Raw genomic sequence first — 130,128 nt, forward strand, 5'->3', positions numbered from 1 at the left:
CAGAGTGTGTGGGGCAGGAGGAGTGTGCAGCTGCAGTGTCTCCCAGAGTGTGTGGGGCAGAAGGAGTGTGAAGCTGCAGTGTCTCCCAGAGTGAGTGGGGCAGGAGGAGTGCGCAGCTGCAGTGTCTCCCAGAGGGGGTGGGGCAGGAGGACTGTGCAGTTGCCTTGTCTCCTAGAGTTGTGGGGCAGGAGGAGTGTGCAGCTGCAGTGTCTCCCAGAGTGTGTGAGGCAGGAGGAGTGTGCACCTGCAGTGTCTCCCAGAGTGTGTGGGGCAGGAGGAGTGTGCAGCTGAAGAGTCTCCCAGAGTATGTGGGACAGGAGGAGTGTGCAGCTCCAGTGTCTCCCAGAGTGTGTGGGGCAGGAGGAGTGTGCAGCTGCAGTGTCTCCCAGAGTGTGTGGGGCAGGAGGAGAGTGCAGCTGCAGTGTCTCCCAGAGTGTGTAGGGCAGGAGGAGTGTGCAGCTGCAGTGTCTCCCAGAGTGTGTGGGGCAGGAGGAGTGTGCAGCTGCAGTGTCTCCCAGAGTGTGTAGGGCAGGAGGAGTGTGCAGCTGAAGTGTCTCCCAGAGTGTGTGGGACAGGAGGAGTGTGCAGCTGCAGTGTCTCCCAGAGAGTGTGGGGCAGGAGGAGTGTGCAGCAGCAGTGTCTCCCAGAGTGTGTGGGGCAGGAGGAGTGCGCAGCTGCAGTGTTTCCCAGAGTGGGTAGGGCAGGAGGACTGTGCAGTTGCTGTGTCTCCTAGAGTTGTGGGGCAGGAGGAGTGTGCAGCTGCAGTGTCTCCCAGATTGTGTGGGGCAGGAGGAGTGTGCAGCTGCAGTGTCTCCCAGAGTGTGTGGGGCAGGAGGAGTGTGCAGCTGCAGTGTCTCCCAGAGTGTGTGGATCAGGAGGAGTGTGCAGCTGCAGTGTCTCCCAGAGTGTGTGGGGTAGGAGGAGTGTGCAGCTGCAGTGTCTCCCAGAGGGTGTGGGGCAGGTGGAGTGTGCAGCTGCAGTATCTACCACAGTGTGTGGGGCAGGAGGAGTGTGCAGCTGCAGTGTCTCCCAGAGAGTGTGGGGCAGGAGGAGTGTGCAGCTGCAGTGTCTCCCAGAGTGTTTGGGGCAGGAGGAGTGTGCAGCTACAGTGTCTCCCAGAGTGTGTGGGGCAGGAGGAGTGTGCAGCTGCAGTGTCTCCCAGAGTGTGTGGGGCAGGAGGAGTGCGAAGCTGCAGTGTCTCCCAGAGTGGGTGGGGCAGGAGGACTGTGCAGTTGCTGTGTCTCCAAGAGTTGTGGGGCAGGAGGAGTGTGCAGCTGCAGTGTCTCCCAGAGTGTGTGGGGCAGGAGGAGTGTGCAGCTGCAGCGTCTCCCAGAGTGTGTGGGGCAGGAGGAGTGTGAAGCTGCAGTGTCTCCCAGAGTGTGTGGGGTAGGAGGAGTGTGCAGCTGCAGTGTCTCCCAGAGTGTGTGGGGCAGGAGAAGTGTGCATCTGCAGTGTCTCCCAGAGTGTGTGGGGCAGGAGGAGTGTGCAGCTGCTGTGTCTCCCAGAGTGCGTGGAAGAGGAGGAGTGTGCAGCTGCAGTGTCTCCCAGAGTGTGTGGGGCAGGAGGAGTGTGCAGCTGCAGTGTCTCCCAGAGTGTGTGGGGCAGGAGGAGTTTGCAGCTGCAGTGTCTCCCAGACTGTGTGGTGCAGGAGGAGTGTGCAGCTGCAGTGTCTCCCAGAGTGTGTGGGGCAGGAGGAGTGTGCAGCTGCAGTGTCTCCCAGAGTTTGAGGGGCAGGAAGAGTGTGCAGCTGCAGTGTCTCCCAGAGTGTGTGGGGCAGGAGGAGTGTGCAGCTGCAGTGTCTCCCAGAGTGTGTGGGGCAGGAGGAGTGTGCAGCTGCAGTGTCTCCCAGAGTGTGTGGGGCAGGAGGAGTGTTAGCTGAAGTGTCTCCCAGAGTGTGTGGGGCAGGAGGAGTGTGCAGCTGCAGTGTCTCCAAGAGTGTGTGGGGCAGGAGGAGTGTGCAGCTGCAGTGTCTCCCAGAGTGTGTGGGGCAGGAGGACGGTGCAGATACAGTGTCTCCCAGAGTGTGTGGGGCAGGAGGAGTGTGCAGCTGCAGTGTCTCCCAGAGTGTGTGGGGCAGGAGGAGTGCGCAGCTGCAGTGTCTCCCAGAGTGGGTGGGGCAGGAGGACTGTGCAGTTGCTGTGTCTCCCAGAGTGTGTGGGGCAGGAGGAGTGTGCAGCTGCAGTGTCTCCCAGAGTTTGAGGGGCAGGAGGAGTGTGCAGCTGCAGTGTCTCCCGGAGTGCGTGGAGCAGGAGGAGTGTGCAGCTGCAGTGTCTCCTGGAGTGCGTGGAGCAGGAGGAGTGTGCAGCTGCAGTGAGTCCCAGAGTGTGTGGGGCAGGAGGAGTGTGCAGCTGCAGTGTCTCGCAGAGTGTGTGGGGCAAGAGTAGTGGGCAGCTGCAGTGTCTCCCAGAGTGTGTGGGGCAGGAGGAGTGTGCAGCTGCAGTGTCTCCCAGAGTGTGTGGGGCAGGAGGAGTGTGCAGCTGCAGTATTTCCCAGAGGGTGTGGGGCAGGAGGAGTGTGCAGCTGCAGTGTCTCACAGAGTGCGTGGGGCAAGAAGAGTGTGCAGCTGCAGTGTCTCCCAGAGTGCGTGGAAGAGGGGGAGTGTGCAGCTGCAGTGTCTCGCAGAGTGTGTGGGGCAGGAGGAGTGTGCAGCTGCAGTGTCTCCCAGAGTGTGTGAGGCAGGAGGAGTGTGCAGCTGCAGTGTCTCCCAGAGTGTGAGGGGCAGGAGAAGTGTGCAGCTGCAGTGTCTCCCAGAGTGTGTGGGGCAGGAGGAGTGTGCAGCTGCAGTGTCTCATAGAGTGTGTGGGGCAGGAGGAGTGTGAAGCTGCAGTGTCTCCCAGAGCTTGTGGGGCAGGAGGAGTGCGCAGCTGCAGTGTCTCCCAGAGTCGGTGGGGCAGGAGGACTGTGCAGTTGCCTTGTCTCCTAGAGTCGTGGGGCAGGAGGAGTGTGCAGCTGCAGTGTCTCCCAGAGTGTGTGAGGCAGGAGGAGTGTGCAGCTGCAGTGTCTCCCAGAGTGTGTGGGGCAGGAGGAGTGTGCAGCTGCAGTGTCTCCCAGAGTATGTGGGACAGGAGGAGTGTGCAGCTCCAGTGTCTCCCAGAGTGTGTGGGGCAGGAGGAGTGTGCAGCTGCAGTGTCTCCCAGAGTGTGTGGGGCAGGAGGAAAGTGCAGCTGCAGTGTCTCCCAGAGTGTGTAGGGCAGGAGGAGTGTGCAGCTGCAGTGTCCCCCAGAGTGTGTGGGGCAGGAGGAGTGTGCAGCTGCAGTGTCTCCCAGAGTGTGTAGGGCAGGAGGAGAGTGAAGCTGCAGTGTCTCCCAGAGTGTGTGGGGCAGAGGGAGTGTGCAGCTGCAGTGTCTCCCAGAGTGTGTGGGGCAGGAGGAGTGTGAATCTGCAGTGTCTCCCAGAGTGTGTGGGGCAGGAGGAGTGTGCAGCTGCAGTGTCTCACAGAGTGCGTGGGGCAAGAAGAGTGTGCAGCTGCAGTGTCTCCCAGAGTGCGTGGAAGAGGGGGAGTGTGCAGCTGCAGTGTCTCGCAGAGTGTGTGGGGCAGGAGGAGTGTGCAGCTGCAGTGTCTCCCAGAGTGTGTGAGGCAGGAGGAGTGTGCAGCTGCAGTGTCTCCCAGAGTGTGAGGGGCAGGAGAAGTGTGCAGCTGCAGTGTCTCCCAGAGTGTGTGGGGCAGGAGGAGTGTGCAGCTGCAGTGTCTCCCAGAGTGTGTGGGGCAGGAGGAGTGTGAAGCTGCAGTGTCTCCCAGAGTTTGTGGGGCAGGAGGAGTGCGCAGCTGCAGTGTCTCCCAGAGTCGGTGGGGTAGGAGGACTGTGCAGTTGCCTTGTCTCCTAGAGTCGTGGGGCAGGAGGAGTGTGCAGCTGCAGTGTCTCCCAGAGTGTGTGAGGCAGGAGGAGTGTGCAGCTGCAGTGTCTCCCAGAGTGTGTGGGGCAGGAGGAGTGTGCAGCTGCAGTGTCTCCCAGAGTATGTGGGACAGGAGGAGTGTGCAGCTCCAGTGTCTCCCAGAGTGTGTGGGGCAGGAGGAGTGTGCAGCTGCAGTGTCTCCCAGAGTGTGTGGGGCAGGAGGAAAGTGCAGCTGCAGTGTCTCCCAGAGTGTGTAGGACAGGAGGAGTGTGCAGCTGCAGTGTCCCCCAGAGTGTGTGGGGCAGGAGGAGTGTGCAGCTGCAGTGTCTCCCAGAGTGTGTAGGGCAGGAGGAGAGTGAAGCTGCAGTGTCTCCCAGAGTGTGTGGGGCAGAGGGAGTGTGCAGCTGCAGTGTCTCCCAGAGTGTGTGGGGCAGGAGGAGTGTGAATCTGCAGTGTCTCCCAGAGTGTGTGGGGCAGGAGGAGTGTGAGGCTGCAGTGTCTCCCAGAGTGTGTGGGGCAGGAGGAGTGTGCAGCTGAAGTGTCTCCCAGAGTGTGTGGGGCAGGAGGAGTGTGCAGCTGCAGTGTCTCCCAGAGAGTGTGTGGGGCAGGAGGAGTGTGCAGCAGCAGTGTCTCCCAGAGTGTGTGGGGCAGGAGGAGTGCGCAGCTGCAGTGTCTCCCAGAGTGAGTGGGGCAGGAGGACTGTGCAGTTGCTGTGTCTCCTAGAGTTGTGGGGCAGGAGGAGTGTGAAGCTGCAGTGTCTCCCAGAGTGTGTGGGACAGGAGGAGTGTGCAGCTGCAGTGTCTCCCAGAGTTTTTTGGGCAGGAGGAGTGTGCAGCTGCAGTGTCTCCCAGAGTGTGTGGGGCAGGAGGAGTGTGCAGCTGCAGTGTCTCCCAGAGTGTGTGGGGTAGGAGGAGTGTGCAGATGCAGTGTCTCCCAGAGGGTGTGGGGCAGGTGGAGTGTGCAGCTGCAGTGTCTCCCACAGTGTGTGGGACAGGAGGTGTGTGCAGCTGCAGTGTCTCCCACAGTGTGTGGGACAGGAGGTGTGTGCAGCTGCAGTATCTCCCAGAGAGTGTGGGGCAGGAGGAGTGTGAAGCTGCACTGTCTCCCAGAGTGTGTGGGGAAGGAGGAGTGTGCAGCTGCAGTGTCTCCCAGAGTGTTTGGGGCAGGAGGAGTGTGCAGCTGCAGTGTCTCCCAGAGTGTGTGGGGCAGGAGGAGTGTGAAGCTGCAGTGTCTCCCAGAGTGTGTGGGGCAGGAGGAGTGCGCAGCTGCAGTGTCTCCCAGAGTGTGTAGGGCAGGAGGAGTGTGAAGCTGCAGTGTCTCCCAGAGTGTGTGGGGCAGGGGGAGTGTGCAGCTGCAGTGTCTCCCAGAGTGTGTGGGGCAGGAGGAGTGTGAAGCTGCAGTGTCTCCCAGAGTGTGCGGGGCAGGAGGAGTGTGAGGCTGCAGTGTCTCCCAGAGTGTGTGGGGCAGGAGGAGTGTGCAGCTGCAGTGTCTCCCACAGTGTGTGGGGCAGGAGGAAAGTGCAGCTGCAGTGTCTCCCAGAGTGTGTAGGTCAGGAGGAGAGTGAAGCTGCAGTGTCTCCCAGAGTGTGTGGGGCAGGAGGAGTGTGCAGCTGCAGTGTCTCCCAGAGTGTGTAGGTCAGGAGGAGAGTGAAGCTGCAGTGTCTCCCAGAGTGTGTGGGGCAGGGGGAGTGTGCAGCTGCAGTGTCTCCCAGAGTGTGTGGGGCAGGAGGAGTGTGCAGCTGCAGTGTCTCCCAGAGTGTGTAGGTCAGGAGGAGAGTGAAGCTGCAGTGTCTCCCAGAGTGTGTGGGGCAGGGGGAGTGTGCAGCTGCAGTGTGTCCCAGAGTGTGTGGGGCAGGAGGAGTGTGAATCTGCAGTGTCTCCCAGAGTGTGTGGGGCAGGAGGAGTGTGAGGCTGCAGTGTCTCCCAGAGTGTGTGGGGCAGGAGGAGTGTGCAGCTGAAGTGTCTCCCAGAGTGTGTGGGGCAGGAGGAGTGTGCAGCTGCAGTGTCTCCCAGAGAGTGTGTGGGGCAGGAGGAGTGTGCAGCAGCAGTGTCTCCCAGAGTGTGTGGGGCAGGAGGAGTGCGCAGCTGCAGTGTCTCCCGGAGTGGGTGGGGCAGGAGGACTGTGCAGTTGCTGTGTCTCCTAGAGTTGTGGGGCAGGAGGAGTGTGAAGCTGCAGTGTCTCCCAAAGTGTGTGGGGCAGGAGGAGTGTGCAGCTGCAGTGTCTCCCAGAGTGTGTGGGGCAGGTGGAGTGTGCAGCTGCAGTGTCTCCCAGAGTGTGTAGCTGCAGTGTCTCCCAGAGTGTGTGGGTCAGGAGGAGAGTGAAGCTGCAGTGTCTCCCAGACTGTGTGGGGCAGGGGGAGTGTGCAGCTGCAGTGTCTCCCAGAGTGTGTGGGGCAGGAGGAGTGTGCAGCTGCAGTGTCTCCCAGAGTGTGTAGGTCAGGAGGAGAGTGAAGCTGCAGTGTCTCCCAGAGTGTGTGGGGCAGGGGGAGTGTGCAGCTGCAGTGTGTCCCAGAGTGTGTGGGGCAGGAGGAGTGTGAATCTGCAGTGTCTCCCAGAGTGTGTGGGGCAGGAGGAGTGTGAGGCTGCAGTGTCTCCCAGAGTGTGTGGGGCAGGAGGAGTGTGCAGCTGAAGTGTCTCCCAGAGTGTGTGGGGCAGGAGGAGTGTGCAGCTGCAGTGTCTCCCAGAGAGTGTGTGGGGCAGGAGGAGTGTGCAGCAGCAGTGTCTCCCAGAGTGTGTGGGGCAGGAGGAGTGCGCAGCTGCAGTGTCTCCCGGAGTGGGTGGGGCAGGAGGACTGTGCAGTTGCTGTGTCTCCTAGAGTTGTGGGGCAGGAGGAGTGTGAAGCTGCAGTGTCTCCCAAAGTGTGTGGGGCAGGAGGAGTGTGCAGCTGCAGTGTCTCCCAGAGTGTGTGGGGCAGGTGGAGTGTGCAGCTGCAGTGTCTCCCAGAGTGTGTAGCTGCAGTGTCTCCCAGAGTGTGTGGGGTAGGAGGAGTGTGCAGCTGCAGTGTCTCCCAGAGGGTGTGGGGCAGGTGGAGTGTGCAGCTGCAGTGTCTCCCAGAGTGTTTGGGGCAGGAGGAGTGTGCAGCTGTAGTGTCTCCCAGAGTGTGTGGGGCAGGAGGAGTGTGCAGCTGCAGTGTCTCCCAGAGTGTGTGGGGAAGGAGGAGTGTGCAGCTGCAGTGTCTCCCAGAGTGTTTGGGGCAGGAGGAGTGTGCAGCTGTAGTGTCTCCCAGAGTGTGTGGGGCAGGAGGAGTGCGCAGCTGCAGTGTCTCCCAGAGTGAGTGGGGCAGGAGGACTGTGCAGTTGCTGTGTCTCCTAGAGTTGTGGGGCAGGAGGAGTGTGAAGCTGCAGTGTCTCCCAGAGTGTGTGGGACAGGAGGAGTGTGCAGCTGCAGTGTCTCCCAGAGTGTGTGGGGCAGGAGGAGTGTGCAGCTGCAGTGTCTCCCAGAGTGTGTGGGGCAGGAGGAGTGTGCAGCTGCAGTGTCTCCCAGAGTGTGTGGGGTAGGAGGAGTGTGCAGATGCAGTGTCTCCCAGAGGGTGTGGGGCAGGTGGAGTGTGCAGCTGCAGTGTCTCCCACAGTGTGTGGGACAGGAGGTGTGTGCAGCTGCAGTATCTCCCAGAGAGTGTGGGGCAGGAGGAGTGTGCAGCTGCACTGTCTCCCAGAGTGTGTGGGGAAGGAGGAGTGTGCAGCTGCAGTGTCTCCCAGAGTGTTTGGGGCAGGAGGAGTGTGCAGCTGCAGTGTCTCCCAGAGTGTGTGGGGCAGGAGGAGTGTGCAGCTGCAGTGTCTCCCAGAGTGTGTGGGGCAGGAGGAGTGCGCAGCTGCAGTGTCTCCCAGAGTGTGTAGGGCAGGAGGAGTGTGAAGCTGCAGTGTCTCCCAGAGTGTGTGAGGCAGGGGGAGTGTGCAGCTGCAGTGTCTCCCAGAGTGTGTGGGGCAGGAGGAGTGTGAAGCTGCAGTGTCTCCCAGAGTGTGCGGGGCAGGAGGAGTGTGAGGCTGCAGTGTCTCCCAGAGTGTGTGGGGCAGGAGGAGTGTGCAGCTGCAGTGTCTCCCAGAGTGTGTGGGGCAGGAGGAAAGTGCAGCTGCAGTGTCTCCCAGAGTGTGTAGGTCAGGAGGAGAGTGAAGCTGCAGTGTCTCCCAGAGTGTGTGGGGCAGGAGGAGTGTGCAGCTTCAGTGTCTCCCAGAGTGTGTAGGTCAGGAGGAGAGTGAAGCTGCAGTGTCTCCCAGAGTGTGTGGGGCAGGGGGAGTGTGCAGCTGCAGTGTCTCCCAGAGTGTGTGGGGCAGGAGGAGTGTGCAGCTGCAGTGTCTCCCAGAGTGTGTAGGTCAGGAGGAGAGTGAAGCTGCAGTGTCTCCCAGAGTGTGTGGGGCAGGGGGAGTGTGCAGCTGCAGTGTGTCCCAGAGTGTGTGGGGCAGGAGGAGTGTGAATCTGCAGTGTCTCCCAGAGTGTGTGGGGCAGGAGGAGTGTGAGGCTGCAGTGTCTCCCAGAGTGTGTGGGGCAGGAGGAGTGTGCAGCTGAAGTGTCTCCCAGAGTGTGTGGGGCAGGAGGAGTGTGCAGCTGCAGTGTCTCCCAGAGAGTGTGTGGGGCAGGAGGAGTGTGCAGCAGCAGTGTCTCCCAGAGTGTGTGGGGCAGGAGGAGTGCGCAGCTGCAGTGTCTCCCGGAGTGGGTGGGGCAGGAGGACTGTGCAGTTGCTGTGTCTCCTAGAGTTGTGGGGCAGGAGGAGTGTGAAGCTGCAGTGTCTCCCAAAGTGTGTGGGGCAGGAGGAGTGTGCAGCTGCAGTGTCTCCCAGAGTGTGTGGGGCAGGTGGAATGTGCAGCTGCAGTGTCTCCCAGAGTGTGTGGGGCAGGAGGAGTGTGCAGCTGCAGTGTCTCCCAGAGTGTGTGGGGTAGGAGGAGTGTGCAGCTGCAGTGTCTCCCAGAGGGTGTGGGGCAGGTGGAGTGTGCAGCTGCAGTGTCTCCCAGAGTGTTTGGGGCAGGAGGAGTGTGCAGCTGTAGTGTCTCCCAGAGTGTGTGGGGCAGGAGGAGTGTGCAGCTGCAGTGTCTCCCAGAGTGTGTGGGGAAGGAGGAGTGTGCAGCTGCAGTGTCTCCCAGAGTGTTTGGGGCAGGAGGAGTGTGCAGCTGTAGTGTCTCCCAGAGTGTGTGGGGCAGGAGGAGTGTGCAGCTGCAGTGTCTCCCAGAGTGTGTGGGGCAGGAGGAGTGCGCAGCTGCACTGTCTCCCAGAGTGTGTAGGGCAGGAGGAGTGTGAAGCTGCAGTGTCTCCCAGAGTGTGTGGGGCAGGGGGAGTGTGCAGCTGCAGTGTCTCCCAGAGTGTGTGGGGCAGGAGGAGTGTGAAGCTGCAGTGTCTCCCAGAGTGTGCGGGGCAGGAGGAGTGTGAGACTGCAGTGTCTCCCAGAGTGTGTGGGGCAGGAGGAGTGTGCAGCTGCAGTGTCTCCCAGAGTGTGTGGGGCAGGAGGAAAGTGCAGCTGCAGTGTGTCCCAGAGTGTGTAGGGCAGGAGGAGTGTGCAGCTGCAGTGTCTCCCAGAGTGTGTGGGGCAGGAGGAGTGTGCAGCTGCAGTGTCTCCCAGAGTGTGTAGGTCAGGAGGAGAGTGAAGCTGCAGTGTCTCCCAGAGTGTGTGGGGCAGGGGGAGTGTGCAGCTGCAGTGTCTCCCAGAGTGTGTGGGGCAGGAGGAGTGTGAATCTGCAGTGTCTCCCAGAGTGTGTGGGGCAGGAGGAGTGTGAGGCTGCAGTGTCTCCCAGAGTGTGTGGGGCAGGAGGAGTGTGCAGCTGAAGTGTCTCCCAGAGTGTGTGGGGCAGGAGGAGTGTGCAGCTGCAGTGTCTCCCAGAGAGTGGGTGGGGCAGGAGGAGTGTGCAGCAGCAGTGTCTCCCAGAGTGTGTGGGGCAGGAGGAGTGCGCAGCTGCAGTGTCTCCCAGAGTGGGTGGGGCAGGAGGACTGTGCAGTTGCTGTGTCTCCTAGAGTTGTGGGGCAGGAGGAGTGTGAAGCTGCAGTGTCTCCCAAAGTGTGTGGGGCAGGAGGAGTGTGCAGCTGCAGTGTCTCCCAGAGTGTGTGGGGCCGGAGGAGTGTGCAGCTGCAGTGTCTCCCAGAGTGTGTGGGGCAGGAGGAGTGTGCAGCTGCAGTGTCTCCCAGAGTGTGTGGGGTAGGAGGAGTGTGCAGCTGCAGTGTCTCCCAGAGTGTGTGGGGCAGGTGGAGTGTGCAGCTGCAGTGTCTCCCACAGTGTGTAGGGCAGGAGGAGTGTGCAGCTGCAGTGTCTCCCAGAGAGTGTGGGGCAGGAGGAGTGTGCAGCTGCAGTGTCTCCCAGAGTGTGTGGGGAAGGAGGAGTGTGCAGCTGCAGTGTCTCCCAGAGTGTTTGGGGCAGGAGGAGTGTGCAGCTGCAGTGTCTCCCACAGTGTGTGGGGCAGGAGGAGTGTGCAGCTGCAGTGTCTCCCAGAGTGTGTGGGGCAGGAGGAGTGCGCAGCTGCAGTGTCTCCCAGAGTGTGTGGGGCAGGAGAACTGTGCAGTTGCTGTGTCTCCAAGAGTTGTGGGGCAGGAGGAGTGTGCAGCTGCAGTGTCTCCCAGAGTGTGTGGGGCAGGATGAGTGTGCAGCTGCAGCGTCTCCCAGAGTGTGTGGGGCAGGAGGAGTGTGCAGCTGAAGTGTCTCCCAGAGTGTGTGGGGCAGGAGGAGTGTGCAGCTGCAGTGTCTCCCAGAGTGTGTGGGGCAGGAGGAGTGTGCAGCTGCAGTGTCTCCCAGAGTGTGTGGGGTAGGAGGAGTGTGCAGCTGCAGTGTCTCCCAGAGGGTGTGGGGCAGGAGAAGTGTGCATCTGCAGTGTCTCCCAGAGTGTGTGGGGCAGGAGGAGTGTGCAGCTGCAGTGTCTCCCAGAGTGTGTGGGGCAGGAGGAGTGTGCAGCTGCAGTGTCTCCCAGAGTGTGTGAGGCAGGAGGAGTTTGCAGCTGCAGTGTCTCCCAGACTGTGTGGGGCAGGAGGAGTGTGCAGCTGCAGTGTCTCCCAGAGTGTGTGGGGCAGGAGGAGTGTGCAGCTGCAGTGTCTCCCAGAGTGTGAGGGGCAGGAGGAGTGTGCAGCTGCAGTGTCTCCCAGAGTGTGTGGGGCAGGAGGAGTGTGCAGCTGCAGTGTCTCCCAGAGTGTGTGGGGCAGGAGGAGTGTGCAGCTGCAGTGTCTCCCAGAGTGTGTGGGGCAGGAGGAGTGTGCAGCTGAAGTGTCTCCCAGAGTGTGTGGGGCAGGAGGAGTGTGCAGCAGCAGTGTCTCCAAGAGTGAGTGGGGCAGAAGGAGTGTGCAGCTGCAGTGTCTCCCAGAGTGTGTGGGGCAGGAGGAGAGTGTAGCTGCAGTGTCTCCCAGAGTGTGTGGGGCAGGAGGAGTGTGCAGCTGCAGTGTCTCCCAGAGTGTGTGGGGCAGGAGGACAGTGCAGCTGCAGTGTCTCCCAGAGAGTGTGGGGCAGGAGGAGTGTGCAGCTGCAGTGTCTACCAGAGTGTGTGGGGCAGGAGGAATGTGCAGCTGCAGTGTCTCCCAGGGTGTGTAGGGAAGGAGGAGTGTGCAGCTGCATTGTCTCCCAGAGTGTGTGGGGCAGGAGGAGTGTGCAGCTGCAGTGTGTCCCAGAGTGTGTGGGGCAGGAGGAGTGTGCAGCTGCAGTGTCTCCCAGAGTGTGTGGGGCAGGAGGAGTGTGCAGCTGCAGTGTCTCCCAGAGTATGTGGGGTAGGAGGAGTGTGCAGCTGCAGTGTCTCCCAGAGGGTGTGGGGCAGGAGTGTGCAGCTGCTGTGTCTCCCAGAGTGCGTGGAAGAGGAGGAGTGTGCAGCTGCAGTGTCTCCCAGAGTGTGTGGGGCAGGAGGAGTGTGCAGCTGCAGTGTCTCCCAGAGTGTGTGGGGCAGGAGGAGTGTGCAGCTGCAGTGTCTCCCGGAGTGCGTGGAGCAGTAGGAGTGTGCAGCTGCAGTGTCTCCCGGAGTGCGTGGAGCAGGAGGATTGTGCAGCTGCAGTGAGTCCCAGAGTGTGTGGGGCAGGAGGAGTGTGCAGCTGCAGTGTCTCGCAGAGTGTGTGGGGCAAGAGTAGTGGGCAGCTGCAGTGTCTCCCAGAGTGTGTGGGGCAGGAGGAGTGTGCAGCTGCAATGTCTCCCAGAGTGTGTGGGGCAGGAGGAGTGTGCAGCTGCAGTGTTTCCCATAGGGTGTGGGGCAGGAGGAGTGTGCAGCTGCAGTGTCTCACAGAGTGCGTGGGGCAAGAGGAGTGTGCAGCTGGAGTGTCTCCCAGAGTGCGTGGAAGAGGGGGAGTGTGCAGCTGCAGTGTCTCCCAAAGTGTGTGGGGCAGGAGGAGTGTGCAGCTGCAGTGTCTCCCAGAGTGTGTGGGGCAAGAGGAGTGTGCAGCTGCTGTGTCTCCCAGACTGTGTGGGGCAGGAGGAGTTTGCAGCTGCAGTGAGTCCCAGAGTGTGTGGGGCAGGAGGAGTGTGCAGCTGCAGTGTCTCCCAGAGTGTGTGGGGCAAGAGTAGTGGGCCGCTGCAGTGTCTCCCAGAGTGTGTTGGGCAGGAGGTGTGTGCAGCTGCAGTGTCTCCCAGAGTGTGTGGGGCAGGAGGAGTGTGCAGCTGAAGTGTCTCCCAGAGTATGTGGGACAGGAGGAGTGTGCAGCTCCAGTGTCTCCCAGAGTGTGTGGGGCAGGAGGAGTGTGCAGCTGCAGTGTCTCCCAGAGTGTGTGGGGCAGGAGGAAAGTGCAGCTGCAGTGTCTCCCAGAGTGTGTAGGGCAGGAGGAGTGTGCAGCTGCAGTGTCTCCCAGAGTGTGTGGGGCAGGAGGAGTGTGCAGCTGCAGTGTCTCCCAGAGTGTGTGGGGCAGGAGGAGAGTGAAGCTGCAGTGTCTCCCAGAGTGTGTGGGGCAGGGGGAGTGTGCAGCTGCAGTGTCTCCCAGAGTGTGTGGGGCAGGAGGAGTGTGAAGCTGCAGTGTCTCCCAGAGTGTGTGGGGCAGGAGGAGTGTGAAGCTGAAGTGTCTCCCAGAGTGTGTGGGGCAGGAGGAGTGTGCAGCAGCAGTGTCTCCCAGAGTGTGTGGGGCAGGAGGAGTGCGCAGCTGCAGTGCCTGCCAGAGTGGGTGGGGCAGGAGGACTGTGCAGTTGCTGTGTCTCCTAGAGTTGTGGGGCAGGAGGAGTGTGAAGCTGCAGTGTCTCCCAGAGTGTGTGGGGCAGGATTAGTGTGCAGCTGCAGTGTCTCCCAGAGTGTGTGGGGCAGGAGGAGTGTGCACCTGCAGTGTCTCCGAGAGTGTGTGGGGCAGGAGGAGTGTGCAGCTGCAGTGTCTCCCAGAGTGTGTGGGGTAGGAGGAGTGTGCAGCTGCAGTGTCTCCCAGAGGGTGTGGGGCAGGTGGAGTGTGCAGCTGCAGTGTCTCCCACAGTGTGTGGGGCAGGAGGAGTGTGCAGCTGCAGTGTCTCCCAGAGAGTGTGGGGCAGGAGGAGTGTGCAGCTGCAGTGTCTCCCAGAGTGTGTGGGGAATGAGGAGTGTGCAGCTGCAGTGTCTCCCAGAGTGTTTGGGGCAGGAGGAGTGTGCAGCTGCAGTGTCTCCCAGAGTGTGTGGGGCAGGAGGAGTGTGCAGCTGCAGTGTCTCCCAGAGTGTGTGGGGCAGGAGGAGTGCGCAGCTGCAGTGTCTCCCAGAGTGCGTGGGGCAGGAGGACTGTGCTGTTGCTGTGTCTCCAAGAGTTGTGGGGCAGGAGGAGTGTGCAGCTGCAGTGTCTCCCAGAGTGTGTGGGGCAGGAGGAGTGTGCAGCTGCAGCGTCTCCCAGAGTGTGTGGGGCAGGAGGCGTGTGCAGCTGAAGTATCTCCCAGAGTGTGTGGGGCAGGAGGAGTGTGCAGCTGCAGTGTCTCCCAGAGTGTGTGGGGTAGGAGGAGTGTGCAGCTGCAGTGTCTCCCAGAGGGTGTGGGGCAGGAGAAGTGTGCATCTGCAGTGTCTCCCAGAGTGTGTGGGGCAGGAGGAGTGTGCAGCTGTTGTGTCTCCCAGAGTGCATGGAAGAGTAGGAGTGTGCAGCTGCAGTGTCTCCCAGAGTGTGTGGGCCAGGAGGAGTGTGCAGCTGCAGTGTCTCCCAGAGTGTGTGGGGCAGGAGGAGTGTGCAGCTGCAGTGTCTCCCAGAGTGTGTGGGGCAGGAGGAGTTTGCAGCTGCAGTGTCTCCCAGAGTGTGTGGGGCAGGAGGAGTGTGCAGCTGCAGTGTCTCCCAGAGTGTGTGGGGCAGGAGGAGTGTGCAGCTGCCGTGTCTCCCAGAGTGTGAGGGGCAGTAGGAGTGTGCAGCTGCAGCGTCTCCCAGAGTGTGTGGGGCAGGAGGAGTGTGCAGCTGCAGTGTCTCCCAGAGTGTGTGGGGCAGGAGGAGTGTGCAGCTGCAGTGTCTCCCACAGTGTGTGGGGCAGGAGGAGTGTGCAGCTGAAGTGTCTCCCAGAGTGTGTGGGGCAGGAGGAGTGTGCAGCTGCAGTGTCTCCAAGAGTGTGTTGGGCAGGAGGAGTGTGCAGCTGCTGTGTCTCCCAGAGTGTGTGGGGCAGGAGGAGAGTGTAGCTGCAGTGTCTCCCAGAGTGTGTGGGGCAGGAGGAGTGTGCAGCTGCAGTGTCTCCCAGAGTGTGTGGGGCAGGAGGAGTGTGCAGCTGCAGTGTCTCCCAGAGTGTGTAGGGCAGGAGGAGTGTGCAGCTGCAGTGTCTCCCAGAGTGTGTGGGGCAGGAGGACAGTGCAGCTGCAGTGTCTCCCAGAGAGTGTGGGGCAGGAGGAGTGTGCAGCTGCAGTGTCTCCCAGAGTGTGTGGGGCAGGAGGAATGTGCAGCTGCAGTGTCTCCCATGGTGTGTGGGGCAGGAGGAGTGTGCAGCTGCAGTGTCTCCCAGAGTGTGTAGGGCAGGAGGAATGTGCAGCTGCATTGTCTCCCAGAGTGTGTGGGACAGGAGGAGTGTGCAGCTGCAGTGTGTCCCAGAGTGTGTGGGGCAGGAGGAGTGTGCAGCTGCAGTGTCTCCCAGAGTGTGTGGGGCAGGAGGAGTGTGCAGCTGCAGTGTCTCCCAGAGTGTGTGGGGTAGGAGGAGTGTGCAGCTGCAGTGTCTCCCAGAGGGTGTGGGGCAGGAGGAGTGTGCATCTGCAGTGTCCCCCAGAATGTGTGGGGCAGGAGGAGTGTGCAGCTGCTGTGTCTCCCAGAGTGCGTGGAAGAGGAGGAGTGTGCAGCTGCAGTGTCTCCCAGAGTGTGTGGAAGAGGAGGAGTGTGCAGCTGCAGTGTCTCCCAGAGTGTGTGGGGCAGGAGGAGTGTGCAGCTGCAGTGTCTCCCGGAGTGCGTGGAGCAGGAGGAGTGTGCAGCTGCAGTGTCTCCCGGAGTGCGTGGAGCAGGAGGAGTGTGCAGCTGCAGTGAGTCCCAGAGTGTGTGGGGCAGGAGGAGTGTGCAGCTGCAGTGTCTCGCAGAGTGTGTGGGGCAAGAGTAGTGGGCAGCTGCAGTGTCTCCCAGAGTGTGTGGGGCAGGAGGAGTGTGCAGCTGCAGTGTCTCCCAGAGTGTGTGGGGCAGGAGGAGTGTGAAGCTGCAGTGTTTCCCATAGGGTGTGGGGCAGGAGGAGTGTGCAGCTGCAGTGTCTCACAGAGTGCGTGGAAGAGGGGGAGTGTGCAGCTGCAATGTCTCCCAGAGTGTGTGGGGCAGGAGGAGTGTGCAGCTGCAGTGTCTCCCAGAGTGTGTGGGGCAGGAGGAGTGTGCAGCTGCTGTGTCTCCCAGACTGTGTGGGGCAGGAGGAGTTTGCAGCTGCAGTGAGTCCCAGAGTGTGTGGGGCAGGAGGAGTGTGCAGCTGCAGTGTCTCCCAGAGTGTGTGGGGCAAGAGTAGTGGGCCGCTGCAGTGTCTCCCAGAGTGTGTGGGGCAGGAGGTGTGTGCAGCTGCAGTGTTTCCCAGAGTGTGTGGGGCAGGAGGAGTGTGCAGCTGCAGTGTCTCCCAGAGTGTGAGGGGCAGGAGGAGTGTGCAGCTGCAGTTTCTCCCAGAGTGTGTGGGGCAGGAGTAGTGTGCAGCTGCAGTTTCTCCCAGAGTGTGTGGTGCAGGAGGAGTGTGCAGCTGCAGTGTCTCCCAGAGGGTGTGGGGCAGGAGGAGTGTGCAGCTGAAGTGTCTCCCAGAGTGTGTGGGGCAGGAGGAGTGTGCAGCTGCAGTGTCTCCCAGAGTGTGTGGGGCAGGAGGAGTGTGCAGCTGCAGTGTCTCCCAGAGTGTGTGGGGCAGGAGGAGAGTGAAGCTGCAGTGTCTCCCATAGTGTGTGGGGCAGGGGGAGTGTGCAGCTGCAGTGTCTCCCAGAGTGTGTGGGGCAGGAGGAGTGTGAAGCTGCAGTGTCTCCCAGAGTGTGTGGGGCAGGAGGAGTGTGAAGCTGAAGTGTCTCCCAGAGTGTGTGGGGCAGGAGGAGTGTGCAGCTGCAGTGTCTCCCAGAGAGTGTGGGGCAGGAGGAGTGTGCAGCAGCAGTGTCTCCCAGAGTGTGTGGGGCAGGAGGAGTGCGCAGCTGCAGTGTCTGCCAGAGTGGGTGGGGCAGGAGGACTGTGCAGTTGCTGTGTCTCCTAGAGTTGTGGGGCAGGAGGAGTGTGAAGCTGCAGTGTCTCCCAGAGTGTGTGGGGCAGGAGGAGTGTGCAGCTGCAGTGTCTCCCAGAGTGTGTGGGGCAGGAGGAGTGTGCAGCTGCAGTGTCTCCCAGAGTGTGTGGGGCAGGAGGAGTGTGCAGCTGCAGTGTCTCCCAGAGTGTGTGGGGTAGGAGGAGTGTGCAGCTGCAGTGTCTCCCAGAGGGTGTGGGGCAGGTGGAGTGTGCAGCTGCAGTGTCTCCCACAGTGTGTGGGGCAGGAGGAGTGTGCAGCTGCAGTGTCTCCCAGAGTGTGTGGGGCAGGAGGAGTGTGCAGCTGCAGTGTCTCCCAGAGTGTGTGGGGCAATAGGAGAGTGAAGCTGCAGTGTCTCCCATAGTGTGTGGGGCAGGGGGAGTGTGCAGCTGCAGTGTCTCCCAGAGTGTGTGGGGCAGGAGGAGTGTGAAGCTGCAGTGTCTCCCAGAGTGTGTGGGGCAGGAGGAGTGTGAAGCTGAAGTGTCTCCCAGAGTGTGTGGGGCAGGAGGAGTGTGCAGCTGCAGTGTCTCCCAGAGAGTGTGGGGCAGGAGGAGTGTGCAGCAGCAGTGTCTCCCAGAGTGTGTGGGGCAGGAGGAGTGCGCAGCTGCAGTGTCTGCCAGAGTGGGTGGGGCAGGAGGACTGTGCAGTTGCTGTGTCTCCTAGAGTTGTGGGGCAGGAGGAGTGTGAAGCTGCAGTGTCTCCCAGAGTGTGTGGGGCAGGAGGAGTGTGCAGCTGCAGTGTCTCCCAGAGTGTGTGGGGCAGGAGGAGTGTGCAGCTGCAGTGTCTCCCAGAGTGTGTGGGGCAGGAGGAGTGTGCAGCTGCAGTGTCTCCCAGAGTGTGTGGGGTAGGAGGAGTGTGCAGCTGCAGTGTCTCCCAGAGGGTGTGGGGCAGGTGGAGTGTGCAGCTGCAGTGTCTCCCACAGTGTGTGGGGCAGGAGGAGTGTGCAGCTGCAGTGTCTCCCAGAGAGTGTGGGGCAGGAGGAGTGTGCAGCTGCAGTGTCTCCCAGAGTGTGTGGGGAAGGAGGAGTGTGCAGCTGCAGTGTCTCCCAGAGTGTTTGGGGCAGGAGGAGTGTGCAGCTGCAGTGTCTCCCAGAGTGTGTGGGGCAGGAGGAGTGTGCAGCTGCAGTGTCTCCCAGAGTGTGTGGGGCAGGAGGAGTGCGCAGCTGCAGTGTCTCCCAGAGTGGGTGGGGCAGGAGGACTGTGCAGTTGCTGTGTCTCCAAGAGTTGTGGGGCAGGAGGAGTGTGCAGCTGCAGTGTCTCCCAGAGTGTGTGGGGCAGGAGGAGTGTGCAGCTGCAGCGTCTCCCAGAGTGTGTGGGGCAGGAGGCGTGTGCAGCTGAAGTATCTCCCAGAGTGTGTGGGGCAGGAGGAGTGTGCAGCTGCAGTGTCTCCCAGAGTGTGTGGGGTTGGAGGAGTGTGCAGCTGCAGTGTCTCCCAGAGGGTGTGGGGCATGAGAAGTGTGCATCTGCAGTGTCTCCCAGAGTGTGTGGGGCAGGAGGAGTGTGCAGCTGTTGTGTCTCCCAGAGTGCGTGGAAGAGGAGGAGTGTGCAGCTGCAGTGTCTCCCAGAGTGTGTGGGGCAGGAGGAGTGTGCAGCTGCAGTGTCTCCCAGAGTGTGTGGGGCAGGAGGAGTGTGCAGCTGCAGTGTCTCCCAGAGTGTGTGGGGCAGGAGGAGTTTGCAGCTGCAGTGTCTCCCAGACTGTGTGGGGCAGGAGGAGTGTGCAGCTGCAGTGTCTCCCAGATTGTGTGGGGCAGGAGGAGTGTGAAGCTGCAGTGTCTCCCAGAGTGTGAGGGGCAGGAGGAGTGTGCAGCTGCAGTGTCTCCCAGAGTGTGTGGGGCAGGAGGAGTGTGCAGCTGCAGTGTCTCCCAGAGTGTGTGGGGCCGGAGGAGTGTGCAGCTGCAGTGTCTCCCAGAGTGTGTGGGGCAGGAGGAGTGTGCAGCTGAAGTGTCTCCCAGAGTGTGTGGGGCAGGAGGAGTCTGCAGCTGCAGTGTCTCCAAGAGTGTGTGGGGCAGGAGGAGTGTGCAGCTGCTGTGTCTCCCAGAGTGTGTGGGGCAGGAGGAGAGTGTAGCTGCAGTGTCTCCCAGAGTGTGTGGGGCAGGAGGAGTGTGCAGCTGCAGTGTCTCCCAGAGTGTGTGGGGCAGGAGGAGTGTGCAGCTGCAGTGTCTCCCAGAGTGTGTAGGGCAGGAGGAGTGTGCAGCTGCAGTGTCTCCCAGAGTGTGTGGGGCAGGAGGACAGTGCAGCTGCAGTGTCTCCCAGAGAGTGTGGGGCAGGAGGAGTGTGCAGCTGCAGTGTCTCCCAGAGTGTGTGGGCAGGAGGAATGTGCAGCTGCAGTGTCTCCCATGGTGTGTGGGGCAGGAGGAGTGTGAAGCTGCAGTGTCTCCCAGAGTGTGTAGGGCAGGAGGAATGTGCAGCTGCATTGTCTCCCAGAGTGTGTGGGGCAGGAGGAGTGTGCAGCTGCAGTGTGTCCCAGAGTGTGTGGGGCAGGAGGAGTGTGCAGCTGCAGTGTCTCCCAGAGTGTGTGGGGCAGGAGGAGTGTGCAGCTGCAGTGTCTCCCAGAGTGTGTGGGGTAGGAGGAGTGTGCAGCTGCAGTGTCTCCCAGAGGGTGTGGGGCAGGAGGAGTGTGCATCTGCAGTGTCCCCCAGAATGTGTGGGGCAGGAGGAGTGTGCAGCTGCTGTGTCTCCCAGAGTGCGGGGAAGAGGAGGAGTGTGCAGCTGCAGTGTCTCCCAGAGTGTGTGGAAGAGGAGGAGTGTGCAGCTGCAGTGTCTCCCAGAGTGTGTGGGGCAGGAGGAGTGTGCAGCTGCAGTGTCTCCCGGAGTGCGTGGAGCAGGAGGAGTGTGCAGCTGCAGTGTCTCCCGGAGTGCGTGGAGCAGGAGGAGTGTGCAGCTGCAGTGAGTCCCAGAGTGTGTGGGGCAGGAGGAGTGTGCAGCTGCAGTGTCTCGCAGAGTGTGTGGGGCAAGAGTAGTGGGCAGCTGCAGTGTCTCCCAGAGTGTGTGGGGCAGGAGGAGTGTGCAGCTGCAGTGTCTCCCAGAGTGTGTGGGGCAGGAGGAGTGTGCAGCTGCAGTGTTTCCCATAGGGTGTGGGGCAGGAGGAGTGTGCAGCTGCAGTGTCTCACAGAGTGCGTGGGGCAAGAGGAGTGTGCAGCTGCAGTGTCTCCCAGAGTGCGTGGAAGAGGGGGAGTGTGCAGCTGCAGTGTCTCCCAGAGTGTGTGGGGCAGGAGGAGTGTGCAGCTGCAGTGTCTCCCAGAGTGTGTGGGGCAGGAGGAGTGTGCAGCTGCTGTGTCTCCCAGACTGTTTGGGGCAGGAGGAGTTTGCAGCTGCAGTGAGTCCCAGAGTGTGTGGGGCAGGAGGAGTGTGCAGCTGCAGTGTCTCCCAGAGTGTGTGGGGCAAGAGTAGTGGGCCGCTGCAGTGTCTCCCAGAGTGTGTGGGGCAGTAGTTGTGTGCAGCTGCAGTGTCTCCCAGAGTGTGTGGGGCAGGAGGAGTGTGCAGCTGCAGTGTCTCCCAGAGTGTGAGGGGCAGGAGGAGTGTGCAGCTGCAGTTTCTCCCAGAGTGTGTGGGGCAGGAGGAGTGTGCAGCTGCAGTTTCTCCCAGAGTGTGTGGTGCAGGAGGAGTGTGCAGCTGCAGTGTCTCCCAGAGTGTGTGGGGCAGGAGGAGTGTGCAGCTGAAGTGTCTCCCAGAGTGTGTGGGGCAGGAGGAGTGTGCAGCTGCAGTGTCTCCCAGAGTGTGTGGGGCAGGAGGAATGTGCAGCTGCAGTGTCTCCCAGAGTGTGTAGGGCAGGAGGAGTGTGAAGCTGCAGTGTCTCCCAGAGTGTGTGGGGCAGGGGGAGTGTGCAGCTGCAGTGTCTCCCAGAGTGTGTGGGGTAGGAGGAGTGTGCAGCTGCAGTGTCTCCCAGAGTGTGTGGGACAGGAGGAGTGTGCAGCTGCAGTGTCTCCCAGAGTGTGTGGGGCAGGAGGAGTGTGCAGCTGCTGTGTCTCCCAGACTGTGTGGGGCAGGAGGAGTTTGCAGCTGCAGTGAGTCCCAGAGTGTGTGGGGCAGGAGGAGTGTGCAGCTGCAGTGTCTCCCAGAGTGTGTGGGGCAAGAGTAGTGGGCCGCTGCAGTGTCTCCCAGAGTGTGTGGGGCAGTAGTTGTGTGCAGCTGCAGTGTCTCCCAGAGTGTGTGGGGCAGGAGGAGTGTGCAGCTGCAGTGTCTCCCAGAGTGTGAAGGGCAGGAGGAGTGTGCAGCTGCAGTTTCTCCCAGAGTGTGTGGGGCAGGAGGAGTGTGCAGCTGCAGTTTCTCCCAGAGTGTGTGGTGCAGGAGGAGTGTGCAGCTGCAGTGTCTCCCAGAGTGTGTGGGGCAGGAGGAGTGTGCAGCTGCAGTGTCTCCCAGAGTGTGTGGGGCAGGAGGAATGTGCAGCTGCAGTGTCTCCCAGAGTGTGTAGGGCAGGAGGAGTGTGAAGCTGCAGTGTCTCCCACAGTGTGTGGGGCAGGGGGAGTGTGCAGCTGCAGTGTCTCCCAGAGTGTGTGGGGCAGGAGGAGTGTGCAGCTGCAGTGTCTCCCAGAGTGTGTGGGGCAGGAGGAGTGTGAAGCTGCAGTGTTTCCCAGAGTGCGTGGGGCAGGAGGAGTGTGAAGTTGCAGTGTCTCCCAGAGTGTGTGGGGCAGGAGGAGTGTGCAGCTGAAGTGTCTCCCAGAGTGTGTGGGGCAGGAGGAGTGTGCAGCTGCAGTGTCTCCCAGAGAGTGTGGGGCAGGAGGAGTGTGCAGCTGCAGTGTCTCCCAGAGTGTGTGGGGCAGGAGGAGTGCGCAGCTGCAGTGTCTCCCAGACTGGGTGGGGCAGGAGGACTGTGCAGTTGCTGTGTCTCCTAGAGTTGTGGGGCAGGAGGAGTGTGCAGCTGCAGTGTCTCCCAGAGTGTGTGGGACAGGAGGAGTGTGCAGCTGCAGTGTCTCCCAGAGTGTGTGGGGCAGGAGGAGTGTGCAGCTGCAGTGTCTCCCAGAGTGTGTGGGGTAGGAGGAGTGTGCTGCTGCAGTGTCTCCCAGAGTGTGTGGTGCAGGAGGAGTGCGCAGCTGCAGTGTCTCCCAGAGTGGGTGGGGCAGGAGGACTGTGCAGTTGCTGTGTCTCCAAGAGTTGTGGGGCAGGAGTAGTGTGCAGCTGCAGTGTCTCCCAGAGTGTGTGGGGCAGGAGGAGTGTGCAGCTGCAGCGTCTCCCAGAGTGTGTGGGCAGAAGGAGTGTGAAGCTGCAGTGTCTCCCAGAGTGTGTGGGGCAGGAGGAGTGTGCAGCTGAAGTGTCTCCCAGAGTGTATGGGGTAGGAGGAGTGTGCAACTGCAGTGTCTCCCAGAGGGTGTGGGGCAGGAGAAGTGTGCATCTGCAGTGTCTCCCAGAGTGTGTGGGGCAGGAGGAGTGTGCAGCTGCTGTGTCTCCCAGAGTGCGTGGAAGAGGAGGAGTGTGCAGCTGCAGTGTCTCCCAGAGTGTGTGGGGCAGGAGGAGTGTGCAGCTGCAGTGTCTCCCAGAGTTTGTGGGGCAGGAGGAGTGTGCAGCTGCTGTGTCTCCCAGAGTGCGTGGAAGAGGAGGAGTGTGCAGCTGCAGTGTCTCCCAGAGTGTGTGGGGCAGGAGGAGTGTGCAGCTGCAGTGTCTCCCAGAGTGTGTGGGGCAGGAGGAGTGTGCAGCTGCAGTGTCTCCCAGAGTGTGTGGGGCAGGAGGAGTGTGCAGCTGCAGTGTCTCCCAGAGTGCGTGGAAGAGGAGGAGTGTGCAGCTGCAGTGTCTCCCAGAGTGTGTGGGGCAGGAGGAGTGTGCAGCTGCAGTGTCTCCCAGAGTGCGTGGAAGAGGAGAAGTGTGCAGCTGCAGAGTCTCCCAGAGTGTGTGGGGCAGGAGGAGTGTGCAGCTGCAGTGTCTCCCAGAGTGTGTGGGGCAGGAGGAGTGTGAAGCTGAAGTGTCTCCCAGAGTGTGTGGGGCAGGAGGAGTGTGCAGCTGCAGTGTCTCCCAGAGTGCGTGGAAGAGGAGGAGTGTGCAGCTGCAGTGTCTCCCAGAGTGTGTGGGGCAGGAGGAGTGTGCAGCTGCAGTGTCTCCCAGAGTGCGTGGAAGAGGAGGAGTGTGCAGCTGCAGTGTCTCCCAGAGTGTGTGGGGCAGGAGGAGTGTGCAGCTGCAGTGTCTCCCGGAGTGCGTGGGGCAGGAGGAACGTGCAGCTGCAGTGTCTCCCAGAGTGCATGTGTCAGGAGGAGTGTGCAGCTGCAGTGTCTCCCAGAGTGCGTGGAAGAGGAGAAGTGTGCAGCTGCAGAGTCTCCCAGAGTGTGTGGGGCAGGAGGAGTGTGCAGCTGAAGTGTCTCCCAGAGTGTGTGGGGCAGGAGGAGTGTGCAGCTGAAGTGTCTCCCAGAGTGTGTGGGGCAGGAGGAGTGTGCAGCTGCAGTGTCTCCCAGAGTGTGTGGGGCAGGAGGAGTGTGCAGCTGCAGTGTCTCCCAGAGTGTGTAGGGCAGGAGGAGTGTGTAGCTGCAGTGTCTCCCAGAGTGTGTGGGGCAGGAGGAGTGTGTAGGGCAGGAGGAGTGTGCAGCTGCAGTGTCTCCCAGAGTGTGTGGGGCAGGAGGAGTGTGCAGCTGCAGTGTCTCCCAGAGTGTGAGGGGCAGGAGGAGTGTGCAGCTGCAGTGTCTCTCAGTTTGTGTGAGACTCCATGCTGTGAAACAAACTAGGGAGGTAGGGGGTCAGTTGTGCAATGCTAAGGAAATCCTGAAAACATAATCTGGTGGAGGGTAATGAGAACTGGAGATTGGGAAACACTGCTCTATACTGTGAGGCAGATGGGGGTGCAGCTGCAATCATAGTGCAGATGAGGCTTTATACTGTGATTCAGTAGAAGGTGCAGCTGAAGTTACAATGCAGGTGAGACTTCATATGGTGAGGCAGCAGGGGTGCAGCTGCAATCATCAAGTCGTTTCTAGCTAAAATCTGCAGCAGTTTAACCCATTTGAAGCCATTGTCAATCATGGTGCCCCTTCTATTCCACATCAGAGTCCCTGCGAGGCAATGGTGTCATGTCACAGCAGTGCAGTCGGGACCCTGTGTCGGCCAGGCTTGCACTCCAGTGCAGACCAGATGGTCAACCTTACAATATTACAGTCTTGTATCAGAAATCAAGAAGGTTACGTTCCCTAATGGGGCAAAAATATTCAAAAATATAAAAAAAAATACATATAAAAGTTTAAATTGCCCCTTTTTCCCAATTTCCTAAAACATTGCAATTGCCAATGACTTTTTGCTATTTAGCCCAATATGTAGCAGTAAAGTTTGGCGCAGCCGTGGTTCTGTATAATGTGGCACTTCACATGCCCAGACACTGGCACCATCCTCTATAAGTCCAGGTCACACATCTTGTAGTTTGTAACTTGGGTCCTAAATAGAAAATAAAGGAACATGAAGAAAAAAAAAAAAAGATGAATCTTTGGGAAACTCAGCAGAATATAGAAACCATATGAGAGAATAGACTCTGGAGAGAGCGAGAAGTGGAATCTGGAACATCTGCCCAAATATTTCCCAAACTTCTCTCTGTCCTGAACTCCCCATAATTGAAATGTGAACATTTTCCATTTACGCCTCATTCACATGAACGCTTCTGTAAAAACAGTCTAAAAACTCAGAAAGCAGCTGTTTCCCTCCACAACTACACTGAGAGCAGAAAGTCACCGGTGCGACCTGGAACCGAGGCTGTTGGCAGTCAGTGCCAAGCGGCCATTCCCAGACCCGGCCAAGGAATTTACAGGGGCATTCCCATCTATTAGTGTTATGGAAGATTGCTAGGAAAACGGAAAGGATCCCCCAATGATACATTTATCACAAGCTGTCCTGCTTGTGAGACCACCTCTAAGGGAAGCCTTCCTGCAAGTCTTCAGTTTGTTGAGGTCAAAAACCATGAGATTTTCATTCACAAACAGCTTCAGGAAACGCATCTGTTTTTGGAGAAGTTTTTCTTTTCCTGAAGTTGTTTTGGAAAAGTTTTTCTCTTGTTTTTTTTGTTTTTTGCAGCTTATTGATTTGGACAGTTCCTAATTTGGAGAGGTTTCCTTCAGGATCCACTTCTAAGTAGTGACGTTCACTTTCTTTTTCCACCTACGAATTTTTTCAAAACCTTCTTCAGGAAAAAAAAAGTTGCCAAAACTCCTCAAATGTGCCCACGACGTCTTTTAAACTCAATCGAAACCACTGAATTTTTCAAGCTTCAGGAAGTTTTTTTCTTGGAACTACTTTTGTGTTGTTTTTTTCGCTCATTTCCTGAGCATTTTTCCAATGGTTTTGCATGCTGGCTTTTTTTCAGAGGATTTTCCAATGTTTTTTTTTTACGTTTTTTTTTTCCTGTTTTCTGATCTTTTTTTTTTTCACTCTATTGAAGAATGAAGAAACCACTAGAATTTTTTTTTCAAGCAAAAACTACAGCAAACTGCTCCAAAAGACATCCGGCCGTTTTTTTGAGATGTTCCTATTGACTTATACTGTGTAGTACAAAACGTCTTCCAAGTGGAAAATGCGAGAAGATTGGCCTGGTCACTTCTTTTAGCCGCTTGTGTTTTTAAGAACCTAAAAAAAGACGTTCAAAAGCCTTAACATGTGCACAGGGAGTCGGGTTTACATAGAAATGTATGGATTCATTCTTTGGTGCACTTTCTGCAAAAAGTCGTCGTGTGCACATTTCCCATGGAAATGAATTGGAAGAGTTTTCCCAAGTGTTTTTGAAGGAGCTTTTGAGGAGGATTTTGGAGAGTTTCTGCTAAAAAAAAATCTTGAAAAAAAAAAATCAATGTGAACATAACCTAAATGTCTGGGCTGTCTATATACAGTACAGTACACAGTTGTGTTGGAGCCTCTACAGGGTGACGCTCTTCGTAGCTCTTCTCTCCCCCGGCTAATAGATGAGGATACACTCAAAATCGCCCAATATCCCGGTGGATTTTACAGCGTATTATTACCAGTATAACATATAGATTTGGACTCCTAGGAGTTACTGTATATATGTAACATTTCTGAAGGGCGGGGGCCAGTGTGATTGAGGATATTGGTTTCTACCTTCAGTTTTCTCACAGTTTTGACCTTCTCATGGCGAAAAACTGTTACATCCCAGATAAGACACACTTTACTGTGACAATTGTATCTTTCAGAATTTGTGTTTCCATCTATTATGTTACCACAGTCTGCATCCTGCTATTATAACCCCTTAAAGGGAAGGTGTCATCAGAAAATGATCGATGGTGACAAAAAATATAACTCAATTTCATATATATAACTCAACAAACAAAAATGCACAATTTTCTTACTGGCCACTAGGCCTTATACTAAACTTATTCTTCATGTTCTGTACAGAAGACTTTTCATCAGTCTCATTATCATCACAGCAGGATTACAATGAAAGGTAGCACCTCTATATACAGTATATAACACATGATCCACCATTCACAATAGGTGATGTCACAGCTCAACTCCTCCTGTACAATGACTGATAACACCCCTATATACAGTATATAACACAGGATCCACCATTCACAATAGGTGATGTCACAGCTCACCTCCTCCTCCTCCTGTACAATGACTGATAACACCTCTATATACAGTATATAACACATGATCCACCATTCACAATAGGTGATGTCACAGCTCACCTCCTCCTCCTCCTCCTGTATAATGACTGATAACACCTCTATATACAGTATATAACACATGATCCACCATTCACAATAGGTGATGTCACAGCTCAACTCCTCCTCCTCCTGTATAATGACTGATAACACCCCTATATACAGTAGATAACACAGGATCCACCATTCACAATAGGCGATATCACAGCTCACCTCCTCCTCCTCCTGTACAATGACTGATAACACCTCTATATACAGTATATAACACATGATCCACCATTCACAATAGGCGATATCACAGCTCACCTCCTCCTCCTCCTGTATAATGACTGATAACACCTCTATATACAGTATATAACACATGATCCACCATTCACAATAGGTGATGTCACAGCTCAACTCCTCCTCCTCCTGTACGACTGATAACACCTCTATATACAGTATATAACACATGATCCACCATTCACAATAGGCGATATCACAGCTCACCTCCTCCTCCTCCTGTATAATGACTGATAAGTCCTCTATATACAGTATATAACACATGATCCACCATTCACAATAGGTGATGTCACAGCTCAACTCCTCCTCCTCCTGTATAATGACTGATAACACCCCTATATACAGTAGATAACACAGGATCCAACATTCACAATAGGCGATATCACAGCTCACCTCCTCCTCCTGTACAATGACTGATAACACCTCTATATACAGTAGATAACACAGGATCCACCATTCACAATAGATGATGTCACAGCTCACCTCCTCCCCTCCTGTACAATGACTGATAACACCTCTATATACAATAGATAATACAGGATCCATTATTCACAATAGGCGATGTCACAGCTCACCTCCTCCTGTACAATGACTGATAACACCTCTATATACAGTAGATAACACAGTATACACCATTCACAATAGGTGATGTCACAGCTCACCTCCTCCTCCTCCTGTACAATGACTGATAATACCTCTATATACAGTAGATAACACAGGATCCATCGTTCACAATAGGTGATGTCACAGCTCACCTCCTCCTCCTCCTGTACAATGACTGATAACACCTCTATATACAGTAGATAACACAGTATACACCATTCACAATAGGTGATGTCACAGCTCACCTCCTCCTTCTCCTGTACAATGACTGATAACGCCTCTATATACAGTAGATAACACAGGATCTACCATTCACAATAGGAGATGTCACAGCTCACCCCCTCCTCCTCATGTACAATGACTGATAACACCTCTATATACAGTAGATAACACAGGATCCATCATTCACAATAGGTGATGTCACAGCTCTCCTCCTCCTCCTGTATAATGACTGATAACACCTCTATATACAGTAGATAACACAGGATCCACCATTCACAATAGGTGATGTCACAGCTCACCTCCTCCTCCTGTATAATGACTGATGACACCTCTATATACAGTAGATAACACAGGATCCACCATTCACAATAGGTGATGTTACAGCTCACCTCCTCCTCCTGTGCAATGACTGATAACAGCTCTATGTACAGGAGATAACACAGGATGCACCATTCACAATAGGTGATGTCACAGCTCACCTCCTCCTCCTGTGCAATGACTGATAACACCTCTATGTACAGGAGATAACACAGGATGCACCATTCACAATAGGTGATGTCACAGCCCACCTCCTCCCTCTTCCTTCACAATGGTCTTTGTTCAGATTCAAGCCTGCTCAGATACCACTTCTATACAAAACTCAGTCTGTTGCTGCTAATGTCCATGTGAAGAACAGGAAGTAGGAATCTAATATTAGACTTAGTGGTTTGTTCGAAAATTGAAAGTTTTTTTTTATTGCTTTTTTGTTTTTTAATTTTTTTATAGATAGTAAAATGAAAAAAAAAAAGACAACATAACATAAAACCTGATTTAAAGAATAAGTCTAATAAGTCTTTTTCTGATGACACTTTTCCTTTAATGACTGTAAGACGTATCAGACAGTTTTCAGACCCTGCGTTTTAGCGTCTGTGTTACAGATTTACCACTTGGACTAAGACCTTGGTCGCGATTGGTCACGAGCATAGAGATTTCCATGGAATGGTGTCCTGGGATCTCCCGCTAGTGGGGTGTAGCTGGTCTCATGCGCCTGACCCCTTTGCAACATATCTCCCCTATTGGGACAGGGGGGTCACCCAAAGCTTTGACAAGGTTTTCTGACTTTGATGGGGGGAGGGTTGGTATCAAGGTCCGAAAGTTTCTCTTTTTGTTAGCTGTAGGTCTCCATCTTTTTTGGGGCCACCATCAGATTCGGGCCGTCTATTTTCCAGGGACCATCAAATGAAGCTGGATCAATATGTAGAGGAGACAATAAAAAATAAGCAAAATCCATTTAGGGTCCATATTTTGGCTCCATTCATATTTGCCAACAGCCCAGTTTTTGTGGGACTTTCTCGAGAACCAGATAGAGAATACGTCAGAATTCTGGGGAGTTCATGGGTGAAATGGGGTTTAAATTGCCCCATGTTACAAAAGGAAAGAGGATGAATCACGTATGCCAAAAAAACGTAGAGATCTGGTGGAAACTCCCAGCTCCGCCATTGATCCCTATATGGCCGCAGGCGGCTGTGTATGACATTACTAGGAGTCCCGGCTGCATTGGTGCACAGTCGGCTCTGCTACATACTGTATACCTTATTGTAGGAGCCTAATCTGCTCAACAAAACTATAGGGAGGGAACGAGCGATGTCAGCACAGCAAGGATTAATGATCAGGGGCCAGAGGAACAATGCTGCTCCGCACAGGGAAAAGTGATCCAGTAATAGGGGCAGGCTCAGATAGATCCCGGGAAATGCAGTGTCAGGTTCTCAGGACTCAGAAGAGTTGCCATGAAACCTAGAGTTCACCAAAACCTTGGCACTCTGGATGCTCTTATACAAGGAAAAGCTCTACCTGGCACTGCTATAGGGTCACTGTAATAGGAGCATTGTTATAGGGGCACTGTTATAGGGGCATTGTTATAGGGGCATTGCTATAGGGACACTGTTATAGGGGCACTGTTATAGGGGCAGTGTTATAGGAACACTGTTCTAGGGGCACTGTTCTAGGGGCACTGTTATAGGGGCACTGTTATAGGGGCACTGTTATAGGGGCATTGCTATAGGGACACTGTTATAGGGACACTGTTATAGGAACACTGTTATAGGGGCAGTGTTATAGGAACACTGTTCTAGGGGCACTGTTATAGGGGCACTGTTATAGGGGCACTGTTATAGGAACACTGTTATAGGGGCACTGTTATAGGAACACTGTTATAGGGGCAGTGTTATAGGGGCACTGTTATAGGAGCATTGTTATAGGGGCACTGTTATAGGGACACTGTTATAGGCTCACTGTTATAGGGGCATTGTTTCAAGAACATTGCTATAGGGACACTGTTATAGGGGCACTGTTATAGGAACACTGTTATAGGGGCAGTGTTATAGGGGCACTGTTATAGGGGCACTGCTATAGGAACACTATTATAGGGGCACTGTTATGTGGGCATTGTTACAAGGGCATTGCTATAGGGACACTGTTATAGGGACACTGTTATAGGAACACTGTTATAGGGGCAGTGTTATAGGGGCACTGTTATAAGAACACTGTTATAGAGGCACTGTTATAGGGGCACTGTTATAGGAACACTATTATAGGGGTACTGTTATAGGGGCACATTAATAATCATGGACTCTGACCGACACTTGCAGGGAAACGTCTGACTGGCAGTGTGGGCACTCTGGCACTGTTTTATGTGTATTACTATAATGGGACTAATACTACTAATGATAATACTGTAAGAGGTACTGTTACTAGGAAACTTTGGCTGGCTCTGTTCATAAGGAAACTCCTAATTGGAAGTCTGGCTGACACTATAAGCGACGGTGCTCTGTCTGACAATATTATAGCGCAGGTGCCCTTTTACTGGGGCACTGTTATGGTTTAATTTGACTGGCATTGTTATAGAGGAAACTTTTGGTTGACACTATTAGTAGGGACCCTCTGGCAGGTACTATTTGTGGGGAACCCATGGCTATTACTATTAGTCGATCTGTCCTGGCACTGTTAGAGTATAACTTTACTAGAAGTCCTGTGGCAGACACTACTAGTGGAGGTTTTCTGACACAGTTATAGTATACCCGTTCTGGTACTCTTCAGGAAAGCAGTGACAGGTTTTCCGCCACTGTTATAGTATAACTGTTGTAGAGGTCCTGTGAGAGATACTATTAGCACAGGTGTCCTAGTATTGTTGTAGTATAACTGTATTAGAGATCCTGTGAGAGATACTATTAGTACAGGTGTCCTGGTATTGTTGTAGTATAACTGTATTAGAGATCCTGTGAGAGCCACTATTAGTACAGGTGTCCTGGTACTGTTATAGTATAACTGTTGTAGAGATCCTGTGTGAAACACTATAAGTACAGGTGTCCTGGTACTAATATAGTATAACGGTTGTAGAGGTCCTGCGGGAGCCACTATTAGAACAGGTGTTCTGGTACTGTTATAGTATAACTGTATTAGAGGTCCTGCGGGACACACTATTAGTACAGGTGTCCTGGTACTGTTATAGTATAACTGTTGCAGAGATCCTGCGGGAGACACTATTAATACAGGTGTCCTGGTACTGTTATAGTATAACTTTTGTAGAGGTCCTGCGGGAGACACTATTAGAACAGGTGTTCTGGTACTGTTATAATATAACTGTAGAGGTTCTGCAGGAGACACTATTAGTACCGGTGTCCTGGTACTGTTATAATATAACTGTTGTAGAGATCCTATGGAAGACACTATAAGTACAGGTGTCCTGGTACTGTAATAGTATAACTGTTGTAGAGGTCCTGTGGCAGACACTATAAGTACAGGTGTCCTGGTACTGTTAGAGTATATCTGTTCTAGTGACCGCCTTGGCAGGCACTACAGGTGCATTGTTCTGGGTGGCCTCTTGCAGTCCCTATTTGTAGGGAACCTCTGGCACTGTTATATATAACAATTGTGGTGGTCCTCTGGAACGCACTATTAGCGCAGGTACTCAGTACAGTATTACTGTTCTGGAGGTTCCCTGTAAGGCCCTATTTGTGGGAAACCTCTGACACTGCTAAAGTATAACCATTCTGGTGGGTCTCTGGCAGATCCTATTAGTGAAGGTGATTTGGCACTGTTATAATATAATTTTTTGGGTGGTGGTCTGGCAGGCACTATTACTGGAGGTATTCTGGCACTTTTATAGTATCACTGCTCTGGTGACTTCCTGGAAGGCACCATTATTGCAAGTGCTCCGGCACTGTTATACCTGTGTTATAATTGTGGAGAATCTCTGACACTGTTATAGTATAAGTGTTCTGCTGTCCCCCGGCTGGCACTGTTTATGCAAGTGCTTAGACTCTGTTATAACTGCTTTGTAAGTCCTCTTGCAGACACTATCTCTAGGGAACCACTGGCACTGTTATAACTGTCCTGGAGGACCCCTGGCAGAGTGCACTGCTAGTACAGGTGTCATGCCACTGTTATCATGGCACTGTTATATATAACCATTCGGGGGGTCCTCTGGCAGGCACTATCTGTGGGGACCCTCTTGGTATCATTATTAGTGTAGGTGCACTGGCACTGTTATCACTGTCCTGGAGGTCCCCTGGCAGAGTGCACTGCTAGTACAGATATCATGCCACTGTTATAATGGCACTGTTATATGTAACCATTCTGGTGGTCCTCTGGCAGGCACTATCTGTGGGGATCCTCTAGGTATCACCATTAGTGTAGGTGCACGGGCATTGTTATCACTGTCCTGGAGGTCCCCTGGCAGAGTGCACTGCTAGTACAGGTGTCATGCCACTGTTATAATGGCACTGTTATATGTAACCATTCTGATAGTCCTCTGGCAGGCACTATCTGTGGGGACCCTCTTAGTATCATTATTAGTGTTGGTGCACTGGCACTGTTATCACTGTCCTGGAGGTTCCCTGGCAGAGTGCACTGCTAGTACAGGTGTCATGCTACTCTTCTAATGGCACTGTTATGATGCAAAAAACATCAACGCTGCAAAAGCAACAACTAAAGTTCTAGTAGTTGTCATTTCTGAAAGGATAAGTGAAGTTTTGTACCTTTTTGGATCAAAACCCAGTTCAGCTGAAAATTGGTCTCAAGTTTTGCACTAAATCTGCCTCTTGTGACCGAGGTCGTACGGAGGAATGCAGACAAATATAATAGACGTACATTACGTGGAGGCACAATAATACTGCCAGCTTATTACCAGTGCCCAGAATGTGGCATCTGCTGCCAGAGATACTAATCTGTGACAGGACAGCGCACACAGGGCGGTGCAGCCGAGTCAGCAGAGAGGGGATTAGTGTCAGCGGCCCGCTCTGCAATGCCCTCACCGGGTGAGAGGGTTTAATAGGTGAAACGTTCATCCTCATGCTGGAGCACTAACATGTAGGGATGGATACGGATATCGGAGATAGCACCTTACACACTATTTTGATACAGAAAACAGTAAAATATGGGATATGGGTCATCTACTGGCGTTAACGATGTCAGGAGCAGTCTGGGGTCTTCTCCTATATATTGGGGTCAGGGTGCACGAGGGTGCTGTGGAGCTGTGGATCTTCCACTTGGGTCAGGGGTCTGGTGGTGAGGTTGGGGCTAAGACATTAGATGCCCCAAGAAATGTTCACAAGACCGTGTCCAGGAGTTGACAGAGACCATAAGACTCCGTTGGCCAGAAGACCCCATCCAAGTGGAGTTGGAGGACAGGTGAGGTGACACAAGATCCCGCGGGAAGGGTCCCTGTCGTGTGCCCCCACATCCAGCTATCAGATGTCACATATCCAGTGGATGGGTATAACCTGCTCAGACTGGAAATCCCCTTTAAATAGCAAAATCCACAATGCAAATAGTACCATTGCTAACTAGTAAATGATGCTGCTGACAGGTGGCTTATGTGTATGGATGGGTTTTGTTTCAGACAAAGACTTGTAAAGCAGTGGGCCCGAGGCAGCTCGGCGTAATAGGCGGCACGATGTCCAACGGGAAACCAGTTCTTCCATTAACGGTAATTGACAAACAATTGGAACAAAGCGCTACGTAAAAACACCTACCAGGTGAATACCTGCCGAGAGCTAAGACAACAGGTTAATAAAAGAGAGAAAAGGCATCATCTCCCTGTATGTCCTGACTAGTGTTGAGCCACCCCCGTAGTGTTCGGGTTTGGTTCGGTTCGTCGAACACCGGGATGTTCGAGGAACTGTTCGTCGAACTGTTCGTCGAACACCTTAGAACACCGTCGAACACCGTTAAAACCAATGGCAGGCAAACAAAAACACATAGAAACACATAGAAAACACCTGCAAAGGTGTCCAAAAGCTGACAAACTGCTCAGAAGACACTCTCTTTAAAAAAGCCGGCCGGCAAATTCAGCAGCGGCATACACCGGTACCCGACAATTTAGACAAGAAGGAATAGAGCATCACACATAGATTAGATAGATAGAAACATGTCAGTCACACATATAAGAAGCACAGTGACAGTGTTGGTTACTGCACTTGTCATTTAGTGTAAAGGATTTATTAAAAAAAATATTAGTGTTTTCATGCACTGTCTCTTTAAAAAAGCCGGCCGGCAATTCAGCATCTGTACCCGACAATTTAGAACAGAAAGATAGAGCATCACACATAGATTAGATAGATAGAAACATGTCAGTCACATATATAATAAGTACAGTGATAGTGTTGCTTACTGTACTTGTCATTTAGTGTAAAGGATTTATTTAAAAAAATAATAGTGTTTTCATGCACTGTCTCTTTAAAAAAGCCGGCCGGCAATTCAGCATCTGTACCCGACAATTTAGAACAGAAAGAATAGAGCTTCACACATAGATTAGATAGATAGAAACATGTCAGTCACATATATAATAAGTACAGTGATAGTGTTGCTTACTGTACTTGTCATTTAGTGTAAAGGATTTATTTAAAAAAATAATAGTGTTTTCATGCACTGTCTCTTTAAAAAAGCCGGCCGGCAATTCAGCAGCGGTACCCGACAATTTAGAACAGAAAGATAGAGCATCACACATAGATTAGATAGATAGAAACATGTCAGTCACATATATATGAAGTACAGTGATAGTGTTGGTTACTGTACTTGTCATTTAGTATTAAAATAAAGGATTTATTATTAAAAAAATTGGCGTGGGGTTCCCCTTAATTTTAGGCTCTAGCGGAGGTTAAGCAGACGGCTGGGGCAGATGTTTGAAGCCTGGGAAGGGGGTAATACCCACGGAGCTTCCCAGGCTACTAATATCAGCCCCCAGCTGAATACATAGCCTTTACTAGCTATTAAAATGGGGGACCCCCCAAAAAAAATGACGTGGGGTCCCCCCTAATTTAATAGCTAGCAAAGGCTAGGCAGACAGCTGGGGGCTGATATTAATAGCCCAGGAAGGGTGCCATGAATATTGGCCCCCTCCCAGGCTAGAAACACCAGCCGTCAGCCGCCCCAGAAATGGCGCATCCATAGGATGCGCCAATTCTGGCACTTAGCCTCGCTCTTCCACGCTGCCCTGGTGCGGTGGCAGGGGGTAATAGGGTTGGGGTTGATGTCAGCTTATAATGCCAGCTGACATCAAGCCCAGGTTAGTAATGGAGAGGCGTCTATAAGACACCCCCATTACTAACCCCATAGTCAAAGTTAAAAAAAACACAAACACCCAGAATAAAGTCCTTTAATTGAAATAAAGACACATTCCTTTATTGTTCTAAATTAAACCATACTTACCATCACGCCCATTCCAGCTGAAGCCAACGATCTCCTGCAATAAAAGAAAAATAATAAAGCAACCTCATCCTTACCTTTCCATGGTTCCCACGACAGCTTCAGCTCTGCTACATCGAGATGACAGGCTGGACCGCAGCAGAACGCTGCCATCCAGCCTCTCATCCCGCAGACACTGAGAAGCGCAGGCTTGCTTGCGCTGCTCAGCGTCTCTCTGTGACGACATCCAGATGAGCCGAGTTCATGTCCAATGAACTCGGCTCACCTCATGCACGTCACTGACAGCGTGGGAAAATTCTCACGCTGAAGCGCTGATTGCAGGAGAATTTTCCCACGCTGTCAGTGACGTGCAGGAGGTGAGCTGAGTTCATTGGACATGAGCTCACCTCATGCACATCACTGACAGCGTGGGAGAATTCTCCTGCACTCAGCACTTCAGCGTGAGAATTTTCCCACGCTGTCAGTGACGTGCATGAGGTGAGCCGAGTTCATTGGACATGACCTCGGCTCATCTGCATGCCGTCACAGCGAGACAGTGAGGAGCGCAAGCATGCCTGCGCTTCTCAGTGTCTGCGGGATGACAGACTGGATGGCAGCGTTCTGCTGCGGTCCAGCCTGTCATCTCGATGTAGCAGAGCTGAAGCTGTCGTGGGAACCATGGAAAGGTAAGGATGAGGTTGCTTTATTATTTTTCTTTTATTGCAGGAGATCGTTGGCTTCAGCTGGAATGGGTGTGATGGTAAGTATGGTTTAATTTAGAACAATAAAGAATTGTGTCTTTATTTCAATTAAAGGACTTTTTTCTGGGTGTTTGTGTTTTTTTTAAATACTTTACTAGAAATTCATGGCGGTCATGTCTAATACTGGCGTGACCCCATGAATTTTGGGCTTGGGGCCAGCTGATAATACCAAGCTGGCCCTAACCCCTTTATTACCCAGTGAGCCACCGCACCAGGGCCCTGGATGAGTTGGGTACAGCGCCAGAAGATGGCGCTTCTATGAACGCGCCATTTTCCGGGGTGGCTGCGGACTGCAATTTGTAGCGGGGGGGGGCCCAGAAAGCTTGGGCCTCCCTGCGCTGCAGATTCCAGCCCCCAGCTGCCTAGTTGTACCTGGCTGGACACAAAAATAGGGCGAAGCCCCACGTACTTTTTTTTTAATTATTTCATGAAATTCATGAAATAATTAAGAAAAAAAGGGCTTCCCTATATTGTTGTGTCCGGCCAGGTACAAATAGGCAGCTGGTGGTTGGGGGCAGCCCGTTCCTGCCTGCTGTACCTGGCTGGACACAAATATAGTGCGAAGCCCCACTTCAATTTTTTTAAATTATTTCAGGAAATTCATGAAATAATTTAAAAAAAATTGACGTGGGGCTTCGCACTATATTTGTGTCCAGCCAGGTACAGCAGGCAGGAACGGGCTGCCCCCAACCACCAGCTGCCTATTTGTACCTGGCCGGACACAACAATATAGGGAAGCCCTTTTTTTCTTAATTATTTCATGAAATAATTTAAAGAAAATTGACGTGGGGCTTCGCCCTGTTTTTGTGTCCAGCCAGGTACAACTAGGCAGCTGGGGGCTGGAATCCGCAGCGCAGGGAGGCCCAAGCTTTCTGGGCCCCCCCCCGCTGCAAATTGCAGTCCGCAGCCACCCCGGAAAATGGCGCGTTCATAGAAGCGCCATCTTCTGGCGCTGTACCCAACTCATCCAGGGCCCTGATGCGGTGGCTCACTGGGTAATAAAGGGGTTAGGGCCAGCTTGGCATTATCAGCTGGCCCTAAGCCCGAAATTCATGGGGTCACGCCAATATTAGACATGACCACCATGAATTTCTAGTAAAGTATTTAAAAAAAACACAACACCCAGAAAAAAGTCCTTTAATTGAAATAAACACACAATTCTTTATTGTTCTAAATTAAACCATACTTACCATCACGCCCATTCCAGCTGAAGCCAACGATCTCCTGAAATAAAAGAAAAATAATAAAGCAACATCATCCTTACCTTTCCATGGTTCCCATGACAGCTTCAGCTCTGCTACATCGAGATGACAGGCTGGACCGCAGCAGAACGCTGCCATCCAGCCTCTCATCCCGCAGACACTGAGAAGCGCAGGCTTGCTTGCGCTCCACAGTGTCTCTCTGTGAGGGCATCCAGATGAGCCGAGTTAATGTCCAATGAACTCGGCTCACCTCATGCACGTCACTGACAGCGTGGGAAAATTCTCCTGCACTCAGCGCTTCAGCGTGGGAGAATTCTCACACTGAAGCGCTGAGTGCAGGAGAATTCTCCCACGCTGTCAGTGACGTGCAGGAGGTGAGCTGAGTTCATTGGACATGAGCTCACCTTATGCACGTCACTGACAGCGTGGGAAAATTCTCCTGCACTCAGCGCTTCAGCGTGGGAGAATTCTCACGCTGAAGCGCTGAGTGCAGGAGAATTCTCCCACGCTGTCAGTGACGTGCAGGAGGTGAGCTGAGTTCATTGGACATGAGCTCACCTTATGCACGTCACTGACAGCGTGGGAGAATTCTCCTGCACTCACCGCTTCAGCGTGAGAATTTTCCCACGCTGTCAGTGACGTGCATGAGGTGAGCCGAGTTCATTGGACATGAACTCGGCTCATCTGGATGTCGTCACAGAGAGACGCTGAGCAGCGCAAGCAAGCCTGCGCTTCTCAGTGTCTGCGGGATGAGAGGCTGGATGGCAGCGTTCTGCTGCGGTCCAGCCTGAATTGCCGGCCGGCTTTTTTAAAGAGACGGTGCATGAAAACACTATTATTTTTTTTGATAAATCCTTTACGCTAAATGACAAGTACAGTAAGCAGCACTTTCACTGTACTTCGTATATATGTGGCTGACATGTTTATATCTATCTAATCTATGTGTGAAGCTCTATTCTTTCGGTTCTAAATTGTCGGGTACCGGTGTATGCCGCTGCTGAATTGCCGGCTTTTCATGTTTCACTGTTGGCACTGTTCCCATCGATTTGGGCAATCACTGTAATGCCACAACCACCATGGCTGTGGCATTACAGTGAGTGGCAGACAATCCCTGCATGATTGGTGCTCTAAATAGCGCCAGACATGCAGGACACGCTTTTGGTGCACGAACAGTTATCGAACATAACCTCGAACAGCCGAATTTTTTGCAAATCGTTCGGGTTCGTCGAACAACTCGAACACCCACCGCCCAAAACAGCTCGAATTTGAGATTGGCGAACAGTTCTAGTCGAACACCGCTCATCTCTAGTCCTGACCACTGGCGGCTGTCGGGACATGCTAGGAGTTGTAGTCGCACGATGGTCGTAGAGCCACCACCATATATATCCAACTGGATGCAAACCCGCGACGGTTTATATTGTCATAAGGGCACACTGCCTATAAGACGAGGAGATTACAGGACATAAATATCTTAAACATGGAGCACAAGGAACATCTGGGAGCCCTTTATCTCCATAATATTATCTTTCACAGCCGCCCCCCGATCTGCAGCGGTTTAAGGAATTATTTTTTCCTTTTGGTTACAGAATAAGTCGTCCTGTGAGTGGATGAGGAATAACATTATTTCTGGACATAATATGACTAGTTTCCTATGTTTTCACAGGTTTTCCCTACTTTAGACTCTTCATTTACAACTGACTTGGAGCTGGAAAGAGGAGAAGAGCTGCTATAATCTCTCCCATATACATCACAGCACAAAGAGGGGATCCCTGCTCCCTATACCTTAGTTAGCACACAGACAGAAGCAGCAGAAGCATGGAGGAAATTATACCGCAGTACTGGGAGGTATAGATGTGAATCCAGCTCTGGGGTGAGGGAAAAGACTTGTTAGAAAGCTCAGTGTGATCTTTCCATGTCTCCCTCTGCTTGTTTCGTCACTCTGCTCATGACTCCTCCTCCGCCTTCCCCTCTCCAACCTGTATAATAGGAGGTGTAACCTGACACCTCACTAGTGTCAGGTTACAGATTTGAGCTGTTTTTCAGTGGATTATAAATTCAGGATGTGAGAAGAGGGAAAGGAGTGGCTTACAAGATTTCTTAAAATCGCCTGTACTGTTGATTTAGGCAAATTTTCTTAAAAGTACAGTTGCCATTTAAATATATATATTTTAAATGTTAAATTAAATGTATAATTGTTCAGTTTATACACAGGATCTACCATTCACAAGACGATGAAGTCACAACTCACCTCCTCCTCCTCCTCCTGTAAAATGACTGATAACAGCTCTATATGCAGAAGATAACACAGGATCCACCATTCACAATAGGTGATGTCACAGCTCACCTCCTCTTCCTCCTGTACAATGACTGATAACACCTCTATATACAGTAGATAACACAGGATCCACCATTCACAATAGGTGATGTCACAGCTCACCTCCTCCTCCTCCTGTACAATGACTGATAACACCTCTGTATACAGTAGATAACACAGATGAAAATCATGAAAAATGGAGTCTGGAATTTATTTTTTTTTCTTTGATTTTTGGGATGATTTGTTCTCCGGCCCTCAGTTGGTTGATGATTTTGCTTTCCATTACCCGCTGATCCGTCATTTTTTTCTCGATTAATTGCACACTTTATATCAGGAAATATTATCAAAGTGAATCTTTATTTCACACGTCGGATCTTGATGAATGAAAGTGTTGAATGAATGAATGAATGACTTAAAGGCCAGACCTTATATTTTGTGTCTCATTTTGCACAAAAACTTTTAAGGCCACATTCACACGTTCAGTATTTGGTCAGTTTTTTACATTAATATTTGGAAACCAAAATCGGGAGTGGAACAATCAAAGGAAAAGTATAATAGAAACACGTCACCACTTCTGTATTTATCACCCACTCCTGGTTTTGGCTTTGAAATACTGATGTAAAATACTGACCAAATACTGAAAGTGTGAACGTGGCCTAATGCCGAAAAACTGACATGAATGCAAAAAAAAGTTACGCCATTTATTGGGTGGCAGGATGACAATAACCCCTGAGCGATCTGCTTATTGATCTGTATATATACAGTACAGACCAAAAGTTTGGACACACCTTCTCATTTAAAGATTTTTCTGTATTTTCATGACTTTAAAAATTGTACATTCACACTGAAGACATCAAAACTATGAATTAACATATGTGGAATTATATGCTTAACAAAAAAGCGTGAAACAACTGAAAATATGTCTGATATTCTAGGTTCTTCAAAGTAGCCACCTTGGGCTTTGATGACTGCTTTGCACACTCTTGGCATTCTCTTGATGAGCTTCAAGAGGTAGTCACCGGAAATGGTTTTCACTTCACAGATGTGCCCTGTCAGGTTTAATAAGTGGGATTTCTTGCCTTATAAATGGGGTTGGGACCATCAGTTGTGTTGTGCAGAAGTCAGGTGGATACACAGCTGATAGTCCTACTGAATAGACTGTTAGAATTTGTATTATGGCAAGAAAAACGCAGCTAAGTAAAGAAAAACTAGAGGCCATCATTACTTTAAGAAATGAAGGTCAGTCAGTCCAAAAAATGGGGCAAACTTTGAAAGTGTCCCCAAGTGCAGTTGTAAAAACCATCAAGCACTACAAAGAAACTGGCTCACATGAGGACCGCCCCAGGAAAGGAAGACCAAGAGTTACCTCTGCTTCTGAGGATAAGTTTATCCGAGTCACCAGCCTCAGAAATCGCAGGTTAACAGCAGCTCAGATTAGAGACCAGGTCAATGCCACACAGAGTTCTATCAGCAGACACATCTCTACAACAACTGTTAAGAGGAGACTTTGTGCAGCAGGCCTTCATGGTAAAATAGCTGCTAGGAAACCACTGCTAAGGACAGGCAACAAGCAGAAGAGACTTGTTTGGGCTAAAGAACACAAGGAATGGACATTAGACCAGTGGAAATCTGTGCTTTGGTCTGATAAGTCCAAATTTGAGATCTTTGGTTTCAACCACCGTGTCTTTGTGCGAAGGTGAATGGATGGACTCTACATGCCTGGTTCCCACCGTGAAGCATGGAGGAGGAGGTGTGATGGTGTGGGGGTCCTTTGCTGGTGATACTGTTGGGGATTTATTCAAAATTGAAGGCATACTGAACCAGCATGGCTACCACAGCAACTTGCAGCGGCATGCTATTCCATCCGGTTTGCGTTTAGTTGGACCATCATTTATTTTTCAACAGGACAATGACCCCAAACACACCTCCAGGCTGTGTAAGGGCTATTTTACCAAGGAGGAGAGGGATGGGGTGCTACGCCAGATGACCTGGCCTCCACAGTCACCAGACCTGAACCCAATCGAGATGGTTTGGGGTGAGCTGGACCGCAGAGTGAAGGCAAAAGGGCCAACAAGTGCTAAGCATCTCTGGGAACTCCTTCAAGATTGTTGGAAGACCATTTCCGGTGACTACCTCTTGAAGCTCATCAAGAGAATGCCAAGAGTGTGGAAAGCAGTCATCAAAGCAAAAGGTGGCTTCTTTGAAGAACCTAGAATATAAGACATATTTTCAGTTGTTTCACACTTTTTTGTTAAGTATATAATTCCACGTGTGTTAATTCATAGTTTTGATGCCTTCAGTGTGAATGTACAATTTTCATAGTCATGAAAATACAGAAAAATCTTTAAATGTGAAGGTGTGTCCAAACTTTTGGTCTGTACTGTATATATATATATATATATATATATATATATATATGTATATATATATATATATATATATATATGCGCATCTTTCCCACTTAAATCTATTTTTCTCAGATATATAACCACTATTTTTCTAAAAATGACGGTAAAGAACCCTGTTAAATTGAGGGTGCACAGTGGGGCCTCGTACGGCGTCAGCCTGCAGCTGTTTTCTATCAGGATATGACACTCAGAATATCCGGACGAGCGGCAGGACCTCGTCAGACAAGTATTTCTGCAGGTCGGTCTGTGGATCATCGAGGTCTAGACTGAGAAAACTGGACACCAGTTTCCGGCACCTGAAATAGAGAAATAATAGTGTGTGAGGCGAGGACACGTCTACATGTCGCTAACACTATGGAAAAATGTTTACGAAGACTGCAATGCTTGTTATTTCTGTGCCAGTAACATATAAATGGAAAGTATACAAGAAAACCCCCCTTTTTTTTTATTCGTTAAAGGGTATCCTAATAACAGGCTGACAACTGGGTATCCCGCTGTTGTCATCGGAGTGCAAGTGTTTAATTTCCCTGCAGTGCCTCCGCAGGAGAAGTAAAGCATTACACAGCTCTGATTGAAATTACTGGACTGTCTATACCGCGTGCAGAATTATTAGGCAAATGCGTATTTTGATCACATGATACTTTTTATACATGTTGTCCTACTCCAAGCTGCATAGGCTTGAGAGCCAACTACCAATTAAATAAATCTGGTGATGTGCATCTCTGTAATGAGGAGGGGTGTTGACTAATTACATCAACACCCTATATAAGGTGTGCTTAATTATTAGGCAACTTCCTTTCCTTTGGCAAAATGGGTCAGAAGAGAGATTTGACGGGCTCTGAAACGTCCAAAATTGTGAGGTGTCTTGCAGAGGGATGCAGCAGTCTTGAAATTTCCAAACTTTGAAGCGTGATCAGCGAACAATCAAGCGTTTCATGGCAAATAGCCAACAGGGTCGCAAGAAGCATGTTGGCCAAAAAAGGCGCAAAATAACTGCCCATGAATTGAGGAAAATCAAGCGTGAAGCTGCCAAGATGCCATTCGCCACCAGTTTTGCCATATTTCAGAGCTGCAACGTTACTGGAGTATCAAAAACCACAAGGTGTGCGATACTCAGGGACATGGCCAAGGTAAGGAAGGCTGAAAAACGACCACCTTTGAACAAGAAACATAGGATAAATTGTCAAGAATGGGCCAAGAAATATCTTAAGACTGATTTTTCAAAGGTTTTATGGACTGATGAAATGAGAGTGACTCTTGATGTGCCAGATGGATGGGCCAGAGGCTGGATCAGTAAAGGGCAGAGAGCTCCACTCCGACTCAGACGCCAGCAAGATGGAGGTGGGGTACTGGTATGAGCTGGTATCATCAAAGATGAACTTGTGGGACCTTTTTGGGTTGAGGATGGAGTGAAGCTCAACTCCCAGACCTACTACCAGTTTCTGGAAGACAACTTCTTCAAGCAGTGGTACAGGAAGAAGTCGGTATCGTTCAAGAAACTTTGAAGCGTGATCACCGAACAATCAAGCATTTCATGGCAAATAGCCAACAGGGTCACAAGAAGCATGTTGGCCAAAAAAGGCGCAAAATAACGGCCCATGAATTGAGGAAAATCAAGCGAGAAGCTGCCAAGATGACATTCACCACCAGTTTTGCCATATTTCAGAGCTGCAACGTTACTGGAGTATCAAAAACCACAAGGTGTGTGATACTCAGGGACATGGCCAAGGTAAGGAAGGCTGAAAAACGACCACCTTTGAACAAGAAACATAGGATAAAATGTCAAGAATGGGCCAAGAAATATCTTAAGACTGATTTTTCAAAGGTTTTATGGACTGATGAAATGAGAGTGACTCTTGATGTGCCAGATGGATGGGCCAGAGGCTGGATCAGTAACGGGCAGAGAGCTCCACTCCGACTCAGACGCCAGCAAGGTGGAGGTGGGGTACTGGTATGAGCTGATATCATCAAAGATGAACTTGTGGGACCTCTTCGGGTTGAGGATGGAGTGAAGCTCAACTCCCAGACCTACTACCAGTTTCTGGAAGACAACTTCTTCAAGCAGTGGTACAGGAAGAAGTCGGTATCGTTCAAGAAAAACATGATTTTCATGCAGGACAATGCTCCATCAAATGCATCCAACTACTCCACGGCGTGGCTGGCCAGTAAAGGTCAAAAAGAAGAAAAAATAATGACATGCCCCCCTTGTTCACCTGATCTGAACCCCATAGAGAACCTGTGGTCCATCTTAAAATGTGAGATCTACAGGGAGGGAAAACAGTACACCTCTCGGAACAGTGTCTGGGAGGCTGTGGTGGCTGCTGCACGCAATGTTGATCGAAAACAGATCAAGCAACTGACAGAATCTATGGATGGAGGCTGCCGAGTGTCATCATAAAGAAAGGTGGCTACATTCATCACTAATTTTTTTTTTTTTGCATGTCAGAAATGTTTATTTCTAAATTTTGTGCACTGATATTGGTTTACCTGGTGAAAATAAACAAGTGAGATGGGATTATATTTGGTTTTTATTAAGTTGCCTAATAATTCTGCACAGTAATAGTTACCTGCACAAACAGATATCCACCTAAGATCTAAAAAATCCCACTCCAACTTCCAAAAATATTAAGCTTGGATATTTATGAGTCTTTTCGGTTGATTGAGAACATAGTTGTTGATCAATAATAAAAATAATCCTCTAAAATACACCTTGCCTAATAATTCTGCACACAGTGTATGCAGTGCATTGATGATGGATGTGACGTGTCCTCCAGTCTCTCTTTTTAGCCACTTTCCAGTCCATCTAGTACACGTGGATTGTAAAAAGTCATCTGTCTTCTGCTAGCTCAGAATATAGTACTTGAAAATGTTTTTTTTTAACCATCCAACCCCTTTACATTACCAGGATGCCTCATGCCAGCCGTATACTTATAGGATAGCTTGTACTGTAGCGATTTCACTGACATCCTTTACAGGTGTACAAACTTATTAATAATATTCCACTTACTTGTCCATTTTCTCTTTCCTAGCTGCATTATCGAGGCAATGTATGGCACGTCCCCTCCGAAACAGTTCTGAAACCTTTGGTACAAAAATGAAAAATGTAATGAAATTCTGATGACAATTTTCAGGTTGGCACTTGAGAAGTTTCCCAGAGTTTCCGTTAGTCTCCCGGAGAAAGGGTCTCTTTTACCGTACAATGAACGGCGTAAAAACAAACTTAAAAAAAAATGATGTGATTTTTTTTTTTTCACAATTTCACACCACAATACATCATATCCATAGGATGGGCAATCAATGTGTGATCTGTGGGCATCATACCCAGGACCCCCATTTATAAGTAGAACTATGAGTGTCCAGTTTTAGTGCGTTGGTATTTAGATATCTGTAATCATCCAACACAGAAGACACAACGCCATTCAAAGCCTTATAGAGCCCTATATACCACTATACTGAAGCAGGATCCCATTTATACTACCTATAAGTGGGGGTCCCGGGTGTGACACCCGCTGTTCATACATTGATTGCCCATCCTAAGGACATGTCATCAGAGTAAAATGATCTTATGACTAGTTAGTATTTTACCTCCACTCCTCTCTTGATGATTTCTTCTGGCATACCGGCCATGGCTGCCACCCTGGCTGCCTGGCTCACTTCAGAAACACCATCTTTGAGTTGGTAGAAAAACACGAGCTCCTCGCCACCCAGACACCACTCAAACGTCTGCACAGGACAGGGAGAGATTTAGCAATATTGGCACAAAGGAGAAGTGGATTATAAGGCGTGCACAGGGAACAACGTGCCCTAGAGAGTCCACCACCGAAAACGGCAGAATTGCTGTTTTTTGGTGGCTGAACTTCCCCAAAATAGTTCAATAAAAAGCAATCACAATAATGTATGTATATCAAATGGTATCAATAAAAACTACGGCTCAGCACGCAAAAAAAAAAAAGCCCACATGCAGCTCCAGCGACGGAAAGAATAAAAAGTTACGGGCCTCGGAAAACAGCAACGCAAAAAGAAAAAAAATGTAATCACTAAAATCTAAAAAAAAAAAAAAGTTTGGCATCAGCGTCCCGGAGAATCATGTCACTAGGTCACTTGGAGTATTCTCTTCTGTTTTTCAGCTCATTATATGGTAAAATAAATGGTGTCATTCAAAAGTACAAGTCGTCCTGTATAATACCCTCGTAAAGCTGTTTAGATGGAAAAATAAGCCACAAGGCAGGAGGTGATCAGCCAAACCACAGCCAAAAGTGGGAGGCTTAAAGGGAGTCTGTATTAATATCAGCCCGCAGCTGTCTGCTAAGCCTTTGCTGGTTAGTAAAGATAGGGGGGACCCCACGTCATTTTGTTTTTGGGTCCCTGTTTTTTTTACTAACCAATTAAAGCTAAGAAAACAGCTGTGAGCTGTTATTAATAGGCTGGGAACCTTTATGGCTATTGGCCCCTTCCCAGAATATTAACACCAGCCACCAGCTGTCTGCTTTCCCTCTGCTGGGTAGAAAAACTAAGGGAGAATCCACACTGTTTATTTATTTATTTATTTATGTATTTAATATGCGAGATACACAGACGTCGGGTGCTGACTCCAACTCTCATCAGCGTCAACTGGTTGCACTGATCGCAGGGAGACAATCCAACAATGATGAGAGCTGTAGTTAGCGCTATTCCCAGGCGGCGTGTGCTGACTGCAACTGTCATCAGAGTCACATGGTCTCGCTGATCGCAGGGAGACCAAGCGACAATGATGAGAGTTGGATTCAGCACCCGGCATCTGGGAACAGTGCTAACTGTAAAGCTTTTCCCAGATGCTGGTACGTATCACACTGATGGTGCACACGGATGCCACACACACAGACACGGATAGCACCGGTACTGTTTTTTCCAGTACCAGAAATATCAGGACATGTGAAAGAGGCCTAAGAAGAAGTGTTGAAGATGCTAAATCAGGGGGCGGAATCGTGTACTGAGCCCTTGGCCACACCAAGGGTGAATTGATGCCCCTCATTGGCATATGTAATTACACAGATTTTTTTTGTATGGGTTTTTTTTTTATAGCAGCTAAGTTCCCTATAGGATTGTACTAATTAGTTTTGACAGATTCGCTTTAAAGTGCGTTCCTGGGGCAGGAGCAGACTTCACTGTTGGGAAGATCAATGGCTTGAGCAGCCACTTCTCAGCGATAAGCCGTCAGGTTCAAGAGAGGTGGGATGAATTATTTCCCTACCAAATGTTTTGCCCATGGACCTCCACCAACCTACTGTTACTTGCAGTAGTCATAAATGTCAGGGTGTCCTCACCTGATAATGCACTATGGGACTTTCAGGGAGTATTTTCAGCTGGATCAGACTGTGAAAGTTGGTAGAAAGTAAAATATGAGGGCAGGAAGACCCCTGCTGTATCCAGTGTCTGAGAATGGCTGCTAACATGGAAAGCCCATCCACCTGGAAAATCATACACAAAGTAAATATATATATATATGTACATATATATATATATATATATATATATACATATACTGTATATAACTACTTGAGTATGTGAGGAGATCAGCGACGTTTCTTACCGTATTGGTCCCTTTTCCAAATTCATCTATTAGAATGAGTGAATTTGCGGTGGCATTGTTCACCGCTCTCGCCACCTACATGGAGGGAAGGTTCACTTTAATATAGTATCATCAATTGTATTAAAATTATGTTAGGCTATTTCATTATATCAAAAGGGCATGTCTATCATTGCAGTTATTTTTTTTCATTGTGACAATGCATCTAAAATGAAAATATAAATCTTGTTTAGAAAAAAAATGTAGCACTTTGTGTATACAGCTCCTGTATCTGTCACCTTGTAGCAGAGTAGTCTGATGCTGCAGTCCCTTCCTTCTGTCTCCTGCTTCTGGGTAATCTATTGAATGTCATTAGGAGCAGGGCTGCAGAGTCAGACTACACAGGGTTCCTTTGTAGTCTGTTACCATGGAGACATACTATTCTGCATTGGTGCTGTAGTCACAAACAGATGGGAAAATTTGTAAATATGTTATTGGTGCATTTTTTTTTAGAGAGAAAAAAGCCACGATCCGGAGAATGCTGCATAAGAAAAACAGTTACAAACCTGGTTTAAGTCAATCATGAAAGTAGATAAACCGAGTGAAACAGATTCCCGTGTCTGTAATCGGGTAAAGATCCCATCGATGGGTCCGATTTCGGCATAAGAGGCAGGTACATAACTTCCGACCATAGCCATGAAAACAATGAGACCCACCTGAGACGACAATATGAACAGTCAGTAATCGCTGTACCTCGCATAGCAGCCTGGCGCCATGGCATGAGCCCGCGGAGGTAGCCGGCTCGGCCATCATATACATCCACTGTTGTAGTAGCTACTTGCAGCCGCACCTAGGGGGGATCTCGCTGCAGAAGTTTACTGCCCTAGTTGAGTTTAACCCCTTTGTGAACAGGCGAATTTTCATTTTTATGTTTTAGTCTTATTTTTTTTTTTATTATGGTACATATGATGTTTATATTGCATTTTTTGGGTACTGAAGAACAGACTCAATATTTTTTTCATTATGCCGTTTACAGTAATTTTCACAAATCGTACTATTACTTTTTGAATTTTTTCAATTTGTTTATTTTTGAATGGGAAAAGGAAGGTGATTAAAACTTCCACTTTTTTTTATTTTTTTGTTCATTTTTTTAATTTCTTTTCACATTATTTTTTAGTCTCTCTAGGGAACTTGAACCTGCGATCGTTTGTACAATATACTGCAATAATTCAATGTATAGTAAAAATCACAATTTCTTATAAATCTCAGCCTGTGGTGGGGGTTCATGGGAGTATAAAGTTAGCGGGGACCCCACCTGTCATGGCACCCCACAATTGTGTCACAGGGGCGTCGATGGGTGTTGGAATGGACCAATCTCTCTCGTGCCGCCGCTGCACCACTCAATTTTAATGGTTAAACAGCAGTGATCGGAGCTGGCTCTGGTCACTGTCGATAGAGCAGGTGCTGGCTGTATAACACAGCTGGCACTTGCCATATACAGTGCAGGCTCAGCGTCTGAGCCCTCTTTATACACCTGCACCCTAATATCCTGGTATGTCCTATATCAAGAAGGGATTAATGCTAACTATATAAATCTATATGTAGTGAGCTCCCCCTAGTGGTGACTGCAAACAGACAACATTTTATCATTTATCAGAATATGAATAAACTTTTTTTTTTCCTGTTCTCGGTACCTGTTTCAGATATACGCTTTTCCCACATGAGTTGGGACCTGTCACAATTTTTATCCTCTTCTCTTGCTCTCCAGTTTCCGTTGGGTTTGGGACGAAAGTTCCGGAGCAAAACACCATAAGGGGATGTCTGGGAGAGAGAAAAGCAGTGAAAAGCCAGGAATACATGAGAAGGTGAAACATGACGGATCTTCCCCCTCCTCACCTGCCCTCCTTTATATTAATGATGTTGTTTGAAGTGTAACATGGACGGACGTATCCATTCTCACGGGCAGAGACAGCCATGGCGAGAAGAGCGTCCAGCTGCCCGACGTACTCCGTCACGTCATGTAAAACAGCCGACCGCTCCAGGATCAACGTCTGCAGTTGATGCATTATCATGGTCTCATGGTCTATGGAGGACACACACGTTAGGTGCACGGGAGCATTCCCACAGGTACATCCAATGGCTTATTGATGATATAGCCTTAGGATGGATCACCAATATCAGATCAATGGGGGGTCTAACGCCTGCCACCTAATATAGACTGGATGTGATCTCTTTGTGTTTTCCCTAGTAATATCGGCTGGATTTAATATCTGTGTGTTTCTCTCAGCAATATAGGCTGGATGTGAGGGCTGTGTGTTTCTCCCAGTAATATAGGCTGGATGTGATATCTGTATGTCTCTCCCAGTAATACAGGATGGATGTGATCTCCGTATGATTTGCTGAGCAATATAGGCTGGCTGTGTTCTCTGTGTGTCTCTAACAGTAATATAGGCTAGATGTACAGGCTGTGTGTTTCTTCCAAAAATACAGTGAAGGTTGCATGCTTATCCCAGTAATAAAGGCTGGATGTGATCAATGTGTGTTTTGCCAAGTAATATAGGGTGGATTTAATATCTCTGTGTTTATCCCAGTAATACAGGCTGGATGTGATCTCCGTGTGTTTTGCCGAGCAATATAGGCTGGCTGTGATCTCTGTGTTTCTCCCAGTAATATAGGCTGGATGTGAGGGCTGTGTGTTTCTCCCAAAAATACAGTCTCGATGTGAAGGCTGCATGTTTATCTGATTAATATGGGCTGGATGTGATATCAGTGTGTTTCGCCAAGTAATATAAGCTGAATGTGATCTCTATGTGTCTCTCCCAGTAATATAGGCTGTATTTTCCCAGGAATATAGGCTGGATATGAGCTCTGTGTGTAACTAGGATATTGCTGTCTTCATGAGCTCATATATCAGCACAGCTTCTATTCAGCACTTATTTGTTTTTCACGTGCTTTTCTTATCTATAACTTTTTTTTTCTCTACCCTCCCTGAGACTGTAGATGCTTTAACCCCTGGCTATATTGTGGAGATCTGGGTAAAACCATTTTGCTGCTTACTATCTCTACAACTGATAGAAGCGAGAACAATCAGATCTGATCAACAGCTCTGACAAAATTATATCAGTTTTGCAGCACTCTCAGCTAGATAAGGGACTTATACAGTATACGTCGTATACTGTAGGCTAACTGCGCAGACGCAAAGTGTAACCAGCCTTACAGACTATGCAGCAGCACAACAATAGAAAAATATTAATTTTGAAGTTGTTTAACTTTGCATTTAGGAAGCAAACTCACAATAATTAGAAATGTGGGTGAGCCTTTAAATTAATTAACGCAGAGAATACAACATATTTGCTAAAATTATTATTATTAGGCCAAATAATTCCAAAATATTAGATATTGTGTGACCCTTGACCCCCCCTGCGCCCCTTTTATAAATGCTGATTAGATGTCTGACCTCTTATCTCACAATGGAGATCCCCCAAGACTTTATCTAGCTCTTTGGTCCGGGCACTTCTGTAATGGAGTCGATCATTCGACAGAAACTGCTCAAGACAAAAAGATATTACACAGATTATTGGGATGTGAATACAAGTCTACCACCGCTATAATGTACACATGAAATATGGATGAATCACTGAACATAGCGTCCTATTTTGATGGTTTTGGTTAGGATAACATGGCATTTTCTAAGGCAATTTTTAATTATTTGTGAAGGAGACCTTAAAGGGTTATTCCTATTTTTACAGACGATATTGTCAGTTGATAAAGCTTGGAAAAACAAGCACTATTGCAATTTACTGTTTATTAAAATCTTGAATCGTTCTTGAGCTATTAACTCTTTTCTTAGTTTTACAGCTCGTTGCCTTGGAGACCGACCACCGCTGGTGTGTAGCTTGTAAACACTGCACTGAAGCTAGCTAACACTCCAGGATCCTGGCCAGCTTCAAAGCAATGCTTACAAGCTCAAAGAAAAGAGCCTGAAAGCCCTTTGAATGTTAGGCCACCGCTGCTAAACTGACATGGTGGTCGGTCTCCTAGGCAACCAACTGTAAACAAAAGAAAAGTGTTAATATCTCAAGAACGACTGAAAATATTAACAAACAGTAAATTGCAAAAGTGCTTATTTTTATGAGCACTATCCAACAGTGCCTATATGTGACGATGGGAATAAACCCTTTTAATGGGTTGTCCAGGACTTTTTTTGAGGATAGGATTCGAATATGATATTAATGGGGGTCGGATACCTGGCACTGATCAGCTATCGGACACCCACTGATCTGTTATTGATCACCTATTCTAAAGAAAGTTTTGGATAATCCCTTTAATGCGATATGAAACCATTATAGGTATTTAGCTGCATCCACACATAGATAGGAGCGCCCGTCGTACCCTACATATAATAAAAAAAATTACCCTGTCACTAATGACTGCACAATGGGTTAAAATATACAGCAAAGACTACAAATAACTGGTTACACCTTTATATAACATGGGAAGAACCGGAAATATAAGTGGATATATTGATTCTGGCCAGCAGAGGGCAGCACCCAGAGAAGGATATGCCAGGGAATGAATGTATACGACATATAGTATATAATTATATATACTGTATGTGTAATACACTGCGAGGCTTCATCATTTAATAAACATAAATTATTAAAAAAGGAAAAAAATTAAGAAACGTCTCACCATGAAATCCAGACCATCGATCTCAAAGTGGCTTTTTTCCTGCATTTGCGGGAGACGCTCGAAGGATAGCAGGAATCCAATCTGAAGGCGATAAAGGGCCATAAATGATTGCTATTATTAAGATCTCTGCTTGCTGTCATTCCCTAGTAACGTCTACATGCCCGTCCCCGAGGATCATGCGGGGCCTAGTTAAGAGAAGAAGATAGGAGAGGAGACAGATGAGTCGGCCGGAGGAGCGGTGGAGAAGTATGGGGTGGGACGCAGAGAAGAAGAGAATAAAAGATTTTATTTTTTTTAACTACTTCCCAAAGTTTTGATTCATACCAAATTTATTAGATGCAAATCAGATATTCTGGAAATTAAATTTGGAGAGATTGGCTTGTCTCCAGTAGTGACCTTTATGGCTTATTTCGAGGAGATGTAAGGTTGTCCTGGGTGGGCTCACAGATGCACGGACAGCTGGAGGAGCCATGTCTCTGTGAGTCCCTGACCTGTGCCTCCTCGACTCTGCGCCCGTTCTGTGCCGCCACTTTCCTTCCAGCGCATTTACGCCTGAGGCACGGGCGCCCAGATGTCGTCTGTCTTATTGCACGTAGTTGTTCCTCACCAGCGGGATGTAGAGCACACAGCAGGACGGGATCTGAACGTCCAAGGTCTCCAATTCCTTATGGGCCACGTCTGTTAGGAAGTCCGGCAGCCCCTGCATCCGGCGTTTCTCTGGCACAGGTGAACAGAGAGGTGTAAGTGCAATACCGTCACTTTCATTTATTGATATTTGCTTCTAGCGGTCATGTTGGGAGTTGTAGTTTCCTAACACTAACAGGTCTACATAACCACAGAACGAGCCTATGACAACACTGAAAGTGCCAGAGCACATAACATATCCAGAACAACACACAGTAAGTCCAAAGCGCCCCCTAGTGGTGACAAAAAAAATTTATTCTTTAAAGTTGTTTTTTTTTGAGATTTTAACTCCTGAAGACACTTTTTCTTATTTCCTTTCCTTCTTCAAAGAGACAATTTTTTTTTTCTATATAAGGACTTGTTTTTTTTATGGGACGAGTTGTAGTTTTGATTGACAAAATTCATTTTACCATACAATGTACTGAAAAAAAAAACAAGTAAGAAATTAAGAAATTCCAAGTGGTAAAATAACACAATTCTGCCAGGTTTTGTTTTTTGTTTTTTGATTTTTTTTTTTTTGGGGGGGGGGGAGTTGTTTTTACGGCGTTCACTATAGGGTAAATTGGACTTGGCAAAATGATTCTGTAGGTCGTTACGATTACTGTGATACCAAACTTCCAAAAAAAAATTTCTAAGTGGTGAAAAAAAATGTGGAAATTTCTTACATAAGAAAAAAAAATTGGTTTGTTTTAAGGATTAACTTTTATTTTTCTATCGAAAAATTATGCCGCTGTCAAATATTGAGCTCCAGACTCCCATATCTGACGTAGGATGCAATATTACGTCCTATGTCAGGGTGAGGGTAATATTGATGACCATTACTTAGGACGAGACATGAATATTAGATTGGTGAAGCTCCAACTGCCTGCACCCCCACTGATCGGATAAGTAAAGGGGCCGCCGTGCTGCTGTACATAAGGATCAACATTTCCTTTAAACTTTTATTTTGATTACATAGTCACAAGGTCCTCCATATAGTATAATGGGCCCCACATAGTCCTCCATACAGTATAATGGCCCCACATAGTCCTCCATACAATATAATGGCCCCACATAGTCCTCTATACAGTATAATGGCCCCCACCTAGTCCTCCATGCAGTATAATGGCCCCACATAGACCTCCGTACAGTATAATGGCCCCACATAGTCCTCCATACAATATAATGGGCCCCACATAGTCCTCCATACAGTATAATTGCCCCACATAGTCCTCCATACAGTATAATGGGCCCCACATAGTCCTCCATACAGTATAATGGGCCCCACATAGTCCTCCATACAGTATAATGGGCCCCACATAGTCCTCCATACAGTATAATAGGCCCCACATAGTCCTCCATACAGTATAATGGCCCCACATAGTCCTCCATACAGTATAATGGCCCCACATAGTCCTCCATACAATATAATGGCCCCACATAGTCCTCTATACAGTATAATGGCCCCCACCTAGTCCTCCATGCAGTATAATGGCCCCACATAGACCTCAATACAGTATAATGGCCCCACATAGTCCTCCATACAGAATAATGGGCCCCACATAGTCCTCCATACAGTATAATAGCCCCACATAGTCCTCCATACAGAATAATGAAGGGGTAGTGCCGAAGTTGCGGGCCAAATATAATCACCCTGTGGGCCAGAGTTTGACTTGTGTGGATCATATAGATATCGGATAAGTAAAGGGGCCGCCGTGCTGCTGTACATAAGGATGAACATTACCTTTAAACTTTTATTTTGATTACATAGTCACAAGGTCCTCCATATAGTATAATGGGCCCCACATAGTCCTCCATATAGTATAATGGGCCCTACATAGTCCTCCATATAGTATAATGGGCCCCACATAGTCCTCCATACAGTATAATGTGCTCCACATAGTCCTCCATATAGTATAATGGGCCCCACATAGTCCTCCATATAGTATAATGGGCCCCACATAGTCCTCCATACAGTATAATGGGCCCCACATAGTCCTCCATATAGAATAATAGGCCCCACATAGTCCTTCATACAGTATAATGGGCCCCACATAGTCCTCCATACAGAAAAATGGCCCCACATAGTCCTCCATACAGTATAATGGGCCCACATAATCCTCCATACAGAATAATAGGCCCCACATAGTCCTCCATACAGTATAATGGCCCCACATAGTCCTCCATGCAGTATAATGGCCCCACATAGTCCTCCATATAGAATACTGGGCCCCACATAGTCCTCCATACGGAATAATGGGCCCCACAGAGTCCTCCATACAGTATAATGGCCCCACATAGTCCTCCATACAGAATAATTGGCCCACATAGTCCTCCATACAGTATAATGGCCCCACATAGTCCTCCATACAGAATAATTGGCCCACATAGTCCTCCATACAGTATAATGGCCCCACATAGCCCTCCATACAGAATAATGGCCCCACATAGTCCTCTATACAGTATAATGGCCCCCACATAGTCCTCCATGCAGTATAATGGCCCCACATAGCCCTCTATACAGAATAATGGCCCCACATAGTCCTCTATACAGTATAATGGCCCCACATAGTCCTCCATGCAGTATAATGGCCCCACATAGTCCTCCATATAGAATACTGGGCCCCACATAGTCCTCCATACGGAATAATGGGCCCCACAGAGTCCTCCATACAGTATAATGGCCCCACATAGTCCTCCATACAGAATAATTGGCCCACATAGTCCTCCATACAGTATAATGGCCCCACATAGTCCTCCATACAGAATAATTGGCCCACATAGTCCTCCATACAGTATAATGGCCCCACATAGCCCTCCATACAGAATAATGGCCCCAGTTAGTCCTCCATACAGTATAATGAGCCCACATAGTCCTCCATACAGAATAATAGGCCCCACATAGTCCTCCATACAGTATAATGGCCCCACATAGTCCTCCATGCAGTATAATGGCCCCACATAGTCCTCCATATAGAATACTGGGCCCCACATAGTCCTCCATACGGAATAATGGGCCCCACATAGTCCTCCATACAGTATAATGGCCCCACATAGTCCTCCATACAGAATAATTGGCCCACATAGTCCTCCATACAGTATAATGGCCCCATATAGTCCTCCATACAGAATAATTGGCCCACATAGTCCTCCATACAGTATAATGGCCCCACATAGCCCTCCATACAGAATAATGGCCCCACATAGTCCTCTATACAGTATAATGGCCCCACATAGTCCTCCATACAGAATAATTGGCCCACATAGTCCTCCATACAGAATAATGGCCCCACATAGTCCTCCATACAGTATAATGGGCCCCACATAGTCCTCTATACAGTATAATGGCCCCACATAGTCCTCCATACAGAATAATGGCCCCACATAGTCCTCCATACAGTATAATGGGCCCCACATAGTCCTCCATGCAGTATAATGGCCCTACATAGACCTCCGTACAGTATAATGGCCCCACATAGTCCTCCATACAGTATAATGGCCCCATATAGTCCTCCATACAGTATAATGGCCCCACATAGTCCTCCATACAGAATAATGAGGGGGTAGTGCCGAAGTTGCGGGCCAAATATAATCACCCTGTGGGCCAGAGTTTGATTTGTGTGGATCATATAGATAAAATATTGATGCAACGGCCTCAGAAATGTCACTTACTGTCATCTATGGTTGGATCTACTTGTGGCTTGACACAAAATCGCTTTTCCCTTACGCTCTCTTCGAAATCCACCTGGGTGAAGGAACACAAAAGAAAAGTTTGACCTCAGTGATATCTTAAACGATGCATGAGAAAAATAAGAACATTCCAAAATTCTGTGCAGATTAATTTTCTTAATATCGCTTTATGCTGATGCAGAGCTCCAAAGCCTCAGCATAGACATAGATTTATAGTGTGCCTGCACTTTCAGGTAAATTTTACCATTGATCCTGCATTTTTCACCATTTTTTTCTCCTTTGCAGACTCTATTTCTAATTTTCAGTTCTCTCTGAGCTAGTAGGTGTAGACCAACTGCTATGATGTCTCCCATACACGGCACACACAGATATGAGGGATTCCTGCTCTTCTGTCTCTATGTAGCACATGATCAGAGGACATTATATATCAATACTGAACTGTGTAGCTGTGAATCCAGCACTGATGTCACATAAAACACTGCACTGTATGTGAACCGAGCTCTGGAGTGAGATAAAACACTGACTAGAAAGCAGAATAGAGGACATCATACAGCAGTACCGAACAGTGTAGCTATGAATCCAGCTCTGGTGTAAGATAAAACATTTACAAAAAAGCAGCATTAAGGACATTATACTACAGTACTGAGCATTGTAGCTGTGAATTCAACACTGAAACGAGATAATACACTTACAATAAAGTTGCATAAAGAGCATTATACTACAGTACTGAGCAGTGAAGCTGTTAATCTAGCTCTGTGATAAGATAAATACATACTAGAAAGCAGCAGCACTGCCTTAGTGTGTATGTGCCCCTACCTCTCACTCTGCTCCAACCTTTGCTTCTCTTCCCCTCTCCATAGCCTTTAATAAGCAGCTGTAATCTGATCCCTCAGTGAGCTGATAGTCTATCTTGTTTTGACCAAAATGGAGTACAGCTATTTTTCTGAGTGAGTGATGAGATTATGAGGCAGAGAGAAGAGAAGAAATGTCTCATCAATGGTGAAAGAAGCAGATTTCTCTGATAAGATATATTACAATGTTTCTCATATTCACTTGTACTGTTGACTTATGCAACGTTTGTTGAAATGACAGCAACCATTGACAATAAAACTATTCTGGCTACCTGCAGCCCCTGCATACAGTCTTATTACTGAGTTCAATGTATAACAGTCTGCAGTTAGCATATAAGCTCCCCCTAGTGGTGGCAGCAGGTAGCCAGAATATTACATTATATATCGGTATCCATGGATGAGAATATGGATCTAAGTGGATAGGGTCATTCTCATATCTAACTATAGGTAAAATAAGGAACCGGAGGGTTTATATGTAGATAAAGGATAATAAGAAAGTCTCAGGATACGAACCACTTTACTGATGACGCTGGCGATGTAGTGCAGGTCACTGCTGAAAGCAGAAGCGATGCCGCTGAACAGAGTCACGGACTGCGGCAACGTGCGGCAGATTTCTTCTATACAAACAGCGTTGTAGACGGTCTGCAGGAGCAGGATAGCGGAAGGAGAGAAGTAAGGGATATTCACTAGCAGACTAATAGGCGCCACCAACGGAGACGAACCTACCTTGTACAGGGACTGCCAGTCGGTCACCTTGGTGTTAGAGAGGGTCATGCGTTTTAGTATCAGCTGGTGAAAGAAAAGCAAGCGGTGTAAAATGGAAATAGCCGATCCATCAGTCCCATAGAAATGAATGGAGCAGTGGTCCAGCATGCCCACCCTCACTCCAATCATACAGGGGATCGCAGTGGTCCAGCATGCCCACCCTCACTCCAATCACACAGGGGATCGCAGTCATCCAGCATGCCCACCCTCACTCCAATCACACAGGGGATCGCAGTCGTCCAGCATGCCCACCCTCACTCCAATCACACAAGAGATCGCAGTGGTCGAACATGCCCACCCTCACTCCAATCATACAGGAGATCGCAGTGGTCCAGCATTCCCACCCTCACTCCAATCACACAGGGGATCGCAGTCGTCCAGCATGCCCACCCTCACTCTAATCACACAAGAGATCGCAGTGGTCCAGCATGCTCACCCTCACTCCAATCACACAGGGGATCTCAGTGGTCGAGCATGCCCACCCTCATTCCAATCATACAGGGGATCGCAGTGGTCCAGCATGCCCACCCTCACTCCAATCACACAGGGGATCGCAGTGGTCCAGTATGCCCACCCTCACTCCAATCACACAGGGGATCGCAGTGGTCGAGCATGCCCACCCTCGCTCCAATCACCCAGGGGATCATACATCCTGTGGATAGGGACCCCCTCTAAATCCTTATAAGCAGTTGAAGCTATAAATAATTTACAGATGCTCCTGGGGGGCCCTTATTTACTGTGGGAAATTCTGAGTTAATAGAGGGGCCAGGATATCTTGGTCAGACTGGAGAGCGTTTTAAAGAGCATCTCTTGGTCTGGAGGATCCGTTCTGTTCTGCATCACACAGACTAGCTATTGATATTAATAGACATTCTGTAATACTTAGTCTCCCCTGTGGTGGCGCTGCAGGGTATTTGAACACTTACTGCTATGTTTCCCCACTGATCGTAGCTGATCACTGGGAGGTCCCAGCAGAGGAATGCTCAGGCGCTATCACGTGGTCTTGTTCAGCCTGATATACAAATGTTGGACCTATCCAGGGAGGGATCAATGAAGGTCGTACTCACGGGGATGTTTTTAATGTTCCTGAGGCAGCCCTGAATGTTGTTGGTAGTTTCCTGGTTGTGCGGCGCCATGAAAAACTCAATCACATCGAGGCGAGATGTCAGCTCCGCCTGGCTCCGTGTCGGCCTCATGAACCACAATCTGATGGGGAGGGAAAGTAGTAGAAAACGCAACAGTTGCAAAATGGTGCAAAATTATCAAAACTGCATGTAAAATATAGCTGACGTACAGTACAAACCAAAAGTTTGGACACAGCTTCTCATTTAAAGATTTTTCTGTATTTTCATGACTATGAAAATTGTACATTCACACTGAAGGCATCAAAACTATGAATTAACACATGTGGAATTATATACTTAACAAAAAAGTGTGAAACAACTGAAAATATGTCTTATATTCTAGGTTCTTCAGAGTAGCCACCTTTTGCTTTGATGACGGCTTTGCACACTCTTGGCATTCTCTTGATGAGCTTCAAGAGGTAGTCACCAGAAATGGTCTTCCAACAATCTTGAAGGAGTTCCCAGAGATGCTTAGCACTTGTTGGCCCTTTTGCCTTCACTCTGCGGTCCAGCACACCCCAAACCATCTTGATTGGGTTCAGGTCTGGTGACTGTGGAGGCCAGGTCATCTGGCGTAGAACCCCATCACTCTCCTTCTTGGTCAAATAGCCCTTACACAGCCTGGAGGTGTGTTTGGGGTCATTGTCCTGTTGAAACATAAATGATGGTCCAACTAAACGCAAACCGGATGGAATAGCATGCCGCTGCAAGATGCTGTGGTAGCCATGCTGGTTCAGTATGCCTTCAATTTTGAATAAATCCCCAACAGTGTCACCAGCAAAGCACCCCCACACCATCACACCTCCTCCTCCCTGCTTCACGGTGGGAACCTGGCATGTAGAGTCCATCCGTTCACCTTTTCTGCGTCGCACAAAGACACGGTGGTTGGAACCAAAGATCTCAAATTTGGACTCATCAGACCAAAGCACAGATTTCCACTGGTCTAATGTCCATTTCTTGTGTTCTTTAGCCCAAACAAGTCTCTTCTGCTTGTTGCCTGTCCTTAGCAGTGGTTTCCTACCAGCTATTTTACCATGAAGGCCTGCTGCACAAAATCTCCTCTTAACAGTTGTTGTAGAGATGTGCCTGCTGCTAGTGACTCGCCCCCTGGGCCGTGGGGCACGCGGATCCGGGCGATAGGGGAACGACGGGGGTAGTAGTAGTGGCGGCCCGGTCCCGCGGCTCAGGGTGGTCAGGCCATTGGTAGTCTGCTACGTACTTGAGATAATGTCCGACTACGCCACCCGTGGATTGCGGTTATTAGGAACCGCCGCTGCAAGGCAGTCCGCTGGGGCTGATGATGGGTGCAGCTGAGGTGATGTGACTCCCCACGGGAAGAGTGCAGCCCCAGGGCAGTGTAGTGGATGGTGGGAGTGATGGTAGTGCGAGTCCCGGTGCTGATAGTGCTGGAGGCGCGAAGGAGCACACAGACAACAAGTTACAGTCCAGGGTCTTTACTCACAGTTCGTTTGTTCCGGGTCACTTCTGTCAGCAGTGACCGCCCGAGCCGTGCTGCGTCCACCAGGTGAGGGGCTCGGTCAACTCCCAGGCAGCTCAGGAGCATGGCACAGGACCCCCTTTAATCCTTTCTCTGGCCTGCCTCACCAGTGACCCACTTTTGTCCAGCTGCCGCGGACTTGTGTGGTTAAACGTGGGCCCCGTCCTCCGCTGTCCTATATGGTGCCTTCCTAGCAGGTTTGATGAGGTGTCGCACCAATAGATGATCACGACGACCGGTCTTTGGCTGAGGGTTGTTTCTCCTCCACCAACTTGGGATCCGGTACCCTTAATCTGCCTGACCCTGCACCCTGGATTCTCGTGGGTTCTTAGGGTCCCTTCCACCTTCTTGTTCCCGAGCCCTTCTGTTTCTCTGTCTCTCCTTCTTTGCAGTTCCTGTTCTGTTCCTTTCTGTTCCGTTCTCTTGGAGCTGAGATGAGCCAGAATCTCAGCTCCCCTTCACCTCCTCCTCGGCCTCTCACTAGGCCCTCCTGGAGTAGAGCTCCTACAGAGCCTCTACTCCCTGTCTTCTCCTCTGGCTGAACTGACCCAGAACTAAGATGGTGCCCACCTATTATACCTCCTTCTAGCCATGAGCCCAGGTGACCAGCAACCAATGGGCTCCTACCTACGCTCAGAAACCGCCCCCTATCTGCCCCTACAGCACTGGGTGTTCCACCCCTCCCTCCCCACTCCAGCAGGGACATGGTCGGTCGTGCCTGCACTTCTGTCTAGTGGGAGCACCGTTGAGCTGTCCCTCGGAAATGGGGTGTGTGTGCTGCATGCAGCTAACTGAGCCCTGGTCCATACTCCATCCTTACCCGGGAGTGGAATATCACACCTCTGGCCTGAGGTGCAATACCCCTGTAGCGGCCGAACCCTCGGGGCGCTACATTCCCCCCTGGTAAAGCACAGCACGTCCTCGGGCTGGAAAAGAGCAAAAACAGATAATTACAGGACATGCAAAAACTTTTTCAATAACTTTTCACATCAGAAAACAGGTAACATGGTTCAATTCCCTTTATGGGAAACACTCCTCTTCTCTTGCCACTACCACAAAACACTTTGCTAATGCCTCTGGAACTCTTTTGTCACTTATCATATAAAACGGTCTCAAAATTATGTAAAACATTTTCTAGCAGCATATAAAACTTTCTCATGTAACACATTTTTAAGTAAAGCACATTCTTGGATTCTTGGCTGCGGTGCAACTTGCAACCAGGTAAAGGTGCAACAGTCCAGTAAATCTTGAGGTAGACGTTGCGGTTTTTGTATAAAACCAGTAGGGGGCGCTTTAGGAAGCGCAACTATATACAAGGGGTTGACCGCTCTCAGTCCTCGGCCAGTTTTGGGAAGGGAATGGCTGCTCACAGTCCTCAGCCTGGTAGGGGATGAGGGGCACACAGGTAGCAGTTCAATATTTGTCCCAACGGGGACCACACTTTCAAGACGGGAACAGTCCCAAAAACAGTTCTGATACCCTGACGGGTAACTATGTACACGGGTACTTTGCTACTTACTAGTAGCGGTGTCCTCCATATGCTCCTTCTTCCTCCTCATATGGTTCTTCAGACCCGTCCGGGTCCTCTTGGCTCTCCTCATAGCCGCGGTATTGTAGCTCCTCCTCAGTGAGCCGATGGACATGTAGGGCGTATGGTCCTTTTGCACCTACGTGGCGGGTAAAGGCGACCACATCACCAGGGTATAGGTCACGGCCACGATGTCCCTCAGATAGATGACTCTCCACGTCCCTGCGGGTCACAAAGACGTCGCCTGCGGTTTCTGGGCCCCTGATGAAGCCCCAGCCGTTCTCCATGTGGAACTTGACTACGGTCCCGGTGATTCGGGGACCACGGGCAGCTTTGGGGTCTTGACGGGCCTTACGTTTTTGTTCAGCACTCTGGGCTTGGAGCCGTTCCTCCCTGACGCGCCTCTCTCGTCGCTCCCGCTCAAAGGTCGCCAGTTGCTGGTGACAGGCCTCCAGACGACGGACCGCGTCTGCCCGGGTCTCTTGGGAGAACCCCATCAAGTTCTCGCCGGTGGGGTCCCACGCAAATTGGATGTCCTCCAGTGGGGGTAGGGGGACCTCCACGGGTTCTGGAGCCGGTAACAGAGGCTCGCGCGGGGGATGGGCCTTCCATGGCTGATTGCTGATGACTTCGGCCGGCCACTCCAGGGGCAGTCCATCCGGACTGGTATGATGGGCAATCAAGTCCACACCCAGTTGTGGTATGGTAGAGGGACTTGATCTGGGGGCAGCGCCCGGGGGCACTCGGCCTTGCGACCAGGCCAGGGGTCTCTCGGTCGCGCTAGGTGGTAGTCCCGTCCGGGACAGGGGCGCAGGCTCAGCGATGGCGCCCGGGTCATCCAGGCCTTGCGACCAGGCCGATGACGCTTCTCGCTTTACGGCGCCCGGGGTCAAGGGGCGTGGCGACGGGCGGGGCGTGGCCGCGGCGCTCACCGCTTGAGGCCTAGCTGGAGGTAGTGGCGGCGCGGCAACAGGCGCGGTGAGTGGGGCTTCGGGTGCCGCGACTGGGGGCTGGGGCAGGCTTGCGGTTGCTGGGCTTGGGGTGGTGACGTCCCCTTCACTTGCCTCAATCCTCGCGGCTCCCTCCGCAACGTCGCCTCCGGTCCTCTCTCCTCTTGCGCCGTCCTCCGAGGCAGGCAAACCGCGGGGTGCGGCTGAAGTCTGTCGCTGGTGGGTCTCGGCCTGCCGGGCCAGTTCTTTTCTCCACTCTGTGAGTGCATCTTGCTGCGCCCGGACCATCCTCCGCTCCAGGTCCTCCAGTGCAGCTTGCGCACGCTCCGGATCTCTGGGGAGCTGCGCCAGGACTTCTGCCAGGCTGCAGAGCGGTTCGGCCTGCAGCAGGCTTCGAGCCAGGAGACTGGTGCTGCTCAGGGCGTCCATTCCCGGGTGCGGTCTGTCTGGACTGATCCAGACCACCCCCTGCCCCGCAGTTTTCTTCTCTTCCCACCCCCATTGGGGGCGGCCCCGGGGCAACTTGGTGACAATCACTTTCAGGGGCAGCCCCCCCCATGTTGATAGACATCTCCACTGCTGCATTCATGGCTGGCGGGGGCGGGCCCCTTCTTTGGCGCCATTCTGGGACCTGGCCCACGATGGGAGGTGGCTTCCTGCTGTCTTTTGGTGCACACATAATGGCGTCCGCTCTGCCAGGGCGGGAAAGACGGATGAAGATGGCGGGAAACGGTCCAAGATGGCGTCTGATGGCGGGAATCGGCTCCGGATGGCGGGAAACGACTCCGGATGGCGGGAAACTTCTTTTTAAGGTACATGTGCAATTTTCTCCAGGCACGCAATACCCGCTTGTGGCGGGTTGGTAATGATCCTGCCGACTACGCCAAAGCTGACTCGCCCCCTGGGCCGTGGGGCACGCGGATCCGGGCGACAGGGGAACGACGGGGGTAGTAGTAGTGGCGGCCCGGTCCCGCGGCTCAGGGTGGTCAGGCCATTGGTAGTCTGCTACGTACTTGAGATAATGTCCGACTACGCCACCCGTGGATTGCGGTTATTAGGAACCGCCGCTGCAAGGCAGTCCGCTGGGGCTGATGATGGGTGCAGCTGAGGTGATGTGACTCCCCACGGGAAGAATGCAGCCCCAGGGCAGTGTAGTGGATGGTGGGAGTGATGGTAGTGCGAGTCCCGGTGCTGATAGTGCTGGAGGCGCGAAGGAGCACACAGACAACAAGTTACAGTCCAGGGTCTTTACTCACAGTTCGTTTGTTCCGGGTCACTTCTGTCAGCAGTGACCGCCCGAACCGTGCTGCGTCCACCAGGTGAGGGGCTCGGTCAACTCCCAGGCAGCTCAGGAGCATGGCACAGGACCCCCTTAAATCCTTTCTCTGGCCTGCCTCACCAGTGACCCACTTTTGTCCAGCTGCCGCGGACTTGTGCGGTTAAACGTGGGCCCCGTCCTCCGCTGTCCTATATGGTGCCTTCCTAGCAGGTTTGATGAGGTGTCGCACCAATAGATGATCACGGCGACGGGTCTTTGGCTGAGGGTTGTTTCTGCTCCACCAACTTGGGATCCGGTACCCTTAATCTGCCTGACCCTGCACCCTGGATTCTCGTGGGTTCTTAGGGTCCCTTCCACCTTCTTGTTCCCGAGCCCTTCTGTTTCTCTGTCTCTCCTTCTTTGCAGTTCCTGTTCTGTTCCTTTCTGTTCCGTTCTCTTGGAGCTGAGATGAGCCAGAATCTCAGCTCCCCTTCACCTCCTCCTCGGCCTCTCACTAGGCCCTCCTGGAGTAGAGCTCCTACAGAGCCTCTACTCCCTGTCTTCTCCTCTGGCTGAACTGACCCAGAACTAAGATGGTGCCCACCTATTATACCTCCTTCTAGCCATGAGCCCAGGTGACCAGCAACCAATGGGCTCCTACCTACGCTCAGGAACCGCCCCTATCTGCCCCTACAGCACTGGGTGTTCCACCCCTCCCTCCCCACTCCAGCAGGGACATGGTCGGTCGTGCCTGCACTTCTAGTGGGAGCACCGTTGAGCTGTCCCTCGGAAATGGGGTGTGTGTGCTGCATGCAGCTAACTGAGCCCTGGTCCATACTCCATCCTTACCCGGGAGTGGAATATCACACCTCTGGCCTGAGGTGCAATACCCCTGTAGCGGCCGAACCCTCGGGGCGCTACACTAGAACTCTGTGTGGCATTGACCTGGTCTCTAATCTGAGCTGCTGTTAACCTGCGATTTCTGAGGCTGGTGACTCGGATAAACTTATCCTCAGAAGCGGAGGTGACTCTTGGTCTTCCTTTCCTGGGGCGGTCCTCATGTGAGCCAGTTTCTTTGTAGCGCTTGATGGTTTTTGCAACTGCACTTGGGGACACTTTCAAAGTTTGCCCAATTTTTCGCACTGACTGACCTTCATTTCTTAAAGTAATGATGGCCACTCATTTTTCTTTACTTAGCTGCTTTTTTCTTGTCATAATACAAATTTTAACAGTCTATTCAGTAGGACTATCAACTGTGTATCTGTGACACCCCAGGGGTCTGGTTGCCACAGTGATAGAGATATTACGTCTGAGAGCAGGTGGGAGGTCTCTTGGTCAGGGATCCTATGCATGCCACACCTCCTGCCCAGTCCTGGGAGGGGAAGAACTTCCCCTATATAAACCTAGGGCTGAGGCAGGGTTAGTGAGTAGAGAAGAAGTAGAGACAGAGAAAAGAAGCAAATATAGGAACAGAACATCAGGAGCTCTGTGGGAGCAGTGTTACAAGGAGTCAGGGGCTGGCAGCTGCAGAGCTCGCCCTGACTGAGAAGTATCACCGGACCCGGAGTCCGAGGCTGTGGGGACTAATCTCTACCCAGCAGCAGAAACCGACCGGCAGGGGATTGCAGGTCCTCTGGCCCAGAAACCCGAAGGCACGGTCACACGCGTGGGACCAGCACCGCCATCGTGGAGCGGAAGCCATTAGAAGGCCCCGAGTCACCGGCCATACGGGTGAGCACCACACGGTACACTCAGGGACGTGGGCTACTTTTACCCGCCTCTAGCAAGGTAGCCAGAAGAGTACAGTTAGTTGGGAAGGCCTACAACTCCGCCTGGCCAGGGGAGATCCCATCTGCTCAAGGACTGACCAGGCCCCGATTGCTAGCAAGTACTCCGGGAGGGTCTATCTTTGTCACCAGTAAAGACCCTGAACTACACCGCATCGTCTCTGAGTGGTTCCTGCTACCCCCATCATCCACGTTAGCTGCCCTGAGGCCATACCCCTCCCGTTGGGGGTTATACCACCATCGCTGCACCCATACTACCGGCCTCAGCGGACTGTTCTGCAGCGGCGGCCTTGTGACCGCAAATCAACGGGTGGCGTAGCCGACACAGAAACAACAACTACCAAGACTGCCAGCCACTCAGTTTGACTCCCTGGGCACGGACCGGGTCACCGCCACGAGACTACTACCCCCATCTGATCCGGATCCGGGTAAGCTCCCCCGTGCGCGCGATGCCGCGCGAAGCAGCAGGCCCAGGGGCGCGTCAACTTTTGGCGTAGTCGGCAGGATTTCGTGCCCGCAACCACCGGGTACTGCGTGCCTGAAAAAGAGACTTTTAAAACTTACCATCCGTGAAGTTTTCCCGCCATCCGGCGCCATCTTCAGCCTTCTTCCCGCCATCCGTGAAGATTCCCGCCATCCGGCGCCATCTTCAGCCTTCTCCCCGCCATCCGTGAGGTTTTCCCGCCATCCGGCGCCATCTTCAGCCTTCTTCCCGCCATCCGTGGAGTTTTCCCGCCGTTGGCCGCCATCTTGAAGACGCCGCGCGGGAAGAAGAGGGGCGTGGACTCCGAAAGCGCGCGAGAACTGAAGCCCCGCCTCACGTCCGGACGTTGCGTAAGGTCCTGGAAGGAGCCCAGCAGACGCCGACGTCACAGGAGCGCGACGGAAGGTCCTCAACCCTGACGATCCACTGCGGAGCCGCGGCCTACGGAAGAGGATCATCGCAAGGTAGGCCACGGTCCACTAGGGGGGAGAAGGATGTCGGATACGGAGGAGAGCTTCACCGCTCCAACCCCCGCCAGCGCCACCGCTGTGGCGGTCATGCCTTTCACCATGCCCTATATCCCGGGGGCAGCCTGGCTACCCCAGTACTCAGGGGAGTCACATACCCTGCAGGACTTTAGAGAAAAACTGGATAGCCTCTTCCAGGTGTACCCCTTCACAGAAGAGCAAAAAGTGAGCATCCTGGTGGCCCAATTAACCGGGGCAGCCCAAAGGGAGGTAAAGTCCTGGCCACCTGGGGGGAGGACTGTCGCAGGGATACTAACCCGGCTGAGGGACACCTTTGATACCCGCACCTCAGCCGAGATCAAGCTTAGATTCTACGGGTGCAAACAGCGGGCACATGAGAGTATAAGGGACTATGCCCTGAACCTACAAGAGGCCCTGAGGGCCATTAAGCAGACCGACCCTGACGGCGTGGGAGACGAGGACAGGCTGTTAACTGAACAATTTATAGAGGGTTTATATTGCAATGCCCACCGAACCCAGTTGCGGGCAATGGCCTTACAGGACCCTCATCTGGGATTTGCACAGTTCAAGGACAGAGCCATCCGGGTGCTCCGAGAACCGGCACCAGGTGGCGTTGTGACCCACAGATGCCCCACTACCACTTACCACCAGGAGGCGGCGCCCTTGTCGGCAGGGCCTGTGGGAGCTGATGCGCAGGCTTTGAACAATGACTCGGCTCCAGACCTGCACCATCAGGTCCAAGAGCTAGCTAAAAGCGTTGCTGCGCTAACCCGAACTGTGCAGTCTTTACAGGTTTCCACTCCAGGGAAGATCCAGCTGGCATCCGGACCGGAGGACATCCCGTGGCGTCGACCAAGGAGGACCCCACCGGCCAGAGGAAGACCCAGCGACCGATACAACGAGGACGGACAACCCATCTGCCGCCGCTGCAATCAACCCGGACATATGGCAAGGTACTGTCCTTTAAACGGGCACAACCTAGGGTAGAGGGCCAACCCCTAGGAAAAAGATCATCAGGCCCATCGAACTGGCGCGACAAATATGTGGGCGGACGTCCAGTCTTGCCTGTGGTACTGGATGGCATTCCTATGAGTGCCTTACTGGACACCGGATCACAGGTCACCACCTGCTCTTCAAGCAGTACTGGAATGACTCGGATATTACCCGCTACCCTGACGACGATTTGAGTATCATCGCCAGCAATGGTCAGCCCGTGCCACAGATCGGATTTAAAGAGGTGACCATTAAAATTGGTAGAGTTGAACTGGCAGCACAGGGACTGATCATTGTAGACATTGACAAACACGAGAGTCACCCAAAGATAACTCTAGGAACTAATGTAATTGAAAATTGTCTTGCAGAGGTGATTTTCCTTTTACAGCAGGTTGCCAAGAACGCCAGCTCCGGCGAGCAGCGAGTGCTCCAAAAAGAGATCCGGGCACTGATGCGACGGCAACAGGTGGAACTCTCCGGCGGTGAGATTGGTAGCGTGAGAATGTGTGACCCTTTCCCTATTGCCATGCCCCCAAAAAGTGAAATGATGATTTGGTGCCGGGCAGCTATTGGTCTGAGAGGTAGAGATTACCAGGCAATGGTAGAACCAGTTTACTCAGACAGTAGGCCCACCATCTTGACAGCACGGGGGGTGGTTAATGTACGCCATGGGAGGGTGCCCGTTCGCATAATCAATATCGGGAAGAGGGAAGTGTACCTGCCCCGGTATGCCACGCTAGCCAAATTATATACCATCAACCAAAATGCTATACAATCTGTGGAACCCTTGCCTCCATCTCACCCGGAGGAAGGTAACGGCTCTAAGAAAACAATGGAGGACTGGTGTCAGCAACTACACTTGGGTACTGACTCCACTCCCTCACACCAGAAACAGGGAGTCTATCGGGTGGTTCAAGAGTACGAGAGAGTGTTTAGTAAACACCCGTTAGACTTCGGGCGAGTCAAGGGGGTAGAACACCACATCCCCACGGGAGACCATCCTCCCATAAAAGAGAGGTATCGACCCGTACCCCCTGCACACTACCAACACGCCAAGGGGATGCTTAGAGACATGAAGGAGGCTGGGGTGATCAGGGATAGCTGTAGCCCCTGGGCAGCTCCACTAGTCTTAGTCAAAAAGAAAGACAACACCATGAGGATGTGTGTAGATTACCGGAAAATCAACCGTATCACACACAAGGATGCGTACCCCTTACCAAGGATAGAGGAGTCTTTGGCTGCTTTAAGATCTGCTAACTTCTTCTCTACCTTGCATCTCACTAGTGGGTACTGGCAGGTTCCTGTAGCAGAGGCGGACCGGGAGAAGACCGCATTCACCACCCCGATGGGACTTAGCGAGTTTACCTGTATGCCGTTCGGACTCTGCAACGCACCAGGAACCTTCCAACGATTAATGGAGTGCTGTCTGGGCCACAGAAACTTCGAGACGGTCCTGTTGTACCTGGACGATGTCATCGTATATTCTAAGACTTATGAGGACCACCTGAAACACCTGGCGGAAGTGTTCGAAGCTCTGGCAAGCTACGGCCTAAAGGTGAAACCCTCCAAGTGTCACCTCCTGAAACCAAAGGTGCAGTACCTGGGACACGTGGTGAGCGCTGACGGAGTGGCTCCCGACCCTGATAAGATCACCGCAATTAAGGAATGGCCAAGTCCCTCCAGTGTAAAGGAAGTGCGGCAGTTCCTCGGGTTGGTAGGCTACTACCGCAGGTTCATCCCCGGTTTCACCAAAAAGGCAGCTCCTATGCAAGACCTCCTGATAGGCCAGTCCCGGAAGGCCAAGAACCAGAAGCCGCCCTTCAGATGGGAGAAGTTGGAAGAAGAGTCCTTCCGCCAGCTGAAGATGGCCCTCACGGGGGATGAAATCCTGGCGTACCCGGATTACAGCCAGCCCTTTATCCTCTACACCGACGCAAGTAACATCGGGCTAGGAGCCGTGCTGTCCCAGATCCAGCAGGGGAAAGAGCGAGTAATCGCTTACGCCAGCCGAAAACTGCGACCCACCGAAAGAAACCCTGAGAATTACAGCTCATTTAAGCTAGAGTTCCTGGCAGTGGTGTGGGCAGTTACCGAACGCTTTAAGCACTACCTCGCTTCTTCCCGGTTCGTCGTGTACACGGATAACAACCCGTTAACACACCTGGACACGGCAAGACTCGGTGCCCTAGAGCAGAGATGGATGGCCCGCCTGTCCAACTACGAGTTCACCATCAAATACCGGGCAGGACGCTCCAATACCAACGCGGACGCCCTGTCCAGGATGCCAAATCTACCGGACGTAGGAGAAGATCCAGAGGGACTGGAAGAAGTCGAACTCCCCGCGTTTCACCGTCATGGGACTATCCAGTATTCCCATCGGGTAAGGAGTAAGCAAGGCGCTACGCTTAACCCCTTACCTCACTACAACTGGGCGGAAACGCAGGACAGTGACCCTGCCGTCCGGCTGGTGAAGGAGATGCTGACTCGGCCAGAGGCTCGCCTTGACCCAGACGCTCCGGAGGAAGCCAACCAACTGTGGGCAGAAAAGAGTAGACTGTTCCTTTACAAGGGGAAGTTGTGCCGCAGAATGGTTAACTCCCGGACACATGAACTAATCTGGCAAGTAGTGGTGCCACGAAGAGACGCAGCCATGGTGATGGAGGCATACCACGACGGGGCTGGACACTTCGGATGGAAGAAGCTGGAGTTCCTGCTGCGCGAGCGGTTCCACTGGGTAGGCATGAGGGGAACCATCGAGAGGTGGTGCAGAGACTGTGGCCCGTGCAACCTAAGAAGGAAGGACCGTGCCAGCCAGAAGACTCCCCTGCAGTCCATCGTCACCCGGCAGCCGTTGGAACTGGTAGCCTTGGATCATGTAAAACTGACCCCAAGCAGAAGTGGCTACGTCTACGCACTAACCATCGTGGATCACTACTCCCGGTTCTTGGTTGTCGTCCCCGTCAAGGACTTAACAGCTCGAACAGCAGCTAGAGCCTTCCAGCAGCATTTCTGCCGTCCACACGGGTACCCGGACCAAGTGTTGACAGACCAGGGACCTGCCTTTGAAGCGGAGGTCTTCCAAGAATTCTGCACTCTGTATGGCTGCCGGAAGATAAGGACGACACCCTATCATCCGCAAACTAATGGACTTTGTGAGAAAATGAACCAGGTGGTAATGGATCTTCTGAAAACGTTGCCCCTGGAAGAACGCGGTCTGTGGCCTGAGAAGCTGCCCGATCTGGTGGACCTATACAACCACATCCCGGTAGGTTCCACCAACTGTACCCCGGCTTACCTAATGAGGGCGAGACCTGGTAAGTTACCTGTTGACCTGGAAATGGGAGTCCTGTCACCCGAGGACACTTCACCAGAAGCAGACTGGGACACAGAGAGGCAGCAGCAGTACCGGAGAGTACAGGAGAGCGTGGAGCGAAGTCTCTGTCAGGCTAGGGAAAGACAAGAGAAAACTTACAACCAGTATGCTCCCGCTGTTCCCCTGGTACCCGGAGAGCAGGTCTTGAAGAGAAAAAGACGGCTCCACAAGTTGGATGACCAGTGGGAGAAGGACCCGTACACCGTACTGCCCTCAAGCCACGACAACCCAAAGGTCTGTACCATCAGTAAAGACGGAGGGGAAACCACAACCATTGTATCCCGGGATCACCTGAAGAAGTGTCCCGAACAGCTACGGAACCCTGAAGAGGAACAAGAAGACCCTCGACCCGTAGAGGAAAGGGAAGACATGGTTAGTACTGTGCTCGGAGACTTCCCTCGGTCTTGGACTCAAGTCAATGGCGCAGTTGTGGTACCCGTACTCACCTTCCTCCAACCAGCATCCCAAGCACCTACGGAGCGACAGGTAGAGCTGGAAGAGCAGCCGGTCCAGGAGGCAGAAGACTCCACACAAGCAGAACAGGAGGATCAACCCTCTGCTTATAGTGAGCCTGCCGTACCCCTAGTGAGCCAAAGAGCCGGTAGACAGCTGCCCAGTTTACCCTTGACAGCTCCTACACCCTGTAGTTCAGGGCTAGACAGTCAGCTCCGTAGGTCCACTAGGGCCACTAGAGGCCAGTTACCCGCACGTTGGAGGATTTGAAATGTATAAATTGTTTTATTTGTGGTTACCTGTTTTTCTTGTTGCTTGTGTATACTTATGTGTTTCTAGTTGTTTATAGGAGTCTTTGGTGGATTTACCGGGAATCCTGTGTACATAGTTGGAGCGTAACCCAGGACGGACTAAAGACTGTTAAGGACTCGGGGCAGGACAGACCCCTACCTGGTTACGTCTCCCTGTTTTGGTGAAATGGACACCTTGCTTTCTTCAAAGACTGCACCCGGTTACGGACATGCCGTGACCACCTTTATGTGTTTCTTTATTGTATTGTTATTGTTATACCTTGTTATGTTTTTCCAAAAATATGTTTAGTCCCGGAGTACTAAATTTCACTAGGGGGGAATGTGACACCCCAGGGGTCTGGTTGCCACAGTGATAGAGATATTACGTCTGAGAGCAGGTGGGAGGTCTCTTGGTCAGGGATCCTATGCATGCCACACCTCCTGCCCAGTCCTGGGAGGGGAAGAACTTCCCCTATATAAACCTAGGGCTGAGGCAGGGTTAGTGAGTAGAGAAGAAGTAGAGACAGAGAAAAGAAGCAAATATAGGAACAGAACATCAGGAGCTCTGTGGGAGCAGTGTTACAAGGAGTCAGGGGCTGGCAGCTGCAGAGCTCGCCCTGACTGAGAAGTATCACCGGACCCGGAGTCCGAGGCTGTGGGGACTAATCTCTACCCAGCAGCAGAAACCGACCGGCAGGGGATTGCAGGTCCTCTGGCCCAGAAACCCGAAGGCACGGTCACACGCGTGGGACCAGCACCGCCATCGTGGAGCGGAAGCCATTAGAAGGCCCCGAGTCACCGGCCATACGGGTGAGCACCACACGGTACACTCAGGGACGTGGGCTACTTTTACCCGCCTCTAGCAAGGTAGCCAGAAGAGTACAGTTAGTTGGGAAGGCCTACAACTCCGCCTGGCCAGGGGAGATCCAATCTGCTCAAGGACTGACCAGGCCCCGATTGCTAGCAAGTACTCCGGGAGGGTCTATCTTTGTCACCAGTAAAGACCCTGAACTACACCGCATCGTCTCTGAGTGGTTCCTGCTACCCCCATCATCCACGTTAGCTGCCCTGAGGCCATACCCCTCCCGTTGGGGGTTATACCACCATCGCTGCACCCATACTACCGGCCTCAGCGGACTGTTCTGCAGCGGCGGCCTTGTGACCGCAAATCAACGGGTGGCGTAGCCGACACAGAAACAACAACTACCAAGACTGCCAGCCACTCAGTTTGACTCCCTGGGCACGGACCGGGTCACCGCCACGAGACTACTACCCCCATCTGATCCGGATCCGGGTAAGCTCCCCCGTGCGCGCGATGCCGCGCGAAGCAGCAGGCCCAGGGGCGCGTCATATCCACCAGACTTCTGCACAATACAACTGATGGTCCCAACCCCATTTATAAGGCAAGAAATCCCACTTATTAAACCTGACAGGGCACACCTGTGAAGTGAAAACCATTTCCGGTGACTACCTCTTGAAGCTCATCAAGAGAATGCCAAGAGTGTGCAAAGCAGTCATCAAAGCAAAAGGTGGCTACTTTGAAGAACTTAGAATATTAGACATATTTTCAGTTGTTTCACACTTTTTTGTTAAGTATATAATTCCACATGTGTTAATTCATAGTTTTGATGCCTTCAGTGTGAATGTACAATTTTCATAGTCATGAAAATACAGAAAAATCTTTAAATGAGAAGCTGTGTCCAAACTTTTGGTCTGCACTGTAGCTCTCTAGGCACATTTCTCCTCCTTATACCACCTGCTTCCCTGCCCCTGTATACGGTTTCTTTTTGCCAGGCCCCTGATTCTCATTACCCTATTTTTTACTTTTACTAATTGCTTGCATTTTGGGCTAAAAATTATTTTTGCAATTGTGTTTCATTAAAAAAAATTTCACTGTTTGTCTTCTATAGCCTCTGGGTTGCTTTGTCTATTGCTGGCTGCAGAATGACAGAATGATTTAACTAAAAAATAGTCAGCGAGCTTCTCCTGACAGGAGAGATTGTAACTCTTTTATCTGTCCTTTTCTGAGCTCCTCTGAGTTGATTTATGACCACAGACCACATCAAAGTTAAAAGTGCAGGAAAACAAAAAGCCTGTAAATGCCAAACGGTGCAAAGTTTTTAATGAGACCCAATTGCAAAAAATGAGTTTTGGCCCCAAATACATGCATTTAAGTATGAAAATACAAAAATTTCCCAAGCATAAAGTTACTACTGCATCATTGGGGTAAGTTTATACCCTTACTGGAAAATCAGCATGAAGGACATTATAACTACAGTACTGAGCAGTACAGCTGTGAATCCAGCACTGTGGAGAGATAATACACTTCATGGAAATCAGAATGAAGGGCATTATACTACAGTAATGAGCAGTGTAGTTTTGAATCCAACACTGGGGTGAACTAATACACTTACTGAAAATCAGCATGAAGGACATTATACTACAGTAATGAGCAGTGTAGTTATGAATCCAGCAATCAGGTTAGATAATAGACTTACTGGAAATCAGCATGAAGGGCATTATACTACAGTAATGAGCAGTGTAGTTGTGAATCCAGCACTCAGGTTAGATAATAGACTTACTGGAAATCAGCATGAAGGACATTATACTACAGTAAGGAGCAGTGTAGTTGTGAATCCAGCACTCGGGTTAGATAATAGACTTACTGGAAATCAGCATGAAGGACATTATACTACAGTAATGAGCAGTGTAGTTATGAATCCAGCACTCAGGTTAGATAATAGACTTACTGGAAATCAGCATGAAGGGCATTATACTACAGTAATGAGCAGTGTAGTTGTGAATCCAGCACTCAGGTTAGATAATAGACTTACTGGAAATCAGCATGAAGGGCATTATACTACAGTAATGAGCAGTGTAGTTGTGAATCCAGCACTCGGGTTAGATAATAGACTTACTGGAAATCAGCATGAAGGACATTATACTACAGTAATGAGCAGTGTAGTTGTGAATCCAGCACTCAGGTTAGATAATAGACTTACTGGAAATCAGCATGAAGGGCATTATACTACAGTAATGAGCAGTGTAGTTATGAATCCAGCACTCAGGTTAGATAATAGACTTACTGGAAATCAGCATGAAGGGCATTATACTACAGTAATGAGCAGTGTAGTTGTGAATCCAGCACTCGGGTTAGATAATAGACTTACTGGAAATCAGCATGAAGGACATTATACTACAGTAATGAGCAGTGTAGTTGTGAATCCAGCACTCGGGTTAGATAATAAACTTACTGGAAATCAGCATGAAGGACATTATACTACAGTAATGAGCAGTGTAGTTATGAATCCAGCACTCGGGTTAGATAATAGACTTACTGGAAATCAGCATGAAGGACATTATACTACAGTAATGAGCAGTGTAGTTGTGAATCCAGCACTCGGGTTAGATAATAGACTTACTGGAAATCAGCATGAAGGACATTATACTACAGTAATGAGCAGTGTAGTTGTGAATCCAGCACTCGGGTTAGATAATAGACTTACTGGAAATCAGCATGAAGGACATTATACTACAGTAATGAGCAGTGTAGTTATGAATCCAGCACTCAGGTTAGATAATAGACTTACTGGAAATCAGCATGAAGGGCATTATACTACAGTAATGAGCAGTGTAGTTATGAATCCAGCACTCAGGTTAGATAATAGACTTACTGGAAATCAGCATGAAGGGCATTATACTACAGTAATGAGCAGTGTAGTTGTGAATCCAGCACTCGGGTTAGATAATAGACTTACTGGAAATCAGCATGAAGGGCATTATACTACAGTAATGAGCAGTGTAGTTGTGAATCCAGCACTCGGGTTAGATAATAGACTTACTGGAAATCAGCATGAAGGGCATTATACTACAGTAATGAGCAGTGTAGTTGTGAATCAAGCACTGGGGTGAGATAATACAATCACAAGAAAGCCGCTTGAAGGGCATTATACTACAGTACTGAGCAGTGTAGCTGTGAATCCAGAACTGGGGTGAGAAAATAAACTTACTATAAATCAGCATGAAGGACATTATACTACAGTATTGGGCAGTATAGCTGTAAATTAGGCACTGAGGTGAGATAATAGACTCACAAGAAAGCAGCATGAAGGACATTATACTAGACTACTGAGCAGTGTAGTTGTGAATCAAGCACTGGGGTGAGATAATAAACTTACAAGAAAGTAGCATGAAGGACATTAAAATACAGTACTGGAGAATGTAGCTGTTAATCCAGCTCTGGGATAAGATACACGTACTAGAAAGTAGCAGCGGCATGACTGCAACATGCACATTTTTTCCTGATTATACACACCCCTTTTCCTAGACCATGCCCCTTTTATAACAGACCACACCTTATTCCTGCTCCCTGGGTGTACAACTGTACAACGGGGTCTGGGAAGCACTAAGGAAACGTGCAAGAGGTTTGTATGGTGATCTAGAGATTTGCCAACTCTCCAAGCAGTCTGTGAGGTGTCCCTGTTTTTCCAGGGATCTACTGGCTGATTCATGGTAGATGGCAAATATGTATTTTGCTATATAAGATTACCCTGATGTCTACAAAGAAGACAGAATAGCTGCGGCTTACCTCAGCCTGTGTTCTCCCCATTTACACTGACATCGGTTAAGAAGACCTAAAATATAACAATAATCAGAACATCTGAAATCCTGCTTCCCTCATTACCGTACCCCACACACTGCTGGGCTATAAACACGTTGTCCACCTTTACAATTTCTTTTTCTCAATGCATATTAAAAAAAAATGGGAGCTACAGGCAATAAAGATTAGTTAAAAACAAAAAACTAAACTTTTTTTTAATTTAATTAGCCTCCAAAGATTGCAAAGTTAGGATTTTTTTTCTTCGAAACACGATGCTGCAGCGCTGCTTCAATGCTCAGTTAGGCTCCTTTACAAGCTGATTTTAACTGCTGCCCGGCCGACATCCGTACACTATATTCCCGTATGGAAACTCCCCTGTCTGTGTACAGCTGGGGATATGGAGAGGCTCAGACAGGGGAAATCCCGTACTCCTAACTGTTTGATTATAGTGTACAGGTATTGCCAAGAGAAGGAAGCAAAATAAAGTAATGACGTATATTACAAAAATTCTTAGCTTTTCAATGTCTGGTCGATAATTAAATAAAAAAAAAAAAAAGTTTCATTAAAGGGGTTGCACCAACTTGCTAATAGCTGGAGGCCCCACTGCTATGCCCCCCACAAATCCCAAAAATGGGTCTCTGAATGCCCTATTTGAATGGAGTAATGGCTCAGCATGTGCACACTCCTTATCTATAGCTAGATGTAGCCAACACAGTACCCTTTTCCCAATGGAGTCCATTCTGATCATCTGGAAACTAAAAAATCCTAAAAATAATTCTAGGACGTGGCTACACGGATATTATGGTATGTGATATAATAGATGGAACAGATTTATAAGCTTTTCTTTATTACCAAACAGGCTGAGTCCTTCTTTTCCCCCAGAGCACATCTTATATACGGATGGATGGGCCTCGCTTTTGAATATATGCAAGACACTAAAAAAGGGAAAATTATGATGGATTAAGTATTCCAGCAGTATCATATAGTATCATTATTAAATGAAAATCATATAATATTATATAATTATATAGTTCTCTGCAAATAAATAGCACCAAATGACAGCATTTGTCTCCCAGAGCCACCACTAGGGGGAGCCCAGGAACTTACTGCATACAGAATAAAAAAAGTATTCCAGCAGTATCGTATAGTATCATTATTAGATGAAAATCATATACTATTAAGAAATAGCACCAAATGACAAAATCTGTCTTCCTGAGCCACCACTAGGGGGAGCCCAGGAACTTACTGCATACAGTATAAATACATATAAAGAACAATATAAAGAACAATAATATAAAGAAATGATTGCGGACTGAGTATTCCAGCAGTATCATATAGTATCATTTTTAAATGAAAATCATATAATGTTATATAAATATATACAGTGGGTAGGGAAAGTATTCAGGCCCTGTTACATTTTTCACTCTTTGTTTCATTGCAGCCATTTGGTAAATTCTAAAAAGTTCATTTTTTTTCTCATTAAAGTACACTCTGCACCCCATCTTGACTGAAAAAAAACAGAAATGTAGAATTTTTTGCAAATTTATTAAAAAAGAAAAACTGAAATATCACATGGTCATAAGTATTCAGACCCTTTGCTCAGACACTTATATTTAAGTCACATGCTGTCCATTTCCTTGTGATCCTCCTTGAGATGGTCCTACTCCTTCATTGGAGTCCAGCTGTGTTTAATTAAACTGATAGGACTTGATTTGGAAAGGCACACACCTGTCTATATAAGACCTCACAGCTCACAGTGCATGTCAGACCAAATGAGAATCATGAGCTCAAAGGAACTGCCCAAGGAGCTCAGAGACAGAATTGTAGCAAGGCACAGATCTGGCCAAGGTTACAAAAGAATTTCTGCATTACTCAAGGTTCCTAAGAGCACAGTGGCCTCCATAATCCTTAAATGGAAGAAGTTTGGGACCACCAGAAGTCTTCCTAGACCTGGCCGTCCAGCCAAACTGAGCAATCATGAGAGAAGAGCCTTGGAGACAGAGGTAAAGAAGAACCCCAAGATCACTGTGGCTGAGCTCCAGAGATGCAGTAGGGAGATGGGAGAAAGTTCCACAAAGTCCACTATCACTGCAGCCCTCCACCAGTCGGGCCTTTATGGCAGAGTGGCCTGACGGAAGCCTCTCCTCAGTGCAAGACATATGAAAGCCTGCATAGAGTTTGCTCAAAAACACATGAAGGACTCCCAGACTATGAGAAATAAGACTCTCTGGTCTGATGAGACGAAGATAGAACTTTTTAGTGATAATTCTAAGTGGTATGTGTGGAGAAAACCAGGCACTGCTCATCACCTGCCCAATACAATCCCAGCAGTGAAACATGGTGGTGACAGCATCATGCTATGGGGTGTTTTTCAGCTGCAGGGACAGGACGACTGGTTGCAATTGAAGGAAACATGAATGCGGCCAAGTACAGAGATATCCTGGATGAAAACCTCTTCCAGAATGCTCTGGACCTCAGACTTGGCCGAAGGTTCACCTTCCAACAAGACAATGACGCTAAGCACACAGCTAAAATAACAAAGGAGTGACTTCAGAACAAATCTGTGACCATTCTTGACTGACCCAGCCAGAGCCCTGACCTAAACCCAATTGAGCATCTCTGGAGAGACCTGAGAATAGCTGTCCACCAACGTTCTCCATCCAACCTGACGGAACTGGAGAGGATCTGCAAGGAAGAATGGCAGAGGATCCCAAATCCAGGTGTGAAAAACTTGTTGCATCATTCCCAAGAAGACTCATGGCTGTACTAGCTCAAAAGGGAGCTTCTACTCAATACTGAGCAAAGGGTCTGAATACATATGACCATGTGATATTTCAGTTTTTCTTTTTTTCTTTTTTAATAAATTTGCAAAAATTTCTACATTTCTGTTTTTTTCAGTCAAGATGGGGTGCACAGTGTACTTTAACGAGAAAAAATGAACTTTTTAGAATTTACCAAATGGCTGCAATGAAACAAAGAGTGAAAAATTTAAAGTGGTCTGAATACTTTACATACCCACTGTAGTTCCCTGCAGAGAAATAGCACTAAATTACAAAATTTGTCTCCCAGAGCCACCACTAGGGGGAGCCAAGGAGATTACTGCATACAGTATGATTATTGTGTATGAGGTATAAACAGCATGCATTTTTATGTTATTTATTTCTTACTTATATGTACAGTGCTGGCCAAAAGTATTGGCACCCCTGCAATTCTGTCAGATAATACTCAGTTTCTTCCTGAAAATGATTGCTATCACAAATTCTTTGGTCTTATTATCTTCATTTAATTTGCTTGTGTGGCACCCCAGGGGTCTGGTTACCACAGTAATAGAAATATTATGTCTGAGAGCAAGTGGGAGGTTTCTCAGGTCAGGAGCCCTAAGCATGCAACACGGCCCACCCAGACCTGGGAGGGGAGGAATCTGCCCTTATAAACTGGGTCTGGGGCGGGATTAGTGAGTGAAGTCCCAGACAGAGACGCAGTCAGGTCTGGAGGACAGCAGACACAGGGAAAGGAAGACCTAGGAGCTCTGTAGGAGCAGGAGCGAGTGCCAGAGGCTGGAAGCTAGAAAGCTCGCCCTGGCTGAAGACACTAAACCCGGACACGGAGTCCGAGGCTGTGGGGACATCCAGGTCCAGCAGCAGAATCCAACCGGCAGGGGATTCCATGTCCTCTGGCCTTAGAAACCCGAAGGCACGGTCACAAGCAAGGGACCAGCACCGCCATCGTGAAGCGGAGGCTAACGGAAGGCCCCAAGTCACCGGCCATACGGGTGAGCACCACACGGTATACTCAGGGACGTGGGCTACTTCTACCCGCATAGAGCAAGGTAGCCAGGAAAGAGTGCAGATAGTCGGGGAGGCCTACAACTCCACCTGGCCAGGGGAGATCCTGCTTGCTCACAGACTGACCAGGCCCCTACTGCTAACCAGTACTCCCGGGAGGGTCTGCTTTATACCATCAGTAAAGACCCTGAACTGCACCACACGTCTCTGTGTTTCATCGCCGCACCAGCACCATTACTACTGGGACGCTCACACCATCACTCCCATCCTCCACACTAGCTGCCCTGAAGCAATACTTCTCCCGTGGGGAGTTATTCCATACTCGGCTGCGCAAACTACATCAGCCTCAGCGGTCGGCAGCGCAGCGGCGGTCCCCACTGACCGCAATCCATGGGTGGCGTAGTCAGACACTTATTATAACACCAATAGACTGCCACTGGTTTGACTGCCCTGGGCACGGACCGGGTCACCGCCACGGAGGACTACAACCCCCCAGCGATCCGGCTCCGGGCATCCCCCTGCACAGCACAGGCCCAGGGGGCGCGTCAACTTTGGCGTAGTCGGCAGGATTTCGTGCCCGCAACCACTGGGTACTGCGTGCCAGAAAAAGAGATTTTTATACTTACCTGTGGTGAAGTTTCCCGCCGTCCGGAGCAGTTTCCCGCCATCGGACGCCATCTTGGACTGTTTCCCGCCGTCTTCTGCCTTCTTCCCAACATCCGCAGCTGCTTCCTGCCTTCGGACGCCATCTTCGGGACGCCGTGCAGGAAGAAGAGGGGCGTGGATGCCGAAAGCGCGCGATATCTGAAGCTCCGCCCCACGCTCCGACGCTGCGTAAGGTCCTGGAAGGAAGGAAGAGCGACGCTGACGTCATCGGAGCGCGACGATCGACTGCGGAGCCATGGCCTACGGAAGAAGAGCATCGCAAGGTAGGCCACGGTCCACTAGGGGGGAAGAAGGATGTCGGACACCGAGGGGAGCTCCACCGCCACACCGGCCGCCAGCACAACCGCTGCAGCGGTCATGCCGTTCACCATGCCCTATATCCCGGGGGCAACCTGGCTACCCCAGTACTCAGGGGAGTCACATAGCCTTTTCCAAGTATACCCCCTCACAGAAGAGCAAAAAGTGAGCATTCTGGTGGCCCAGTTAATCGGGGCAGCCCAAAGGGAGGTAAAGTCCTGGTCACCTGGGAAGAAGAGGACTGTCAGAGAAATACTAGCCCGGCTGAAAGACACATTTGACACCCGCACCTTAGCCGAAATAAAGCTCAGATTTTATGGGTGCAAACAACGGGCACATGAAAGTATAAGAGACTATGCTCTAAACTTACAAGAGGCCCTGAGAGCCATTAAGCAGGCAGACCCTGACAGCGTGGGAAATGAAGACAAGCTGTTGACTGAACAATTTATTGAGGGTCTACTGTGCAATGCCCACCGAACCCAGTTGCGGGCAATGGCCTTACAGGACCCTGACCTGGACTTTGCACAGTTCAAGGACAGAGCCATCCGGGTGCTCCGAGAACCGGCACCAGGTGGCGCTGTGACCCACAGGCGCCCTGCTATCACTTATCACCAGGACGCGGCGCCCTTGTCTGCAGGGCCTGTGGGAGCTGATGCGCAGGCTTTGAACAATGACCCGGCTACAGACCTGCACCATCAGGTCCAAGAGCTGACTAAGAGCGTTGCCACGCTAACCAGAACTGTGCAGTCTTTACAGGTCTCTTCTCCAGGAAAGATCCAGCTGGCATCCGGACCGGAGGACGTCCCGTGGCACCGACTGAGGAGGACCCCACCGGCCAGAGGAAGACCCAGCGACAGATACAACGAGGACGGACGACCCATCTGCCGCCGCTGCAATCAACCCGGACATATGGCAAGGTACTGTCATTTAAACGGGCACAACCTGGGGTAGAGGGCCAACCCCCAGGCATAAGATCATCAGGCCCATCAAACTGGCGTGACAAATACGTAGGGGGACGTCCGGTCTTGCCTGTGGTACTGGATGGCATTCCTATGAGTGCCCTACTAGACACCGGGTCACAGGTCACCACCATCCCATACGTGCTCTTCAAGCGGTACTGGAATGACTCGGACATAACCCGCTACCCAGATGACGACCTGAGCATTATCGCCAGCAATGGTCAGTCCGTGCCACAGATAGGATTTAAGGAAGTGACCATCAAGGTCGGTAAAGTTGAGCTGCCGGCACAAGGACTGATCATTGTGGACATTGACCGTCGCGAGAGTCACCCAAAAATAACCCTAGGTACTAATGTAATCGAAAACTGTCTTGCAGAGGTGATTCTTATTTTGCAACAGGTTGCCAAGAACGCCAGTTCCAGCCAGCAGCGTGTGCTCCAAAAAGAGATCCGGGCACTGATGAAGCGGCAACAGGTGGAACTATCTGGTGGTGAGATAGGTAGCGTGAGAATGTGTGACCCGTTCCCTATTGCCATGCCCCCGAAAAGTGAGATGATGATTTGGTGCCGGGCAGCTATTGGTCTAAGAGGTAGAGACTACCAAGCAATGGTAGAACCCGTCTACTCAGACAGTAGGCCCACCATTTTGACAGCACGGGGGGTGGTCGATGTACGCCATGGGAGGCTGCCCGTCCGCATCATAACTATCGGGGAGAGAGAAGTATACCTGCCCCGGTATGCCACGCTAGCCAAATTGTTCACCATCAACCAGAACTCTGTACAGGCCGTGGAACCCTTGCCTCCATCTCAACCAGAGGAAGGTAACGGCTCTAAGAAACCAATGGAGGACTGGTGTCAGCAACTGCATTTGGGTACTGACTCCACTCCCTCACACCAAAAGCAGGGAGTCTACCGGGTGGTTCAAGAGTACGAGAGAGTGTTTAGTAAACACCCGCTAGACTTCGGGCGAGTAAAGGGGGTAGAACATCACATCCCCACGGGAGACCACCCTCCTATAAAGGAGAGATACCGACCCGTACCCCCTGCACACTATCAACACGCCAAGGGGATGCTAAAAGACATGAAGGAGGCTGGGGTAATTAGGGACAGCTGTAGCCCCTGGGCAGCTCCACTAGTCTTAGTGAAAAAGAAAGACAACACCATGAGAATGTGTGTAGACTACAGGAAGGTCAACCGTATCACACACAAAGATGCGTACCCGTTACCAAGGATAGAAGAGTCCTTAGCTGCATTAAAATCTGCTAACTTCTTCTCTACTTTGGATCTCACTAGCGGGTACTGGCAGGTTCCTGTAGCAGAGACGGACCGGGAGAAGACCGCATTCACCACCCCGATGGGACTCAGCGAATTTAACTGTATGCCGTTCGGGCTCTGCAACGCACCAGGAACCTTCCAACGGTTGATGGAATGCTGTCTGGGACACCGGAACTTCGAGACGGTCCTATTATACCTGGACGACGTCATCATCTATTCCAAGACCTATGAGGACCATCTGGAACACCTGGCAGAAGTGTTTGAAGCCCTGGCAAACTATGGCCTAAAGGTAAAACCCTCAAAGTGTCATCTACTGAAGCCAAAGGTACAGTACCTGGGACACGTGGTGAGTGCTGACGGAGTAGCCCCCGACCCTGACAAGATCACCATGATTAAGCACTGGCCAAGACCATCCAGCATAAAGGAAGTGCGGCAGTTCCTCGGGTTGGTAGGCTACTACCGAAGATTCATTCCCGGTTTTACCAAGAAGGCAGCTCCTATGCAGGACCTCCTGATAGGCCAGTCCAGGAAGGCCAAAAAGCAGAAGCCACCCTTCAGATGGGAAAAGCTGGAAGAGGAGTCCTTCCACCAGCTGAAGATGGCCCTCACGGGGGATGAAATCCTGGCGTACCCTGATTACAGCCAGCCCTTTATCCTCCACACGGACGCAAGCAACATCGGGCTAGGAGCCGTACTGTCCCAGATCCAGCAGGGGAGAGAACGGGTAATTGCTTACGCCAGCCGAAAACTGCGACCCACGGAAAGAAACCCTGAGAATTACAGCTCGTTCAAGCTAGAGTTCCTGGCAGTGGTGTGGGCAGTAACCGAACGTTTCAAGCATTACCTTGCCTCTTCCAGGTTCACCGTGTACACGGACAACAACCAGTTAACACACCTGGACACTGCAAGACTGGGTGCCCTGGAGAAGAGATGGATGGCCCGCCTGTCCAATTTTGAGTTCACGATCAAGTACCGGGCAGGACGCTCCAATACCAACGCGGACGCCCTGTCCAGGATGCCAAACCTACCGGACGAAGGGGAGGATCCGGAAGAATTGGAAGAGATCGAACTCCCTGCGTTTCACCGTCATGGGATTACCCAGTATTCCCACCGTGTGAGGGGCCAGCGATCCGCTACGTTCAACCCCTTACCCCACTACAACTGGGCGGAGACGCAAGACAGTGACCCCGCAGTCCATCTGGTGAAGGTAATGCTGACCCAGGCTGACACCCGCCTGGACCCAGACGCTCCGGAAGAGACCAAGCAACTGTGGACGGAAAAGAGCAGACTGTTTCTCTATAAGGAGAAGTTGTGCCGCAGAATGGTCAATTCCCGGACACATGAGCTGATCTGGCAGGTTGTGGTACCGAGACGGGACACAGCTATGGTGCTGGAGGCCTACCACAATGGGGCAGGGCACTTCGGATGGAAGAAGCTGGAGTTCCTGCTGCGTGAACGGTTCTACTGGATAGGCATGAGAGGAGCCATTGAGAGGTGGTGTAGAGACTGTGGCCCGTGCAATCTAAGAAGAAGGGACCGTGCCAGCCAGAGGACTCCCCTGCAGCCCATCATCACCAGGCAGCCGCTGGAATTGGTCGCCCTGGACCATGTTAAACTGGCTCCAAGCAGAAGCGGGTATGTCTACGCCCTAACCATCGTGGATCACTACTCCCGGTTCCTGGTGGTGGTCCCTGTCAAAGACCTGACGGCTCAGACAGCAGCCAGAGCCTTCCAGCTGCACTTCTGCTGCCCACACGGGTACCCAAACCAAGTGCTGACGGACCAAGGACCAGCCTTCGAAGCGGAGGTCTTCCAGGAGTTCTGCAACCTGTATGGCTGCAAGAAGATAAGAACAACGCCCTATAACCCCCAAACCAATGGACTCTGCGAGAAGATGAACCAGGTGGTGATAGATCTGCTAAAAACATTGCCCCTGGAAGAACGCAGTCTGTGGCCTGAGAAACTGCCCGATCTGGTGGATCTGTATAACCACATCCCGGTAGGTTCCACCAACTGTACCCCGGCTTACCTAATGCGAGCAAGACCTGGTAAGCTGCCTGTTGACCTGGATATGGGAGTCCTGATACCCGAGGACACCTCGCCAGAGACAGACTGGGATACAGAACGGCAGCAGCAGTACCGGAAAGTACAGGAGAGCGTCGAGCGACGCCTCTGTCAATCAAGAGAAAGGCAGGAGAGGACTTATAACCAACATGCTCCCGCTGTTCCCCTGGTACCTGGAGAGCAGGTCTTGAAAAGAAAAAGGCGGCTCCATAAGTTGGACGACCAGTGGGAAAAGGACCTGTACACCGTACTGCCCTCAAGCCACAATAATCCAAAGGTGTACGTCATCAGCAAGGATGGAGGAGAGACCACAGCCACTGTCTCCAGAGACCACCTGAAAAAGTGCCCTGAGAAGTTGCAAAGCACGGATGAAGATCCTCAACCCGTAGAGGAAAAGGAGGAAATGATCAGCACCGTACTCGGAGACTTTCCCCGGTCCTGGACACAAGTAAACAACGCTATCATGGTGCCCGTCCTCACCTTTCTCCAGCCAGCCCCTCAAGTGTCTACAGAAGACCAGGTAGAGCTGGAAGAGAAGCCGGCCCAGGAGGCAGAAGAGTCCACACCAGCAGTACAGGAGGATCAACCCTCTGCTAGTAGTGAGCCTGCCGTGCCCCTAGTGAGCCAAAGAGTGCGCAGACAGCTGCCCAGCTTACCCATAACACCTCCTACACCCTGTAGTGCAGGACCAGTTAGTGAGCTCCGTAGGTCCACTAGAGTCACTAGAGGTCAGATGCCCGCTCGCTGGAAACTCTAAACTAATGCACTGTAAATTTACCTGTTTCTTGAAAATGTTTATGGTTTATGTTTGTTGCCTGTTATTAATTATGTTTCTCAGTTACCCTGCAGATTTATTTGGACTAACAGGTTATGGACACTGGATAACCGGAACAATTCTTGTAGATAGTTGCACCTTGGTGCCTCTTGCGAAGACGGCCGCGGAAGAGAAAACCTGTCTGGCGTGGCCTCCTTGCGGCCCAAAGTAGCTAGCTCCAGCCTTGCAGCCACGCCCAGGGCCAACGCAAGGGGTTTGCTTTGGACAGGTCCCCTACTTCGCTTAAAGCTTCACCTTGGGTGATATGGACACCCGGTTGCGGACACGCCGTGACCTTTAAAGAACTAAAGCTTCTTGTAAATATGTTATTGTGTTATTGTTATACCCTGTATTTATGTTTCTTTAAAAATGTGTTTAGTCCCGGAGTACTAAAATTTACTAGGGGGGAATGTGGCACCCCAGGGGTCTGGTTACCACAGTAATAGAAATATTATGTCTGAGAGCAAGTGGGAGGTTTCTCTGGTCAGGAGCCCTAAGCATGCAACACGGCCCACCCAGACCTGGGAGGGGAGGAATCTGCCCTTATAAACTGGGTCTGGGGCGGGATTAGTGAGTGAAGTCCCAGACAGAGACGCAGTCAGGTCTGGAGGACAGCAGACACAGGGAAAGTGACAACAGGAGCTCTGTAGGAGCAGGAGCGAGTGCCAGAGGCTGGAAGCTAGAAAGCTCGCCTTGGCTGAAGACACTAAACCCGGACACGGAGTCCGAGGCTGTGGGGACATCCAGGTCCAGCAGCAGAATCCAACCGGCAGGGGATTCCATGTCCTCTGGCCTTAGAAACCCGAAGGCACGGTCACAAGCAAGGGACCAGCGCCGCCATCGTGAAGCGGAGGCTAACGGAAGGCCCCAAGTCACCGGCCATACGGGTGAGCACCACACGATATACTCAGGGACGTGGGCTACTTCTACCCGCATAGAGCAAGGTAGCCAGGAAAGAGTGCAGATAGTCAGGGAGGCCTACAACTCCACCTGGCCAGGGGAGATCCTGCTTGCTCACAGACTGACCAGGCCCCTACTGCTAACCAGAACTCCCGGGAGGGTCTGCTTTATACCATCAGTAAAAACCCTGAACTGCACCACACGTCTGTGTTTCATCGCCGCACCAGCACCATTACTACTGGGACGCTCACACCATCACTCCCATCATCCACACTAGCTGCCCTGAGGCAATACTTCTCCCGTGGGGAGTTATTCCATACTCGGCTGCGCAAACTACATCAGCCTCAGCGGTCGGCAGCGCAGCGGCGGTCCCCACTGACCGCAATCCACTGGTGGCGTAGTCGAACACTTATTATAACACCAATAGACTGCCACTGGTTTGACCGCCCTGGGCACGGACCGGGTCACCGCCACGGAGGACTACAACCCCCCAGCGATCCGGCTCCGGGTATCCCCCTGCACAGCACAGGCCCAGGGGGCGAGTCACTTGCAAGGAAAAAACACAAGAGAGAATGAAGCAAAAATCAAATCATTGATCATTTCACACAAAACTCCAAAAATGGGCCCGACAAAAGTATTGGCACCCTCAGCCTAATACTTGGTTGCACAACCTTTAGCCAAAATAACTGCGAACAACCGCTTCCGGTAACCATCAATGAGTTTCTTACAATGCTCTGCTGGAATTGTAGACCATTCTTCTTTGGCAAACTGCTCCAGGTCCCTGATATTTGAAGGGTGCCTTCTCCAAACTGCCATTTTGAGATCTCTCCACAGGTGTTCTATGGGATTCAGGTCTGGACTCATTGCTGGCCACCTTAGAAGTCTCCAGTGCTTTCTCTCAAACCATTTTATAGTGCTTTTGGAAGTGTGTTTTGGGTCATTGTCCTGCTGGAAGACCCATGACCTCTGAGGGAGACCCAGCTTTCTCACACTGGGCCCTACATTATGCTGCAAAATTTGTTGGTAGTCTTCAGACTTCATAATGCCATGCACACGGTCAAGCAGTCCAGTGCCAGAGGCAGCGAAGCAACCCCAAAAAATCAGGGAACCTCCACCATGTTTGACTGTAGGGACCGTGTTCTTTTCTTTGAATGCCTCTTTTTTTTTCCTGTACACTCTATGTTGATGCTTTTTCCCAAAAAGCTCTACTTTTGTCTCATCTGACCAGAGAACATTCTTCCAAAACGTTTTAGGCTTTCTCAGGTAAGTTTTGGCAAACTCCAGCCTGGCTTTTTTATGTCTCAGGGTAAGAAGTGGGGTCTTCCTGGGTATCCTACCATACAGTCCCTTTTCATTCAGACGTCGACGGATAGTACGGGTTGACACTGTTGTACCCTCGGACTGCAGGGCAGCTTGAACTTGTTTGGATGTTAGTCGAGGTTCTTTATCCACCATCCGCACAATCTTGCGTTGAAATCTCTCGTCAATTTTTCTTTTCCGTCCACATCTAGGGAGGTTAGCCACAGTGCCATGTGCTTTAAACTTCTTGATGACACTGCGCACGGAAGACACAGGAACATTCAGGTCCTTGGAGATGGACTTGTAGCCTTGAGAGTGCTCACGCTTCCTCACAATTTGGTTTCTCAAGTCCTCAGACAGTTCTTTGGTCTTCTTTCTTTTCTCCATGCTCAATGTGGTACACACAAGGACACAGGACAGAGGTTGAGTCAACTTTAATCTAAGTTAACTGGCTGCAAGTGTGATTTAGTTATTGCCAACACCTGTCAGGTGCCACAGGTAAGTTACAGGTGCTGTTAATTACACGAATTAGAGAAGCATCACATGATTTTTCATAGGGTGCCAATACTTTTGTCCACCCCCTTTTTTAGGCTTGGTGTGGAATTATATCCAATTTGGCTTTAGGACAATTCTTTTTGTGTTTTTTTCATTGAAGACAAATTAAATGAAGAGAATAATACCAAAGAATTTGTGATTGCAATCATTTTCAGGAAGAAACTGAGTATTACCTGACAGAATTGCAGGGGTGCCAATACTTTTGGCCACCACTGTATGTGCAGTAGTTTCAAAGATGAGGTAATTATTTTGTTTAATCATCTTTCTTACCTAAATGTATCTTGGTCCATGTCCACTATGTCAGTCCTGGACACACAAGATAAGTAGAGATATGTTACTTACTTTCTTACTTCCAGCACACTTAGGAGTATAGTTTGGGCCTCTGCTCCCATTTCAACAGATGTGGATCCCAGCCCCAAATTGTTATATGTAAAGGTACATGGCATTTATATTCTGTCTGTTGTCATTAAAAAATAACATTGCATTAAATCATTAATTATACTCATCATAATTAATATAAACCTGGCCCAAAAGGTAGTATTTCAGATACAAAGCTCATAATTCCCTGAATAGAATATATGTAAGACTTATAAAATTCTATCTCCCAGCAGCCACCACTAGAGGGAGCTTATGAGCTTACTGCATACTGGTTATACATTGAAATCAATAATAAAGCCGTATGCATTCAGCTCCCTCTAGTGGTGGCTGTAGAAAACCATAATTAAATATAGTATTACTTAGCTATGACGATTTAAAGGAATTATGAACTCTGTATCATAAAAATTGGAACCATGCCTGCTATAGAGCAGAAAATTACAGACAATTATTCCTTATAGGTCTTGAATTTACACATGTTAAATACAAGATATAACTGCAGATGATAAGTACATGTAAGGTATATAGTAAAATAAAACCAATTTCTGCATAGGGTTCACTGTTATATCTTGCTATAATGCCCACGTCATTGTCTCATTACAGGAGTATGGACTTATCTGTTACTAATATGACATCATACATGACATATTTCTTGATCGTTAGGATTGGGACTCCCACACTGCTGTCCTCCAGCTCAATGCCAATCCGCCTCCGGTCAAGAAATTTCAGAAGCCCACCTAAAGCGCAGACCTGAGAAAAGAGCAAGAAATCCACATATAAAAAACATCAGCCATTGTGAATGGTGGATCCTGTGTTATCTACTGTATATAGAGGTGTTATCAGTCATTGTACAAGAGGAGGAGAAGGTGAGCTGTGACATCTATTGTGAATGGTGGACCCTGTGTTATCTACTGTATATAGAGGTGTTATCAGTCATTGTACAAGAGGAGGAGAAGGTGAGCTGTGACATCTCCTATTGTGAATGGTGGATCCTGTGTTATCTACTGTATATAGAGGTGTTATCAGTCATTGTACAGGAGGAGGAGAAGGTGAGCTGTGACATTTCCTATTGTGAATGGTGGATCCTGTGTTATCTACTGTATACAGAGGTGTTATCAGTTATTGTACAGGAGGAGGAGGTGAGCTGTGATATCGCCTATTGTGAATGGTGGATCCTGTGTTATCTACTGTATATAGAGGTGTTATCAGTCATTGTACAGGAGGAGGAGGTGAGCTGTGATATCACCTATTGTGAATGGTGGACCAAGTGTTATCTACTGTATATAGAGGTGTTATCAGTCATTGTACAGGAGGAGGAGGTGAGCTGTGATATCACCTATTGTGAATGGTGGATCCTGTGTTATCTACTGTATATAGAGGTGTTATCAGTCACTGTACAGGAGGAGGAGGTGAGCTGTGACATCACCTATTGTGAATGGTGGATCCTGTGTTATCTACTGTATATAGAGGTGTTATCAGTCATTGTACAGGAGGAGGTGAGCTGTGACATCACCTATTGTGAATGGTGGATCCTGTGTTATCTACTGTATAAAACCAGGGGAGGAGTCCTGAGGAGATAATTTGCATATTCCCACTGCATTTTGGGGAAAGTGAAGAGTCTCCGCGAGCTCAAAGAACACTGGATTTTGGCTGTTGGAGCTGAAAAGAGGACATCGGTAAACCAGGGGAGGAGTCCTGAGGAGATAATTTGCATATTCCCACTGCATTTTGGGGTAAGTGAAGAGTCTCCGTGAGCTCAAAGAACACTGGATTTTGGCTGTTGGAGCTGAAAAGAGGACATCGGTAAACCGCGCGCCTACTGGCGCGCGCATTTTGAAGCTTTTTTTTTTAAGCTTTTTTCACTGTTTTCAGAACATTAACAATAAGAACATGGAAGAGTCCAGGAGCCATTTGGTGAGCTGCATATCCTGCTACATGTTCACAGACTTGCCAGTGGAAAAGCCAAACTTCACATGCCAGAAATGCAAGCTTGTGTCCCTGTTGGAGGAAAAGTTGCGAAATCTAGAAGAGAGGTTAACTACCTTGAAAATCATTAAGGAAGGTGAAGAGTTCTTAGACAGAGCAGAATTATCTCTTCATGATACAGAAAGAGAAGAAATTCGAACTGCACCTGACGAAACAGAGGAATGGAAGCATGTGACCCACAGAAGCAGGAGGATCGAGAGGCAGTCAGCACCCATACTGCTCAGGAACCAGTACCAGGCTCTCACGCAGGAGAACCATGAAGAAATACAGCAAAATAAGACTTTGCCAGCAATGAATAACCTTGTAAGCCCTCAGAATCCTCCTGGATGGAGAAAGAAGAATGTTGTGAAGAAAAAACGGAGAGTGGTGGTCATGGGGGATTCCCTGTTAAGAGGAACAGAGGCCGCTATCTGCAGACCAGACATAACCTCAAGAGAAATGTGCTGTCTTCCAGGAGCAAAAATTAAAGATGTGTCTGACAGGATATCAAGACTCTTCAGACCTACAGATCACTACCCATTCCTGCTAATACATGTGGGGACAAATGACACCGCAAGAAAGGACCTGGAAACCATCTGCAGTGACTTTGAAGACTTAGGCAAGAAAGTGAAAGAATTGGGAGCGCAGGTGGTCTTCTCATCCATCCTCCCAGTGGATGGCCATGGAACAATGAGGTGGAATAAGATTCTACAGGTGAACAACTGGCTACGTCGATGGTGCCGTCAACAAGGATTTGGATTTCTGGATCACGGAATGAATTACCTATACGATGGACTACTTGCTAGAGATGGGGTGCACCTTACGAAGACTGGAAAACATGTATTTGGAAGTCGCCTTGCTACACTCATCAGGAGAGCTTTAAACTAGAACAATGTGGGAAGGGAAGCAAAAGGCCAGAAAAAGCCATACAGCTGACAAATACTATTGAGATCTCTGCTACTGGAAGTGGAAAGGAAGAACAAAGACAAAACAATTTAAATAATAAAAATATGGGAGGAAGAGAAACCAATCACAAACTAAAATGTTTTTATACAAATGCACAAAGCATGGGCAACAAACAAGGAGAATTGGAACTACTAACGCAGGAAAAGGAATATGATGTCATTGGAATCACTGAAACTTGGTGGGACGATACACATGATTGGAATAAAAGGCTAAAAGGATACAACTTATTTGCAAGAAACAGACTTGATAAACGAGGAGGAGGTGTTGCATTGTATGTTAGAAAAGCGTATATCTGCACAGAGATTGAAGCTTCAGAGACTGGGAGTTCTGTGGAAACTGTTTGGGTAAGAATACAAGGAGAGAACAACGGAAAGGACACCATTGTAGGCATTTACTACAGGCCACCTGGGCAAACTGAAGATATGGATGAACTCTTTATGTATCAAATGGCCAAGTTCTCCAAAAACTATGACGTAGTGGTCATGGGAGATTTCAACTAACCAGACATTTGTTGGGAATCTCTCTCAAGTAAAACTAACAGGTCAAGCAAATTCTTATCCTCTCTTGCTGACAACTTTATCTTCCAAAAGGTAGGGGAGAAAACAAGGGGATCTGCTACTTTGGATCTAATCCTTATAAACAGGGAGGAAATGGTTGAGGAGGTAAAGGTGGCTAGGACCCTAGGAGGCAGCGATCATGCTATTATAGAATTTTGGATAACTAGAGGAGGAAGACATGTGAAGACTCAAACTTCAAGGTTAGATTTTAGAAAGGCAGATTTTAAGAGACTCAGAAAGAGAATAGGAGGGATCCAATGGCTGGATGTCCTTAAGGACAAAAATGTCCAGGAAGGATGGGAAATTTTAAAAAATGAGATTCTCAAAGCACAATCGTTAACAATCCCGAAAAGTAGGAAGAATGGGAAGCATTTAAGGAAACCAGGATGGATGAACACAGAACTTAAACACATGCTAAAAAGAAAGAAAGAAATGTTTATTAAATGGAAAGAGGGAGGCATATCTAAAGAAGATTATAATGCAGTCTGCAGATCCTGTAGGGCATGTATCAGGTTAGCTAAAGCTGACAATGAATTAAGGCTTGCAAGAGATGTCAAAAGCAATAAAAAAGGATTTTGGGGGTATGTCAAAAGTAAAAGAAAAGTCAAAGATGCTATAGGATTTTTACAGGATGAAAATGGAGAAATGGTAAGAGAGGATGTTGAGAAGGCCGAACGTTTTAATTCTTATTTTGCATCTGTTTTCTCTCAGAAAGAAAATGTAACATCAACTGATCTCCACTGTCCTTTTAAAGGAATAGAGGAATCCAAGTTATCTGTAAACAGAAAGATTGTGAGGGAATATTTAGCTAACATAAATGAGTTCAAGTCTCCAGGTCCAGATGAATTACACCCCAGAGTACTGAAGGAGATCGTAGAAGAAATTTTAGAACCACTCTCCATAATCTTTGAAAATTCTTGGAGAACAGGAGAAGTCCCAGAAGACTGGAGAAGAGCAAATGTTGTTCCTATCTTCAAAAAGAGGAAGAAGGTGGACCCAGGGAACTATAGGCCGGTGAGTCTGACTTCTATACCAGGAAAGATCTTTGAACAAATTATTAAACAACATGTATGTAAGTACATGGATAAGAATGAAGTGATTAACCAGAGTCTGCATGGGTTTGTAACTAACAAGTCATGTCAGACTAACTTAATTTCCTTCTATGACAGAATCACTGACTGGGTGGATCAGGGAAATGCTGTAGATATAGTATATCTTGACTTCAGCAAAGCATTTGACAAAGTATCTCACACCATCCTTATTGAAAAAATGACCAAGTATGCAATGGACCAGGCAACTGTTAGGTGGATTCATAACTGGCTTAGTGATCGGACTCAAAGGGTGGTTGTAAATGGCTTCACATCCAGCTGGATGAATGTCTCAAGTGGGGTACCACAGGGCTCCGTCCTGGGACCTGTATTGTTCAACATCTTTATCAATGATTTAGATGAAGGAATTGAGGGTAAACTGATTAAATTTGCTGATGACACAAAGCTAAGAGGGATAGCTAATACTAGAGAAGAGAGAGAGAGGATTCAAAAAGACCTAAATAAACTGGAGCTGTGGGCAGCAACCAACAGAATGTTTTTTAACAGGGAAAAATGCAAAGTACTACATCTGGGCAATAAAAATGAAAAAAGCATATACAGAATGGGAGGAATAGAGCTAAGCAACAGTATATGTGAAAAAGACTTAGGTATACTAATAGATCATAGACTGAACATGAGTCAACAGTGTGATGCAGCAGCAAAAAAGGCAAATACAATTCTGGGATGTATTAACAGAAGCATACAGTCTAGATCACGTGAAGTCATTATCGGTCTTTACTCCTCTTTGGTCAGACCTCATCTGGAATACTGTGTACAGTTTTGGGCACCACATTTTAAAAAAGACATAGACAAACTGGAGCAAGTTCAGAGAAGAGCGACCAGAATGGTGACTGGTCTGCAAACCATGTCCTATGAGGAACGGTTGCAGGATTTGGGAATGTTTAGCTTGCAAAAAAGAAGACTGAGAGGAGACTTAATAGCTGTCTACAAATATGTCAAGGGCTGTCACATTGTAGAAGGATCATCTTTATTCTCATTTGCACAAGGAAAGACTAGAAGCAATGGGATGAAACTAAATGGGAGGAGACACAGATTAGATATTAGAAAAAACTTTTTGACAGTTAGGGTGATTAATGAGTGGAACAGGCTGCCACGAGAGGTGGTGAGTTCCCCTTCAATGGACGTCTTCAAACAGAGGCTGGACAGACATCTGTCTGAGATGATCTAGTGAATCCTGCTTTGAGCAGGGGGTTGGACCAGATGACCCAGGAGGTCCCTTCCAACTCTACCATTCTATGATTCTATGATTCTATGTATACAGAGGTGTTATCAGTCATTGTACAGGAGGAGGAGGAGGTGAGCTGTGATATCACCTATTGTGAATGGTGGATCCTGTGTTATCTACAGTATACAGAGGTGCTATCAGTCATTGTACAGGAGGAGGAGGAGGTGAGCTGTGATATCACCTATTGTGAATGGTGGATCCTGTGTTATCTACTGTATACAGAGGTGTTATCAGTCATTGCACAGGAGGAGGAGGAGGTGAGCTGTGATATCACCTATTGTGAATGGTGGACCTTGTGTTATCTACTGTATATAGAGGTGTTATCAGTCATTGTACAGGAGGAGGAGGTGAGCTGTGACATCACCTATTGTGAATGGTGGATCCTGTGTTATCTACTGTATATAGAGGTGTTATCAGTCATTGTACAGGAGGAGGTGAGCTGTGACATCACTTATTGTGAATGGTGGATCCTGTGTTATCTACTGTATATAGAGGTGTTATCAGTCATTGTACAGGAGGAGGAGGTGAGCTGTGACCACCTATTGTGAATGGTGGATCCTGTGTTATCTACTGTATATAGAGGTGTTATCAGTCACTGTACAGGAGGAGGAGGTGAGCTGTGACATCACCTATTGTGAATGGTGGATCCTGTGTTATCTACTGTATATAGAGGTGTTATCAGTCATTGTACAGGAGGAGGTGAACTGTGACATCACCTATTGTGAATGATGGATCCTGTGTTATCTACTGTATATAGAGGTGTTATCAGTCATTGTACAGGAGGAGGTGAGCTGTGACATCACCTATTGTGAATGGTGGATCCTGTGTTATCTACTGTATATAGAGGTGTTATCAGTCATTGTACAGGAGGAGGAGGTGAGCTGTGACATCACCTATTGTGAATGGTGGATCCTGTGTTATCTACTGTATATAGAGGTGTTATCAGTCATTGTACAGGAGGAGGAGGTGAGCTGTGACATCACCTATTGTGAATGGTGGATCCTGTGCTATCTACTGTATATAGAGGTGTTATCAGTCATTGTACAGGAGGAGGTGAGCTGTGACATCACCTATTGTGAATGATGGATCCTGTGTTATCTACTGTATATAGAGGTGTTATCAGTCATTGTACAGGAGGAGGAGGTGAGCTGTGACATCACCTATTGTGAATGGTGGATCCTGTGTTATCTACTGTATATAGAGGTGTTATCAGTCATTGTACAGGAGGAGGTGTGCTGTGACATCACCTATTGTGAATGGTGGATCCTGTGTTATCTACTGTATATAGAGGTGTTATCAGTCATTGTACAGGAGGAGGAGGTGAGCTGTGACATCACCTATTGTGAATGGTGGATCCTGTGTTATCTACTGTATATAGAGGTGTAATCAGTCATTGTACAGGAGAAGGAGGAGGTGAGCTGTGACATCACCTATTGTGAATGGTGGATCCTGTGTTATCTACTGTATATAGAGGTGTTATCAGTCATTGTACAGGAGGAGGTGTGCTGTGACATCACCTATTGTGAATGGTGGATCCTGTATTATCTACTGTATATAGAGGTGTTATCAGTCATTGTACAGGAGGAGGTGTGCTGTGACATCACCTATTGTGAATGGTGGATCCTGTGTTATCTACTGTATATAGAGGTGTTATCAGTCATTGTACAGGAGGAGGAGGTGAGTTGTGACATCACCTATTGTGAATGGTGGATCCTGTGTTATCTACTGTATATAGAGGTGTTATCAGTCATTGTACAGGAGGAGGTGTGCTGTGACATCACCTATTGTGAATGGTGGATCCTGTGTTATCTACTGTATATAGAGGTGTTATCAGTCATTGTACAGGAGAAGGAGGAGGTGAGCTGTGACATCACCTATTGTGAATGGTGGATCCTGTGTTATCTACTGTATATAGAGGTGTTATCAGTCATTGTACAGGAGGAGGTGTGCTGTGACATCACCTATTGTGAATGGTGGATCCTGTGTTATCTACTGTATATAGAGGTGTTATCAGTCATTGTACAGGAGGAGGTGTGCTGTGACATCACCTATTGTGAATGGTGGACCCTGCGTTATCTACTGCAGGGTCGGTCTGGGCTGGCGGGATACCGGGAAATTTCCCGGTGGGCCCCGCCCCTGCTGCAGAGTAGAGGGGGGAGAAGAGAACAAAAAAAAATCCTGCAGTTTTAAGGGGCACGGGCCCTTTAAAAGCGCAGGCACAGTGTATGCAGGGACGCGCGCACGCAGCGTTCATTACCTGAACCACCGCGGCGCACGTCCCAGTGAAGCAGCTGAAGCTGCGTGTCTCCCTTCGCCAGCCGGCGTATGATGTCATCGTCATGCGCCTGCTGTGAAGGAGGCGCGCAACTCAGGAGAAGGAGGACACCGCACGGGATCGCAGGAAGGTAAGAGGTGTGTGTGTGTGTGTGTGTAATGGTCTGGACACACAAGGCGGGGGCCAGCAGGACACACAAGGGGGGGCCCAGCTGGACAGACCCACAAGGGGGGGGCCCAGCTGGACAGACACACAAGGGGGGGCCCAGCTGGACAGACACACAAGGGGGGGCCAAGTTGGACAGACACACAAGGGGGGGGCCCAGCTGGACAGACACACAAGGGGGGGCCCAGCTGGACAGACACACAAGGGGGGGCCCAGCTGGACAGACACACAAGGGGGGGCAAAGCTGGACAGACACACAAGGGGGGGCCCAGCTGGACAGACACACAAGGGGGGGCCCAGCTGGACAGACACACAAGGGGGGGCCCAGCTGGACAGACACACAAGGGGGGGGCCAAGCTGGACAGACACACAAGGGGGGGCCAAGTTGGACAGACACACAAGGGGGGGGCCCAGCTGGACAGACACACAAGGGGGGGCCAAGTTGGACAGACACACAAGGGGGGGGCCCAGCTGGACAGACACACAAGGGGGGGCCCAGCTGGACAGACACACAAGGGGGGGCCCAGCTGGACAGACACACAAGGGGGGGCAAAGCTGGACAGACACACAAGGGGGGGCCCAGCTGGACAGACACACAAGGGGGGGCCCAGCTGGACAGACACACAAGGGGGGGCCCAGCTGGACAGACACACAAGGGGGGGGCCAAGCTGGACAGACACACAAGGGGGGGCCAAGCTGGACAGACACACAAGGGGGGGGCCCAGCTGGACAGACACACAAGGGGGGGCCCAGCTGGACAGACACACAAGGGGGGGCCCAGCTGGACAGACACACAAGGGGGGGCCCAGCTGGACAGACACACAAGGGGGGGCCCAGCTGGACGGACACACAAGGGGGGCCCAGCTGGATGGACACACAAGGGGGGCCCAGCTGGATGGACACACAAGGGGGGCACAGCTGGACGGACACACGAGGGGGGGCCCAGCTGGACGTACACACGAGGTGGGGCCCAGCTGGACGGACACACGAGGGGGGGCCCAGCTGGACGGACACACGAGGGGGGGCCCAGCTGGACGGACACACGAGGGGGGGCCCAGCTGGACACACGAGGGGGGGCCCAGCTGGACACATGAGGGGGGGCCAAGCTGGACACACGAGGGGGGGCCAAGCTGGACACACGAGGGGGGAACCCTGGCTGGACACGCAAGGGGGGGGGCCCTGGCTGGACACGCAAGGGGGGGAGCCTTGGCTGGACACGCAAAGGGGGAGCCCTGGCTGGACACGCAAGGGAGGGGAGCCCTGGCTGGACACACAAGGGGGAGCCCTGGCAGGACACACAAGGGGGAACCAAGGTGGACCCAGGCAAAGGGGGGTGGGCAGGATGGGTATATGGGGGGCAGGCTGGACACATGGAGGCCAGGATGGATATATGGGGGGCAGGATGGATATATGGGGGGGGCAGGATGGATATATGGGGGGGCAAGATGGATATATGGAGGCCAGGATGGATATATGGGGGGGGCAAGCTGGACTTATGGAGGCCAGGATGGATATATGGGGGGGGGGGCAGGCTGAACACATGGAGGCCAGGATGGATATATGGGGGGGGCTAGGATGAATATGTGGGGGGGGCGGGCTCGATACACATGGGCTAGCATAAATATATGGAGGGGTACGCTGGATATATGGGGGGTGTCAGGATGGATATATGCAGGGGGTAAGGGCAGTATGGATATATGAGGGGAGAGGCTGGACACATGGAGGCCAGGATGAATATGTAGAGGGCAGGCTGGACACATGGAGGATATATGGGGGGGACATATGGGGGCGCAGGCTGGAAACATGGAGGCAAGGATGGATATGTGGGGGGGCAGACTGGCACATGGGGGGGCTAGGATGGGTATATGGGAGGGGGCAGGTTCGATACACATGTGCTAGGATAAATATATGGAGGGGTCACACTAGACAAATGGTGGCCAGAAGGGACATATGGGGGTGCCTGGCTAGACAAGGGACTTAATTACTGTTTGGGAGCCAGATTGAGGAACATACTTTATTAGTTTATGGTGACCAGTGGGGAACATTATTACTTTAGATTCCAATTATTATTACATTATTACTTCTGTAATATAATTTACTTTTTAGGAAATTGTTTTCCATGGGATGGGACAAAAGAGAGGTCCTGTTACTGTGCAGGACGGCACTATGTTGCTTTTTTTCTTCAACTGGTGTAGTGTAGAGGTCGGGGGGGGGAAGTGGGAATATTCTCTAGAAGAGATCAGTTATTAATAACTGTGTGTTATTTTCTGCATCGATGATTACTGGCTGGAAGAAGTGATGGCTGTCTGTGCCAGATGAAGAAGAAAAGCGAAGATGAAGGACTTCACCTAGAGACATCACTGGTGAGTCAGTGTATTACATGTACACTTACACTACACACGTGGTCAAAATTGTTGGTACCCCTCGTTTAATGAAAGAAAAACCCACAATGGTCACAGAAATAACTTCAATCTGATAAATTACAAATTTTTGAAAATGAAGAGATGAAGGTCAGACATTGATTTTCTGCTTCCACAGAATTTTAAAAAAAATTAACCTCATGAAATCGGCCTGGACAGAAATGATGGTTCTTCTTCTTAACTTAATATTTTGTTGAACCTTTTGAGGCAATCACTGCAATCAAACGATTCCTGTAACTGTCAATGAGACTTCTGCACCTCTCCACAGGTATTTTGGCCACTCCTCATGAGCAAACTGCTCCAGTTGTCTCGTGTTTGAAGGTTGCCTTTTCCAGAATGTTTCAGCTCTTTCCAAAGATGCTCAATAGGATTTAGGTCAGGGCTCATAGAAGCCACTTCAGAATAGTCCAATGTTTTCCTCTTAGCCATTCTTGGGTGTTTTTAGCTGTGTGTTTTGGGTCATTATCCTGTTGCTAGACCTGCGACTGAGACCAAGCTTTCTGACACTGGGCAGCACATTTCTCTCTAGAATCCCTTGATAGTCTTGAGATTTCATTGTACCCTGCACAGATTCAAGACACCCTGTGCCAGGTGCAGCAAAGCAGCCCCAGAACATAACAGAGCCTCCACCATGTTTCACAGTAGGGACAGTGTTCTTTTCTTGATATGCTTCATTTTTCCATCTGTGAACATAGAGCTGATGTGCCTTGCCAAAAACTTCAATTTTTGTCTCATCTGTCCATAGTACATTCTCCCAGAAGCTTTGTGGCTTGTCAACATGTAGTTTGGCAAATTCCAGTCTGGCTTTTTTACTATTTTTTTTTCAACAATGGTGTTCTCCTTGGTCGTCTTACATGAAGTTCACTTTGGATCAAACAACGGTGGATAGTACGATCTGACACTGATGTTCCTTGAGCTTGAAGTTCACCTTTAATCTCTTTAGAAGTTATTCTGGGCTCTTTTGTTACCATTCATATTATCCGTCTCTTTGATTTGTCATCAATTTTCCTCCTGCACCCACGTCCAGGGAGGTTGGCTACAGTCCCATGGATCTTAAATTTCTGAATAATATGTGCACCTGTAGTCACAGAAACATCAAGCTGCTTGGAGATGGTCTTATAACCTTTACCTTTTAACATGCTTTTCTATAATTTTCTTTCTAATCTCCTGAGACAGCTCTTTCCTTTGCTTCTTCTGGTCCATGTTGAGTGTGGTACACACCATGTCACCAAACAACACAGTGAGTATCTGTAGCCCTATATACAAGCACAGTGAGTATCTGTAGCCCTATATACAAGCACAGTGAGTATCTGTAGCCCTATATACAAGCACAGTGAGTATCTGTAACCCTATATACAGGCACAGTGAATATCTGTAACCCTATATACAGGCACAGTGAGTATCTGTAACTCTATATACAGGCACAGTGAGTATCTGTAACCCTATATACAGGCACAGTGAGTATCTGTAGCTCTATATACAGGGACAGTGAGTATCTGCAGCCCTATATATAGCACAGTGAGTATCTGTAGCCCTATATACAGGCCCACTGACTGATTACAAGATTGTAGACACCTGTGATGCTAATTAGTGGACACAACTTTATTTAACATGTCCCTTTTGTCACATTATTTTCAGGGGTACCATCATTTCTGTCCAGGCCGATTTCATGAGTTTAATTTTTTTTTTAAATTCAGTGGAAGCAGAAAAGCAATGTCTGACTTTCATTTGTTCAGTTTCATAGATTTTTAATTTATTATTACTTTTGTCAGATTCAAGTTATTTCTGTGACCATTGTGGGTTTTTCTTTCATTAAACGAGGGGTACCAACAATTCTGACCACGTGTGTATATAGTATATACAGAACTCCTGTGTATGTCACTGGTGATCACTATATTATGTATACACTATATACAGAGCTTCTGTGTATAATGTCACTTGTGACCACTGTATTACCTGTGCACTATATACAGAGCTCCAGTGTATAATGTCACTGGTGATCACTGTATTACCTGTACACTGACACTATATACAGAGCTCCTGTGCATAATGTCACTGGTGATCCCTGTATTACCTGTACACTATACACTATATACAGAGCTCCTGTGTATAATGTCACTGGTGACCACTGTATTATCTGTACACTATATACAGAGCTCCTGTGTATAATGTCACTGGTGACCACTGTATTATCTGTACACTATATACAGAGCTCCTGTGTATAATGTCACTGGTGACCACTGTATTACCTGTGCAATATATACAGAGCTCCTGTGTATAATGTCACTGGTGACCACTGTATTACCTGTACACTATATACAGAGCTCCTGTGTATAATGTCACTGGTGACCACTGTATTATCTGTACACTATATACAGAGCTCCTGTGTATAATGTCACTGGTGACCACTGTATTACCTGTGCACTATACACTATGTACAGAGCTCCTGTGTATAATGTCACTGGTGACCACTGTATTACCTGTACACTATATACAGAGCTCCTGTGTATAATGTCACTGGTGACCACTGTAATACCTGTACACTAAATACAGAGCTCCAGTGTATAATGTCACTGGTGATCACTGTATTACCTGTACACTGACACTCTATACAGAGCTCCTGTGTATAATGTCACTGGTGAACCCTGTATTACCTGTACACTGACACTATATACTGAGCTCCAGTGTATAATGTCACTGGTGGTCACTGTATTACCTGTACACTGTACACTATATACAGAACTCCTGTGTATAATGTCACTGGTGATCCCTGTATTACCTGTACACTGACACTATATACAGAGCTCCTGTGTATAATGTCACTGGTGATCCCTGTATTACCTGTACACTGACACTATATACAGAGCTCCTGTGTATAATGTCACTGGTGGTAATAACAGTGTTGTTAGTATTGTGGTTTGTATTCATGATCAGTATTGTAGTATTTGGTCACTTTGGGGTGGTAATATGTGGTCTGGTCATGGTGTGGCCGTATTTGTTCCTTGTATGTAGTATTATTCGGTCACTATGTGGTGGTAATATGTGATCTAGTCATGGTGTGGCGATATTTGTCTCTTTTGTATGTGGTATTATTGGTGTTGATATAGTGGACTGTGTTGTGTATGGCAGTCATTTTGTTCTTGCTGATATTAACTAGGAAAAGATTTTTTTCCATTAGGCCACAGCCCCACCATCAGTATTCGGTCAGTATTTTTTCTCAGGAGTAGCTGCCAAAACCAGGAGTGGGTGATAAATACAGAATTGGTGACTTGTTTCTATTATACCTTTTCTCTGATTGTTCCTCACCTGGTTTTGGCTCCCACTCCTGAGAAAAAATACTGACCAAATACTGATAGTGGGACCGCAGCCTTAGAGATTAAATACTTGGACCAGAGCGGCAGAGATGCACTTACAGGGGTTCTCTGGTGAAAACAAGTAATCACCTCTCCACAGGATCAGTGATGATATTGATTGGTGGGGGTCTGACTGCTGGGACACAATCGGCAGAATGTGGAGCTTTTCTCCCCATTAGACTGGAGCGGCATGTGAGATGCGACCACTCATCCAGTCATTCCCTCAGTGACTGTGAGCGCTGCTCTTTTTTGGAAGCTGCATTTTAAAATGGGGATAAGTGTCCTGTCAGGGATGAAACTTCCCCATTCTTCTGATAGGTGCGTTTTCCAATGTTCGGACCCAAACGATCAATAAGTGATCACCGATCCTGTGGATCCCATGGATCGGTGATAACTTGTTTTAACCAAAGAAGCCCTTTAATGCAAACTACCGTAATTGTACATCCCAGTTATAGTGGTGCACAGTAGATGTGCAGGAGCCGCCAGTCAATGCTCCACTATAACAGGGAGAGCGGATAACAGATATTTGCATATGGCTGTAGGTGGGCCCCTAGAGTCAGTTCTCCCTGTGGGCCCCAGACACCCCAGTCCGACCCTGATCTACTGTATATAGAGGTGTTATCAGTCATTGTACAGGAGGAGGTGTGCTGTGACATCACCTATTGTGAATGGTGGATCCTGTGTTATCTACTGTATATAGAGGAGTTATCAGTCATTGTACAGGAGGAGGTGTGCTGTGACATCACCTATTGTGAATGGTGGATCCTGTGTTATCTACTGTATATAGAGGAGTTATCAGTCATTGTAATCCTGTCTATGATTATAGTATGAGTCTATTATTTGGCCTAGTGGTCAAAGTGAACATTTTGTGATGACACATTCCCTTTAAGGGAAAAAATTACCAAAAGTTTAAACAATAGGAAGAATTTAGTCTTTAGTCCTGGGTGACTAGTTATAATAAAGCGTCGGCTTTTTGTGCCTTTTATACATTTCATGATCTAGAACCTTCACCGGCTTTCCATAATCCAGCAGTACGGCTGCACGGTGCCTGGCGCGTACAACACCGGGGCATTAATAACTAGGTCAGCCCGCAATATATGGCATTAATTGCATTCATAATCCCAGCCCGTTATTAGCTTTTGGACACGGAGCTGCCCGGATCTGGTTGGATTTTCTTAAAAAGAGGGATAATTGGAGATGAGAACGAAAGACAATGAACTGCGATTCCTGCTCTCACCATTAGAGGGCAGTCAAAGGGTATGACGGAGGAGAGATGCAGGATTTTCTCCGGTTCTGTAAGGTTAGATGGCAGCATGGAGAAATGTTCTGATAGGACCCTCTGCTTACAGATCGGAAGGGCTGAAGAAAGAAAAAACATTATTTCTGCATTTTATTTCTTCATACTGATCAGAAAGTCTGTAAAATACTGCTATAATGACGGAGAATTTGTGCTGTTTCAGGCTGGGGGTATATATGATGCCGTCCTGAATTTTCAGAAACAGAAACCCTGCCCAAAAGTGACCACTAATGGGGACAGTCACACTTATTTCACCATAGGTGATTTCCAGCTTGGAAATAATGTAACCACTGCAGCCAATCAGTGAGCACTGATAAGCTGCAGCGGTAATGTGATGTCCTCAGCCAGTTGAGGACATCCCCGGATGGTGGGTACCATACAGGCTGTGACTGATTACCAAAGTCCACCCGTGGAAACAGACATATCTCGGCGGTGAATCTTCCATCGGCTGCACCGTCCGGAGTCGGCTCTAGAATGAGAGAAACAAGGCAGCAGCGTCAGCAGGCGACATACATAGAAGGGATACCCCAGCCTATTCTATGGCAGAGAGTCAGCCTTAGATGAATGGTGGACAAAACTGACAATTTTGTGCCTATAGGGTATCCTGATGTTTGGAAAATGAAGGATTAGGCATGTTGAATTTCAACATGCCCAATCCTTTTATTCCGGGAGCAGATAATCTGTCAGTAGTGGTGCTTATTGAAAACACATGCACACTAAATGAAGCTGAGAAGGCATATATGTGGGAGAATCTGGGAGAATAGACATCGTGCAGACGAGCATGGAAGGCCAGCGTTCTGTCTATAGGCTGTGTCTGGTATCAGTGCCATATTAGCTGCTCAGTGCCACCGTCCTGAGTCAGGCTGAGCCGCAATACCGGACACTGCCTGTGGACGAGAGAGGCACAAAAGCCACCATTTATTCTTATGTCAGAGTAATATTATGAGTAATACGAGTAAGACGCGATTCTGGGAAGATGGGGACATTACTCAACGTCTGGAGGAAGTCAGAGAAATGCTGGTCTTGCTTCGCACTGGTAACGATACATCGAGGCTGCAGATCGGCAATCACTGAGGACGAGAAGGGAAGACGAGAGATATTAGATAGATAATAGATAGATAGATAATAGATAGATAGATAGATAGATAATAGATAGATAGATAGATAGATGATAGATAGATAGATGATAGATAGATAATAGATAGATAGATAGATAATATATAGATAGATAGATAGATAGATAGATGATAGATAGATAATAGATAGATAGATAGATAGATAGATAGATAATAGATAGATAGATGATAGATAGATGATTGATAGATAGATAGATGATAGATAATAGATAGACGATAGATAGATAGATGATAGATAGATGATAGATAGATGATAGATAGATAGATAGATAATAGATAGATAGATGATAGATAGATGATAGATAGATAGATAATAGATAGATAGATAGATAGATGATAGATGATAGATAGATGATAGATAGATGATAGATGATAGATAGATGATAGATAGACGATAGATAGATGATAGATGCAGTTATATGAAAAAGTTTGGGCACCCCTATTAATCTTAAGCTTAATGTTTTTTAAGAATTGTTGTTTTTGCAACAGCTATTTCAGTTTGATATATGTAATAACTGTTGGACACAGTAATGTTTCTGCCTTGAAATGAGGTTTATTGTACTAACAGAAAATGTGCAATCTGCATTCAAACAAAATTTGACAGGTGCATAAGTATGGGCACCGTTATCATTTTCTTGTTTTAAATACTCCTACCTACTTTTTACTGACTTACTAAAGCACTTTTTTGGTTTTGTAACCTCATTGAGCTTTGAACTTCATAGCCAGGTGTATGCAATCATGAGAAAAGCTACTTAAAGTGGCCACTTGCAAGTTGTTCTCCTGTTTGAATCTCCTCTGCAGAGTGGCATCATGGGCTCCTCAAAACAACTGTCAAATTATCTGAAAACAAAGATTATTCAACATAGTTGTTCAGGGGAAGGATACAAAAAGCTGTCTCAGAGATTTAACCTGTCAGTTTCCACTGTGAGGAACATAGTAAGGAAATGGAAGAACACAGGGACAGTTCTTGTTAAGGCCAGAAGTGGCAGGCCAAGAAAAACATCAGAAAGGCAGAGAAGAAGAATGTCAAGGACAATCCTCAGACCACCTCCAGAGAGCTGCAGCATCAACTTGCTGCAGATGGTGTCACTGTGCATCAGTCAACTATACAACGCACTTTGCACAAGGAGAAGCTGTATGGGAGAGTGATGCGAAAGAAGCCGTTTCTGCAAGCACGCCACAAACAGAGTCGGCTGAGGTATGCAAAAGCACATTTGGAGAAGCCAATTTCTTTTTGGAAGAAGGTCCTGTGGACTGATGAAACCAAGATTGAGTTGTTTGGTCATACAAAAAGGCGTTATGCATGGCGGCAAAAAAACACAGCATTCCAAGAAAAACACTTGCTACCCACAGTAAAATTTGGTGGAGGTTCCATCATGCTTTGGGGCTGTGTGGCCAATGCCGGCACCGGGAATCTTGTTAAAGTTGAGGGACGCATGGATTCCACTCAGTATCAGCAGATTCTTGACAATAATGTTCAAGAATCAGTGACAAAGTTGAAGTTACGCAGGGGATGGATCTTTCAGCAAGATAATGATCCAAAACACCGCTCCAAATCTACTCAGGCATTCATGCAGAGGAACAATTACAATGTTCTGGAATGGCCATCCCAGTCCCCAGACCTGAATATCATTGAACATCTGTGGGATCATTTGAAGAGGGCTGTCCATGCTCGGCGACCATCAAACTTAACTGAACTGGAATTGTTTTGTAAAGAGGAATGGTCAAAAATACCTTCATCCAGGATCCAGGAACTCATTAAAAGCTACAGGAAGCGACTAGAGGCTGTTATTTTTGCAAAAGGAGGATCTACTAAATATTAATGTCACTTTTCTGGTGAGGTGCCCATACTTATGCACCTGTCAAATTTTGTTTGAATGCAGATTGCACATTTTCTGTTAGTACAATAAACCTCATTTCAAGGCAGAAACATTACTGTGTCCAACAGTTATTACATATATCAAACTGAAATAGCTGTTGCAAAAACAACAATTCTTAAAAAACATTAAGCTTAAGATTAATAGGGGTGCCCAAACTTTTTCATATAACTGTAGATGATAGATAGATAATAGATAGATAGATGATAGATAGATGATAGATAATCTAGCACCAGCATACATTTTGGTGCCTCCCAGGTAAAGAACAAACCTATTATATAGAATAATAAGAATGGAGGCAGCACAAAAAGTGAATAACCTTGTGCTTTTAATAGTCCATTATGGCAGTGACGTTTCGATTCTTGGTGAAAAGGTAATGGTTGCGCCTCACAATAAGGCGATTCATGTTGGGGTCACATTACACCTCTTCTGGGTTTACGGCCATTCTTTGATGTTACTGAACCCTCCGTCCATTGTAGCAGGCAGGATACCGCTCATTTTAATGCAGTCAGTTCCTTCTTGATTCGCTCTTACATTCTCTTGGACACAAGAATGAAGCTCAGTAGTGTGAAGAGTCTCCTAACAATGCACTCTCTGTGATGAAGTGCTGCTATTAGATGACTTGTCACTACTAGTGTAAATGTCCACTTTTTAGTTCCATTTGACAATAGGTTGAATATTTTGTGCAAAATAGTTTTTGATATATTTTTTATCGCGGTTAAGAATCCATTTTGTCTGATATCAGAGCTCCAAATCTTCTCAAATTATCAAATTAAACTTTACAATTCTGGCCACTAGGGGGAGCCAACTGCATACTCTTTATACATTGAACTCAATATTGAACCTGTATGCGGTAAGCTCCCAGCTCCCCCTAGTGGCCAAGATTGAGACACATGAGACTTTGTTTTTTCACCATTTTTCTACTATCATGTTAATTTTTTTTCGTTATATTATTAGATTAACATGTAGAAGAAAAAAGCAAATAAATGTTTTTCAAAGTTTTTTAAATGGCTTTTTTAATACCACAAAGTGTAATTTATGTTTAAATGCACCTATCAATTGTAGGACATTTTATATAGGGGACGTATAGTTTTGGGGTGCAAGTAGAATCTGAGATTTTGACAAGTGGGGCCATTTCGTAATGTCTCACATGTGAGGTGGATCCTCGAGCCCCCCGGTACGGACGTGTAGATGTAATACTGACTGAAGACCTGAGAACTTCTGACACTGAAGAGATTGGACGACCACTGGAGGGGCAGAGCAGAAATAGTATAGGAGGGTCACTGGAGCGATGAAGCAGAGCTCATAGAGTGGTAGGTCTGATGACTCTAAGAAGTGATAAAGCAGAGTCCAGCTGAGTTGAGGACATCAGAAGGCAGACTGTGGTAATATTGCAGAGCTGGGTATGTCTGAAAGCATACAGGGTCAAAATAGCAGAGCCCAGCAATGTAGCAGATCGGGGATCATCAGGAGGCATGCTGGGGTTGTGAGTGTAACAAGAAGCGAACTGAGGCTGAATAGCAGAGCTGAGTATGTCTGGCGACTCACTGTGGCTGCGTAGCAGAGTTGAATGTATCCGGTGGCAGTAGCACTAACGACGGATGCCAACTACTGTACCTGAATTCTCAGGTGGTTTCTTTTCGCCTGAGCTGGGCTATATGACCTGGGTGAGCATTATCACATTAGTGCACCCAACCTGGAGCTCAGAAAAGCAGTGAGAGAGACAGCGTCTGCAGATAGATGACAGAGCGCTCATGATGTTTCCAGGATATGCGACTAAATCAATCTTTGCTTTTTTTTTCTTTTAATATAATTTTTTCTTTAGTTTTTTTATTATTTTGCACATTGTGCCCCTCTAAAATCATAAAGGACCCTTAAGAGTCAGTTAAAAAAATAATTCTTACATACACAGATATGAGGTAAAGGAAAAAGAGTAAATGCCACCAACCTCTGCTAAGCAGGCGAAGCTGTTCTGTCTCCGCAGTGTCCGGCATGAAGTGAACGGAGCAGTCGCCAGAGTTATAAAACGCAGCGGCGAGCTGGCCGGACTTCCATATTACACTCAGGTATATCTGCAGTACACATCACAGTCAGGTCAGCATACAGGAGGGGCCATATAGTGTCCAATATTAGGGTCACTCACAATGGACGCCGTTCTAATAAGGAATTTTTTCAAGCATTTATTAAAACATTTTTGCTACTATTTTTCACTTTTTTAAAAGACAACAAAAACTTCCAATTATCGGGGAGGAGAGACGTAACTTCAGCACAACCGGGCCTAAAGTTGCTGTCAGGGTGGCTTTAGTCATAGTTTATGAAAATCCTTTAGTTTCACAGAGTAAAACCAAACAAGGAAACTACAGTGAATCACCGCTGACAGCCGAGGTGAAGAACATGAATTGTCTGCTGACAATGGCGCCTGTCAGGGGCGGATGTATAGGGAAGAAGGGAACAATCAGTTATTGAAGCTGATGTATTAGAAGCAGGAAAAGATGGGCGAGCGTCAGACAACTTGGTCACATCATCTGTAAAACAGCAGATCTTATGGTTCATCCCTGGTATACCGTGGATCTTGTGGGATGTCCCGAATATACGGCAGGTCTTGTGAGGGTATTCCTAGTATACAGCGGGTCTTGTGGGGTGTTCCCGGTATACGGCAGGCCTTGTGGGGTGTTCCCGGTATACGGCAGGTCTTGTGGGGTGTCCCCAGTATACCGCAGGTCTTGTGAGGGTATTCGTAGTATACAGCACATCTTGTGGGGTGTCCCCAGTATACAGCAGGTCTTGTGAGGGTATTCCTAGTATACAGCAGGTCTTGTGGGGTGTTCCCGGTATATGGCAGGTCTTGTGGGGTGTTCCCGGTATATGGCAGGTCTTGTGGGGTGTTCCCAGTATACAGCACGTCTTGTGGGGTGTTCCCAGTATACAGCAGGTCTTGTGGGGTGTTCCGGGTATATGGCAGGTCTTGTAGGGTGTTCCCGGTATATGGCAGGTCTAGTGGGGTGTTCCCAGTATACGGCAGGTCTTGTGAGGGTATTCCTAGTATACAGCGGGTCTTGTGGGGTGTTCCCGGTATATGGCAGGTCTTGTGGCGTGTTCCCGGTATATGGCAGGTCTTGTGGAGTGTTCCCAGTATACGGCAGGTCTTGTGGGGTGTTCCCAGTATACGGCAGGTCTTGTGGGGTGTTCCCAGTATACGGCAGGTCTTGTGAGGGTATTCCTAGTATACAGCGGGTCTTGTGGGGTGTTCCCGGTATATGGCAGGTCTTGTGGCGTGTTCCCGGTATATGGCAGGTCTTGTGGAGTGTTCCCAGTATACGGCAGGTCTTGTGGGGTGTTCCCAGTATACGGCAGGTCTTGTGGGGTGTTCCCAGTATACGGCAGGTCTTGTGAGGGTATTCCTAGTATACAGAAGGTCTTGTGGGGTGTTCCCGGTATACGGCAGGTCTTGTGGGGTGTTCCCAGTACACGGCAGGTCTTGTGAGGGTATTCCTAGTGTACAGCGGGTCTTGTGCGGTGTTCCGGGTATATGGCAGGTCTTGTGGGGTGTTCCCGGTATATGGCAGGTCTTGTGGGGTGTTCCCAGTATACAGCACGTCTTGTGGGGTGTTCCCAGTATACAGCAGGTCTTGTGGGGTGTTCCGGGTATATGGCAGGTCTTGTAGGGTGTTCCCGGTATATGGCAGGTCTAGTGGGGTGTTCCCAGTATACGGCAGGTCTTGTGAGGGTATTCCTAGTATACAGCGGGTCTTGTGGGGTGTTCCCGGTATATGGCAGGTCTTGTGGCGTGTTCCCGGTATATGGCAGGTCTTGTGGAGTGTTCCCAGTATACGGCAGGTCTTGTGGGGTGTTCCCAGTATACGGCAGGTCTTGTGGGGTGTTCCCAGTATACGGCAGGTCTTGTGAGGGTATTCCTAGTATACAGCGGGTCTTGTGGGGTGTTCCCGGTATATGGCAGGTCTTGTGGCGTGTTCCCGGTATATGGCAGGTCTTGTGGAGTGTTCCCAGTATACGGCAGGTCTTGTGGGGTGTTCCCAGTATACGGCAGGTCTTGTGGGGTGTTCCCAGTATACGGCAGGTCTTGTGAGGGTATTCCTAGTATACAGAAGGTCTTGTGGGGTGTTCCCGGTATACGGCAGGTCTTGTGGGGTGTTCCCAGTACACGGCAGGTCTTGTGAGGGTATTCCTAGTATACAGAAGGTCTTGTGGGGTGTTCCCGGTATATGGCAGGTCTTGTGGGGTGTTCCCGGTATACGGCAGGTCTTGTGGGGTGTTCCCAGTATACAGCAGGTCTTGTGGGTGTACCTCATATACAGCAGGTCTCGTGGGTTGTCCTTGGTATACGGCAGGTGTTGTGGGGTGTTCCTGGTATACAGCATATCTTGTGGGGTGTTCCCGGTATACGGCAGGTCTTGTGGGGTGTTCCTGGTATACAGCAGATCTTGTGGGGTGTTCCCGGTATACGGCAGGTCTTGTGGGGTGTTACTGGTATATCGCAGGTCTTGTGGTGTGTTCCCAGTATACGGCAGGTCTTGTGGGGTGTTACTGGTATATGGCAGGTCTTGTGGGGTGTTACTGGTATACGGCAGGTCTTGTGGGGTGTCCCCAATATACGGCAGGTCTTGTGGGGTGTTCCTGGTATACAGCAGATCTTGTGGGGTGTTCCCGGTATACGGCAGGTTTTGTGGGGTGTTACTGATATATGGCAGGTCTTATGGGGTGTTACTGTTATATGGCAGGTCTTGTGTGGTGTCCCCAATATACGGCAGGTCTTGTGGGGTGTTACTAGTATATGGCAGGTCTTGTGGGGTGTCCCCAGTATACAGCAGGTCTTGTGGAGTGTTACTGGTATACGGCAGATCTTGTGGGGTGTCCCCAGTATACGGCAGGTCTTGTGGAGTGTTACTTGTATACGGCAGGTCTTGTGGGGTGTTACTGGTATATGGCAGGTCTTGTGTGGTGTCCCCAATATACGGCAGGTCTTGTGGGGTGTTACTGGTATACGGCAGGTCTTGTGGGGTGTCCCCAGTATACAGCAGGTCTTGTGGAGTGTTACTGGTATACGGCAGATCTTGTGGGGTGTCCCCAGTATACGGCAGGTCTTGTGGAGTGTTACTTGTATACGGCAGGTCTTGTGGGGTGTTACTGCTATATGGCAGGTCTTGTGTGGTGTCCCCAATATACGGCAGGTCTTGTGGGGTGTTACTGGTATACGGCAGATCTTGTGGGGTGTCCCCAGTATACGGCAGGTCTTGTGGAGTGTTACTTGTATACGGCAGGTCTTGTGGGGTGTTACTGGTATATGGCAGGTCTTGTGTGGTGTCCCCAATATACGGCAGGTCTTGTGGGGTGTTACTGGTATACGGCAGGTCTTGTGGGGTGTCCCCAGTATACAGCAGGTCTTGTGGAGTGTTACTGGTATACGGCAGATCTTGTGGGGTGTCCCCAGTATACGGCAGGTCTTGTGGAGTGTTACTTGTATACGGCAGGTCTTGTGGGGTGTCCCCAGTATATGGCAAGTCTTGTGGGATGTTCTCAGTATACGGCAGGTCTTGTGGGGTTTTCCCCCATATACGGCAGGTCTTGTGGGTTGTGCGGTGTCCCCAGTATACAGCAGGTCTTGTGTGGTGTTCCTGGTATACAGCAGATCTTATGAGGTGTTCCTGGTATACAGCAGGTCTTGTGGGGTGTCCCCAGTATGCAGCAGGTCTTGTGGGGTGTTTTTGGTGTATGACGGATCTTGTGGGGTGTTTCTGGTATACAGCAGATCTTATGAGAGTGTCCCCAGTATAAAGCAGATCTTGTGGGGTGTTTCTGGTATACAGCAGGTCTTGTGGGTTGTTTCCAGGACATGGCATGTCTTTTGAAATGTTCTCAGTATGTAGTAGCTAGCACCTACCATTAGTGAGCCAAGGAAGGATAACGAGTGAACTGGTCACAGGGTCATGGGTGCCCAAAACCCACTAGAGCTCGTAGGGAGTGAAGGCTAGCCCGTCTATTCTGATCCCACACTCATATTCCCTTCTTTCTCTCCCCTCTGTGGTATTATACTAAATGAATATAAGGAGGAAATAGGATGTCCATATGACTTCAGGATCAGACTACTCAGGATTTGTTTGTTGTCTGTTACCATGGAGATACATAACTCTGCCTAGCAGATGTAGACACAAAACGGTAATAGAATATTTGATGAAGGCTGTTTGTAATGTTGCTTCTTTTTCATTGCAGATGTGCTGGAACAAAGGTGTCCTCTGTCATCAATATCATATCTACTTTTCTGGAATCACTTAAAGGGGTTGTCCCATAAGCAACCAGGATAGATGACCCATGTTCACTGTGGTCTGGCAGCTGAGAACCCCATAGTTCTTAATAATGCAGGACTCTGGGAAAAAGGGAGCCGGAGGGGTGGGGTGACACAAAGTACCTGTGACAATGGAGTGGTAGTGTGCATGTGGTCATCATTCATATAGACAGTGAATGGAGCTGTGGTCTCCCATGCTCAACACCGCCATAGAAACATTGTGTGGATTGTCAAATGCAATATCTACTTTCTAAAGAGCTTAAAATAATACAGTTCTTGGACAGGACACATACATGTGCATCTCACTAAATTAGAATATCATCAAAAAGTTAATTTATTTCAGTTCTTCAATACAAAAAGTGAAGCTCATATATTATATAGAGTCATTACAAACAGAGTGATCTATTTCACGTGTTTATTTCTGTTAATGTTGATGATTATGGCTTACAGCCAATGATAACACAAAGGTCATTATCTCAGTAAATTAGAATACTTTATAACAACAGCTTGAAAAATGTTTCTAAAATCCGAAATGTTGTCCTACTGAAATGTATGTTCAGTAAATGCACTCAATACTTGGTCGGCTCCTTTTGCATCAATTACTGCATCAATGCGGCAATGTGGCATGGAGGTGATCAGCCTGTGGCCCTGCTGAGGTGTTATGGAAGCCCAGGTTGCTTTGATAGAAGCCTTCAGCTCGTCTGCATTGTTGGGTCTGGGGTCTCTCATCTTCCTCTTGACAATACCCCATAGATTCTCTATAATAGATTCTCTATGGGGTTAAGGTCAGGCGAGTTTGCTGCCAATCAAGCACAGTGATACTGTTGTGTGTAAACCAGGTATTGGTACTTTTGGCAGTGTGAACAGGGGCCAAGTCCTGCTGGAGAATGACATTTCCATCTGCAAAAAGCTTGTCAGCAGAGGGAAGCATGAAGTGCTCTAAAATGTCCTGGTAGATGGCTGCACTGACTTTGGTCTTGATAAAACACAGTGGACCTACACCAGCAGATGACATGGCTCCCCAAACCATCACTGATTGTGGAAACTTCACACGAGACCTCAAGCAGCTTGGATTGTGGCCTCTCCACTCTTCCTCCAGACTCTGGGACCTTGTGGAGTGTGTCAATGACTGCCTTCTGGACATCTGTCAAGTCAGCAGCCTTCCCTATGATTGTGGAGCCTACTGAAACAGACTAAGGGACCTTTTTAAACGCTTAGGAAGCCTTTGCAGGTGTTTTTTGCTAATTATTCTAATTTACTGAGATAATGACTTTTGTGCTTTCATTGGCTGTAAGCCATAATCATCAACATTAACAGAAATAAACACTTGAAATAGATCACTCTGTATGTAATGACTCTATATAATATATGAGTTTCACTTTTTGCATTGAAGAACTGAAATATATTAACATTTTGATGATATTCTAATTTAGTGAGATGCACCTGTATATAACAAGCAGTATCCAGGGGACAGGGTTTTTTTCCAAAACAGAAAAGTCCCTTTAACTTTAAGTTCCTCCTATGATATATAAATAAGACCTCTGCTGGAGGTTCCTCTTCTTCTTGAGAATCGGCAATTACAATGTCCGTCATTGTCTGCGAGTGATTCATTGGAGAATATTCGCGGGCTGAAAAATAAAAGTATATTATCTATAAATTATATATAAATGATCTTATATTAATAAATTAGGCAAATATTGTTGAAAGTTGAATATTAAGGTCCCGATACACATCAGATGAAAGTTGGCCCAACCTGATCTGATCTGTGTGGGGGATGGCCGCCTCCTGACTCTCCCGTACTGCATCTGTTAGAATTTCAATGCCTGATCCTTTTCTTTTTACAGGGGAGATAAGCCGCTCCCAGAGGGGGCCGAGCTGAGCGCTCATGTGTATGGGAGACTCAGGAGAGATAGCTGTCTGCCAATAGAACGTTTCGCCGAGAGCTACCTCAGGTGTATGGCCAGCTTTGCTCTCATCCCCTTTGCTGGTACTCTACCTTTTTTTTTTTCTTGTGCGAACCCTTAAAGGGGATGTTCCAACTTATTATGTCATCATGTATCCACAGGAGAGGTGATAACGTGCAGATCGCTGGGGGTCACACTGCTGGGACCCTCCACTGATCCCTTGCGCCCAGTTTAAATGAAGCCATTACTTGTCGTAGATAATCGCCCCATGTGCCCTGTTCTCGGTAGCAGTGGGACCACCAGAGATCAGTATGTAGTCCTTTGGATAGGTGATAACTTGCTAAATTGAGACAATCCCTTTAAGGAATCTGGAAAAGTGGAGTTTCGCTCCAAATATTTCTTGCACAATCCACTGAGCGGTCATCAGATTTTTCATAAAATCCTATTAGGATACTAAATATCTCATTTTCCTGTCTACATTTCTTACTATTAGTGTTTTACAGCGCTCATTTTGGGTTGCACAGTGCCCCCCCGGGCTGCCCCACCCGGAATTAGGCAATCATTAAATGGGTGTGTTGTGCGCCATGTCTGAGTGATAATCCAGCGCTGGGCCCCAGCCAAAAATAGCGGCACCAATCTAGAGAATAAGCAATGAGGGAGTAATAATGCAAAAATTCCCTTTTATCTAAAGTATTAAGAGGAGCTATGTAGTCAATCAGACATGAAGGCCCTACTTTAGGGCCTGTTTTGGTTATGTCTGATATGTCTGATTGACCACATTGCTCCTTTTAGTACTTTAGATAAAAGTGAATTTTTAGCATTATTGCCATCCCCAAGTGAGGAAAGAAATCTTTCTTGAATTTGTGTAATAATTTTCTTAGTAGAAGCAATACTGCAGAGGTCATAAAGGGCTGTCCGATCTGGATCACCCTCATCAGTTGATCGTCGTAGATCAAGCTTCTGTAGGGAGCTGCACATTTCTCCTGCAGCGACCACTACTGGAGAAATGTAGTATGACATGGTGTCCATTCACATGAATAAGTCATACTGGGTATTAGTTGCAACCAGACCCGGCATCAGCAACCAGCACACCCAGGCAAGTTCCGGGGCCCTGAGCAGGCTAGGGGGCCCACTCGCCGTGAGCAGAGAAGTCCGGTGCCAGCGCCCGTGACTTCCACCCTCCCACCCCCTCCTCAGCTTACTCAGGGCCCCGGCACAATACTTACCTCTCCCCATTTCCCGCAGCTCTGGCCTCTGGCATCTCCTGACTGTGACATCTCAGGTCAGAGGGCGCCATGACATCTGTCCAGCGCGCCTCAGCTGAGCAGTCACATCACAGAGAGCGGGAAGACGGCAGCAGCAGAGGTGAGGTGAGTATTTGATTTTTTTTATGTATGGAAGCATGGAGCAATATATGGGGGGGCATACAGCATATGGGGGCCTGCAGCATTATATGGGAGGCCATACAGCATATGGGGGCCATACAGCAAATGGGAGCCATACAGCCTGCAGCATTATATGGGGGCCCATATAGCATATGGGGTCCATACAGCATATGCGGACCATACAGCATATGGGGACCATACAGCATGGAACACTATATAGGGGCCATACAGCCTGCAGCATCATATGGGGGCCCATACAGCATATGGGGGCCATACAGCATATGGGGGCCTGCAGCATTATATGGGGGGCCATACAGCATATGGGGGCCATACAGCATGGAGCAATATATGGGAGCCATACAGCCTGCAGCATTATATGGGGGCCCATACAGCATATGGGATCCATACGATCTTCAGAAGTGCTCCGCTCCCCTTCCTCCTGACTACCTGTTTGCCAGGGGGGCGGTGCGTTCCCGATGATTGACAGTTTGGCCATAACTATGTCCTCTCCTATCCCATTCAGGATAGGCTACATAAGGCAGTGTTGGAGGAGCAGAGGGCGCCAAGATTGGCAAGATTCAGCTTTATAGAAGTGATTACAAGCTGGAAAAAGCTTGTAAGAGCTGCACTCCTTGCCTAGGAAACCGGCCACCGCTGATAGACAGGAGAGGGGGCCGGTAACACAGGCAACGAGCAGTAAAGTATAAAAAAAATCCTTCTGTAATTGAGAACAAAGGGGATTTTTAATAAAAGTTAAATGGCAAAGTTGATTGTTATTACAAGCACTTTGCAATTTTTGATCAAAACATTTTTTTATTGAAGGTTTTACTTATTAATAAGACAACATAAAAGCAAAGAAAAAAAATATTTAAAGGGATAAAAAGATATAGGCAAAATAAAGCAACTAGGTTTTCCGGGTCGGGCAGCAGTTTGGGAGGTGATAGTGTACCTGCAGACACCATATAAATCCACATACAGAGAGCGCCCCTTTGTGGTGGAAGCAGGCAGACAGAATTCCATTACTTCTGTGGAGGTATCAGCAAATATGGCGGCCGTTCTTAAATTTGCTATCATGAGAAATAAGGTTACTAGTGGTAAAAGGGTGCGGTTAGGTAGGGAACGAGGTCTTGTGTAACATGGTCGGTTCTGTCATGTAGTTAACAAAGTTAATTATAAAAAAAACACAGACGAGGAGAGGAATGGAGGCAGCGTCTCTCCCTGTCACACACCTTGACTGTGTCCTGACAAACCAACTAAAGATGGCACCGGTCATGTGTCATGTGACCCGGCAGCGCTAGTTCGGTCATGACACCCGGTTGCTAAGTGAATGCCAGTGGGTCACATGACATGAGAGGGAAGTCACATGACTGACGCCATGTTTACTTCCATTCAGGTTGCCATGGACGCGCTATACCGATATACCATGTGGAGAGTGGGGTGCACCGCGCTGGAGCGTGTGTGAGGAGTCGTACATGGGCTCCTTCACATATAATTTCTGTCGTTTTCTTTTCTATCGATTGTTAAAAAAATAAATAAATGAATAAAATGACGACCTTTTTTGTTTATATTCTTGTTTTTGGTGGATTTTTTTTATTTTGCTATTTTTTCTAATATTTTTTTAAATGCCACAAAAAAATACATTTATTTTGAAAACCCTGTCAGTGCTACATCATTAAAATTGCCCGGCGAGCACCCAGCTTGGTACAGGCGGGCGCAGGGACATCACTGCAGCCGGCACAATTTGTGATGCCATCGCACTTGCCAATGCCGAGGCCGGCAGAATGATTTGATCTCTTTGTCATGGAAATGGGGCTAGTTGTATAGTTATTTTTTAAGGGACACTAAGCCTGTGTGGAAGGCAATATGTGGCATCATTAACATTTATGGGGCACAGAGGGGGCAATAATATCAAGTATGGGCACTCAGGGGGCATCATTACTGTGTGTTAGACACTAAGGGGCATCATTACTGTGTGTTAGACACTAAGGGGGCATCATTACTGTCTGTTAGACACTAAGGGGGCATCATTACTATGTATTAGACACTAAGGGGGCATCATTACTGTGTGTTAGACACTAAGGGGCATCATTACTGTGCGTTAGACACTAAGGGGCATCATTACTGTGTGTTAGACACTAAGGGGCATCATTACTGTGTGTTAGACACTAAGGGGGCATCATTACTGTGTGTTAGACACTAAGGGGCATCATTACTGTGTGTTAGACACTAAGGGGGCATCATTACTATGTATTACACACTAAGGGGGCATCATTACTGTGTGTTAGATACTAAGGGGGCATCATTACTGTGTGTTAGATACTAAGGGGGCATCATTACTGTGTGTTAGACACTAAGGGGGCATCATTACTGTGCGTTAGATACTAAGGGGGCATCATTACTGTGTGTTAGATACTAAGGGGGCATCATTACTGTGTGTTAGATACTAAGGGGGCATCATTACTGTGTGTTAGACACTAAGGGGGCATCATTACTGTGCGTTAGATACTAAGGGGGCATCATTACTGTGCGTTAGATACTAAGGGGGCATCATTACTGTGTGTTAGATACTAAGGGGGCATCATTACTGTGTGTTAGATACTAAGGGTGCATCATTACTATGTATTAGACACTAAGGGGGCATCATTACTGTGTGTTAGACACTAAGGGGCATCATTACTATGTATTAGACACTAAGGGGGCATCATTACTGTGTGTTAGATACTAAGGGGGCATCATTACTGTGTGTTAGACACTAAGGGGGCATCATTACTGTGTGTTAGATACTAAGGGGGCATCATTACTGTGTGTTAGATACTAAGGGGGCATCATTACTGTGTGTTAGATACTAAGGGGGCATCATTACTGTCTGTTAGACACTAAGGGGCATCATTACTATGTATTAGACACTAAGGGGGCATCATTACTGTGTGTTAGATACTAAGGGGGCATCATTACTGTGTGTTAGATACTAAGGGGGCATCATTACTGTGTGTTAGATACTAAGGGGGCATCATTACTGTCTGTTAGACACTAAGGAGGCATCATTACTGTGCGTTAGACACTAAGGGGGCATCATTACTGTGCGTTAGACACTAAGGGGGCATCATTACTGTGCGTTAGACACTAAGGGGGCATCATTACTGTGTGTTAAACACTAAGGGGGCATCATTACTATGTATTAGACACTAAGGGAGCATCATTACTGTGTGTTAGACACTAAGGGGGCATCATTACTATGTATTAGACACTAAGGGGCATCATTACTGTGTGTTAGACACTAAGGGGCATCATTACTGTGTGTTAGACACTAAGGGGCATCATTACTGTGTGTTAGACACTAAGGGGGCATCATTACTGTGTGTTAGACACTAAGGGGGCATCATTACTGTGTGTTAGACACTAAGGGGGCATCATTACTGTGTGTTAAACACTAAGGGGGCATCATTACTATGTATTAGACACTAAGGGGCATCATTACTGTGTGTTAGACACTAAGGGGGCATCATTACTGTGTGTTAGATACTAAGGGGGCATCATTACTGTGTGTTAGATACTAAGGGGGCATCATTACTGTCTGTTAGACACTAAGGGGGCATCATTACTGTGTGTTAAACACTAAGGGGGCATAATTACTATGTATTAGACACTAAGGGGGCATCATTACTGTCTGTTAGACACTAAGGGGGCATCATTACTATGTATTAGACACTAAGGGGGCATCATTACTGTGTGTTAGACACTAAGGGGCATCATTACTATGTAATAGACACTAAGGGGGCATCATTACTGTGTGTTAGATACTAAGGGGGCATCATTACTGTCTTTTAGACACTAAGGGGGCATCATTACTATGTATTAGACACTAAGGGGGCATCATTATTGTGTGTTAGATACTAAGGGGGCATCATTACTGTCTGTTAGACACTAAGGGGGCATCATTACTGTGCGTTAGACACTAAGGGGGCATCATTACTATGTATTAGACACTAAGGGGGCATCATTACTGTGTGTTAGATACTGAGGGGGCATCATTACTATGTATTAGACACTAAGGGGGCATCATTACTGTGTGTTAGACACTGAGGGGGCATCATTACTATGTATTAGATACTAAGGGGGCATCATTACTGTGTGTTAGATACTAAGGGGGCATCATTACTGTCTGTTAGACACTAAGGGGGCATCATTACTGTGCGTTAGACACTAAGGGGGCATCATTACTGTGTGTTAGACACTAAGGGGCATCACTACTGTGTGTTAGACACTAAGGGGCATCATTACTGTGTGTTAGACACTAAGGGGCATCATTACTGTGTGTTAGACACTAAGGGGGCATCATTACTATGTATTAGACACTAAGGGGGCATCATTACTGTGTGTTAGATACTAAGGGGGCATCATTACTGTGTGTTAGATACTAAGGGGGCATCATTACTGTGTGTTAGACACTAAGGGGGCATCATTACTGTGCGTTAGATACTAAGGGGGCATCATTACTGTGTGTTAGATACTAAGGGGGCATCATTACTGTGTGTTAGATACTAAGGGGGCATCATTACTGTGTGTTAGACACTAAGGGGCATCATTACTATGTATTAGACACTAAGGGGGCATCATTACTGTGTGTTAAACACTAAGGGGGCATCATTACTATGTATTAGACACTAAGGGGGCATCATTACTGTGTGTTAGACACTAAGGGGCATCATTACTATGTATTAGACACTAAGGGGGCATCATTACTGTGTGTTAGATACTAAGGGGGCATCATTACTGTCTGTTAGACACTAAGGAGGCATCATTACTGTGTGTTAAACACTAAGGGGGCATCATTACTATGTATTAGACACTAAGGTGGCATCATTACTGTGTGTTAAACACTAAGGGGGCATCATTACTGTGCGTTAGACACTAAGGGGGCATCATTACTGTGTGTTAAACACTAAGGGGGCATCATTACTATGTATTAGACACTAAGGGGCATCATTACTGTGTGTTAGATACTAAGGGGGCATCATTACTGTGCGTTAGACACTAAGGTGGCATCATTACTGTGTGTTAAACACTAAGGGGGCATCATTACTGTGCGTTAGACACTAAGGTGGCATCATTACTGTGTGTTAAACACTAAGGGGGCATCATTACTGTGCGTTAGACACTAAGGGGGCATCATTACTGTGTGTTAAACACTAAGGGGGCATCATTACTATGTATTAGACACTAAGGGGGCATCATTACTGTGTGTTAGACACTAAGGGGCATCATTACTGTGTGTTAGACACTAAGGGGCATCATTACTGTGTGTTAGACACTAAGGGGGCATCATTACTGTGTGTTAGACACTAAGGGGGCATCATTACTGTGTGTTAGACACTAAGGGGGCATCATTACTGTGTGTTAAACACTAAGGGGGCATCATTACTATGTATTAGACACTAAGGGGCATCATTACTGTGTGTTAGACACTAAGGGGCATCATTACTGTGTGTTAGACACTAAGGGGGCATCATTACTGTGTGTTAGATACTAAGGGGGCATCATTACTGTGTGTTAGATACTAAGGGGGCATCATTACTGTCTGTTAGACACTAAGGGGGCATCATTACTGTGTGTTAAACACTAAGGGGGCATAATTACTATGTATTAGACACTAAGGGGGCATCATTACTGTCTGTTAGACACTAAGGGGGCATCATTACTATGTATTAGACACTAAGGGGGCATCATTACTGTGTGTTAGACACTAAGGGGCATCATTCTTTTAGACACTAAGGGGGCATCATTACTATGTATTAGACACTAAGGGGGCATCATTACTGTGCGTTAGACACTAAGGGGGCATCATTACTGTGTGTTAGATACTGAGGGGGCATCATTACTATGTATTAGACACTAAGGGGGCATCATTACTGTGTGTTAGACACTGAGGGGGCATCATTACTATGTATTAGATACTAAGGGGGCATCATTACTGTGTGTTAGATACTAAGGGGGCATCATTACTGTCTGTTAGACACTAAGGGGGCATCATAACTGTGTGTTAGATACTAAGGTGGCATCATTACTGTCTGTTAGACACTAAGGGGGCATCATTACTGTGCGTTAGACACTAAGGGGGCATCATTACTGTGTGTTAGACACTAAGGGGCATCATTACTGTGTGTTAGACACTAAGGGGGCATCATTACTGTGCGCTAGACACTAAGGGGGCATCATTACTGTGTGTTAAACACTAAGGGGGCATCATTACTGTGTGTTAGACACTAAGGGGGCATCATTACTATGTATTAGACACTAAGGGGCATCATTACTGTGTGTTAGACACTAAGGGGCATCATTACTATGTATTAGACACTAGGGGGGCATCATTACTGTGTGTTAAACACTAAGGGGGCATCATTACTGTGTGTTAGATACTAAGGGGGCATCATTACTGTCTGTTAGACACTAAGGGGGCATCATTACTGTGCGTTAGACACTAAGGGGGCATCATTACCGTGTGTTAAACACTAAGGGGGCATCATTACTATGTATTAGACACTAAGGGGCATCATTACTGTGTGTTAAACACTAAGGGGCATCATTACTATGTATTAGACACTAGGGGGGCATCATTACTGTGTGTTAGACACTAAGGGGGCATCATTACTGTGTGTTAGACACTAAGGGGGCATCATTACTGTGTGTTAGACACTAAGGGGGCATCATTACTATGTATTAGACACTAAGGGGCATCATTACTGTGTGTTAGACACTAAGGGGCATCATTACTATGTATTAGACACTAGGGGGGCATCATTACTGTGTGCTAGACACTAAGGGGGCATCATTACTGTGTGTTAGATACTAAGGGGGTATCATTACTGTCTGTTAGACACTAAGGGGGCATCATTACTGCGTTAAACACTAAGGGGGCATCATTACTGTGTGTTAAAAACTAAGGGGGCATCATTACTATGTATTAGACACTAAGGGGGTATCATTACTGTGTGTTAGATACTAAGGTGGCATCATTACTGTGTGTTAGACACTAAGGGGGCATCATTACTGTGTGTTAAACACTAAGGGGGCATCATTACTATGTATTAGACACTAAGGGGCATCATTACTGTGTGTTAGACACTAAGGGGCATCATTACTGTGTGTTAGACACTAAGGGGCATCATTACTGTGTGTTAGACACTAAGGGGGCATCATTACTGTGTGTTAAACACTAAGGGGGCATCATTACTATGTATTAGACACTAAGGGGCATCATTACTGTGTGTTAGACACTAAGGGGGCATCATTACTGTGTGTTAGATACTAAGGGGGCATCATTACTGTGTGTTAGACACTAAGGGGGCATCATTACTGTGTGTTAGACACTAAGGGGGCATCATTACTGTGTGTTAGACACTAAGGGGGCATCATTACTGTGTGTTAGATACTAAGGGGGCATCATTACTGTCTGTTAGACACTAAGGGGGCATCATTACTGTGTGTTAAACACTAAGGGGGCATAATTACTATGTATTAGACACTAAGGGGGCATCATTACTGTGTGTTACATACTAAGGGGGCATCATTACTGTCTGTTAAACACTAAGGGGGCATCATTACTATGTATTAGACACTAAGGGGGCATCATTACTGTGTGTTAGACACTAAGGGGCATCATTACTATGTAATAGACACTAAGGGGGCATCATTACTGTGTGTTAGATACTAAGGGGGCATCATTACTGTCTTTTAGACACTAAGGGGGCATCATTACTATGTATTAGACACTAAGGGGGCATCATTATTGTGTGTTAGATACTAAGGGGGCATCATTACTGTCTGTTAGACACTAAGGGGGCATCATTACTGTGCGTTAGACACTAAGGGGGCATCATTACTATGTATTAGACACTAAGGGGGCATCATTACTGTGTGTTAGATACTGAGGGGGCATAATTACTATGTATTAGACACTAAGGGGGCATCATTACTGTGTGTTAGACACTAAGGGGGCATCATTACTGTGTGTTAGATACTAAGGGGGCATCATTACTGTGTGTTAGATACTAAGGGGGCATCATTACTGTCTGTTAGACACTAAGGGGGCATCATTACTGTGTGTTAAACACTAAGGGGGCATAATTACTATGTATTAGACACTAAGGGGGCATCATTACTGTGTGTTACATACTAAGGGGGCATCATTACTGTCTGTTAGACACTAAGGGGGCATCATTACTATGTATTAGACACTAAGGGGGCATCATTACTGTGTGTTAGACACTAAGGGGCATCATTACTATGTAATAGACACTAAGGGGGCATCATTACTGTGTGTTAGATACTAAGGGGGCATCATTACTGTCTTTTAGACACTAAGGGGGCATCATTACTATGTATTAGACACTAAGGGGGCATCATTACTGTGTAATAGACACTAAGGGGGCATCATTACTGTGCGTTAGACACTAAGGGGGCATCATTACTGTGCGTTAGACACTAAGGGGGCATCATTACTGTGTGTTAAACACTAAGGGGGCATCATTACTGTGTGTTAGACACTAAGGGGGCATCATTACTATGTATTAGACACTAAGGGGCATCATTACTGTCTGTTAGACACTAAGGGGGCATCATTACTATGTATTAGACACTAAGGGGGCATCATTACTGTCTGTTAGACACTAAGGGGGCATCATTACTATGTATTAGACACTAAGGGGGCATCATTACTGTGTGTTAGACACTAAGGGGCATCATTACTATGTAATAGACACTAAGGGGGCATCATTACTGTGTGTTAGATACTAAGGGGGCATCATTACTGTCTTTTAGACACTAAGGGGGCATCATTACTATGTATTAGACACTAAGGGGGCATCATTATTGTGTGTTAGATACTAAGGGGGCATCATTACTGTCTGTTAGACACTAAGGGGGCATCATTACTGTGCGTTAGACACTAAGGGGGCATCATTACTATGTATTAGACACTAAGGGGGCATCATTACTGTGTGTTAGATACTGAGGGGGCATCATTACTATGTATTAGACACTAAGGGGGCATCATTACTGTGTGTTAGACACTGAGGGGGCATCATTACTATGTATTAGATACTAAGGGGGCATCATTACTGTGTGTTAGATACTAAGGGGGCATCATTACTGTCTGTTAGACACTAAGGGGGCATCATTACTGTGCGTTAGACACTAAGGGGGCATCATTACTGTGTGTTAGACACTAAGGGGCATCACTACTGTGTGTTAGACACTAAGGGGCATCATTACTGTGTGTTAGACACTAAGGGGCATCATTACTGTGTGTTAGACACTAAGGGGGCATCATTACTATGTATTAGACACTAAGGGGGCATCATTACTGTGTGTTAGATACTAAGGGGGCATCATTACTGTGTGTTAGATACTAAGGGGGCATCATTACTGTGTGTTAGACACTAAGGGGGCATCATTACTGTGCGTTAGATACTAAGGGGGCATCATTACTGTGTGTTAGATACTAAGGGGGCATCATTACTGTGTGTTAGATACTAAGGGGGCATCATTACTGTGTGTTAGACACTAAGGGGCATCATTACTGTGTGTTAAACACTAAGGGGGCATCATTACTATGTATTAGACACTAAGGGGGCATCATTACTGTGTGTTAGACACTAAGGGGCATCATTACTATGTATTAGACACTAAGGGGGCATCATTACTGTGTGTTAGATACTAAGGGGGCATCATTACTGTCTGTTAGACACTAAGGAGGCATCATTACTGTGTGTTAAACACTAAGGGGGCATCATTACTATGTATTAGACACTAAGGTGGCATCATTACTGTGTGTTAAACACTAAGGGGGCATCATTACTGTGCGTTAGACACTAAGGGGGCATCATTACTGTGTGTTAAACACTAAGGGGGCATCATTACTATGTATTAGACACTAAGGGGCATCATTACTGTGTGTTAGATACTAAGGGGGCATCATTACTGTGCGTTAGACACTAAGGTGGCATCATTACTGTGTGTTAAACACTAAGGGGGCATCATTACTGTGCGTTAGACACTAAGGTGGCATCATTACTGTGTGTTAAACACTAAGGGGGCATCATTACTGTGCGTTAGACACTAAGGGGGCATCATTACTGTGTGTTAAACACTAAGGGGGCATCATTACTATGTATTAGACACTAAGGGGGCATCATTACTGTGTGTTAGACACTAAGGGGCATCATTACTGTGTGTTAGACACTAAGGGGCATCATTACTGTGTGTTAGACACTAAGGGGGCATCATTACTGTGTGTTAGACACTAAGGGGGCATCATTACTGTGTGTTAGACACTAAGGGGGCATCATTACTGTGTGTTAAACACTAAGGGGGCATCATTACTATGTATTAGACACTAAGGGGCATCATTACTGTGTGTTAGACACTAAGGGGCATCATTACTGTGTGTTAGACACTAAGGGGGCATCATTACTGTGTGTTAGATACTAAGGGGGCATCATTACTGTGTGTTAGATACTAAGGGGGCATCATTACTGTCTGTTAGACACTAAGGGGGCATCATTACTGTGTGTTAAACACTAAGGGGGCATAATTACTATGTATTAGACACTAAGGGGGCATCATTACTGTCTGTTAGACACTAAGGGGGCATCATTACTGTGTGTTAGACACTAAGGGGCATCATTCTTTTAGACACTAAGGGGGCATCATTACTATGTATTAGACACTAAGGGGGCATCATTATTGTGTGTTAGATACTAAGGGGGCATCATTACTGTCTGTTAGACACTAAGGGGGCATCATTACTGTGCGTTAGACACTAAGGGGGCATCATTACTGTGTGTTAGATACTGAGGGGGCATCATTACTATGTATTAGACACTAAGGGGGCATCATTACTGTGTGTTAGACACTGAGGGGGCATCATTACTATGTATTAGATACTAAGGGGGCATCATTACTGTGTGTTAGATACTAAGGGGGCATCATTACTGTCTGTTAGACACTAAGGGGGCATCATAACTGTGTGTTAGATACTAAGGTGGCATCATTACTGTCTGTTAGACACTAAGGGGGCATCATTACTGTGCGTTAGACACTAAGGGGGCATCATTACTGTGTGTTAGACACTAAGGGGCATCATTACTGTGTGTTAGACACTAAGGGGGCATCATTACTGTGCGCTAGACACTAAGGGGGCATCATTACTGTGTGTTAAACACTAAGGGGGCATCATTACTGTGTGTTAGACACTAAGGGGGCATCATTACTATGTATTAGACACTAAGGGGCATCATTACTGTGTGTTAGACACTAAGGGGCATCATTACTATGTATTAGACACTAGGGGGGCATCATTACTGTGTGTTAAACACTAAGGGGGCATCATTACTGTGTGTTAGATACTAAGGGGGCATCATTACTGTCTGTTAGACACTAAGGGGGCATCATTACTGTGCGTTAGACACTAAGGGGGCATCATTACCGTGTGTTAAACACTAAGGGGGCATCATTACTATGTATTAGACACTAAGGGGCATCATTACTGTGTGTTAAACACTAAGGGGCATCATTACTATGTATTAGACACTAGGGGGGCATCATTACTGTGTGTTAGACACTAAGGGGGCATCATTACTGTGTGTTAGACACTAAGGGGGCATCATTACTGTGTGTTAGACACTAAGGGGGCATCATTACTATGTATTAGACACTAAGGGGCATCATTACTGTGTGTTAGACACTAAGGGGCATCATTACTATGTATTAGACACTAGGGGGGCATCATTACTGTGTGCTAGACACTAAGGGGGCATCATTACTGTGTGTTAGATACTAAGGGGGTATCATTACTGTCTGTTAGACACTAAGGGGGCATCATTACTGCGTTAAACACTAAGGGGGCATCATTACTGTGTGTTAAAAACTAAGGGGGCATCATTACTATGTATTAGACACTAAGGGGGTATCATTACTGTGTGTTAGATACTAAGGTGGCATCATTACTGTGTGTTAGACACTAAGGGGGCATCATTACTGTGTGTTAAACACTAAGGGGGCATCATTACTATGTATTAGACACTAAGGGGCATCATTACTGTGTGTTAGACACTAAGGGGCATCATTACTGTGTGTTAGACACTAAGGGGCATCATTACTGTGTGTTAGACACTAAGGGGGCATCATTACTGTGTGTTAAACACTAAGGGGGCATCATTACTATGTATTAGACACTAAGGGGCATCATTACTGTGTGTTAGACACTAAGGGGGCATCATTACTGTGTGTTAGATACTAAGGGGGCATCATTACTGTGTGTTAGACACTAAGGGGGCATCATTACTGTGTGTTAGACACTAAGGGGGCATCATTACTGTGTGTTAGACACTAAGGGGGCATCATTACTGTGTGTTAGATACTAAGGGGGCATCATTACTGTCTGTTAGACACTAAGGGGGCATCATTACTGTGTGTTAAACACTAAGGGGGCATAATTACTATGTATTAGACACTAAGGGGGCATCATTACTGTGTGTTACATACTAAGGGGGCATCATTACTGTCTGTTAAACACTAAGGGGGCATCATTACTATGTATTAGACACTAAGGGGGCATCATTACTGTGTGTTAGACACTAAGGGGCATCATTACTATGTAATAGACACTAAGGGGGCATCATTACTGTGTGTTAGATACTAAGGGGGCATCATTACTGTCTTTTAGACACTAAGGGGGCATCATTACTATGTATTAGACACTAAGGGGGCATCATTATTGTGTGTTAGATACTAAGGGGGCATCATTACTGTCTGTTAGACACT

General features: G+C 48.6%; 1 protein-coding gene across 1 annotated transcript; it reads right to left on the reverse strand.

Moving 5' to 3' along the window:
* Positions 1 to 41,368: 41,368 nt before the first annotated feature.
* Positions 41,369 to 115,628, reverse strand: MSH5 (mutS homolog 5). The gene is made up of 24 exons (XM_073638005.1): positions 115,557 to 115,628; positions 109,665 to 109,788; positions 105,693 to 105,773; positions 105,101 to 105,172; positions 104,644 to 104,765; positions 90,012 to 90,121; positions 89,267 to 89,302; positions 77,236 to 77,318; positions 76,372 to 76,417; positions 58,625 to 58,763; positions 57,519 to 57,581; positions 57,306 to 57,434; positions 55,924 to 55,996; positions 52,196 to 52,305; positions 51,589 to 51,669; positions 50,354 to 50,441; positions 48,793 to 48,979; positions 48,591 to 48,717; positions 47,463 to 47,612; positions 46,921 to 46,995; positions 46,655 to 46,798; positions 44,937 to 45,074; positions 44,359 to 44,432; positions 41,369 to 41,647 (listed from the first exon to the last, which is right to left on the reverse strand). Exons 1-24 carry the CDS (start codon positions 115,626 to 115,628, stop codon positions 41,539 to 41,541), a joined length of 2,433 nt encoding a protein of 810 aa, XP_073494106.1. The 3' UTR covers positions 41,369 to 41,538.
* Between the last annotated feature and the right edge of the window lie 14,500 nt (positions 115,629 to 130,128).

Source organism: Phyllobates terribilis, unplaced genomic scaffold, assembly GCF_046119375.1.
Source record: "Phyllobates terribilis strain yellow unplaced genomic scaffold, ASM4611937v1 Scaffold_7__3_contigs__length_470593459, whole genome shotgun sequence".
Lineage (NCBI taxonomy): Eukaryota > Metazoa > Chordata > Amphibia > Anura > Dendrobatidae > Phyllobates > Phyllobates terribilis.

What these genes read in the sequence shown, in the direction of transcription:
- MSH5 (XM_073638005.1), bottom strand. Translation starts at nt 115,628, where the DNA reads ATGAATCACTCGCAGACAATGACGGACATTGTAATTGCCGATTCTCAA. An exon ending in CCTTTGACTGCCCTCTAATG is followed by an intron (nt 90,122 to 104,643) that starts GTGAGAGCAGGA and finishes CTCTTTTCTCAG; the next exon opens with GTCTGCGCTTTAGGTGGGCT. An exon ending in TGGGGAGAACACAGGCTGAG is followed by an intron (nt 58,764 to 76,371) that starts GTAAGCCGCAGC and finishes CCTCCCCATCAG; the next exon opens with ATTGTGGTTCATGAGGCCGA.